This window comes from Copadichromis virginalis, linkage group LG8 (genome assembly GCF_057382275.1).
Source record: "Copadichromis virginalis isolate Kocher_CV1m ecotype Utaka linkage group LG8, C_Virginalis_male_GT1.1, whole genome shotgun sequence".
In the NCBI taxonomy this organism is placed as follows: Eukaryota; Metazoa; Chordata; class Actinopteri; order Cichliformes; family Cichlidae; genus Copadichromis; species Copadichromis virginalis.
In genome coordinates, this window is record NC_140625.1 from 9,051,408 (window position 1) to 9,195,586 (window position 144,179).

General features: G+C 41.0%; 1 protein-coding gene, 1 long non-coding RNA gene and 1 other non-coding gene across 3 annotated transcripts; 1 reads left to right on the forward strand and 2 right to left on the reverse strand.

Annotated features, from left to right (window-relative positions):
- The first annotated feature begins 37,830 nt into the window (after positions 1–37,830).
- Positions 37,831–106,255, forward strand: uts2r1 (urotensin 2 receptor 1). Its single transcript, XM_085465588.1, has 4 exons — positions 37,831–38,215; positions 39,432–40,147; positions 46,498–46,876; positions 102,004–106,255. Exons 2-3 carry the CDS (start codon positions 39,434–39,436, stop codon positions 46,873–46,875), a joined length of 1,092 nt encoding a protein of 363 aa, XP_085321714.1. The 5' UTR covers positions 37,831–38,215; positions 39,432–39,433; the 3' UTR covers position 46,876; positions 102,004–106,255.
- On the reverse strand, positions 38,927–38,998 carry LOC146702658 (small nucleolar RNA SNORD36). Its single transcript, XR_014922113.1, has one exon. It is a non-coding gene; the product is annotated as a small nucleolar RNA SNORD36 (small nucleolar RNA).
- LOC146702659 (uncharacterized) lies at positions 66,798–67,339 on the reverse strand. Its single transcript, XR_014922077.1, has 2 exons — positions 67,050–67,339; positions 66,798–66,968 (listed from the first exon to the last, which is right to left on the reverse strand). It is a non-coding gene; the product is annotated as an uncharacterized LOC146702659 (long non-coding RNA).
- Positions 106,256–144,179: the final 37,924 nt, after the last annotated feature.

Sequence of the window (144,179 nt, forward strand, 5' to 3'; positions counted from 1 at the left end):
GAGGGGGTTCAGGCCTATGCAGAACAGCAGTGGGGACAGAGCATCTCCTTGGTAGATCCCGCACTTGATGGTGACTTGTGCTATGGGCTTGGAGTTGGCCTCTAGTGTTGTACGCCACATCCCCATTGAGTTCCTGATGAAGGCTCTTAGGGTCCCATTGATCTTGTACAATTCTAGGCATTCCAGTATCCAGCTGTGGGGCATTGAGTCATAGGCCTTCTTGTAATCAATCCAGGCAGTGCACAGGTTGGTCAGTCTGGTCTTGCAGTCTCGGCTGATTGTTCTGTCTACCAGTAGCTGGTGTTTTGCGCCTCTGGTATTCTTGCCAATTCCTTTCTGTGTCCCGCTCATGTATTGACCCATGTGCCTGTTCATCTTAGCCGATATGATGCCTGACAGGAGCTTCCATGTAGTACTGAGGCAGGTTATTGGTCGGTAGTTGGAGGAGACCGGTACCTTCTTGGGGTCCTTGGGGATCAGGACCGTCCGGCCTTCGGTTAGCCATTCCGGGTGTCTCTCGTTAACTAACAGCTGGTTCATTTGTGCTGCCAGACGCTCGTGGAGTGCAGTCAGTTTCTTCAGCCAGTAGGCGTGAACCATGTCGGGCCCTGGTGCTGTCCAACTCTTCATACTGGTTCTGTGGAGAACAGCTGGTTTATTCTCCTGCCTTCTATCTCTCTGGTGTACCTCCTCAAGCGGCTGGCCAAGGCTGTGAGTCTTTGCTTGGCAGTTTCCAAGGCCTCAGGTATGGACAGCTTGCTGTATTTCTTAGGCACCTTATTTGTCGCACCTTTCTGCAACTCCGTTAGTTGGCTAACCTCCCTCCGTACTACTTTGATCTTGCCCTCTAGCCTCCTTTTCCATGGGGGGTACTGCCCCTTGTGGCTGTTCAACTTGTAGCCAAGCATCTCACTGATCACTGCTGCCGTATTGTAGATCAGCTTGTTAGTGTCGGTAATCGTGGTTGTAGGTATTGCCCGTAGTGCTGCATTAACATCATCTAGCAGACCTTCTGAGGGTACTTCACGTAATCTTGGTAACCGGCTACGGGGGATCCAGGTTTCAAGCTTGGCCATGATCCTATTTTTCAGGTCAGTTCCTTTCGTACTCAACGATCCTTCTCCTATCGCACTTGGGGCTATGTACCCAATCTCGGGTGGGGGTGATGATATCTCCCCCCTGACCTGGCGTCCTGACTCCTCCTTGCCGTAGCATTTGTGTTGCACCTCGTCAATCTCTAGCTGTGAGAGCAGTCCCTTCTTTCGAATGTTGGAACACTGAGCTACTAGTTGTTTCACCGTCATTGTGGATGTTGGGTATCGAAGAATCCATAGGTCCCTCATCCTATTCATGTAGCCCCTTCCGCCGGGGTAGTACTTGGGTAGTAGCATTCCAACAACGCCCTGTTTTCGTCTCTTGCCCACCGATGCCTTCTTCTTCCAGTAGCCCACTTTTCGTCAGGGTGCCCTGGTTCCTCAACACCTGACGCGGACCTTGTTGATCCGGGCGACGTCCGAGCCGGCATGCCTTCATATTTATCTGTCTCGCTCATGTCTGCGGTAGGCTTTGCTTAGCATAGGGGGTCTAGCCTTAGGACCCTTACTGGATACAGACGGCCCAGGCAGGAATCGAACTTGCGATCCTCTGTTCCAAAGGCGTGTAGTCAAACCACTACGCTATCCAGCTGCTGCATATATATATATATATATATATATGTATGTATGTATACACACACACACACACACACATATATATATATATATATATATATATATATATATATATATATATATATATATATATATATTAGGGGTGCAACGATATTCGTATCGATATTGAACCGTTCGATACAGTGGCTTATATATCATGTTTAACCTGAGTAGCAAAAGAGGGTCTGAAAACGATGTGCTGGGAGTCCGATGTTCTCGCTGGCTCTAATGAGCCTCGACCTCCCAGTCGGCTATCGAGCTGGTGGGTAACAGATGTCTCGGAACACTTTTGCAAATATGTGATGTCCTGATAAATCGAAAAGATATTTGAAGTTTAAACAGCTACAGTCTCGACTGAAAATATCTTAAAAGTTTATTTTGTGGTCTAGAAAGAGTAATATTAAAACTAAGTAGCTGCTGCCATTGTTGGAAACTGGAATTGGCTGGGCCGCGCTATGAATTCAGGAATAGGGTGGGCCACGAAGGATACACCCGACCCATTCTTCAAATCTGGGGAAATGAAGGATGCATTTGTTGTCCGAATTGGGACAGCCTTCGTCACCTAGCTGTGACGTAATCGGCCTCCAATGGATGTTAGTATTCCACTCTCTAACCTTGTCACTATTTCTCTCTGAAAATTAGGCTGGAAATGGCAACAATGCTAAACTTGAGGATTTAAAACCGTATCCTACAAACTAAAGGGTTTTGTCTGATGGATGTGTCCATCTTTTATGGACAGTCTATAGTCATGTAGCAGCTTTGCCGTCTTTCAAATTCCCAGTATAGCCCAAGATGTGAAGTCTAAATCAAAGTCAAGATAACGCTGTTATGAATTAGTCTGAGAGATACAGCTCTTTCAGATCTGCTGAAGTTATTATACAACTGTACTCAATGTGCTTCTGATCACCAGTTTCTTCAGCTTCATTAGTGACATCCCCACTGTTCCCCTTTACAAGTGATTGTGCTTCTACAGACTAATTATCAAATGGTGATTAATGATGCTGAGCTGGCAGTGAATGTACTTGAGATCTTCACAGACAGTTTGTCAGCCCCGTGTTTCTTTGTGTGTGAATAACTTTTAAGAAAGCATACACTACTTTCTATTACTCAAGACTTTTTTTTTTATAAACAGTACCGAACGAGACCAGATAATAAAACCAAAAAACACAGGTCACTGTTCTTGGAGGCTACAATGCACGAGTGTAGGATTCGGCTATGGGCTGATGAATATGGTTTAGAATTGGACTTGGTCAGCATGATGTGTGATTTTAGCCACAGCAAGGCTTTGAGAGCATATGAACAGATAAGCCACAACAAGAGTGCAGAGAACAAAAATAAGATAACCACAGCAAAGAAATATTTCAAAAGAAACAAAACAGGAATGATGTCACTAATTATTTTAATAGAATTAGTTTGTGACATTTAGCCACATCTGATTATGCTAATATAATAATAATTTAAAAAAAAAAAACTTTGCTAGTTTCAACATTCGCTCCATGAGTGACATCGTAATGTTCATCATAAGACAACGATGGACACAGTTTGGACTTTCGCAAACTTAAAGTGTCTCAAACTAGAACAAGCAGAAACCAGTAAACGGGGAAAAGTTTTATTTTATTAAAAAGAAGCATTTTTTTACTTTATGAATGTCCGCAGTACCCCACGGAGCACCTAAGGGCATTTAGTCTCACAGTTAAATGAATTTCTTTAGACAATTTTTGGCAAATATTGAGAGTCTGCAGATTTCTGTCAGAGACTGTTTATTCCTCCAAAGCAGTGTTGTTTCAGATCTGTCTGCTTTGCCTTCACCTCTAAGATACTACAGCACTATGACACTATATCGATTGTTTTCTGTGTATTATACATCTCATAAGTGTTGTAAGTCTCTTACTTAAAGGCCAGGATTATGGTTATGCTCACAAAAGTATTTCTGTTTTGCATATCTCTTATCTTCCACCAGTTTACTGGTGACCTTTGATAGGTGAGACCTAGTGACCTAGAGGTTAGGGCAAGGATGAACTCTTGGTCTGAGTCATCATCAGTGGCAACCTCATCTCTAACCCTGACACTGTAGCCTTAGGCATTCAGATTATGGAACCTTTTATTTATCATTGTAACTGAAACACATTAAAACCCATTCAGTCTTTGTCTACCTCTATTTTATAATTTTCTGCCTTCTCGGAATAGAAGGAGTGCTAAAACGAGAAAAACCATAATGCCAGAATGTACAAGACTTAATTTGACGTGTACCATCTCCCAGTGTCTTTGGCATGTGGCTTACTCAAATCTCCAAAGATGGTTTACAAAGGCCTGTTAACAGTTTAAATATGAATGAGGCAAAATTTACATGAGTTTTCCAAGGCACAGAAGTCTTATATAGATTCATGCATGAAATATAAACCTACTTACATTTTACTGGAATGCAAAATTCTTATGTTTCTTTTCTGTTTCCTTTTTATATGTGAGAAACGTGACACTTAAAGAGAGGAAATGAAAAGTAACAAAGAAAAGTGGACATTTCAAACCACACCATCTCTGTTTTGACAGAAAGGCAACCAGACGTCTTTCACACAATGCTCGCTCTCACACAGGGAGGCTTGTCTTACAGCACTGTTTGTGTATCATTTCAATTAAATCGTGGTCATCACCACGAATGGTTCCACCCCGCACAACTTTTATCTGCGTCTGTGGTCACATCTGCCTGCAGACCATCACAGTGCTCTCTATGTAATGTAATCTCAGCTTAACTTGAGCTGGGAATCAATGAGACCTCTTGATCCCTCATGCGCACGTACGCACACACACGAACCACACACAATCAGCCTGGGGGCCAGTTTAACTGATCAAGTGAATTTCACACTGCGGTTGTGTCCTTTAAAGGTGAAAGGCAGTGCGTTCGGGCCTGTGGATACTTGCCAAATGCCCTGCTGCTTCATCATTTTGCTCATACTCTATTAAATCAAAGCATTCACCATTCCTTTCACTTCCTACAAATTCATACACTATAAGCGACAAAGCTTAAACAGCCAGTGCACTGACATCTTTACACATCCTTTATTGTTATTGTTAAACATCATTTATTTTGTGTCTACACTATATTAACAACAAGATGCTCTGTTACTACCTAATGCAGGCACATTTACAGCGAGCACTCTGCACATATTTGCTCATAAAATGTCTTAATTATTTATTGAGTATGTTAATGGCTTGAATGGGGTTCTGTCTTCCAGAAGCCATAACAGCTACTGTGTGTTTGTGTGATAGCTTCCTGTGTTGTTATTCAGGTTGAGAGCTTTCCACAGTGTTGCCTGTGGGCTCAGACCACTAACTTATAGGTTCTGGGGTGTGCCGCGAAAACAACACCGCCTGGCTGTTAATCAGGCAGTTATTTTGAAGATGCCGACTAAATTCGTAAATACCGGGGGGGAAATTGGAGAGAATGTTGTCTTCCCGAAGCAAGGTTTAAAGAGATTTACTTTTCTCTCGCAGGTTTTTATGTTTAATAATGTCTAGCTTGTTTTATCAGGGCACTGAACAAATGCCAGGCCAATCGATGCTGCAGATAGTTGCTGAAGAAATCTAAAGAAATGATCACAATATCGTGATACAAGTAAGTGCTCAACAATTGCAGAAATATGAAGTTCATCCAGGAATCCAAGAATCATACTGCAACATTCATTGTGGCTATTAAACACGACATGTGTACATCAGCTGCTGGTAATACACAGGGATGTAACATTGGTGTGTAAATGGTTGGAATGCCATAAAAGAAATAGAAAAAAGAAATTTGCAAAGAAATCAGAGAACAAATAGGTAGGTATATAGGTATATTTAATAGGTAGGTCACAAACTCATATGTGAAGATAAGTCATGCAACACAGCACAGCGAGACATGTAATTAATAAAGATATAAGATCTAGACATGACCCAAAACCCACATCCAAACAATTATAAACCTACAGGGAGTGCAGAATTATTAGGCAAGTTGTATTTTTGAGGAATAATGTTATTATTGAACAACAACCATGTTCTCAATGAACCCAAAAAACTCATTAATATCAAAGCTGAATGTTTGTGGAAGTAGTTTTTAGTTTGTTTGTAGTTTTAGCTATTTTAGGGGGATATCTGTGTGTGCAGGTGACTATTACTGTGCATAATTATTAGGCAACTCAACAAAAAACAAATATATACCCATTTCAATTATTTCTTTTTACCAGTGAAACCAATATAACATCTCCACATTCACAAATATACATTTCTGACATTCAAAAACAAAACAAAAACAAATCAGCGACCAATATAGCCACCTTTCTTTGCAAGGACACTCAAAAGCCTGCCATCCATGGATTCTGTCAGTGTTTTGATCTGTTCACCATCAACATTGCGTGCAGCAGCAACCACAGCCTCCCAGACACTGTTCAGAGAGGTGTACTGTTTTCCCTCCTTGTAAATCTCACATTTGATGATGGACCACAGGTTCTCAATGGGGTTCAGATCAGGTGAACAAGGAGGCCATGTCATTAGTTTTTCTTCTTTTATACCCTTTCTTGCCAGCCACGCTGTGGAGTACTTGGACACGTGTGATGGAGCATTGTCCTGCATGAAAATCATGTTTTTCTTGAAGGATGCAGACTTCTTCCTGTACCACTGCTTGAAGAAGGTGTCTTCCAGAAACTGGCAGTAGGACTGGGAGTTGAGCTTGACTCCATCCTCAACCCGAAAAGGCCCCACAAGCTCATCTTTGATGATACCAGCCCAAACCAGTACTCCACCTCCACCTTGCTGAGTCGGACTGGAGCTCTCTGCCCTTTACCAATCCAGCCACGGGCCCATCCATCTGGCCCATCAAGACTCACTCTCATTTCATCAGTCCATAAAACCTTAGAAAAACCAGTCTTGAGATATTTCTTGGCCCAGTCTTGACGTTTCAGCTTGTGTGTCTTGTTCAGTGGTGGTCGTCTTTCAGCCTTTCTTACCTTGGCCATGTCTCTGAGTATTGCACACCTTGTGCTTTTGGGCACTCCAGTGATGTTGCAGCTCTGAAATATGGCCAAACTGGTGCCAAGTGGCATCTTGGCAGCTGCACGCTTGACTTTTCTCAGTTCATGGGCAGTTATTTTGCGCCTTGGTTTTTCCACACGCTTCTTGCGACCCTGTTGACTATTTTGAATGAAACGCTTGATTGTTCGATGATCACGCTTCAGAAGCTTTGCAATTTTGAGACTGCTGCATCCCTCTGCAAGATATCTCACTATTTTTGACTTTTCTGAGCCTGTCAAGTCCTTCTTTTGACCCATTTTGCCAAAGGAAAGGACGTTGCCTAATAATTATGCACACCTGATATAGGGTGTTGATGTCATTAGACCACACCCCTTCTCATTACAGAGATGCACATCACCTAATATGCTTAATTGGTAGTAGGCTTTCGAGCCTATACAGCTTGGAGTAAGACAACATGCATGAAGAGGATGATGTGGACAAAATACTCATTTGCCTAATAATTCTGCACTCCCTGTAATAAGACTAGAATTTGGAACTGGCCAGGGTGCCAATTTGGCTTCTTTATAAAACTGCTAATTAGGGGCTTTTTCATCACAGTCACACAACAGTTTTACAAAAGGTCCCCACGACCTAATTAGACTACGAGAAGCCCGGTGTCTTTATTCTGCTGCTGCTTTTAGTGTTATATGATATTCGTATTAGATCTTGGGATATCATTTGGACTGGAGAATGTGGCCGAATAATTGCAAAGAGACGGACGGTGAGCTGGACAGAAAAGGTAACGTTTCCAAAAGGCAGAATGGTGGACCAACAGGAACCAAAATTCATGAAGGTCAGCGACAACCAAATACCTGCAGAAGATAAGTCCGGTGCTGAGAAGCCAGATGAACAGCCATCCCTACGTATGCCTTAAAAAGCTATATGAATAATAAGCTGACCACTGGAGGAGATGGATGCCACTGATGTCAAGACACGAAAACTCCTCACACAATGCACAGAGGTGTTGATTAACGAATGTCAGAGGCACAAAACAGGCTTAACAACCTTACACTGTAAAGGTTAACTCAATTAACTGCAAGGTTATCGTGAAATACATGAAACGTTAAAAAAAATACCTGAGGTTGTGATGGCCATTTAAAAAAGGCAGTGGTGCGCAGTAACTTTTAAACAAAGGCAAGTGGACATGATGACCACCCCTGCTTATTTACAGTAACTAAAGATGAGTTGTGGAGGATGTTCCTTCAGTAAAAATAGCAGTTAGACTCAAAATCGTGCAGCTCTGGCAAAATTTTCTTTCTTTTTTCTGTACAAGTACAAGAAAAGCAATTATTCTGCAGAAAAGTATTCCCTGGAAAATACTTGAGGGGGCTTTTTCACCATTACTTGACAGCACAGTGAAGATTAGAAAGGAAAGTGGTGAGAGAGAGAGAGAGAGAGAGCGGTGGAAGACATGCACCATTTAGTCGAGCGTCATACGGGCATCTGCTTACCGGCACCCACTGCTGTATTTGCTAAAGAGTGAACTCAGGTTAAATACTTAAATATATTATATGTTTGTAGTGACTCACCTGTGAGGACATGGTGTGTATAAAATGCAAACAAACAGAAAATGCTGAATTAAGAAGGTTGACTGTGAATACCTTCAAACCGTAATGAAAAAGTGGTTTCCTGAATGGTTCTTCATTAAATACACAACTGATTAAGTGTAATCACATTATTTCTCACATATATTCATCTGAAAATGCTGGTGGAGACAGCACCTGTTAAACTTGCCTGATATATTCAATCGTAGTAGACAACAGTTGACATGGTCTGTCAATCAAGGCTTTCCGAGGCTAAAGTTATTTAACGTTTCTTGATACTTTGTTCTAACTCCTCTAGATCAGCGGTCTGCAACCTTTTTTGCCCCACGGACAGGTTTATGTCCGACTATATTTTCATGGACCAGCCTTTAAGGTGTCGGGAACAAATACAACAAAATAAAACCAGTACCGGTACCAAAAAAAGAAGATCTAAAAAAAGACCCAGGGAAACTGAGTTAACGATAAAAATGTTTAAAAAAAAATAAAGCTAAAAACTGATTAAACCCCTCAAAACCATGAATTTCACACCCGAGCCTCAACTCTTGTGGCCCGGTACCAAACAACTCACGGACCACAGTGTTGGGGAGTAATGGAATACATGTACCGGAGTTACGTATTTAAAATACAAACTATGAGTAACTTTATTCCATTACAGTTACTGTTTAAAAGGTGGTATTCAGAATACAGTTACTTTGTTGAAATTAATGGATTACACGGCGGTATTTTCCCATTTCATATGTTACTCAATGATGTGAAGAAATATTTTTAAAAATTATTCACAAAAATTATTCAATGTGAAGGTAATAGGCAGAGTATTACAGGCATTGCCTTAAAGAATGTAGCCTTATGAGCAGTGTAGTCTGTGCTGCAGGGAGAATGGACTGCCATACCCGTTATGTGTCTGTGAGCGCGAGGGAGGGAGTTTTCAGCTACGAGCCTGACAGAACCCAACGTATTAGCCAGAGGTCCCTTTACGGTTTTACGCGAACCTGTTTCACAGGTGCGGAATAGTTTTCTATACGAGATCGCTGCAAAAAGTGCAGCCTTACCTAATGTCAACCTACTGTTACTCATTTTATATCAAGTTTTAAAATCTAGTTGGTATTGGTATGGCAAATAACCTTCAGTAAAATTAATAAGTCACACAACAATAGTACATTCATGTAGTTGTAAAAAGCATGATAATATATTAAGTAATCCAAAGTATTCAGAATACGTTACTCTCATTGAGTAACGGAATACATTACAAAATACATTTTGGGGCATGTATTCTGTAATCTGTAGTGGAATACATTTTAAAAGTAACCTTCCCAACACTGACGAACCGGTACTGGTTTGTGGTCTGGGGATTGGGGGCCGCTGCTCTAGATAACACATGTTGGCCAAGGAAATTAGTCAGAGAAAAATATCTCTTTTGGTGATAAATCACAGACTAATTTTCTTGTAGATAGGTGTGCATTTGCACAAAAGCATGGAGAGCAGTAAAAACTGAGCCAAGACTAGTGTAGCTTGTCTAGCATTCTGCTTTCCTTGAATTCTCACGCTCAAAGACTAGATGTTTGTGCAAACAACCAGAAAAAGTCTGGGACGCAGACATTCCCAAGAGAATAACAGAAACTTTAGATTCCAGTAGCTCCAAGTCACGAAATGTCAAGCTAGCTTCCGGAGACAAAAGCCATCTGCAGGTACAAAGTGGTAGTTTAGAGGCTGGATGCAAACATCCAGAAGTTTCTGGATGGATTGTAGTTCAAGATGCAAGTAGGCAGGTTGCTTTCACTTGGTAAGTTGGCAGATTTGTTTATACATATATCGTTGAGTGAACTAATCATATTTCTGGAAGCCCTGCTATGGACGATGCGTGTTTAACAGCAGTCACAAGAAGAATAAAACTATTATCTTGAAACGAGGCCATCCACCTGTCTGGTAAGGAAAATCGATTTTTATATCTCACCCTGATGTCCTTTGTTCTTCAGTTCTCTTATATATATATTTTTAAACACAGAAATACATTAGATGACCTTATAGCTGCTTAAAGATTAGATTTTGTGAAACCTCTTCATTCTCTGCCCACTTTTTAGTCCGAAAATTACCAGTCTGCATCTTCTGTTGCTGCATTTATTCTTAACCATGTCTGTCTTTTTGTGCGAGATGATTGGATCCCCACTCTATGGATAGTTTGAAGCTTTGATAGTTATATGTAATTTAATATGTGGGATTTAATAAGTTTTCTTCGTCCCACTCCTTTTTCAGGCAATTTTTGTTTTTTGTTTTGTGCATTTTATGTTCAATATAGGTATTTGTTGTGCCTGGAAATGAACAAATAAATGAAATGAAATGAATGAAATTTCCATTTTCACAAGATACATCTAGGAATTGATTCTGGCCATATCTGATGATGATACAAGCGGCATTGTTCTGAACGGGAGTCAACCTGCACCCATGTTATGAATTTCCCTGATATCTCATTATAATGCAGCCTCCTGCTGCTCTGTTTTCTATGAAGGAGTAATGAAGGTCATGCTGATAGGCTGCAGATGTACATTCAAACCCATAAGAGAATAAAACAAGGGATTTGTCTTTGAATCAAATCCCTTCCCAATCTCAAAGAATGACTGACACCCATGTGTGTGTGTGTATTGGAAACATGTCTTGATTGAGACTTGTCCATGTGGGAAGATTGACTGTCTGTCAGTGTAATGAATGAACGGTGATGCCAGCCTTTAGTGGCAAACTAATCCTTACATAACTCAAAGACTTCATTTCTCTGCTGTTCTCTCTTTGTGGTCGCCGCCTCTGTTTTTGTGCTGAAAGCAGCTTTGATGTGGCCAATAAGTCAGATCTAATAATGAAGTAGTTGGCTTTATTCAACCTGGAAGAAAGCCTCAATTTGCTGCAGTATAATAACCCACCCACAAAACCAAGTGGACCAGCTTTCTGCCCACTAATGTGTCACAAAGTTCACACTACGCGTAGAGCATAAAAAGACAGCTCACGTCTCAGTGCAAGAGAGGTGTAGCTTGTACTAGTAATAGGAAAAATAATAATGGAGGAGCAGCCATGTTGTTAGACACTGTCGATCCAGTTTAAAATATAAAAACTTTTGTAGCAAAAGCAATACTGTGTTATGGTTCAAAAATATTGGGGATGGAGACAAGAGAAAAACCACAATAACAACACTGGTCCGGTCGGGTTGAGTCAAACGATGATTTAATGATCACACACGTGGGAGATGGACACTGATGCAGACAGCCTCAAAATCTCAAAATGGTGGAGCATTGCTCAAACTTTTATAGCCTCTGGTGCCTCCACCTTATCATACAAAGCCTAAACATTCACATGCTTTCTCTCACACAGCGCCTAAGCTACGACCTTGGCTCCCTGTTTATCTGCTCCTGCTGAAATGGGGCAGAAAACTCCAGCACACTCTGTTCTCTTCTACTCAGACAAATTAGATTTCTTATAACTCAGCAGTATAATGCATCATAAAACAATATCATTCATTCACAACAAGTCAGCAGTTTAATGTAATGCAAATCAGTTTAACTAATGCAATAGTTATCAGCTTCTTCTAATTCAGGAGAATAATGCAAACTAAAACTACATAATAATTCACAATCTTTAATTAGGGGTATAACATGGCATAAAATAATATTATAATCTAACAATTCCCCCTGATGAGGTCATTAGAATAATGACCTCACAAACACCCTGTAGCCCAGTGTGGCCGGGTTCATCTCTTCTCACTCCTGAGGTCCTTTGTCCCCCTGACGGGCAAACCATATGTAAGATGACCTCTGTGTTTGCGCAAGTCAGGTGCAAAACAAACTATTACTACAAGGATAGCAGGTCCAGATGACACTCCCCTGTTCTCCCACAGCTTTATTTGGTGTTCCCTTATACCATTCAGACGTAGACTAGAACCCCTGTCCGAAGAGCTCTTAACCTTTATTTTATTGCTGCAGCTACCAGTGTCGTCCAGTTGCGTGATCCTCTGTTCTTCTTACTTCAACCTCAGGGGTTAGACAACCCTTCAGTCGTGACACAGATCAGGGGATTATTCTGCCCCTATTTCAAACAACGATCTGTGTATCCTCGGGTCCTGTGTCTCCCGTGTATCCTCCAGAAAAGAACAGGAAGGCGTCCCCCTTTTGCCCAAGAGCCTCTCGAACCTCGTTGGTCTGGTGTTTCCGGATTTCCGTCAACCCCTTCATGGTTATTGCTGTATTTATGGGATTCATCCTTTTGAAGTGACTAGCTGGAGCCCAAACGCCATAACCCTTGGACCCAGTTGGTGTCTCGGCAGTCACTGTATCTGTCTCTGCTGCGAAGGACCCTCGTATCTCTGTGGCCTCGTCTGGTGTCTGTTCCTTTCTCTGCAAGAGACAGAAAACCAAAACACCTCTCTTCCTAACCCTAATAATCTAATGTTGTTATCTACTGACCTTCTAGTGATTCAAAATTGGTCTAAAACATTCAGAATGTCCCAGGGACTTATTCTAATCATATCTTATGTGTGTGTAAGCGTGTTTGCATTTAGCCCTCTGCACTCAAGGCGTTTCCTACACTTTATCAGTCCGGACAGTCACGCCGAACGAAGCTTCTGACCTTCAAAAGGCCAAGTGCCAACTCGTTATAAGCACATTTGCAAGGTGTGTCTGAAAATTATTGAAACCCCTCTTTTTAACAAAAGACAAAAAATTAACAAATCTTCTAAACGCTATTCAGTTCATTTCCATGAGTAATGATTAAACATGAAAGTGATAGTTTATGCTTTTTCACTGATTCTCTAAAAGGTCCGTCTTCTCGGACCGCTATTAGCTTAAGCTTTACCATACCTAAGGTATTAAAGACACAAATGAAGTTATAAATTGTTCAAATAATCCTTGTTTGATGTTAAAGCTCAACCTTCCCCCCCTTTTTTGACACATTCCAATGTGTCAAATCAACGGAGCTAGAACATTCAAAAAAAAATAAAAAATTAGGCAGCTACAAAGTTTCCCAGACTCTTAAGGTGATCCGCGTGTAACGTTCTGACTCAGGTATTTAATATTTTAATAAATGTCATTTAATTAACTGCCACTATTTAAACTAACCTTAAAGACATAATTGAAGAAAAGATCACAAAGAATAACATGATATCAATGTTATGTAAGCGCGTGTGGCCTTCTATGCTCGAAGCCTTTCCCCTCAATAGATCAGTCAGACATTCGCGCTGACTGTAGCTTTTAACCCTTATTAACTTGAGCACAACTCTACAATGAGCAACAAGTTGCAATATGTATGAAAATGATCATGGTTACACCTGCAATGAAAAATTATATCATTATCCTAACACCTGTAAATAGAAGATTCATCAGAGGTTATAACAATCACAGGAACACAGATGTTAGTATAAGGTCAAAAGCTTCAATAAATGATCATCGATGCAATGCTTGTCGCATGATTCTCATACAATAATAATGCTGACATTAAAATAACAGTAAAACACCCCCTTTTGTCCCGTTTCACTTGACACCTAAACGTTTATAAATGCCTCTTTTATTCTTGATTTTATTTCCCCCTTTTCTCCCCTTACTGACCACAGCAGGGGGATCTTAGTTTTGAATCAGCCATGAATCCAGCTCACCTGATTCATCAGTGAGCTCCACCATCACTGGCGTCTGACAGGGTGGTGCTGCATATTCTTCCTTTAATGTCACTATTTTCAACCTGTTAATGAGAGTGTTTAAACCTGAAGTCGACTACGTCCACAACAAGTCAATACAGCTGTAAATGTGGCCAATTATCAATCTATTACCAATCAATAACAACAGATAACTTCTATTTTATGCATGCTTTTAATCAACCACTCACCCAGAGGATCTCCAATCCCAGGAAATGCCTTCTCCTCCTTTAATGAGTCTGTCCTCCTTCCATGCCCTGGTAACTGGTCCATCCAGAGCCATATGATCTCAAATATACATACGACAAGCCAAACCACACCTTGGTCACACCAACCCCTTTCCACCCCCAAGATGTCCAATGCCATCCTAGTATGGACTGTCAAATGCGGCTTTAACGCTGACTGTTCTGACAATCCATTTTATAACGTTCCTGGTCAGATTTGCCAATCTCTGCACCCGAGTTTTAAACGTTTCGCCATTTTCATTAGGTTTTATTTTTTCTTTAATTTCGACTCCAGATTTTCAATTTTTTTGCCAGTTGTAATTAGTTTTTACCAATTCTTTGCTGGTTTAGTCTAGTTTTTATTTTCTGAAAATCCTTAGTTTCAATTTAGTTTTATTTGTGTTTTGCAAAAGTTAAGTGTAACAAACTCTCAGTTCCATCATATCAATCATGCTCTTCTGCTTATCCTTGGGTGTTGAGACTAATAGCTATTAATTCTTGCCGCACCGAGTGTTCCTAATTTTGGTTGAAGTCAATTGATAACCTTTTCCATGCGATTGTTTCACACATTTATTTAGATGTCCCAGTCCTGTTATCTCGGGATGCATCACGCTGCCTTATCTGGGGTTAGCTATTTTCTTGGAATGCGAGTTAAGTGGGTGAGCTCTTCAAAGAGGGGGAGTGTGCTCCCCCTGATGAGGTCTTCTAGGTAAGCTAGGTTAACCTTCTTGTGTGAGCTTTTCAAGTGCACTTTTAAGGTTTGTGGGATTTTTTTTTATTTTTTTTATAAATGTCCCTCAAGACCCCCTGATGGCCCAGTAATTCATTTTTTGCGCACTGTAGTACACATTTAGTTTTTTGCTTGTAGCTCTCATACTCTACTTGCCACTCCTCTAAGTCCTGATGTTTCTTAGAGAGGACAACAGTACCTTTAAAATTATGTCACATGTGTGGGGGTGTGGCCTTGCCAATTGTTTTTCCCACCTTTTCAAAATGGCTGGCGTGCCCACAAGCACATTTTATGGAAGAGAGAAAGGTAAGCTTGATATTTACATTTAAAATGTTTTGTTAAACTCAGATTCTTATTTTATTCAAAAAATAAACATCTAGTAAATAATTTCAGGGGTCTTTAAGAATTAGGCTCATTTACTTTCACAGGGAACATGACTAATTTATTAATGTGTGCTCTACACACTGGGACTTTATATTTATATTTATTTCACTTTTTCCTAATACCCAACTTTTGACCAAGGCGGAGAGAATTCTTAACACAATTATTAAGGGAGATTCAAACATAGATTTTTCAAAATATGAGAGGGTCAGGACCCACTAGAAGCCACACAAAGATTATCGAGATGCAGTGGCAGATGTAATAGAGAAAGACACAGGGCCACCTGAAATCTGTCATCCTATCTGGTGCAAAACCAACATGTAGTAGAATCTGGAATTTTGATTTTGAGTTAAAACTAAAATATGGGTAAAATGCAGAAATCTTTTCCAGTAAAGTAAAAAATAAGAGTCGCAATTATAGTTGAATCCATAACACCTAATTGTTTCTACGAGATCACGTCGTTGCTGAGAGTTATCAGTGATCTCAATGTGTGAAAAGAACTCACAGTATCTGGGGTTTAAGCTCCTCTTAGCTGAGAAACCTGGGACAAACATGTGAACAAGACCTGAATAATACCAGTAATGAAGACTTCTCTCCAAAGATCAATAAAAGGAAGCCCCAATCTGATGAGAGTCTAGCAAAATATGGTTCACTCCACTTGCCTGAAATGGTTAGCAGTCCAAGGCATTTCAGTTGTAGAATGATTGGGTACAACAATGAAACAGATGTGAGATGAGGGAAGTGCCAAATGTTCCTTTGTGTCTCCAAATAAAATCAGTACTTCCTCAGATATCCTAAATAAATTGACTTTTGTGAAATAGAAAGTTCAGTGCCATCACTTATTCCTAAACCAATAGTTTACAGCTAGTGAAGTGTCAGTGACTTCTGGGTTGGTCCCTGATCTTCATCTTATGAGATTGTTATTTTAATAACACTTGATTTATTTAAAAGAAAAAAGAAAAAAAAGAAAAAAGAAAAAACATTTCTCCCTGTTTTTTCTTCTCTGGGTCTCAGGAGGACATTATGTCCCTCTCCACTACAAGACTCTTGTTATGTCTACAAAACAGTCATATTAAAATCATCCTCAATTCTATTCTGGCGCTGTCTCCCGACTTTTCCTGACCTGATTCTGCGCGTGGACGGAGCAGCAACACAGACGACTCGACTAACGTACTACCTTAATTTCACTACAGCAGGGCACGCACACATCAATGCAACCAAACACATTTTGCTATAAATCTAGTTAATTTTAGTCAGTTTTGTGAACATTCAGTACAGTTTTAGTTAGTATTCCTTTTTGTTTTGATTTTATTACCGTTAACGCAAATTCTTTCCACTTCTACTTTTCGTTATTTCATTTGTTGTCTGTAATAATAATAATCTCCTCTGCACCCTTGAATAAACACCATTAACATGATCAACCTTTTGCTGCTTGTTTTTTCACCATCTTATTGAATCAAATACTTCATGCTTATGTGGTTTACGACATTATATTTATCTAAATCTCCACTTTGTGTCTAAATGTTTGAAGAATTTTTGAGGGTCAAATTTTGAGAATTTGACCATAGTGAAAGTTATGGCGTTATCACCCCCTTTGGGGATTACCTTTTTCCAGTTTTGATGATATTCCTCCCCGTTCTTTATTTTTTTTTGCAAGTACCCCTCTTCGGTGGCGAGAGCTGGTGTGATCAAGCGGGTGCTGTAAAAACAAAAGCTCAGGACAGAACAGTCACCAGTCATGTACTTCATTCAAAATTAACAAATATCAAGCTTCATATTGATCCTCTGAGTGTAATGGTACATTTTAATTTGCACTTCTCAAAACTAAAAACAATATTTTCTTTATTTTACTCTTGTTCTTGTGCAGCACCACCCCTCAGCACATGCCCCTGTTATTTTATCTTACTTTTAAAATGTTGACTACTTCAAGAAAGCGCCCAAAAGACGGGGACCAGTGTTTATCATTACATATCTCCATTTTGAGTGTGGCTGTCTATCATTCCCCTCTTATTCATAGACCTCGGTGGAGGGTTTTTTGTTTGTTTTTTCTTTATTTCTCTAAAATTAATTCACTCTCTACATTGACCCACTATGGTTAATAATAACATGCTCAGTCATGAGTGGGATCAAACCTTTTCTTCACTTTAGCATTTAATATTCCCAACAATATAATGTGATACCTTAATTAAAACACAGCTACTAAAACACAATTTCCTTAATGCAAACATCAGTAGCTCAAAATTAGCAACCAAAGGGTTCAGTCTGCAGTTCACACTGCTGTGAAGCTACAGCCTCCCCCTTTAGTCTCTGTCATTCTTCTGTTCTTGCAGACAAAACAAAGCAAAACAAAACATCCACCCTTCTTTTACAGACTGGGTGAATTGTCTGTGGACATTTAATAATCCTAAAGTCGGCACCGTTTTTGTCTCAGTACCAAGTCAGTTAAAACTTTTAGTCGTCAGTCCGTCACAGTCCAGTCACATGCATACATTCACACACATTCATACCAGATATTGCTGATAATGGAGTCTCACGCGCAACCTATTCGAGGCTCCATCACCAGCAAGATGACGTCATCATTTTAAAGGAAACAGCTCCTTGTTTGTTTTTCCTTCTTTGGACTGGATTGACTCGCTGCAATCCTTTTAGGCTTCAGGATCAGTGTCCCATATAAGTGAATTTTCTCCCAAGCTCATTATAATCATGGAGAAAAATACTTCACGACTGTTTTCAGTAAGAATATTTTATAACACTTTAAAATTCACTCTCTCAGGCCTGGATTAAGGAGCCGATTTGTTAAATCAGGAGCTCACAAAATACCAAAATATCACCACCGGTGGATCACACCTCTCAGATGTTCTTATCTCAGTGCACTGTAACGAAAGCAAAAACAAACGTAACCAATAAAACACTCATATAATAACAGATACTGGGGCCCATTACAAACATGCCCAAGCATAAAACCATCCTTTTCTCTCTCAGAGAAAGAAAACAATCCAAACCTCACTGATAGAATCAACCTAGTATCAAACAAAACCCAAAGATCAACCAAAACTCCTTTTTGCACCAACAAAACATGTTGGATTTACTTGACTCAATAGTGGACACTAGTTACACACCAACTCTTTACTTTGGCAAAAACGTAAACAACTAAGTTGAATCAACACAACCTTTTCATAATCTCTTCGAAATAAAACTCACACCATTCATTCATCATTTTCGCGGCTTTGAGCCATAAACAGACATCACGCACAGACATTGTTTTCATTATCAAAGTGCTTCAGACCATGTCCTCTAAATCTACACAAATGCCCTCTGCGTGGCATGAAATACATTTAAGCAATAAATAATCAATCAGTTCTTGCTGTTGTAACCAACTCCGTATTTGGATGTTTGTGTGCAGCATTTGTTAGTAAAGCATTCTTCATTGCATCAGCGTGTGTGTGTGTGGATCACTTCTCAGTTCATTGAATCAACATTTTAATTTGTGTGTGTGTGTGTGTCATTTCTCCCTCAATCAACGAGTGCATATGTTCATATGTATGTTTCTTTTCACTCTGAGTCGGTGCATGTAGATGTGTGTGTTTGTGTGGGTGTTTGTGTTCATCACTTTCCTGTTGTAGTGTTCTGGGTAAACCACGGCCTGAAGCGTGCCCTGGGTCCTGCCCTCCTCCTTTTCAGTCTGTTTGCATCCATTGGTGCTGCTGCTCAGAGTTCTGTCCATACTGGTTCTGGCCCCAATTGAGGCAGTCCTTTTCTCCAGTGTCCAGCATCTTCTCCTTATTTCGCTCCTCCTTAACTTGACCCTTTTGCTTCGGTCTTCCTTCAGGGTTTTGATACGCAGCTCAATTGTCTGGATGTCCGTTTGTTGCTTGCAGAAGTGCGACTGCTGTCCGTTTGTTTGCAGGTGGAACGGCTGACATCCAGAAGGTGTATAGGAGAGTCTGCAGCTTCCACCTCCCCAGTGGAAGACCTCAATCTTTGTTCTGTTAGTTTAACACAGGCCTCAAGGCTCTCTGGGATCCCTGCTTGCACTTTCAAGCCCACGGCTCAGGTCGTAGTCGTGGTCCCATTCCAGGGGAATGGAGTCCATGGTTGTTTGGGTGTCTCGGCCCGAGCGTTCAGTCCGGAGCTGGGCAGCCCAGGACGCTGAACGATCGGAGGACGGCAGAGGCGACAGGAAGCCATCCCCCTAACGTTTGCTCCATAGCAGACCGGACAAATCACACTGCTCATCTAGCTCCAGGATGCTCCGGCCTGATTTCAAGTCCGGTGTCTTGGACTCCAAGCCTGATGGGTTCGATTTTCAGCTAGCTCCTCCTGGGCCATGCTCAGTTTCTGCTCTGATGCCTCGAGGTCTTATTGAGGGCAGAAACCTCAGAGTCTTTTCCGTAGAAATCAGATTAAAGTCCATTGATGTTTTCCTTGCTTTGCTCCACGGCCTTTTGCGGCTCTGCTGTTCGGCTCTTCTCAGAGGTCAGCTCCTGGCCGAGCCCCGACACCTGTGCCTTCAGCTTATTTTCTCCTGGTGTTTTGTCCATTCTGAGGTGCCTCCTGACCTCAGTTACTCCTCCTGTCTCTGGCACGCCCTTTTTGCTGCCCGATGGTCATTGTTGGTCCGTCACTGTCCTGCACAGTTTTAATGCAGAGTGGTTAAGGTCAGCATGGTTTTGCTCGGCCTCACTTTTCATCTGGGCTTAATGGGCGTCTCGTCACAGCTCTGTCAGCTGAAGCTGTCTTTTTCCATATGGCAAGAGTGTGAAGAGTGTGTGAGAGGGGTGTGTCCGATCAGGCACAATGCTGGTGGCTTTGCGAGTGCCTCGTTTTCCAAATCCAGATGTTTATTTGTCACGTACACAGCAACAGAGAGAACAGTCTGTTGTTGGGATGGCTGAGGTCTTTCACGATCTTCCTGGTCTTGGTCCAGCACCGCCTGCTGTAGATTGAGTGCAGGTCAGGGTGCTCGGAGCGGATGGTGCGCTCAGCTGATTGCACAACCCTCTGTAGAGCTTGTCTGTCCGGCATGGTGCTGTTCCCGAACCAGACAGTGATATAGCTGCTCAGGATGCTCTCAATAATTCCTTTATATAAGGTGGTCAGAATCGGTGGTGGGAGCCGGGCCTTTCTCAGTCTTCTCAGAAAGAAAAGACGCTGACGGAAATCTCCCCGTGTAGTGAAACGGGCCTTGGATTTAACTCTCTCCGTCTCTGCTGCCTGAGATCGTTTTCCTGCAGCACTGTTGACAGTTTCAAGTTGTTGTGGGTCCAGCTGCTTTAGCATTTGGTCAGAGTCACATCGAAGATGGTAAAGGAGAGAGCAACGATGGTAGAGGGGAGAGCAGGAGTCCAGGGTCAGCCTCGGCTTTTCCGGGCCGACAAAGCAGCCTGTAATCAAGCATAAAGAGAAAAAACAAAACAAAACAAAAACAAAAACAAACGAACAGGAAAATCATGTTGTATTGGCTGTGTTACTCAGAGAGGGGAAAAACAACGGGACCAGGCCCTGTGTCAGCCTTCTCTCCCCCTTTTTTTGTTTTTTCTCACCATATAATCCTCTCATAACCCACCAAGCTGACAGGACAACACAGGTACATGTTAAAGTTCTTAAGATCATGTTTAAAGCACAAAAATGGAATTTTCTTTCATTCAGTAATCACTTGTATTAATCAATCAGAAGAAAACATGTCACAATTTGACTTTTATTAACCACTAAATTTGTCGTGTTATCACTGGTTGTGATTTTTTTTTTTTTTTGAAGTTAAGTTGTTGTCCTGCAACCCAGAGGGTTTATTTGTTAGTAGTGGATAAACTTTATTGTGTAACGGCGGGTGTATGTTAAGCTTCACTGCTTTAAAGTTGCTGGAAAATCTTCACATGTTCATGGGTGTAAGCTGTTTCTTCATTGCGTGTATGTGCGTTTGTACATGGGCTAATTTAACGTTTTTTCTCAAACGAGGCATTTCTCTAGCACGTGCCTCTCTCTCACATTTCTCTGCTTGTGTGTGTTTTTATTTCACCTTTTTGTTGTGATGCTCCAGGCGCCTTCCCAACCTCCACAAGTCTGTTGGCCGCAATTTTATGTGTTAAAACTTCTCTTAATTTCTCCTTTAATTCTCTGCTAGCTGCTGTCTTTTCCACAGCTGCTGATTCTTGCTGAGTTTGGTTTCCATTACTATAATTTTGCTTCGGCCGCCGTGCTTGTGGGGGCAGTTGGTCCAGCCCCATAGCCACCTGTATCAACACACTGAGAGATTTATTTAATATCATTTTCATCACTGTTAAATAGACTAGCAGGCAAGACGCCCACCTTTGCACTGCAGCCTACATGCCAGTCTCCCAACACACTCCTCTCTGAGTTTCAGCTTTAAAACCCAACATCATTCACACCCTAGTCATTCAACACCTTATTTGTAGTATCATAATCAGCAAAATCAGCGTTTTACTTACCGGCATGTATCATTGTTTGCAAATCAAAATTATAAAACTCAAAAACACGCTAAACAGGAAGCAAAGTCCTCTGTGCGCGTCACAGCTCATTTGCATGTTCACACACCGTCTAAAAATAGCTCGCAGCGCTGCAGTGCGCTGTCGTCACACACAGGGTCACACAAAGCTCAGACAAAACTCTTTTATCTTATATTACAAAGACGTCTTATATTTACAATCACTGACAGGCCTGACAGATTCAGTACCTAACAAATTTCGACAAATTTAAGTTAACGGGTCCAACCGAAGAAAGCTTCACTTTTTTGTAATCAATTAACCAGTATCTGTTTCCTCCAGAACAGCCTATGGCCTGATTTCTAAAGTCCCTAACTCAATTTAACTTTGTCCAAAAAAGCACATCACACCATTTAAAACGGTGAGGAGATTCTAACTCCTAGCTTATTTCAGGATGCCCTGTACCCCACAGTTAAACCAAACTGAACTAACCCTGTTCGCCGACAGGTCAAGACCGCGCGTCCACGGCCAGGAGGGAGCGTAACCTCCGGGCTATGTGCTTCTTAGCATCTTCCAGTGCCGTCCTATAACAATTTTCACCTAAACAATTTTGACAAATTTTAACATATCAATTAAACAGTATCTGTTACCTCCAGAACAGTTTCTGACCTAATTTGTAAAACTATTAACCAGTCTCTGTTTCCTCCAGAACAGTTTCTGTCCTAATTTCCCTACCAAACTACCTGAGCCTTCAGCTCAATATCCAGGGACTCAAACCCAACATTATATCTGTTACCTCCAGAACAGTTTCATATTTCTTCAACTTCATTAAACATTCTTAAGCAACTTTAACTGCATAACACACGGTGATTCTCATCAAAATCAAAACAGACACTCTACCAGTAATTTCAGTGAGTAGACTTTAATTTACTCATATCCAATTTGGCACATTTTGGAAATAATTCAACAGGTAGTGCCTTACCTTTAGATAAGCCGGCTTTTGTCCACTCAAATCAGACCACTGGCTCGTGCCTGTCCGTTCGACAACCTCGGACCGTCCAAACTTTTAAATTCCACCCCAATACCACAGGACGAGCCCCCAAAATGTTATGGTTCAAAAATATTGGGGATGGAGACAAGAGAAAAACCACAATAACAACACTGGTCCGGTCGGGTTGAGTCAAACGATGATTTAATGATCACACACATGGGAGATGGACACTGATGCAGACAGCCTCAAAATCTCAAAATGGTGGAGCATTGCTCAAACTTTTATAGCCTCTGGTGCCTCCACCTTATCATACAAAGCCTAAACATTCACATGCTTTCTCTCACACAGCGCCTAAGCTACGACCTTGGCTCCCTGTTTATCTGCTCCTGCTGAAATGGGGCAGAAAACTCCAGCACACTCTGTTCTCTTCTACTCAGACAAATTAGATTTCTTATAACTCAGCAGTATAATGCATCATAAAACAATATCATTCATTCACAACAAGTCAGCAGTTTAATGTAATGCAAATCAGTTTAACTAATGCAATAGTTATCAGCTTCTTCTAATTCAGGAGAATAATGCAAACTAAAACTACATAATAATTCACAATCTTTAATTAGGGGTATAACATGGCATAAAATAATATTATAATCTAACAACTGTAAAATTAAAAAGTTATTCACAGCATCCAGTTTCTTATGAGAGCTTTAAATAATGTAATGAAAAACTATCAGCACATTAAAATAAAGCCATAGTTAGTAGTGACTGCTGGTAATGTGTTGCTGTTGTTCAGTGTGCATATAGACATAAATCTTGAAGCTAACTGAATGGTATGTTTTATTGAGAGAGGCTTCATGCTATGTGATTTTAAGATTGGCTTTTTTTTCTATCAGTATGCTTGATAGATGCAAAAGTATCTTTTTATGACAAAGTTGTGTTAAAATGCATAGTATATTATGCAAGTTACACTGCATTGCTATTCTATATTAATTCTTAAACAGGAAGAAATTGTGAGATTCACTATAGTCTCCATGTCCATGAAAAAAGTTATTGGTGTTAAACGATGGTAGCAAATATTGCAGTATGTGATAAAGTATTAAAAATGCCATTACAGATTTTTTTTTAATATAAAATAAAAACTGAAACCTCACAGATTTATGTAATATTTTATCTGTTTAGTGTTAATTTATTCAGCCATTTTTGAAAAAACTGATTCAGTAGGAAATGCTCGTAGGCAATTATCAGACTATTGAGGTCCTCTTGGTGAAATTGCAGGGTGTTAACCTCACAATGCAGAGTGATTTGAGATGTTTTTTCTTATTTTAAATAATATTATTATGCATAGAATGATTTTGACAATTGCTTCCAGGCTTGCTGTTTTTGTTAGGTGAAAGTGTGGCAGTGGGAGGTGAAGATATTTCCCAGTCACTCCACCTTCCCCAGTCACCAAGTTTTGGTTACTTATAATCTCTGGCATCAGCTTTCTTCACTTGGTGACAGTTATGTTAATAATGAGGCTCTTGTGTCAGAATACTGATTAACAAATTTCTGAACTGTGGTTGCACTAATTTAGAAGTTGGCTGGTTCCATTACAGTTGTCCCTCGCTAACGCGGTTTACCTTTGCAGCCTCAGTGTTTCGCGGATTTGTTTGGTGAAATTTTCCATGTTTTGTTTTGTTTTATTTTTAAAAAGCACATTGTGTCCTGCATCCCGATTGGCTGTAGACCATTGTCAATCACTCTCGTGCCGTGTCTCCTGTCCAATACAGAATCGTTCCAGCTTGTCAAATTTACATAAATCTTCGATCACTAGCGCTCTGAAGTGCTTAGGGATGGGTACCGGTGTACGGTGCCATGATGGCACCGGTTCTGACATAAACGGTAGTAACCAGACCGAAAAGCAGCGCACATTTCGGTGCTTTATTTCGGTGCTTTTTTTTCCTGAGCTGTGATACACTTCTAGCCAATCATTTTAGTTTCCGAGAATAGTAGGCGGGCCCAGGTACGTACGTTCTGTTAGAGCAGAGCTACAGATTAAAAATGTCCAAGGCGAAGCGGTCAAAAGTCTGGCTGTACTTCACAGCAAAAGATGCAAACTCAGCAGCCTGCAACAAGTGCTTTAAGCTGATACTGTGATACTGTCAAAGGAGGCAACACCTCAAATCCGATGAAACACCTGGCGACGCATAGCGTTTTTTTTAAAAGCCCAGAAATGCGCCGTATTTGATAGCTTGCTGCGAGACCTCACACCGAGCGCATCTACTGCGGGTGGGTTGCCTGTTATGCAACATCCCCCAAAAACACGAAGAGGAGAGTCCTGGCCCCTAGCCCTGCCAGTGTAGCAGAAATGATGAGGATGATGATGCAGCAGCAGCCGTTCTTTTCTGCGTGAGTACCTTCATGTTGTTCGAGTGTAATTTACGTTGAGTAGGCTAACCACGTTATTACATTAATGCATGTAAGGTGAACTAGCAAACATCATCATAGCTACATGCAGCTGTCTTCTTGTTTGATGGCAGATACTCGCTTCACCCTGGCCAAAAAGGCTAAAATGACCAAAGAAAAAGTGGAAAACAGTTAAACATGAGAGGTTTTGGACAAAGTTTGTGTTTTTTCCATTGTTTAAGCACTGCTTCCAGCCAAGAGTGATAACATATATGCCCCATAGCTGCAGAAAAGGCTAACATTGTTATCTTTTTACAAAAAACCAGCTGAACATGAGAGGTTTTTGGACCAATTTTGTGTTCTCCATTCTTTAAGCACCGGTTTGAGCACCGTTTGAGCACCGGCACCGTTTCAAAAGTACCGATTTGGCACCGGTATCGGATAAAACCTAAACGATACCCATCCCTAGAAGTGCTGTACTGTATGTTTGTAAGTTTTCTCCCCAACAAACACAACAATGTTGACAAAACATTTTGGACCGTCAGGTAAGACACAGGTAAGGTGTCTTTGGTTTCATTCTATAATACTGAACTTATTTTTCTACGAAGGTTTGTGTCACGGTCCTGGGTCTCCTGACCCAGCGTTTTAGTTCTTTGTGATTTTTCGTATTATTGTACTTGTGTGTGATTTATTCTATGGCTTCTAGTTTTGATCCCTTGCCCTTCATGTCTCCCTGTGTGCCCCTCTGTGTATCTGTGAGCCCTCGTCTCTCCTTATGTTTTATTCCATGCTTCCCCTGCCCATTATGTCTAAGTTCTCCCCGTGCTCTCTCTTCCCCCTGTGTGCCCTCCATGTATTTATGAGCCCTCGTCCCCTTTCGTGTTTATTCCGTGTCTCCCCTGCCCGTTACGTTGGTGTTCTACTCGTGCTCTCTCTCCTCCGTACTTCCTGTTTCACCTCTCCCGTCAGTGTTCAGTTCACCCCGCCCTGTCTCGTTATGATTATCAGTGTCACCTGTGTTCCCCGTGTGTTCCCACTTTCCTCGTTAACCCTCTGTGTATTTCTGTCTGCGTCTCCCTCTGTTCAGCGTGACGTCGTCCCTCATGTTGTGTGGATCTCCCTGTGTCTCTCCGCGTATGTTTACTTTTCCCAGTTTAGTTTTGTATTTCCTATGTTCGGCCATTCCAGCATTAAAGCTGTGATTTTGAGTTTCATCCCCGTGTCTGTGAGTTTTGCGTTTGGGTCCTCCTCCTGCCTGCCACACAGCCGAGCCTTGACAGTACGACGTCACCAGATATGGACCCAGCAGCACTCAACCCACCAGAAGAACTGCGTCTGGACATAATCTACTCCGTGGAAAGACTCCTGCATCTGTGGCTCGAACATGAGGGGAAGGAATTTCGCCGTGCTGTGGAAACCAGACTACAGCGCTTGTTCTCTGGTCTTCCCTGGCTACTCAGTGCGCTCCACCCACTCGAACAGGATTTAATCCGCAACGAGCTCCACCTTCATCCCCCAGCTGCTACTACCCACCTGCCTGAAGGGCCGGATGTGGAGCCGCTCGGCCCGTCAGAGCCATCATCAAAAAAGAAACGGCATTCACGCCGCCGACGCGCCACCCCACAGCCGGACATTCGGCCTTCTAATTCACCTTCTGTGCTGCCAGAAGCTCCGTCGGCTCCCTCGCTGCTACTTCCAGCTCAGTTAGCTCCCTCGCAGCCCTTCGCAGCTCCGTTAGCTCCCTCGCCGCCACCCGCAGCTCGGTTAGCTCCCTCGCCGCCACCCGCAGCTCGGTTAGCTCCCTCGCCGCCACCCGCAGCTCGGTTAGCTCCCTCGCCGCCACCCGCAGCTCAGTTAGCTCCCTCGCCGCCACCCGCAGCTCAGTCTCCTGTGTCCCCGCTAGCTCAGCCATTAACTCCACCACAAGCTCCATTTTCACCTCTACCATCGCTTCAGTCATCAGTTCGGTCTGCCACTCAGTCGCCCTTAGCTCCATCATCCACACTACCACCTGTTTCTCTTCCACCACAACCGTCGCTTCACCCAGCCACTCAGGCTGCTACTCAGTCAGTCATTCAACCCATAGCCCTGCCGTTAATATGCTCTGTAGCTGAGCCACTAGCCGCCCGACCCGCAGCCACTCCTCCACCCGTCACACCTCCACTACAACCATCACTGCGGTCTCTAGCGCAGTCACCTGCAGCTCTGCTTTCCCCAGTGCAGTCTCCAGTGTCCCCAGTGCAGTCTCCAGTGTCCCCAGTGCAGTCTCCAGTGTCCCCAGTGCAGTCTCCTGCAGCCCTGCTGTCCCCAGTGCAGCCTCCTTTAGCACAGTCACCCACTCAACCACCAGCACCACAACCGTCACTACCTCTAGTTCATTCCCCTGTGAAGTCATTAACTCCACCACCTACTCCACTCTCACCACCACCGTTACTACAGACATCAGTTCAGTCCCCTGTGCAGTCATTTACTTCTCCACCGTTAGCAGCTCAGGTCCCCGTGTGTCCAGCAGCTCAGGTCCCCGTGTGTCCAGCAGCTCAGGTCCCCGTGTGTCCAGCAGCTCAGGTCCCCGTGTGTCCAGCAGCTCAGGTCCCCGTGTGTCCAGCAGCTCAGCTCGCACCTGAACCTTTGGCCCAGTTCCCCGTAGCAGTGCAGTTTTCTAGCCAGCTTAACATTGAGCCCGGGGTCCCAATCCTCTCTGGCTCTACATCGGCTCCTGCTGGAAGCTCGGATGAGCTCATCCAGGACTCCGCGGCTCCCACGCCGCCATCTACCTCGTCCGCTGGGGGTTCCAGTGAGCCCGGCCAGCACCTCCCTGTCTCCGCTGGAGGGTCCGAGGGGCCCGTTCAGCCTCCCGTCTCCGCTGGAGGGTCCGAGGGGCCCGTTCAGCCTCCCGTCTCCGCTGGAGGGTCCGAGGGGCCCGTTCAGCCTCACGCCGCATCAGCTGGAGGGCCCGAGGAGCCTGTCCAGCCGCCATCTGCGACCGCCTCGTCATCGCCTGGCCCGGCTACATCCGCCTGTGCTGCAGCTCCGCCTGGCCCGGCCTCAGCCTCTGCAGCTCCGCCTGGCCCGGCCTCAGCCTCTGCAGCTCCGCCTGGCCCGGCCTCCGAGTCTTCGTCCTCGCCTGGCCCGGCCTCCTCAGAGCCTTCGTCTGCCGCAGCCTCCTCAGAGCCTTCGTCTGCCGCAGCAGCCTCAGCCTGTGCTTCGCCTGGTCCCGTCTCGACTGGTCCTGTGCCCACCGGGCCTCGGCCAGTACGCCTGACACTGGAGAGCCGCCGCCGCTGCCTTCCGCGCGGCCGGCCCCCTGAACTGCACCGTCATCGCCTGAGTGGCCGCCGTCGCCTTCCGCACGGCCGGCCCCCTGAACTGCACCGTCATCGCCTGAGTGGCCGCCGTCGCCTTCCGCACGGCCGGCCCCCTGAACTGCACCGTCATCGCCTGAGTGGCCGCCGTCGCCTTCCGCACGGCCGGCCCCCGGACCGCCTTCGCCTGAGTGGCCGCCGTCGCCTTCCGCACGGCCGGCCCCCTGAACTGCGCCGTCATCGCCTGAGTGGCCGCCGTCGCCTTCCGCACGGCCGGCCCCCTGAACTGCGCCGTCATCGCCTGAGTGGCCGCCGTCGCCTTCCGCACGGCCGGCCCCCGGACCGCCTTCGCCTGAGTGGCCGCCGTCGCCTTCCGCACGGTCGGCCCCCGGACCAGCGCTGTCATCGTCGCCGCCGCCTCCCGCGCGGTCGGCCTCCTGAACTGCTCCGTCGTCTCCTTCACCGCCGCCGTTGCCTTGCGCACGGCCGGCCTCCTGAACTGTTTCCACGTCTCCGCCGTTGCCTTGCGCACGGCCGGCCTCCTGAACTGTTTCCACGTCTCCGCCGTTGCCTTGCGCATGGTCGGCCCCCTGAACTGCTCTGTGTTTGAGTTATTTTCTTGGGCTCCGGTGTTTGCTGTGCTCTTCTTTTGTTTTCTGTTCCGAGCCCTCCGTCCTGGGCCCCCGCCGCCCGCCCTGGGTTGTTTTCTATTTTGGTTTTGTTTTTCTGTGTTTGGGCTGTCTGGAGCCAGCCCTTGAGGGGGGGGTACTGTCACGGTCCTGGGTCTCCTGACCCAGCGTTTTAGTTCTTTGTGATTTTTCGTATTATTGTACTTGTGTGTGATTTATTCTATGGCTTCTAGTTTTGATCCCTTGCCCTTCATGTCTCCCTGTGTGCCCCTCTGTGTATCTGTGAGCCCTCGTCTCTCCTTATGTTTTATTCCATGCTTCCCCTGCCCATTATGTCTAAGTTCTCCCCGTGCTCTCTCTTCCCCCTGTGTGCCCTCCATGTATTTATGAGCCCTCGTCCCCTTTCGTGTTTATTCCGTGTCTCCCCTGCCCGTTACGTTGGTGTTCTACTCGTGCTCTCTCTCCTCCGTACTTCCTGTTTCACCTCTCCCGTCAGTGTTCAGTTCACCCCGCCCTGTCTCGTTATGATTATCAGTGTCACCTGTGTTCCCCGTGTGTTCCCACTTTCCTCGTTAACCCTCTGTGTATTTCTGTCTGCGTCTCCCTCTGTTCAGCGTGACGTCGTCCCTCATGTTGTGTGGATCTCCCTGTGTCTCTCCGCGTATGTTTACTTTTCCCAGTTTAGTTTTGTATTTCCTATGTTCGGCCATTCCAGCATTAAAGCTGTGATTTTGAGTTTCATCCCCGTGTCTGTGAGTTTTGCGTTTGGGTCCTCCTCCTGCCTGCCACACAGCCGAGCCTTGACAGTTTGAACTTTGAGAGCATTTAAACAAGAGAGAAAAGTGTGAAAATGTTCATGCCTGTCTGACAAAGTGTATAAAGTGTGTAGTGAGGGGTTTTACAGCCTTGAAACATCTATAATAATTGTAAAAAATAAAGTTGGCTACTTCGCGGATTTCACCTATCGCGGGTTATTTTTGGAACATAACTCCCGTGATAAACGATCGGGGACTGCTGTATTCTTGACTACGCTGCGTGATTATTTGCACCCATTGGCCGTTTAGGGAATCATAAAGTCACATCAAATTATGTATTATAAATATTAGCTTTGGTTAACGATAGAAAACTGCCCTACATATAGCTTATGGTAGAATGCATGTTAAAGAAAACAGTGGTTGGAGAACGCAGCACTAATATTATTGCGAATGTGAACTTGTGATCTTGTTACCTGTGAAATGGCTGCTGTGAGGACATGGACCAGTTGTTTCTACAAAGTGTGTTTTGTTCGTCAATATGACGAAAATAACACCAATAAGCTGGACCTGATTTCGAATAAAACAATTTACATTAGTTACCTACTTTTGTGTATCATCACCCCTCTTTAACCCACAAATTTAAATCTCTATTCATGAGCAGACCTGTGGTGTTCAAGAGTCAACTCTGCAACGTTATCAGATGCAAGTTCTAACTTGTGAATGATGCAGTGAATGATGTTCAGGTCAGGCCTAATCCTCTCTCACAGGAGTGTGGCTCCTCACAGCAGCTATAGACCATCAACTGCAAAAGCAACATAGTACACAGAGTTTTTCACAGACCGCTGCATAGCAAGGCTTTCTAACTGTGGGATATTAAAGACAGACAGAAACCCTGCTGTATAACTGCATTTCAACAAGATCAAAAAGGAAGCTGCAGGTTTTACCTTTGTAGAGAATTCTGATGTAGATGATCAGGCACGTATCTGACACTTAAGGTTATTTCTATGATTTGTTTCTTTGAGTCTGCTTTTAAATCTGAAACTCAATCCTTTTAATTTATCTTTATATAGTCAGTGGTAGTTTTTATTCCAAAACAGTGATAGTATAATGGTGGCATAACCAGTTGAAATGGAACATGAACAGTGGTGGGACTAGGGACTAAAAGGGGTGAGGACCTCCCCAAAAACCAATGACTGTCATAAGTTATCAATTATTTTGCAACTGATCGCCTCTGTCAGTGCGCCCCAGGGTGGCTGTGGCTACACTGTAGCTTGCCATCACCGGTGTGTGAATGTGTGTGTGAATGGGTGGATGATTGTGTATAGTGTAAAGCGCTTTGGGGTCCTTAGGACCAAGTAAAGTGCTATACAAATACAGACCATTTACCATTTGGTCACAGACTGACTCTGACTGATTGCAGTTGATTAATTAGATGGCAGTTATTTGCAAACCTTTGACAATCTGCAATCCGTCGAACCCGGACCGCCATTGTTTGCCTCCCACAGGTTGACCTGTGCAATCATCTTCCATTTAAAAGTGCCTCAGAGAGTTTAATCTATGGGTGACCAGTTGGTTGCCACAACAATAAGTCACCAATAGGTCAAAAAGATTCAGTGTAATCATTATTCAACGACAGATTTTTCCAAGTTCCAAGGTATTGCTGTCCTATGTTTACTCTTATGTGACTGAAGATTTAATTGTATGGATTTTTTTAATAACTTGAAAAAAAATTTTCACAGAAAATAGTTGCTATCCCCAATTGCCAAATATGGATGACTCCTTGGACCTATTTTCTTTTGAGGATGAGGACAGAGAAGTATCGCTCTTGCCTACCCTTGGAAGTACCAGCCTTCTACGGGCAGAAAGGATTGTCAGACTGCTCATACATGAATCCCCTTGTGCTCTGTTCAGTCTTCTCATGTGAGTCATTGTGATTCTTTATGCTGGTTGAAAGCCTGTTGTGCATATTTAAGACCATTTTCATCTCTTTTGATGGTGAATTACATGGTTTGAGGTGCAGATTGCCTTAATTTCCCTTGTGCCCAAATCCTTGTTGAACTTCAAACCGCACTTTGTTTACCAGGCCCTCTGGGTGCTGAGATCAAGAATCTTTTTCATCATTTTGAGGCAATGATAGTGAGGCAAAATAAGGATGTGTTGAGTCATTTTGGTGAAGTTTTAAAAACAATTAAATTCACATAATTTCAGGTTTAATTAGATGGTGCCAAATTACAGCAGAATTCACTCAAAAAGCATGTTATGCTGTAAGGTAAAGACCCTACAGTATTCTGGAGAAAACCCCAACAATCAAGCGACATGACCCCACCACCACGCATGAGCCTCATCTGTGGGAAGGAAAAACAGGAAGAAACTTTTGACAGAACCAGGTTCATGGAGGGGCAGCCATCTGTCACAACTGGTTGAATGTGTAAAAGAGAAAAGAAAGCGAGCATAGCACAAGGTGCAGGTCAAAACACAGACCAAAGGGGAGGGAAGACCAAAAGTTAATGACACACGCTCCTGTGGTATATAAACACATGGGAAGAGGTGAGTGCTCAGTGCATCTCATTAAGTCTGAGCCTAGTGCATAACCAAGGAATGGTTTAGGGACACCTGATCCAGTGCTAACAACGTTGCTCAAACAATCAAATGAACATGTCTAAAAAGACATCAGATCTCAATGGAGGAGAAAAATTCATGCTCGATATCTGTACTGATGGAGTGATGATGATGGACTGAGTAATGTGTTAGGAGTGAAATCATTTGATTGCAGATTAAAATGATCAACCAACAGGAGGGTTGAATTCAAAGATACCCTGAAAATTGAAGTGAAAAGAAATGATGCGGCAGGTTTCTTCAATTGCTGAAATTTCACTGCACCAACTCAGAATGGTACTCAGTAGTTTGTATGGCCCCCACGTGCTTGAATGGATGCATGACCACTTTGGGTCACGCTCACAATGAGATTGTGGATGGTGTTTGGGGTATTCTGAGATCGCTGGATTTAGGTCAGGCAAGCATGGGGGCCAGTCACTCGTATCAATTCCTTCATCCTCCAGGGCATCGGTGTATACCACGAGGAAGCCAGGACCCACTGCACCAGTGTAGGTTCTGACAGCTGTCAGATCCTACACTCTCATCTGCTGACCTTCCAGTCTGGTATTATGGAAAGTGCCAGTCAGTCTCCATAGTGCCAGGCAGTGAGTAGAGGGCCCACTAAAGGACATGGACCCTCACACACCCCTCAAGTCTGTTTCTGATTGTTTGATCAGAGATATTCATACAAGTTTCCTGCTGGAGGTAATTTTTCTTGCTTACGCAGTGCTCATCTTCTTCCTCTGTACAAAGGAGCAGATAGCGGTCCTGCTGATGGGTTATGGACGTTCTACGGCCCTGTCCAGCTCTCCTAGAGTAATTGTCAGTTTCCTGGAATCTCCTCCATGTTGTTGAGAGTGTGCTGGGAGACACAGTAAACCTTCTGGTAATGGCAAATATTGATCCTAGAGAAGTCAGACGACCTGTTTAACCTCTTTAGGGTCAGGGTATTGTCTCATGCTACCAGTAGTGACAATGACCCTAGCCAAATGCAAAACTAGAGAAAATAAAAACAACTGAACAAATGAGGTAGGAAAAATGTCAGTGGCCTACACTTTTAAAACCATTCTTGTTTTGGATGGGTTGTCTCATTGTTACATTAACATTAATATTAATTTCATTAACACCAAAGCAGTCAAAACTGACCATCCACCACCTCTACTACTTAACTGATCAGATCTATCTTTAACTTAATACTATACTCTGATTAAATATGGTTCCTTTCATTTTTTTGAGCACTAAGTTTAAATAATAAGGGACATTTTTAATTTATTTAACACCTGTGAACAAGTTTTTGCATGTTGTACAAAAATGTTCACCCATCATAACCGTTATTTTTTAAAGTTTATAAAGATTCCTACTCATAGTTCATTTGCATATTTTTTATATCCCATCATCAAAGCTCTCAGCGCCATTAAATGCAAACCTGTAACATGTGACAGCAGTGTGTGTCCTAAATTGGAATACTGCTTTTACTGTTTACTGATTTGACTGTTTGGTGATGTTGCTATAGGTAGGGATGTAGATCGACCAGTAAATCGACAACTTTGCCTTTTCACACTCTATGATACTATAACAGACTGGCACCAATGACTTTCCCATCTAGACTCCAACTCCCCTGTATACTCATGACATCAACAATCTGGGACAAAGCAACCCGTAGTGTGTAGTCTACCCTTTTTTATACTCAGAATCCATGGGCTCCATCATGAAGGTGATAATTCTCACCTCTCCTGCTTTGGCTCCACTATGAGCTGGACTTCACGAGTCGGTGATGCCAGAATGACCATATCATTCATGCAAAGTCACCAAACTGGAAAACCTGGGTCTGACACAAATTAGCCAGTTGGAATGACCACGTGTATCTGCAGCCCATTTTTATTCATTAATATTTGTTTCCTTGTATTTCTACATTTGATGTAGAAAGTACTTCACAATGAGGACACATTATGCATCCTATGTGCTCATACAATCGGCGTCAAATGGTGGACACAACATGCACACCTGTCATTACACACACACACACGGTCATGGAATTATGAATGTGACTGCAGATGCATTTATTTACTCTATCAGATTGCAATTTAGCTCAGATTAAAGATAATAGGTTAAAGTGTGTAATTTTCTGAGCCTCTGACTGGTGACTACACCTTATCGACTGGCCTGGCATTTAGCATGGTGAATGAGGGTAAGCACGCTAATGTGTGAACACATATGCAACAGAGCTGCCAGTTTGATGGGGATAACAATCTGTCTTTGTGTACGGCCTGATTACTGTTTTTGTTACTAGTCTAGTCTCAATTGGCCCTTCCTGTGTGTGAGCGTGTAGCGGGTAATGACACGGATGTGAGTGTCATCCTGTAAAATCTCATGACTGCAGCAATCTGCAACAGGCAGTTGCACTGCATAATTTACCATGCAATCACTTCTCATGGGCAGTCTTAATCTGGATGTAATAGCTGCTCATCACAGCTCTATTAACCCCTTTTTCCATATAGCTTTTTGGTGAGGGTGATGTCTAAACATTCTCACACACATCATGCAGAAGCAATGTCACCCAGGTCGAGATAAGACCCCACAGACAGACATTATGAACTCCAGGGCCATTTCACACACTCACTCCCCCAGAGCAGGGGATTGCATAACACCTGATAATTTATTTTCTATTGTTTGTGCAGAGTGCTTTGGAGAGGTCGCTTGCCTTTTTTAACTGATGCGCATGCATCCGGTTATACCCGCTCGATTTTGATAGCAATTCTTTAACATTCATTTCCATCCAAAAAGCAAATGCACACTGTCAAAAAGATTTCTGTCTCTTTAGAGCCTCCTAAGTGTTCTTTTATAGCAGCCACTTGTCATTTCACCTCTGTTGCCAGCATGCATTTGCTGAAGTTTCATGAATACTTCATGGCTGCTAGTTGAAAACAGTTTATCATCTAGCTAGAGTGTCTGTGTACATTGACTCGCAGTGAAGAGAGGCTGTACTGTGATAAATGGAGTTCCAACCTTTGAGGTCAGAAGGTAACCGCTATAAATGTGAGAGCCTGTCTGAATGTCCATCTCTGTGAAAAATCAGCCTGCCTGGAGCCCAACTCCGATCAGATAAGTGGGAAACAGCAAACAGAAAGCGGTGGGGGTTACACTCGCATTAGCCTAAATTGTTTTCTACTATAAAACAGTGTTCATATTATCATCCTGCTGTTTATGGGCCCTCCGCACCATTCCATGTATATATTCTGGAATAGAGCAGGCGTCAGTGGCACCAGACATAACACAGATTAAGTTGGAAAAAGCCTGAATACCATCAAATGGAAGATCTGTTTGGTAGTAACCCACTGCACTCATGGTGTCACACCTCTAAGAGAAGAACTATTAAGCTGTCACATTCCATTAAACATGCGCAGGATAAAAAAAGACTTGTCAGGCATTTGTGACAAACTGAAGTTAATATTTAGAGTGTAAGACAACACCAAGAACAGACAATATAGAGTACACGGCTGTAATGGGAGTTGGCCTAATACTCTGCAGACAAAAACTCCTTAGCTGAAGTATTACTCTACCCTACTGACGTATCCACTTGCTAATACATGTTATGGATAATGTGCCTGTGCCAGCACTTGTCTTTTGACTTCTGTCCAATATGATCATTAACCTCTGCCTGTGGATCATTTTGCACGTCCCCCATGGACCTATTACAATAATCGTAATAGAGCTGTTTCATTTAAAGATTGTGCCGCATTCCTTTCAATAAAAGTTGTTTAGTAAGCACATTAAACATCTGTCCTCTACTCTGACCTGCATCCTGTTTCTCTTTCATTGGATAAAAGCATTTTATCTGCTACTGCTTTATTTAAAGCTACAGCAAGTACTTTTGGGTGGTGGGTATTTAATAGAAAAAATACACTGTTGTGCTTTAATTAAATGTTATCCATATAGTGCAGAATTATAACAGCAGTAACCTCAAGGCACTTTATATTATAAGGTATAATATATTTTATTTATTGTTGTAAATAAATGTGCGCCTTATCAGTTACTTTTAATTTAAAGATCATAAAGAGCTCTTTATTTGTACGTGGATATTTTTATTATTTCTTTCTGATTATGTTTTTCTATGCTTCCTTCATTGTTCTCTCTTCTTCCTCTTTTCCACCTCCTCACCTCAGCAACAGATGGTTATAAGCTAAAATTTTGCCAGCTAATGTTAGGCTCTAGTCTAATAATCACACTTCCCCTCTGATAAACAGTTTTATAACATTCTCACATCTTATGAAAGTTTATTAGCTAAGAGTAAAAGTCCAACAATGTTCAAAGACAGTTTCGCCAATGCCCGCTAACGGAGGCTAACAGCAGCTATCGCCTGACAACGCTTACTAAGACAAAAGTTCAGGATATCCTCAACAACTTTCATCAGTATCACTATCATCAGACAAAAGAGAGGTTCACTAAGTCGTTGATTCATATCAGACTCTTTTCACAAAGTTTTACTGTCTTCCCTACAGAAAATAGGCGAGGATAACCAGTATACTGACATCTAAGATAAACGGCTAACTAACAGCAAGCACTCACTACAGATGAATGGCAGCTAGTCCTTTTTTGTCCTGCAGTGGTCACCATAGCTAGTATTACACAGGCTAAATGGTGGGGGTAAATTCAGCTGACTGCAATTTATTGACACCTAGTGGTAAAATTTTATACACTGTAATTTTACAATTGCTCTTCTAGGTAAAAAGGGGGAACTACGCGTCTTTGACCTGACATGCAGTTGTATTAACATGTAGTCCATATTCAGCATGTAGCAGTGACAGAAAGCCAACAACACTGTTTAATTTATATCAGCTTCTCTGCAGCAGTCTGAGGCAAATTGCTGCAGTGGTAGTTGACGCTGACTTTGTAACCATTCAGTTAAAATAACAAACACAATCTAACAAATTGCCATTGCTGTATATCTTTTATTTACTGCATGTTTTTTTGTGTGTCTGTGAGGCTGTCATGCGAGTGTGTCTCAAGTCCTGTTATTGCATATCAGTTTGTTGCACACGCCCCTGTCACATGGAAATAGAGGGCACAGGGGTTACAGAGTGAAAGCGAGAAGGAGAGAGAGCAGAATGCATTTCCTGCATACCTCTCTGCTGTCCGTTCTCTGCGTCTTCTCCCTCCCACTTTCAGGCTTCTCAGCGAGAGTACCTCACTGATAGCTCTGTTTCCCTCCCTCCCTTTCTCCCTGCTTTTGCTCAGCCCTCTCTACCTCTGACACTCACACTCTCTCTATAACTCTCTCTCTCTCTCAGTCAAACAGAGGATTCTCCATAGCCAGCTGTAGCTGAACGTGATTCTCACTTCTGTGATTGTTTCACTGATGCTTTCTTCCCCCCCTTTCTCTCTCTCTCTCTCTCTCTCTCTCTCTCTCTCTCTCTCTCTCTCTCTCTCTCTCTCTCTCTCTTCCGATTCTGCCGATGCTGACATCCTGTACGTGGATGCTGCTAAGGTGCACAAAGAGTGAAGGGAATAGGAGAGAACTTTTAAGGCTGCTATCAGTGCACTTTCTCTTGAATCAAGACACGTTAGATTGGTTGATTTGCTGTCGAGAGACGAGTCAACAGTGGAAGGGTTTTTGTTGTAGTCGATGAGTCATTTAGGTCATTTTCCTCCTTCAGGACTCCTGGATATAAATTTCTTTTCCTTTGCTCCACCTGTGGGTTTCCTTTCTACACTCTGTGGGGACTTTTATGGAGTGTGAAATTTGTCCAGCAAGTGTGAAGTTTGACAGAGCATGGCCAGTGGAACCACAGCTGAGTGTTGAACCTCTTCTGTCCAGTAAGGCAGCCCAGGTAAGTCAGCCAGTTCACTTTATTTCCCAAATAGATTTGTAATTGTGCATTTACATGCATGTAGTAGGAACTGCTGTTCTTTTCTGAGCTTGCCAGGAAATTCTATTACTGAAGGCTAAAATGTAATATAAGTCCAGCCTGACTTTATCTCTGCCCCTGGTGCTTTTTGGTACTACTTAAGTCACAACGGAGAAATTACATCTTAGTGATTTCTGTCTGAATTTTGACAGGTGAGCATTAATCTTGACAAGAAGATGTCTATGACTCAGTAAAGACATCAGTGCAACAACTGGATCAACTCTGATACATTTAGCTTTAGTCTTACTTCTGAGAAATGACTTGGATCATTTTTCAGTTGTGCAATGTTCATGAGACTCTTTTTCTTAAGTTGTGCGGTAATCAAATGGGAATAAGCAAAATTTTCTTTAGAAACTAAGATTCATGGTTCCAGCCTAGACCTAAATGTGTAACCAACTGACCAAGTTAGAAATTCACAGTATGTTTACTTTAAGTTCAGCACATAAGTCATAATTCTGATTCATAACACGGAGTCATAGCTTATTCAAAGAATAACATACAAGACCATAGGCTACATATTTGTTAGTGCATGATAAAAAAAAACGAACTTCTTCCCATTTAAAAACTTGCAGAGAATTATGACACATTTTTGTCACCAGAGTTTAAGATTGTGCTAATGTTAATCAGACAGATAACACTCAATAACAAGAGCGCTAATTTCCATCAAAGATTATTTCAGTGTCAGATTTTCTGCATCATTTGAGTCACAGTGTGCAGACTGAATCTAAACATTAGTACTACAGTTTCAAAACTTAGGATAACGCCTCACTTCTTGACCAACTTGGTCTTACTAAAACACTGCTGTGGTAATTTTTATTAATCAGATTAAACTTTAGTCAGACAGAAATTTAACCTTTTGTTTAGTAGTTTTGACACTTTTTGGTCTCCACCTCTGTAAATATGCAATGAGTCAGAGACTCAGAGTGAGAGATGGTTTAGATCTCTACCTATTGGCGTGTTTTTTCAAAATGGAGATGATAGCTTGCAGAAAATATGCCAGTATAGTCTTTTTAACACTTTAGCAATCTGTTTATAAATCCCCAAAAGATCCACTTCATTAAAATAGCTTCCATGCATTGGCTATATTGGAGAGCTAATATATCATTTCCCTGTTCCCATACATTTCTCTTGCATCCAGACATGACAACAGTGTCCATGGAGCCTGTGGGAGTCCTGGTGGAAAGGGGCGGCAATGCAACTGACCCTCCTCTGAACTCACTTGAAGATACAGCCGCCACCTTTACCATTGGAACCATCCTCTCCATCATGTGTTTCATTGGAGTCTCCGGGAACATCTACACCCTGGTGGTGATGTGCCACTCCATGAGGTCTGCAGCCTCCATGTACATCTACATCATAAACTTAGCTTTAGCAGATCTGCTGTATCTTCTCACCATCCCCTTCGTAGTCTGCACACACTTCCTGAAGGGATGGTACTTTGGAGATGCAGGGTGTCGGATTCTGATAAGCATGGACTTCCTGACTATGCACGCAAGCATCTTTACTCTGACAATCATGAGTACAGAACGCTACTTTGCAGTGCTCAAGCCACTCGACACAGTGAAACGATCGAAAAGTTATCGGAAAGCTATTGCCCTACTTGTCTGGGTAGCTTCTCTAATCCTCACCCTACCGATGATCGTGAGAATTCAACTGATGGCAGTGGGCACCAAGCCTATGTGTCAGTCCACTTTGTCACCGCTCTCCTACAAGATTTACATCTCCTTCCTGTTTTGCACTAGCATTGTCGCTCCAGGACTGATTATTGGCTATCTTTACATCCAGCTTGCACGCACTTATTGGATTTCACAGACAGAGACATTCAAGCAGACCAAAAAATTACCAAATCAAAAGGTAAGTTAAGCACAAATTAATGTGTTTAATGTGACTATTTTGCTTTATCATTGCACTTACTGTCTTACCACTTATCAAATCCTTTTGTGTGGGTTGAATATTTAAATGCCACTACTCAGCTATCTATGCCAATTCTATTCAAACCCACATTTCTTCCTGGAAACAAAAGGGCAATACAGTGTTTCCCACAGATTTAAAGCCCTTGTCACACAGGTTTAGAGACTGGTTGGTGACTGCCTGGTAACCACCGGTTGTTAGAGAAAAGTCAATGTCATGACTGACTGGTTGCCAAGTGGTTGCAAGAGGTTGCTTGGTGAGACTGATAACAATGAGATAAAAACCTTCCTGTCATCTGCTAGTGACTCCATTACTATTAAAGATCCTGTATTAGTATGTTACATAACTAAGAATATGTAATTATAATTACACAACTTTAGTTTAAGAACAAAAACCACAGAGAAATGGCGCGTGCGACTACTACACTATTTGTATCAAATGATTATTATTAGATAAACTCTTTATTAGTCTACAGATAATTATAATGTTCTAGATTTATCTGCTCATTATTTTTTCAGCCAAGCACATCCTCATATATAAAAGCTGGAATGAAAAAATAAATCTTACTCTTAGGCCAAGTTATGTACAATACTCTGAAACAACTATATCAATAAGAGAGCATCACATAATATCTTAAAAATTCTTCAGTTATTTTCACACAGACTCTCCAACTCGATCTCAGTTCTCCTTTTTTGGTGAGCTGCCTCAACTTCGACCTCGTCTCTTGCATCTTTCCCAGTTTTCAGCTCAGCAGGAGATGAACACATCCATCAACACCAACCTAATGAATATTTTGAAGTTAGACACAGTGATGCTGTACAAACTTCCATAGATATTCCACTAATAAACAAGAAGTACTTTATGCAGTGTTTGTCTGATGCACATTCCATTTTGTTTCATAGCAGGGCTGAAGATGGTTTTATTCTCTCCCGACACGCTTAAATGTAACCCATCACTTGCATTTAAGGGTGAGAATCTTGAAGCGCAAGGGAAAATATAGACTACCCTACCTTTAAAATTGCTACTATTTGATATCCTAACAATTCTCTCCTTCCCTACCAGGGCTGTGCTTCACTGTGAATCTCTTGCTGTTATCATGCTGCACCAAGAAATGAGAGAAAATTACGTCAGTATTCCCCACAGGGAAATAGTTTGCAATAGTTGCTAAAGTCACACAAGAGTACAAGAAACACAACACAACCAAAGTCTATAGGAAGTTACTGAAAGGATTAATGAGTTAACATTGGCTTCCATACAATACCTTAGACGAGTTACTGTGTAGGGACACTATTAAAGATCTGGGGCCAACCAGATTTACTGGTCACTGATATTACAGTGCACGAATAATTTGAGTCGCCAAAACATCTTATGCATGCATTTTCCCTTTCTGTAATACGTTTTTTGTTTAAGTATGCTAAATAGGTGAAAATCATAATCTGACTTATGTTAACATAATCCTAACCATACCTATAACCAGAAATTGGTTGGTAGCTTATTTACCCTCTGACGACTAACTCATCATTAATAATGACCTTTAACCCAATCAAAATATGTAATTTTTATTAAATTGTCCTCCAAAGTCTTATCGGGTGCATTGTGAGCCGGGTGGCGGCCAGGAGCGGAGGCCCTGGCGGACCGACCCCCGGCTGCCAAGACTGGCAATAGGGACATGGAATGTCACCTCTCTGGTGGGGAAGGAGCCTGAGTTGGTGCGTGAGGTTGAGAGGTACCGGCTAGATATAGTTGGGCTCACCTCTACGCATTGTCTGGGCTCTGGAACCAGTCTCCTGGAGAGGGGCTGGACTCTGTCTCAGTCTGGAGTTGCCCCTGGTGAGAGGCGGCGGGCTGGGGTGGGTATTCTTATATCCCCTCGGCTTGCTGCCGGTACGTTGGGGTTTTTCCCGGTGGATGAGAGGGTTTGTTCCCTGCGCCTTAGGGTCGGGGAACGGGTCCTGACCGTCATCTGCGCTTATGCGCCGAGTGGCAGTTCGGAGTACCCAGCCTTCTTAGAGTCCCTGGGGGGGGTGCTGGAAGGTGCTCCACCTGGAGACTCTGTTGTCCTGCTGGGAGACTTCAATGCTCACGTGGGTAACGACAGCGAGACCTGGAGGGGCGTGATTGGGAGGAACGGCCTCCCTGATCTGAACCCGAGCGGTGCTTTGTTATTGGACTTCTGTGCTAATCACAGTTTGGCCATAACGAACACCCTGTTTGAACATAAGAGTGTCCATAAGTGCACGTGGCACCAGGATGCTCTAGGCCGTAGGTCGATGATCGATTTTGTAATCGTATCACCAGACCTGCGACCATATGTTCTGGACACTCGGGTAAAGAGAGGGGCTGAGCTGTCAACTGATCACCACCTGGTGGTGAGTTGGATCAGGTGGCGGGGGAGGACGCTGGACAGACCTGGTGCACCTAAACGCGTAGTGAGGGTGTGCTGGGAACGTCTAGCAGAGGCCCCAGTCCGCGAGATCTTCAACGCACACCTCCGGCAGAGCTTCAACAGCATTCCGAGGGAGACTGGGGACATTGAGTCCGAATGGACCATGTTCAGCGTCTCCATTGCCGAAGCTGCTGCATTGAGCTGCGGCCGCAAGGTGGTTGGTGCCTGCCGTGGTGGTAATCCCCGAACCAAATGGTGGACACCAGAGGTGAAGGGAGCCACCAGACTGAAGAAGGAGGCCTATCGGGCTTGGTTAGCCTGTGGGACTCCGGAGGCAGCCGACAGGTATCGACAGGCCAAGCGGAATGCGGCTCGGGCAGTGGCTGAAGCAAAAACTCGGGTGTGGGAGGAGTTCGGAGAGGCCATGGAAAAAGACTTTCGGACTGCCTCGAAGAGATTCTGGCAAACCGTCAGGCGTCTCAGGAGGGGAAAGCGGTGCTCTACCTGCACTGTGTATAGTGCTGGCGGAGCGCTGTTGACGTCGACTGAGAAAATTGTCGGGCGGTGGAAGGAATACTTCGAGGACCTCCTTAATCCCACTGACACGTCTTCCGGGGAGGAAGCAGAGTCTGGGGATGAGGGGTGTGACCCACCAATTTCCGGGGGCGAGGTCACTGAGGCAGTTAAACAACTCCTTGGTGGCAGAGCCCCTGGTGTCGATGAGGTCCGCCCCGAGTTCCTGAAGGCTCTGGACGTTGTAGGGCTGTCTTGGTTGACACGTCTCTGCAATGTTGCGTGGAGATCAGGGGCAGTACCTGTGGACTGGCAGACCGGGGTGGTGGTCCCCATCTTCAAGAAGGGGGACCGGAGGGTGTGTTCCAACTACAGGGGGATCACACTCCTCAGCCTCCCCGGGAAAGTCTATGCCAGGGTGCTGGAGAGGAGGGTTCGTCCGCTAGTCGAACCTCGGATACAGGAGGAACAATGCGGTTTTCGTCCTGGTCGCGGAACACTGGACCAGCTCTTTGTCCTCTCGAGGATACTTGAGGGTGCATGGGAGTTTGCCCAACCAGTCTACATGTGTTTTGTGGACCTGGAGAAGGCATTCGACCGTGTCCCTCGGGGCGTCCTGTGGGAGGTGTTGCGCGAGTATGGGGTGTCTGGCCCATTGCTACGGGCCATTCAATCCCTATACAACCGTTGCAAGAGCTTGGTTCGCATTGCCGGCAATAAGTCGGACTCGTTCCCGGTGGGTGATGGGCTCCGCCAGGGCTGCCCTTTGTCTCCGGTTCTGTTCATAATTTTTATGGACAGGATTTCTAGGCGCAGCCAAGTGGCGGAGGGCTTTCGCTTTGGTGGCCTCAGAATCTCATCTCTGATTTTTGCGGATGATGTGGTTCTGTTGGCTTCATCGGGTGAGGGCCTCCAGCTCGCACTGGAGCGGTTCGCAGCCGAGTGTAACGCAGCGGGAATGAGGATCAGCACCTCCAAATCTGAGGCCATGGTTCTCAGCCGGAAAAGGGTGGAGTGCCCACTCCGGGTCGGGGATGAGTTCCTGCCCCAAGTGGAGGAGTTCAAGTATCTCGGGGTCTTGTTCGCGAGTGATGGGAGAAGGGAGCTGGAGATCGACAGACGGATTGGGGCTGCGGCTGCAGTAATGCGGACGCTGCACCGGTCAGTCGTGGTGAAGAGGGAGCTGAGTGTAAAAGCGAAGCTCTCAATTTACCGGTCGATCTACGTCCCTACCCTCACCTATGGCCACGAGCTGTGGGTAGTGACCGAAAGAACGAGATCGCGGATACAAGCGGCGGAAATGAGCTTCCTCCGAAGGGTGGCTGGCCTCTCCCTTAGAGATAGGGTGAGAAGTTCGGCCATCCGGGAGGGGCTTAGAGTAGAGCAGCTGCTGCTCCACATCGAAAGGAGCCAGCTGAGGTGGTTCGGGCATCTGGCAAGGATGCCCCCTGGGCGCCTCCTGGGCGAGGTGTTCCAGGCATGTCCCACCGGGAGGAGGCCCCGGGGCAGACCCAGGACACGCTGGAGAGATTATATCTCTCGGCTGGCCTGGGAACGCCTTGGTATTCCCCCGGACAAGCTGGAGGAGGTGGCTGGGGAGAGGGAGGTCTGGACCTCTTTGCTTAGGCTGCTACCCCCGCGACCCGACCTCGGATAAGCGGATGAAGATGGATGGATGGATGGATGGAAGTCTTATCACTTAGGGAACAAATCATTCTGATAACTGATACAACTCAAAAACTATTTACACTCTATCCACAAAAGCTGGTTTTGCCTTTCTCCAAAATATAGGGGTTTTGTAGGGTTTGGGTTAAGTCATTTCACTTGGCTAAAGTGATATGACTGAAATGTCTTTTTTCTTAGTGCGGTAGACCTTCTACAAAATAGCCATGATATAGTGACATTTACCGGAAGTCTTTTGACCTAGCAGCACCACATAAGGCATCACATTAAAGAAGCAGATGTTCGGTTATGAACAGTACTAATAGTTTACTATGGTCTTGCTACTATTTTACAGCAACTCAAAGTTAGTGTAATATATGTTGCTATAGCACGTTATTGTGATGTTTGACAAGTTGGTGTGGAAGACTTTAAGTCTGCACATTGTATTGCCCATTATGTTTGCTATCCATCCATCCATCCATCCATCCACCCACCCATATATATATATATATATATATATATATATATATATATATATATATATATATATATATATATATACACATATATATATATGGTTAGCACTGTTGCCGCACAGCAAGAAGGTCCTGAGTTCAATTCCACCATCAGGCCGGGGTCTTTCTGTGTGGAGTTTGCATGTTCTCCCCGTGTTTGCGTGGGTTCTCTCCGGGTACTCCGGCTTCCTCCCACCGTCCAAAGACATGCAGCTTGTGGGGATAGGTTAATTGATTAATCCAAATTGTCACTAGGAGTGAATGTGAGTGTGAATGGTTGTCTGTCCCTATATGTTAGCCCTGCGACAGACTGGCGACCTGTCCAGGGTGTACCCCGCCTTTCGCCCCATGACAGCTGGGATAGGCTCCAGCGCCCCCCGCGACCCTGAAAAGGATAAGCGGAAGCGAATGGATGGATGGATATATATATATATATATATATATATATATATATATATATATATATATATATAACTGGACGGTCAGAATTACGCCACGAGATCTCTAGGTGGAGTGAAACTCAGCCGTCTGCTCCTTGCTATCTAAAATATAACCGGATGCTGGCGTAAATTCTCGACCGTCTCACATTTCTGTTTAATCAGTTTTCTGTTTGACGTTTATTCAGTTGTGTGAAAACCCCGGACGAATCCTCTTGAGGGATTAATAAAGTTTTATTTAATCTAATCTAATCTAATCTAATCTAATAACTTTAATCTCAGCCAAACCGATTTACTCACGAACAAATAAAACACTGAAAAAAGCCAAACAATAACATTTTTAAGTTATCTAAATGACTTATCATGTTTAACCTGAGTAGTGAAAGACGGGGGTTTGCTGTTCTCGCCGGCTCAAATATTTGAAGTGTACACAGCTACATTCTCGCCTGACAATATGTTAAAAGTTTATTTTGCGACCCAGAAAGAGAAATAAGAGTAATATTAAAACTAAGTAGCTGCCGCCATTGCTGGAAACTGGAATTGGCTGGGCCGCGCTTTGAATTCTGGGATATGGTTTTTCAATTTTGTTGTCCGGGTGAAAAATCAGGAGAAATTCGGGAGAATGGTGGCTCCGGGAGATTTTTGGGAGGGGCACTGAAATTCGGGATTCGGGAGGGTTGGCATGTATGCATTAACATTAGCTTGGCATTTTACATCCCAATATCAAGTGAAATCTGAGTCTCTCTGATGGCACCTCTTTGTGCTCTTATGTCCTTGAAGGTGCTCTACTTGATCTTTACAATTGTGCTCCTCTTCTGGGCATGCTTCCTGCCCTTCTGGATCTGGCAACTGCTGGGTCAATTTCACCCCTCGTTGCCTCTCTCCACCAAAGCCAAACGTAACATCAACTACCTGACCACATGCCTGACGTACTCCAACAGCTGCATCAACCCGTTCCTCTACACATTGCTCACCAAGAACTACAAGGAGTATCTGAGGAAGAACAAGCGCTTGTGGACAACTGGCAATTACTTCAACAGGAGGAGTCGTTTTCAACGTTCACCGCGTAGATCGCCATCTGCCAGCAGTCAGCAGTGCACTGAGAGCTTCATGCTCACGCACACGGCATCACTACGAGCTCATAACAGCAGTTTGTGAGGTAGGAGCAGCTTTTTCTCTAACATTCCTAAAATTTTGACTGATAAGAGAACAAGACAAGACGTGCTATAAAATTTGCTAAGTACAGCTTTGTGCTTTGGTCATTTCTGGCAATTAGGCATCAGCAAAATGAGAGTCATTGCATGCTTTAGAGTTGGTGGCTTTGTTGGGGTTTTCTATAACAGGAAAGACTGAGTTATGTGATTGCAGATAGCGCTGAACACGTCTATTCATGTTCTCAGAATTCCTACTTGCTGGTATGCACAACATCAAAACTGTGGCGCTTTTTTGATAACTGTTGCTTGATTCATCTATATTAGCACTGCCATCATTTTGGACTACAAACACCAATGGGAAGAGCACAATTGTACAGACAACACAGCTGAGAAAAGGAGCTTTCTAAGTAGAATAAAGCAAATCAATATTAAGCAATCGTTTTCCCAAAACGCTGACAGGTAATTGTTCACAATCATCTCAGTCATTATTGTTGGCTCACAGTCGGCGTGGGAAGGAAACTATTTATCAGTAGTACTGAGATTGTGGGTGTGTGGGTGTTGTCACAAAACTTTTCATAGGGACTGAAATGTACCAATAAACAATCTAAGAGCCAAATCAAAATTGCCAAACCAAACATCTTAAAAAAGTCGTCAACTAAATGGACCTGACAGGCGTCATGTCTGACTCACAGATATCATTAACATAACTGCTTTGTTTTACTGTTGTCGCAATGTGTGTATTGGACATTTTACTCTTCACTGATTGCATTGACAGAGCTCTGTATGCTGATGTGACATGCAGACTAGTATTCTTATTTCTTAGGCACGGAGATAACATCTTATACGGAAAAGTTAGAAAGCTGGTAAAACATCAGAAATCATGAATAATGAATTCTTAGTAAGTCCTAAGTTGTTATAGTTATTTGAAATCTACATGGACTAACAGGTTACAACTCACTCACACTAATATTTTGTCAGAAGCTGTGGTGAAAGATTCATATGCTCTTTCATAACATTTATCATGACTGTGCCTACGATGTCCAGTGCATTTAAATGTGATGTAAAGGGGCATGATCAGGTATCTGTATGTCATGAAATGGAAGAGAGGTCTGTTTCACTATAGCCTCACTGTGGGCTTTGACAAATGTCAATAATTTGATATAAAAGGCTGATGGAGTATTGTCGTCAACCTGCCGGGCAGGTGGTGCGATGACCCAAGCTTGTCCATGACGAAGGAGTTTCATTGATACCATTGGGCAGGGATGGCCAACTCCAGGCCTCCAGAGCCGGTGTCCTGCAGGATTTAAATGTGTCCTTGATCCATCAGAGCTGATTTAAATGGCTAAATTACCCCCTCAACATTTCTTGAAGTTCTCCAGATGCCTGGTAATGAACTAATCATTTGATTCTGGTGTGTTGACCCAGGGTGTTATCTAAAGCCTGCAGGACACCGGCTCTTGAGGCCTGGAGTTGGCCACCCCTGCCATAGGCATATCTACTAAAAATATCTGACAAATTTGAATCTCAGTGACCTTGACCTCAAGTTCAAGGGCAGAGGTAGATGGTATTTCTGAAATAGCGCTGTTGCTTTTTTTTTTTTTTTTGATGGCCAGAGGGGCTGATGGCACGATATGGCAGCCTCGCTTCTGTCAGTCTGCCCCAGGGCAACTGTGGCTACAACTGTGGTTTGCCTGCACCAGTGTGTGAATGTGAGAGTGAATGAATAGTGGAATTGTAAAGCGCTTTGAGGGTCTCGAAAAGTGCTATATAAATGCAATCTATTAGTATTATTATAAATAAAATTGTTAGCAAAAGTCTACATAAGTCATAAATCGTGGAGTCACCCCTGATGATATAAAGTACCCTAACAGTAACTCTGGAGTACTTGAATATCCTATTTTTGACTTCTGAAAATTTTGGTTACAACTATTCATTACAGAGGAAGCTGGAGAAATGGCGACAGTGCAGCAGAGGGAAACAGAGGATGAACTCAGGGGAAGGGGGGCGCGAGGATTAGAAAAGGTGGAGGTGCCAGGACACACAAAGACCAGCTTGGCAATAAGAGCTTTGGAAGGATTGCTATGGGTGTAGCCAGCTGATGTACAATGCAAAACTTGCTGTTCTTTTACAGATTATGTTCTATAGAAATAACTGATTGCATTGCAGTTATAATGCAGATCATATCTAAGTCCAGACTGACACGACAGGATATCACAGCTGAGCAGCTCAGCTCAGCTTTTATCTTCATACATTTACTAATGAAACGAATCTCATTTATGTTTCACAATAACATCCCGATTCTTTCTTTCCACAAAATGACAAATAGCAGGAAAATCCAATATTTACGAGCAGCTAATATATTGGTAGGGCTTTACTTTTGATTACTTGGTGGTTTGTCAATGAGAGTAGCAGTGTGTCATATACTACCACTGTTGGATAACAATGTGCTGAGTGACGCCCACCACATATATGCATGCACATATTATTCTTCTCTAATGCCCTAACCACTACCATCAAAGTAAGGCTTTCATGTGTATACAGTTGTGGTTTACAGCCACTCATGGGCATGACTGTCATAGTAATTTGAGGGTTTTAAAGTTTTCTTTGAACTGTTCTTCTTCCAGGGTGTAATGATTGTACAGCAATCATCTTTAAGGATGTAAAAAAACAAGATTTGGGTGTACAAGTTTCCATTTATTTTGGATTTATGCTGGAACACCTAATGTAAATGACACGCATGGTAGTCTGGGCTGACTAATGGTTAAAAGGAAATCATCTTATACTGTCTTATGGTCAATTGAAACTCTACTCATGATAAGAATATTTAGTCAGAATACTTGACAAACATGATTTGAAACAGAAATAGGTTTACATTGCTAAAAGTATAACAAAACAAAACAAAAACAGTACAATTGTCCATGCGTTGCCCTATACTACTGTAGGACCAAAAAATACAGAAAAATATGGGTATGCTGTATTGTACACACAAGCCTACAGTAAACACGCATGCTAGTAAATACTAGCTAAGATGCTAAGTTAGAATTTAGCACTAGCTAATGCTAAACTGGCAGATAATTAAAGTTCTCATTTTCTAAACAGTCTATAACATATAATCGTCTGTGTGTTGCCGTATACTACTATAGGGTACCAGTCAGAGAAAATATAGATATATTATTGATTTTACACTTGATAACCATTGTTTTGCTAACAAAAACAAAAGCCTAGACAAATACACAAGCTAACATAAACCTAACTAAGCTAGGTTAGCATTAAGCATTACTGGCTAATTCTAACCTGGCACATGCTTAAAGTTTTTTCTTTTCTAAACAGTCTATTACTTGTGTTATATACAGAAAATACATGTGTGTCTTAAGGTGGCTGCTAAGCGCTGGCCCTCTCAGAGGCAATCACAACATCCCCTGACACTTTTTAATTTAATTCAGCAAAATATATTAAATTGCTGTTTTAAGTATGAACTTTTAATTATAATGCCATTTGAACAGCTTACATTCCCTGAAGAAACACAGGGGGGGTTTAAAAGCTATCATAAACTTTGCCAAGGGGGGAAAAAGGCACTTGGACCCCTATCACCAAGTGGATTGACTTTATATCATGTTATTGTAGATTGGAATTAAATGTGGATGTGCCAGGATTCTTTGACTGTCAAACAGCAATATACTTTGCGCAACTCTCACAAAGAAAAAAAAAATGTTTCAGGATAGATACGTAGCTGTCAAAGAAAAAAATATTTAATTTATCTCAATCATTCAACTATTGCATAGTGGCATCTTCCCCTCCCTACACCCAAAGGCTGCTTCACACTCCTGACTAATGAAAAGTGCTGCATGTTTCCAGCTGAAGGCTGGCCCAGTGAGACTTAAACACCTTCTGAGAGACAAATTTGTAACAAATGAGCTCATTGCGTCTGTTAATTTTTTTTTTAAACTTGTAACTTTACTTTTTATTAGTGTCCACATACGTCTTTGGTTGGCCAAAGCAACTTTTTGTAAAATGGCCCCTTGACATTGCGCAAGTGCTACCTGACGTTTTTGTACTAAATGTGAAGGTAATGGATAATTTTTTCCCTCCATTAAAGGTTGTACATGGTGACAGCTGCCTGGCAGGCTGTGTCAAAGTGCTCTAACTCCTAATGCGTCCTCGTAGAAGCATGTTTATTGCAGCTTAGGCCAGAAATAGGTGGAAACTGGGATTTTTATGCACTTAGTGTGGAAAATGTATCCCGTAGGGTTTTGTTGTTAAACAGGGCAATGGTTTAACAGTCAGTGCATGACCATATGGAACCTCGTCCTTGACAAACTGAATTCTTCTATATTTGTACTGTAAAAGATGAATGGCTATAAAGAAAAAGAAACGGTAGTCTCTTCTTTTTTATATACATATATACAACAACATTATACATTCACATATTTTGTGTGTACATCATATGATTTTGAACAGCAGCTTTGTGTAGCATGCTCTAAAAATACAGTAAAATGTCATTATTGCAGTGGCAGGTCTAAATGCTTGCCCTTTTCCTTCCAGATAAGCAGAGGAAATTAGTCAGCAAGGGATGTGGGAATATGCATGAATGATTTTGCAGTAATGATTGTCGGTGCTTGAACATAAAAAGTGAATAATTCATACACAAAAACAGACAATTGCCTCCAATAAATTATTCATTACTTTTAAAGCACTGTCTTTCAGTGATTTTATATGTTCATTTTGGTCCCAGGAAAAGTCTTCTGATGCCTGTGAGTTATTTAGGGGGAAAAAATAAGGCAAAGGAAAACAAATAAAGCAAAGGGAAAAGAGAGACTCCTGGATTAAAGTTGCAATTGTTGATAAAATCTCATTCAGGGCTCCTACCACTCTGTAAATGGAAATTCAGGTCTGCGTGAGAGCCTGCCACTTTGATCTCATCTGAAACATTGCATCATTATGTAATAAAGTTTCATGAGTATGCTTTTATGCTTTCTGTGGCAATTATCTTCAGTTAGAGACGTCATTTAATATATCTCAACACATTTTTGCTGGATTATTGTGAAGCTTTAATAGTTCACTGACAATGGCGAATCATATTATATTGTAAGTAAGCTCAGATCAGATTCTGTAGTTAATTATTCAAATATCTGTCTTTGCACAAAATGTTGAGTCTCAGAACAACACAGCTAATACATATTCTCCCAAAGTTTTTGCCCTGTGGTTTCAGGCACTTTCAGCTTTAAATATTGTGCACCAAACTATTTAACTACCATTAGTTTATGTGCAACTTTTGCACATTACAATAAAATAATCATTTTTGAGAACTCTTCTTAACGTCAGAGTCCAATTTACTTTAACGTGCGCACTTATTGAAAAAGTACGATTTAGCGTTTTCTCTTATATTTGCCATAGTCAGAACTGTCAATTTCACTCATTCACAAATTAAAAATCAGTGTAGAACACCAGATGTTCTTTCTTATTCAACTGTGTCATGTTAGTCGTAGCTAACGTAGCTTTAAGCTACATGCCTAAAACAAACTTGTAGTAGCTTCTGGGAAGTGCCTTAAACCTGAGTTCTACCTCAACATCTCGAGCTGGCAATAGCTGTGGTTGCAAAAACACTTCTGGTCATTAGAAGTCCATCCATCCATTTTTCTTCCGCTTGTCCGGAGCCGGGTCACGGGGGCAGCAGTCCCAAGCAGAGAAGCCCACACCTCCCTCTCCCCAGCCACCTCCTCCAGCTTGTCCCAGGCCAGCCGAGAGATATAATCTTTCTAGCATGTCCTGGGTCTGCCCAGGTGCCTCATCTCGATAGGACAATCCAAGAACACCTCACTCAGGAGGCGTCAAGTCATTAGAAGTCTACGAAAAAAACCTTTCTGCTTTGATCTATGTAAATATTTTACTATTACAGGATCAGTTCCTCATTTCAGGTCATGCTGAATAAGAAATTGTGGCTAATGACTTGTGACAGACAAGTCACTGGCATTGCTAGTTGGTGTTATTGTCAGACTCGCCTTCTCTGCATCCATTTGTTTTGTAAACCAAAATAGCAGCGAAAACGCTAGAGACATGAAGAACTACACAAACCACCAATGACGTCGCGATAGTCACGTCCATCTTTGATGCTGTCTAAGGACGGAAGCAGGCACGAGGAGTCGGCTAAACAAATCCTGAAAGCTAGTTTTGTTCTAAGTTGGAATTCATTTAGAAACATGTCTTCAACCTCAGTGATGCTTAATGAGTGAACATTCTGATTCCATTGTACTTGATGCAACTTTTTTCATATGGGCATTAGAACTATTTACCGTAATTGTCGGGCTATAAGCCGCTACTTTTTGCACAAGCTTTGAACCCTGCGGCTTTTAGTCAGGTGCGGCTTTTCTATGGATTGTCCATGATTTTTGTGATATCGTAAGACGATTTGTTTTGTTTGTTCCGCTGTTGTACGGCACTACGTTGCCTGGCGGAAGGATCGGGGTTCAAGAGTGGTATGTTAGTCACATGTCCGTCCGCCAGGCAACGTAGTGCCGTACGAAGTAGAGCGAAAAACAAACTTCAAAGTAGCACTACGCGTTCAGCTGGAGGCGTGGATGATGAGCGGCGATAAACTTGCGAAAAGCAAGTTATGCCCAACTCCACTGGTGGATTCTGACAGCATCGAAAAGTGTGAAAACATCCACGATCACCAACGGATTTTGAAGGGCTGGACTGCTGCATGATGGAGAGGAGGACACCGCCACGGCCCTTCTGAGGGTGTTCAACTCTGACACTGACAACGAGGATTTCTTTGGTTTTGAAAGTGACAACGAAGGAGAGAAGCGGAGAGTGGATAACGAAGCCATCCTGAGCCTGTTCGTATCCGACACTGGAGAAGAGGACTTTGGTGGTTTTAGTGCGCAGGAAGAAGAGAAAGATGGTGGTGAATGACTGACTTTTCTTCTTGTTAAAGCTGTGTCACTGCACCTGAGCCTAAAAGGTAGTCCGAATCTATTTTCCTGGTGTGCTATAGGTTACTGTTATGTACTACATGTGCAAATATGTACCCATAACTTGTTTTTCAAAATATTAATAAAAGTGATGTGTCTCCAAACAGCCATCTCTTTCCTGACAATTCCCTTTGTGCATATTCTCTTACATATGATAAGTCAACATTGAAACACCTGCGGCTTTTAGTCAGGTGCGGCTAATGTATGTACAAAGCAGGATTTTTCCCCTGATTTTAGCTTGTGCGGCTAATATTCAGGTGCGCTTTGTAGTCCGGGAAATACGGTAGACATCTTTAAACTGACACGTTCTCTGGCTTATAAACTAGAGTACTGGTTATTTGGTTTAATGCTAACAAACTAAACTAAACTAAAAATATGGTGAACATTATTTTGGAAAGAGCTGCTATTTTCTCATTTTAGTGATACACATGATACCTGAGTTATGAATCTAAACAGAAGACTTTCTTTCTCATGTATCTTTGCTAACCATATGATTACCACAGCTTTGTAAGGGCCAAAGTCCAACTTGTATGACCAGTTTCAAAGTTGTTTATGCATATATGTTTGGTTGCTATGCTTGTTATTTCAATAAATGATCAAAGCTATAAAATATGTCTAGTAGGTCTTACATGTTCACAGCCTCTATAGCCTATACAGCCATGCACACATTTTTTCCAGATGAACTGGAAGATCAAACAGGAGGATCCTTGACTGCTAGAGCGCTGCATAATCATTCCCTGTCAGACCAGACATGTTCCAACTTTAATTAGTGTGAATGCTTGAAAAGCATTCACAGTATTGTTGTTGTAATCTTTATTATTATAATATTTTATTATCTATTCCGTACGTTTTTTGAAAGCCTACTCCTTCAAAACCGTTCAACTTAGAAAAACCATTCAAACACCATTAGATTCCTATTCTTTTGGACATGATTGCTTGTATTTTTCTCATTTTTAACATTTATATTTTTAATTTTATTCAACTTTATTCAACAAAAATTTCCCATGTATTTCAATGGGGAGACCCTTCAAATTCTCATTCAACTTACTCATTTTTAAACTCTTACTACTTCAACATACGTTCACATAGAGCCACCATTCAAACTTTAAAACGAAGACAAGACATTCAACTATTCAACTTGTATTTATCTTTTCAATATCTATTATACTTTTTCTTCAGTTCCAGTTTAAGTTTCATGATGTTTTTTCACCCGTTTCAGAGTTTATAATGGGTGTGTATGGGACGGAATGTTGGGGCTAGAGTGAGGCAGCTCAACTGCTAGAGTGAGAGGAGCAAAAAAAATAATCTTAAAATCTTTTTTAAAACTGCTGCTGTGTCTGCAGCGTTTGCTCTACAGGTATGATTTTACCCTCAAAACGTAGCCATGGCTGTCCTCTTTCATCCAATGTGTTTACTATTGTACTAGGTGTTATGGTTCTTTCATAAATGTCACCAATGCACAGCCTCCTCCCTCCAACTCTTCCATAGACTCTAATGTTAAAATGGCTCAGAAGGTTCGTTTGAAAATCAGAAGAGCATGGTGTCTTTCCACTGTCACCACGTCCATATAATAAACTCCACAGACATGAAAACTGAGAATTAGGTAGACTAGACATTGCTGTCGCTCACAGTGAAAGAATTTTGTCAATACGACTTTTACTTTTCATTTGGGAACGATTTGTTTCGGCCTGACTTTTCTGTTCATTTTAAGCAGCAAAAGTGAGGTGCATGTCTGTGTACGTGTGTATGGAGCCATTGGGTGCAGTCACTATAGCAACCAGGCTCACACCTGCCTGCTTAACGAGCTCTGCCTGCCACTGTACCAAGATTCATCTTAAGCACTTCTCTTTCAACTGCTGCTGTGTCCACAGTGTTACAGCCATCATTTTACCCTCAAAATGTCGCCATCGTTGTTCTCTTTCTAACACTGTGTCTTTAAAAGCTCAGACGTTTAAAATTTTTAAATGGTGTGGATCCAAGCGGAGGGATCACATTTGAGTCATTCAGTGATTCAAAGAATATTAACTTTTAATATTCTTTCAGATGTTTTCTGACTCTAAATGTTCTTTTCTCATTTCTTAGGGTTTTCTAATTTACATTTAAAACATTTTCAGTTTTTTTCCAACTTCTTCTTCTGTGTAACGTCCAGCTTTTAGCAGTTCAGCACCTTTGTTTTCAGGTTAAATTCGTTTTTTTTTTGTTTGTTTTTTTATCTCATTCAATATTTTTAACTCAAAATTCAGCAATTAATTCATTTCAGTGCATACATTCAGATTCAAGCATTCACACTGCAGTTTCTTCAGAAAATGCACTTTCTAGTTATAATTACTTTAATCCCATGTCCAAAGCCGGGCACATCAACACCACTTAAAAGATATCCCCATCTCTCACAGGCTGCAGCAGACAATGTTATAGAGTTATTGATAGGCCACTCATTAACTCGGTTATCATCTTATAGCCCCTTTCCCATAACGCTTTAATTTCAGCTGCCAAATGAAAATGCATTTGGACTTGGTCATGGCTTGGTTGAATCAAGCAGAGGTCACTCCAGAAATGCAGATGCTAATTCTCTTCCTTCCTTTCATGACACTAAAAGGTTTATTGATCGCCCAGTCATTTATCTGAAAGCTGATTACATTGACTTGGCTCAACCTGGGAATTGGAAATGGGAATTGCTATTCTCTGGTCGCAGGTGATAGGAAACTTTGAGTGTAATAGCTAAAGACTGCGTTGTCAAAGAAAGTCTCTGGTGTGATCAATAAGCACCCTGACTCTCCCGCTTCTGTTGTTCAACAAGATTATACAGTATAGAGACGTGGATTGATTGAGTGCCTCCCTTATCTTACCAGGGTTCATGTTAATGGTCCAGCGCTCTTTTAGAAAGGTCATAAGCTGATGAAACATTGGCTCCACAGATGATTCGGGTCACACTCACAGAATTTTCAGCACCTAAAGAGCTCATGTTATATTTATTTTTTCTGTCCCAGATTCCAGTCAGACACTTTGAATGGACTGGGAATTACACGAGTTTAGCAAAGTAAGTGCACAGGAATTGATAAGAAACTTAGCAGTTTTGCTGAGGGTTGTCTTCTCATATGGTTTACTCAGTATATGTGTGATTTTTACACATTCAGTTTCCAATGAAAACATTTCAGCCCATTTCAGATCCTGCAAAAGGAGTTAGTCTAAATGGGCACAGTAAAAAAAAGAAGAGAGAACCTGTTTATTAGGCCTTAAACTTGATTATTTACAGTGATGGAAATTTTTATTTCTTGCAACATTGATAATAAGACAATTACAAGATTTATGGCCAGATTTACTGAGCAGGGTGTTTTTTTAAGGCTTCAGTCAGAAAAGCCATAGCTGTGAGTAAAAGGTCCTGCGATGATGATTCTCTCTAAATTCACGAACAGAGAGCTGTAGTCATTTCCTTTTCAAAATGACCATCATAGACCTAATTAGGGTTGTAAATGAGCTGACGTATGAGTAATCTACAAATGACACAGTTACAGCTTGTTACTTGCAATGTGTGAAACATAATATAGGTTTTACGATGTTTGTGAGTGTCTCTCAGGAAACTGCATGGCAGTACTGACCAAGAAGAGAAAGCAAAAGGAAGGTTCTCTGTGGGAGAGTTTGAAGTTTTTGTGGACAAAATGTAATCAATTTAATTTAACCAAATCAACCTTTGACATACTCAAAAAAATGAATTTTGTTGACAATAAAGTCTGTGCTCATTCTCCATTTATGGTTGGTGGCCTGTTGTTTTCTTTTTTTCCTTTTCTTTTTTCTTTTAGTAACCAGCAGTTTGTTGGAAACACTGTTTGCTGCCTTTGGTATTTAAATGCAGAAATCTGTGGGAAATCTTATACTGTTCAGCTGAAGCTTTGATATATTTCATATAAGTTAACTCATTTGGTAAATTGATTGATTCTTATACACCGCTTTTCTACTCTCCTGGAGCACTCAAAGCACTTCATGCAACATGAACTTTCTTCTATGCTTTTAAGTGCTTACTAACTAACATTCACCACCATTCTTTCTCCAATAGATGCATTAGAGAGCAACTTAAGGTTTATATCTTGCCCAAGGGTATTTGCAGAATAGCCAGGGATTAACCCACCAACCTTCTGATCAGTAGATGACCTGCTCTACCTCCTGAGCTACAGCCAGGAGACTCTTTGGCTGCAAGCTGCCCCCACTTGTGACCTGGAAGTCCAATACAATGGCAAAATCCACATTATTTGCAAAAAGCAGAGAGGTGCAATAATAACTGAGCCTCAACTATGGTTGTACAGGGACTTAATGGCCCAAAATTATGGACCATATGGACATAAAACATATGTAGACTGATTGGAACGAAAGTTCTTGTTGGTCCAGTGCGATGTTCATTAAGACTCAAGTGTTTTGTCTTCAATGGACAAATAGGAAAATCAGCCGTGGCTGAGTATCTACTGAACTGTTAAAAGAAAAAAAATCAAGATGTCAGCTGTAATGCTTTAGTATCTAGGTAAGGCTAAAGTTGCACCATGGTTCTTGGATCTAAATCGTAACATCAACATCAGAATCAGAATACTTTATTGATCCCTGGGGTAAATTATTTTTTGTTACAGTGCTCCATTATAAACAAACATTAACAAGACAGACAATACACTAACTAAGAATAGTACAATATATATATATATATATATATATATATATATATATATATATATATATATATTTATTGATAAGTGACTTATTTATATATATATATATATATATATATATATATATATATATATATAAAAAAGTCACTTATTAATAAATAGCTGAAAAAGAAACATGTGTAGCTGTAGCAGTAAACAGTGTGTTAAGTGGATGCGTTGTACAGAGAGATGGCCACAGGCAGGAATGATTTCCTGTGTCGTTCAGTGGTGCTTCCGGTAATCTCAGTCTTTCACTGAACGTGCTCCTGTGACTGACCAGCATGTCATGGAGTGGGTGGGACAATATCCACCTCTCCGACACCACCTTAAGGGAGTCCAGCTCCATCCCCACAACATTACTGGCCTTAGGGATCAGTTTATCGAGTCTGTTGGCATCTGCGACCCTCAGCCTGCTCCCCCAGCATGCAACAGCATAGAGGATCGCACTGGCCACAACAGACTCGTAGAAAATCCTGAGCATTTTCTGGCAGATGTTGAAGGACCTCAGTCGCCTCAAAAAAATAGAGACGACTCTGGCCCTTTCTGTAAAGTGCTGTGGTGTTTTTAGCCCAGTCCAGTTTATTGTCAATGTGAACTCCAAGGTATTTATAGTCCTCCACAATGTCAACACTGACCCCCTGGATTGAAACAGGGGTCAAGTGTTTCCTGGTCTTCATGAAGTCCACTATCAAGGAGGAACATGTTCTCATATTCATAGTGGCAATGCAAGGTCAGGCTGCTGGTAATGTCATCAATATTAGAGGTACTAGAACAATAAAAAATCAGGGGAAGCAGGTGTTGCTGAAGTCAGTAAGATTAATTTTCTGGAAACCTTTAAAAACCTGAACAAATCGGGACTACTTTAGTCAAAAGACATTTTCTAACTGCAGTAATTTTTTTTGGCATTGCGGACACTGATTACATCATGAACAGCATAAAAGGTGGAGCTAAGGAGGAAGTTGCAACGCATAGCTATCGTGGACAGGCTAAACCAGCTCAAACAATGTGCCAGTGATCGTGTTGGGGTTACTGCTGAGAGCAACTCATCTGCCTGAATGTTGGATGAGCCACAGAGACAGGCTCTTCCTTCTGCCTCAGCCTTTTTTTTCTCGCTCCGCTTCATGTTGATTGGGCTCCTTAATTAAAGGTTTATTTGTAAAAGTTAGGAGACTTGCATTGCTTTCTCTATTAAACACAGTTTTGCCAGAGGCGTGTTCACCATGAAGGTGTCAAGTATCTTTTTAATAGAAAATTATTTAAGAGTCAAAGAATAAACAAAGTAAAAAACTCACATCAAAACAGCTCACATTAAGAATTAATGAGAACTGTGATAGCTGTTATTGTACTTTTCTCTTTGCCCAAATCCAATGAATTTGCATTTATATGAATTACATAACCAATATACAGTTTTGATTACTTTGTCTTTGTGGTAATCTAGCCTAGGGAATTTGGTGATGTTCTGTACATTATCAGGAGTGTGATGACATTTGGGTTAGGAAGATGAAGAGGCTATGGATTTGGGGTTGTGTAAAAAGTGTGTGACTGACCCAGGACAGCTGTATGTGTTTATAGTCCACAGGCTGCACACGTGCTTGTAAATACTTATCCTCTGACCCTGGACAAAAGTGTCTGGCATCTGCACACAATTTGGCATCCTTGAGCAGTGGCCAATAAATTTCACATTTAACAACAAGGCATTAAAAATAAGCCCTGCTCTAGTTTCTGTGAATCCACGTCTAATGTACTGAACACCTCCAAATACTGCAGCTAGCTTTTGTTTCCCTATTCAACTCCTTCTGTTTCCGTTTGCATCCCCTAGCTCCTCTATAGGGAAGCGTGTGAGAAGAACTGTGTGATACAGTTCAGTGGAAGTTGCTGAGCCATGAAGATTCTCTCCACATTGGCGTCAGTCAGTATGAAGTATTACTGCATCTCATAGTAGTAGTAAATGGACCTGCAGAGACATCAGTTTTTGTGTTCAGGCTGACATCATTGGATGGATGCTGACCTTGAAAAATGAGCAATAGTATTTTTAAAGGTGCTGAAATTGATTGATTGCATAGAAGTCGTGTCCCCAGGCAGTAGATATTCATAGCATTCTGGCATTCAACTCAGTGACCAAACAGAAACTTTACAGTGTGTCCAGGGAATATACACAGCGCTTAACTTGTTCCACATTTTGTCATGTTACAGCATTATTACAAAATAGATAGTTTATTGAAAGTCTTTCAAATTCCAAATTTATTAGAAATAAAAAACAAAACAAAAAAAATAACATGTACATAAGTATTCGCAACTTATCAATTTGAGCAGTCGAGTTAGAAGGCCCTTAGTCAGTCAGGTGACCAAGAACCCGATGGCCACTCTGGAAGAGCTCCAATGACAACCACTTCTGCAGCACCCCATCTATATGGCCTGTACGGTAGAGGGGCCAGGCAGAAGCCACTCCTCAGTAAAATGCACATGACAGCCCCCCTGGAGTTTGCCAAAAGGCATCTGAAGGAATCTCAGATCATAAGAAATAAAATTCTCTGGTCTGATGAAGCTAATATTAAACTCTTTGGCCTGGATGCAGAGGGTCATGGTTGAAGGGAACCAGGCACCGGTCATCACCTGACCAGTACATTCCCTGCAGTGAACCATTCTGGTGGCAGCATCATACTGTGGGGATGGTTTTTGGGTGAATAAAGCAATGTACAGCAATGCTCAGAGCACTCTGGACCTCGGACTGGGCAAAGGCTCATCTTCCACCAGGACAATGATCTTAAGCACACAGCCAAGTTAATAAAGGATTGGCCACAGAGTGGACCACTCTGTGAATATCTATTACCTGACCAAACATCTCTGGAGAGGTCTGAAAATAGCTGTGTACTAACTATTCCAACTATAACATGCTGGAGCTTGAGAGATTTTGCAAAAAAGAGTGTGAAAGACTGCCTAAAAATAGATGTACCGAGCTTGTAGAGTCATACTCAAAAACATTTAAGGCTGCAACTGCAGCCAAAGGTGGTTCAACAAAGGACTGAATAACAGTGGTGAATACTTATGTACATGTTTTTGTTGTTGTTTTTTTGTTTTATTAAATTTGCAAGAAATTTGAGCAAACTTTTCTGACTTTATCATTACGGGTTATTTTGTGTAGAATTTTGTAGTGACAATGAACTGAATGTGTTTTGGCATAAGGTTGTAACATGACAAGGTGTGGAACAACTGAACTGCTGTGAATGCTTTCCAGATGTGCAGTGATATTCACTATTACTCCAGAACCACCATCAGGATTGCGGTGTCTACTTTACATTCACACGCTATATCCACACGGAACAACTGGGATTAAAGAGCTTAACAGTTAACTAGACAGATTAACATTTTGGGAATCATTTGATTTCTGGCTAATAGTTGCATAGGCCAGGATCAGTGTTTGTCCTTGCACTGCCAAATTGAAAACCAGTCTAAAGAGACTTCAAAGCGATGCTATAAAAACATATACCAGTATAAATGGAGGCTAAAACATGCAGGTTTGACTGGTCATCACTGCTTCTGTTACCTGTGGAGTATCAGGCTTTGGTTGGCTTATATTCAACTTTAACATCACTCTGGGATCTAGCAGTGGGTTAATATGCTGTTTGTGCAGATAAATGCAAAGAGTCACTGTTCTGTGTTGCTTTTGTCGTTGATGAAGTTTGTACTTTATCACTGCACTCTTGACTTTTTCTGGAAAACACTGAAGCGAAATCAGTTGATTGTAGCACCAATAAGTGCCTTGAGGCAACTGTTGTGATTTGGCACTATATAAATAAAACTGATTCAGCTGAATTGAATTGAATAGCACAAGTGCACAGGTAGAAAAACACACTGTTAGAAACACACTGTTAGAAACACTCTACACCTACGACTGCACAGCCACTAACAACTCCAACATCATTGTGAAGTTTGCGGACGACACTACAGTGGTGGGTCTTATCACCAATGATGATGAGACGGCTTACAGGGAGGACGTCAGCGCCCTGACCCACTGGTGTCAAGACAACCATCTCACCCTCAACGTCGCAAAGACAAAGGAGTTGATAGTGGACTTCCGGAGGTGCAGAGAAGTACACGACCCCATCACCATCAACGGCGCTGCTGTGGAGAGAGTGAGCAGCTTCCGCTTCCTTGGGGTACATCTGGCTGAGGATCTTACGTGGTCAGTACACACAAACAAAACAGTGAAGAAGGCGCAGCAGCGCCTCTTCTTTCTCAGGAGACTGAAAAGATTCGGCATGAGCCCCCGCATCCTCAGGACCTTCTATCACTGTGCCATTGAGAGCATCCTCACTGGATGCATCACCACCTGGTACGGCAACAGCACCGCTTACAATCGCAAAGCTCTCCAGAGAGTAGTGCGGTGCTCTGAACGGATAATTGGAGGTGAGCTTCCCTCCCTCCAGGACATCTACAGGAAGCGGTGCCTGAGGAAAGCAGGGAGGATCATCAAGGACTCCAGTCATCCCAGCCATAAACTGTTCAGACTACTTCCCTCAGGAAGGAGGTTCTGCAGCATCCAGTCCCGTACCAGCAGACTGAGAGACAGCTTCTTCCACCAGGCCATCAGACTGCTGAACACTTCATAGACACCTCAGCTTCACTACTGGAACTTCAACATTATGCACTCCATACTGTACAGTAATGCCACTGTTTTGCACATGTCTCAACTCTGTATATTTTTATATATTTTATTTTATTGTTTACTCTATTTAATTTGTAAAATATGTATACACACACACACACACACACACACACACGCAGAAAAACATATTTAGTATACACATCCAGAAATGCAAATACTGTATGCATATATATATATTGTACATATATTTATTAGTTTCAGATGTAGCCATTCTTATATTTTGCTTGTTTTACGTTATTGTATTTTGCACAACTCTGTTACTTGTGAAGCTCGCACACAAGAATTTCACTCACATGTACTGTACCAGTGTACCTGCACATGTGATGTGACAATAAAAGTGATTTGATTTGATTTGAAACACATTTTTCTTTCTGTCCACACGTTTTAGAGATAATTGAAGAACCTTTGTCATGCAAAAACAACATAATTCTAAATTAAGTGTGTTTATTGAATTTAGTCTGCTTCCTACTTTTTCACATATCACCTGTGTTAAGTTCCAAAGGCAGCTTCTGAAGCATAAAAAATTAAGCCAGTACATAAGTGGACAAAACTACAGTTCGTCTTGTGACTACTATAGGCATGTTAACGTGTGCAACTATACAGCATTAAAAAGCAGGTTCACATGCTGCCACATTGTTTGTTTGTTTTTTAAAGTCCATGTGAGTCGGAGAGTGGCTGTGTTGATTGTGGGTTCAATAAAGCCGCTCAGCATCTGCCGGGCCTCAGCCACTCCTTCAAGTCATCACACTGGAGCTTTTTTTTCCACTGTGGAAATGCTATTAGTGCCTTTGGGGGCATTTTTAATGGGTTATCTGATTAATATTATCCCTTAATGGATGATACAGACCATCTAAAAAGTTTTGGCTTCAGTTTATGAGTAAAAATCTGTTTTTTAGTCCATCACTTAGCAATAATTAGCAGCTATCTATGTCTCTGTTCCTGTGAGATTGTTTAAATCTTTACATCCTCCAGTTGCCTCATGACTGGTAACATTCAGTTTGGGGTTTTGTTTCTACCATGCAATGAAGCTTCCAGCAGAGAAACTACTGATAAATTTGCCTTTTTTTCTCATTTTGAGCTAGTCTGTGAAGCAAACGTTACACAGTGCTGCATGGAATATTGAGTTTTTGCCAAGCTTCCATATTGACTACCCTTTATTCTTCAAACAAGCTTTGTTTCTGCCCTTTAAGAATATAATTGAACCCTGAAAGTCTGATGCTTCAGACATTCTATAAACCAAATTTATTGCTTCTTTAATCAGCACAATGTTTTTTAATGGCTCTAACATAATTGGAAAAGCTTTTGTTATTTAAATTTGAAAAAAATAATACAATAAACCTGTATTAGAGAGCATATGCCACTGGAGAACAGAAGCGATGTATGCAGAAAATTTGATTTTTTTTTTATGCCTATTTAAATTCATAAATAATTTATGTCTCATTAAAATTATGATTACACTCATTAAAATGTTTTCATTTGCAAATGTAAATGTTTTAAATAAATGCAAATGTGCTTTTCTTTAAAATAATGGGGTTTGAGTCACAGTGAATGAGAAACATGATGTCTGTGCGTTGAGATTTGAGTTACAGCTCTGGGAAACGGCACAGTGATTTCTCACCCACACACTCACCTCAGATACAAATGAGCCCTATTTCATGGTAAACATGGTGAATTGTGGTAGTGGAAAAAAGGCACTGTTATAATAGAAAAACAACATTAACTACTAGATGCCATATATTTGTCTTACTAAGTTATATATCAGAACACTGGAAGTGTACATCGCAGTTAAGTTTCTAGTTAGTCTATCTCTCTTTTGCTTTAGCTTCCTGTCTCCTAACTCCTCATCCAAACAGAATATTAACCACTGATGGACAGGTTGTAGCAAGTGCTACCAGGGAAAACTGAACCAGTATCCATGGGAACAAAGATCAGTGTACAGGTTTGCGTGTGTCTGTTTGCTGAGGGATCTGCACTCTGCAGGATCTAATCTGCTGCAATAAATCACTATCGATACAATCAATGGGATGTCTGGGAATGTGGTCATCCAACAGCCTACATGTCAAATATCTCTCCCACTTTTGCACTCATTAAAAATATGCAGGATTCAACAGAAGGCTTCATATATTTAGATATTTTTTAGAAAACCGCCTGCTTTAAGCAAAAAAGTGCGAAACCTGGAACCTCTATGAAATCTTTTCATCACAACAGACTCTTTCACACTTATAATCAGAGGTGGGTAGAGTAGCAAAAGATTGTACTCAAGTAGTAGTGGCTCTACCTCAACGTAGTTTTACTGAAGTAAAAGTAAAAGGTAGCCAGAAATTACTTAAGTAAAAAACTTATTCAGTAAAAAAGGGTACTTGAGTACTGCGTAATTGATCAGAACATCTGATTTAATGTTTAAAAATTATATAATTAGAGAGACAAAAATGTTACATAAATATAGTGCAAATGTTGGTATTTTAAAGACTGATAAGCAAAAAATAAAATACTATATAAAAATAACATGATTACGATCTAATAAATCGAAGTAGAAGAAACACTTTTCCAAATCATTATTAAACTAATATTTGTATATGGTGCTACTTCACTTCTCCAAATGGCACAGCAGATAGAATAACATTAATACAGCAAACCTTATGTACAAACAAGAAATCTCCCTTTGACATAAACTGTAACTCATGCATGTTTGGTTAAAACCTGTTTATTATTCATTCACTGAAGTTACACTGAGAAGATTAGCCAGAATTTCTTTATCTCAAGTAATTTAATTCAATTCAATGCAATTTTATTTATATAGCATCAAATCACAACAATAGTTGCCTCAAGGTGCTTTATATTCTAAGGTAGAGTCTACAATAAGCTACAGGCATGCACGATGTACTTTCAAGCCTTGCTTGAATCCAAATCTCTTCAACATAGAGTGTTGCAGAGTACATCACTATAAGTGATCGATTACATTCAACAACAGTGAGTCTGTATAAACTTCCATAAACTACATTTGGGTTTAGTCTCGCCAGGAAGTCTTCTTTCTGCTATTCTTATAAAAGGTAGACGACTCTCTTTACTGTGTTCTTTTTCATTCAGTTGACAACAAAGCAAACGTGTTCTAATGGACTTGGACACTGGACTGTGGTTTTCAAAAGAATTATTCTGACTGATCACTGAGCATCTCACGGTTTCAGTAGAAGAAAATCTTGCTGCTCAAAGGGCACAGAATAAAGTACAGTATAAATGAATGAATGTGGCTTGTATATGAAAACAAACAATCCTACAAACAATATAGTTATTAGAAATAGAAAAACTGTACAAATGAAAGCCTATACTTTAAAAAAATAATCAACTTATAAAAGAGGTACACGGTAAGAAATTAAAACCACAGTTAAATAAAATGAAAGGGGAAAAAGCAGAGCCTTGCATGAAAATTAAAATATAGTGTGGTTAGAAGAGACAAGGACCGTTAAAGTATGTTTTTCAAAAGGTTTGTTGTGTTTCAGGACACTAAGACACAGTCTGGCTGCTGCTGCTGTTGTTATTAATTGTCACGGTCTGCCAGCCAGACCGTGGGGAGATGGGGAAATAGGACCCAAACGCCGGACTCTTCAGTGCAACAGTGTTTATTTACAAGGTGGTGAAGTAAACAACAATAAATCCCCAGTTTCCCAGACTCCCGTGTGTAGTGTCTTCTTCCCAAAAGTCCCCGTGTAGTGCTCTCTGCCCCAGTGTCCCTGCACTCCCCGTGCTCACTGCTCCTTCTCGTCCCACACTCCTCCTGAGGGGAAAACAATAGAGGCAGCCGTTAACACTTATCCCAGCAGGCATACGCTCACACTTGACTTGTTTGAAGACTGACGTGTAGTCAAACGCAATAATCCAGCGTCGGTGGAAGCTCCATCGCTCATCTAAATAGCTCCCCCGACGAGCCCAGATGAGGAGCAGGTGTGCGGCCAGGACTTCGGGTGTGGCCAGCCCTCAAGTTAGACCACGCCCCCAGGGCTGAAGGTGCCTGTAACTTGGCCACAGCAGAAAGGCAAAACACACACACACACATACCTGCCTACATACAGATGTGCATAGGGGCAGTGCAGACAACACACCAAATAATAATAATAATAATAATAACCATAATAGTCACAGTCCCCACTGCCCACGGACCCCGAGTCCGTGACATTAATAGTTATCAGTTTACGAGCTACACATTTCTAACCCTTAACATGTAGATAGGGAGTTGAAATGGAAATTGCAGTCGCAAACAAAATAAGTGAGAGCAGTCATTACTAGTTCAAAATAAGAGTGTAAACAACAAGGCACTTCGTTTTTAATTCCCACATCAGAAGTTTAGTTTGCTTTGAGAGTTTACTGAAACATTATCAAAAGCAAATACCATCTGGCTTTGGAGTTATAAATGAAACTGCATTCTGTTTTAACGTTTCACAAGCTCAAAATATAAATAAACTACACTGTTACAAAAAAATCTTAAAAAAACGGTAATATTCCGGCAGCTGGGGCGCCAAAAAACTACCGTAAAATAACAGAAAATAACTTTCTCATGAAAATACAGTTATTTTCAGTAATGAAAATAGAGTTTGTTGCGCTAATTTTACATGGGATTCTGCCTTTTCCAATTGCTTTTAGACATTAAATTAGGAACATTTTAACGTGATCAAACAATGAAATTACCTGTAAACAAGGTCAATGAATGTGGCAATATGAATCATAATGCGTAAATGTACAGAAATATACAGTTAACAGTTGGTTAAAATAATAATGGATTGCATGCCCTGGGACAGACTGACAGAGGCGAGGCTGCCATATCGCACCATCGGCCCTTCTGGCCAACACCAGTAGGTGAAGAGTCTTGACCACGGACACAATACCGAGAGTGTCCGAGCCGGGGCTCGGACCGGTAACCTTCTGATCATAAGGCGAACTGCCAACTCTTGAGCCACGATCGCCCTAAATAGCAATGATAATAATACTTATGTGATGTAACACAAGCTTATAGGAATCATGTTATATACTTTTCCATAGCATTACATTTGAATTCAACAGTTCAATCTTTCAAATAACGAACAGATGTTTCTGAAATCATGATACATTTGTGAATGTATTTTAACAATCTAAATATGCATATGTACAGACAGATACATTTAATAATCATGAAAATTATGTTTTATTACATTACAGTGATTTAACGTTAATTTACATTTGAAATGTGAAGTCACAGTCTATTTACGTAACTTTAATGACAAAACTGTAAAATGCACAGTAAAATACTTTTATATTAGGATTTTTTCCTACAGTGCAGCCATACCCGCGACCTTGTGGTTGTTAGTTCACATTCATTGGCCGATGCTTAGCGTCATGTTATTATGTGTCCCAACATCCAATGGCACGTCACATTGTTTTCATGGCCACACCCTCACCCAGGTGCAGAGGCCTATTTCTGTTCAGGAATGTTGTGAATACTTTGAGATTCATATTAATTGCAATTCCTAGCTCTATATTTATTTTTTAAAATATATAATTAGCACAGCGTGGCCATGCAATGTTTTATATGGGTTTTTTTAGTTTTTATTCCTATTAATTATATTTTCACTTGTTACCTCTGAATTATTGAATCAGACCTAGATGACATGAAATTTTCAGCACAATTATAATTCAAATACTCCTTTAATTATTGATTATTCTCATTCATTTTCGATCATTTTATATATTTTTCCATAGTATTACATTTGAATTTAACAGATCATTGTCTCACATAACAGACAAATATTTGTGAAAATACAGTTATGTATTTTTACAAATAAATATGCATATATACTTTATTTGTACAAATATGCATATGTACAAATAAAGTAAATTGTGTTTTACTATATGTACAGTGATGTTATGTTATTTTACCTTTGACATGTAAAATCACAGTCTACTTATGTACATTTCATGATATTCTAGAAAGACAGTACAAAACTGTAAAATATACAGTAAGATACTTTGACATTACTATTTTTTGGAACAGTGTACAGCTGAATTAAAGAGAAACGTAAGAAAATGGCAAGGAAAGAACCAACTGCAAAAACAAAGTTAAGAGCTGTTAAAAACACACAGTTGGTGTACAACAGTAGAGCAGTCATCAGCAAGACACACAAAAGGCTACTCGTCAGTGCCCAAACCAACATACCTATATTTCTAATTTTAAAAGAGTTCATTTCTTACATGTCTTTAAATAAATGTCTATTTTAATCTGCATAAAATGAAAACACAAGCTCCCACTGATGTGGCTTTCCAAATGAACATTTTAAGTCCTTTAATCTTTGTAAATGCTGTGCCGGAACTAACAAAGGCCAGTTTGCAGATTTGTTAAATCAAAGTCAACTTAAAACAGTCAAACTTGTTAAACTGATTTGATAAAATAAATACCTAAGTAACAGCTCTAGAAACTAGTTTGCGACCACCAGGCAACCACTTGTTTCAAAGGAAAAATATACATTCTGTTTGCAAGTGGTTGTTGGCAGTCGCTGGTGCGAAACTGATCACAAACGGGTGTACTAACACGGAAAACCTATTTGCGATTTGCTTGGTGATTAGCATGTTGACATAGTCATCACATGGAAGACACTGACTTGTCTGCAAACACATTTAAACTGCTTGAATTGGTCGTGAAACTATAAAAAGTGTGACATAAACTGGAAATTTAAATCCAACATTTTTTAAAAGCACAAATTTTACTTCGAAGGTTTGCGTTACAGTTTCTCACAGAGTTTCTCTACAGCTCTAAGTCAGCGGACCCCAACCTTTTTGGACCGGTTTATGTCCGACAATATTTTCACAGACAGGCCTTTAACGTGTCGCAGATAAATACAACAAATTAAAACCACCAGTACCAAAAATGCTGTTCTAAGCAACTGAATTCACCCGGCAACAACCAGCAGCCTCCAGCAACCACTTGTAAACCAATGAGGAATGCACATTTTTCCCGTGGTGATTGAAGGTTGCTGACTGGTCTCAGGACCTGTGTGACCATCACCTAACTGCCCCCTTAGTGGGCTGCTTTATTTTTTAATTCTTCATAAAGTCTACATTTTTACAGTGTAGCATTCATATTTGAATAAATATAAAGGCCAGTTGCTTGGTCTCTTTTCTCCTTTTTAATCGTTTAGCCCACACCCACTGTTCTTTTTGACCTATCCCATCATGCAGCGCTCCAAAATAGCTGGCTCCCCTGTAATCCCCCAGATTAATGACTAGTTTGCACCCCAGAGACACATTGAGCATTGCCCTTGCTTTGTCACCTTAATTGAACAAATAAGGGGATCAAGTGATCCATCAAATTAAAACATCGGTATGCTGCCGCTGAGAGTGAAACAGAAACACTGTTTAATGTGGAATTTACAGATGCTCTTTCAGGGCTTAACAAGATTCTGCTGCTTTTTATTAAAGGCCTCCAGTGTATATGTGCAGTGGCAATTCATATTCTCAACTATAGGTTTTACTGTTAGTTGTCTTATTTGCTATAACTTTGGGAAATAAAATGTGAAAATGAACTGTTAAATATAACATGCTTTTTCCATGTAGATTTTTATCCTGATTTGACTGTTGGGAAACTCTCACTGGAAAAGCCAAGCTATCTTTACCATCACTCTTAACAAATCAATAACGGGTCTGTCATTTATAAATACATTATATTGCCTGTGATCAGAGTACATACTCCTCTCTCTAATTCTGTGAATGGTTAACTGAAAATGTATTTGTGTGTGTGTGAAAACTAAGCTTGTTCAATTTCACAGAGAACCTAAAAAGAAGGATAATCAATGATTAGCCCAGTTTCATAAATTATTAATTCTCTTGAAGCAACTATAGAGTCTGTTCAGCATATGACAGTTTATGCGGTTACCCTTGGTAGGGATAATTTATAGCAGAATCCCTGTGAATCTATGTAAAATGCATGTGTTTTGTTTGTTTTTGATGCCTAACTTGATGTCTGGTATTCTGGAAGAGTCATGAACAGATGCCTGTACCTGTTCTTTCTGTCCAGTCATTTTATGAGCAGACTTCCAGTTAAGATAATCCATAAATTCTATCCAATCAAAATCCCATCTCATAATGAAAGCCATTGCAAATCTACTCTCTGTGTTTGACACATTTCAAAGGATTTCTAATATATATTTAAACTTAGTTTTTATCAGAGTTCAAAATAAGTGTATGATGTTTACCAGGTCACCAAAAAATATACAGCCCTTACAGTCCATATCCAAACCGTTCACTGTCATAAATTGAAACGGTTGATATTTATCAAATTTGGGACTCTGGCTGGATGGAAAAGACAAAGGCTACACTTTGGAAACCTCAAGGTTAGACTCTGCAATGCTCAGAGTATATACTCTTAGAGCTCTGGCAGCAGACCTCAGTTAGTATGTTTAATGTTAAAAAATGATGGGAATACAATTAGAAAAAACACTGATTAAGTATGGTTTGTTTGGAAGAGATTCCAGTAGAACATTTCAAATCTCCAAAAGAAACATGGCAGCACAGCTTCAATTTTCAAAGTGGTGTCTGAGCAAACCACAAGTCTCCCGAAACAATGTCCTTTTCACAAAAGTAGAGATGCATGGCTATAAAGCACTATGCCATATTTGGCAAAAACCAAACAGATCATATCAGCACAAACACTTAATGCCAAGTTTCAACCATTGTGGTGCAAGGGTGATGATTTCAGCTTCACAGCCAATACAGCTGGGAACCTTGCAGTCATTCAGTCGACCATGAACTCCTCTCTTTACCACAGTATTTAAATGTGAGGCCATCTGTCTTACAGTTGATATGTGGCCAAAACTGGATGGATGCAATAGGACCCCTGTCACAACAGCAAATCTACAACAGAATGACTGAAAAATGAATCCAGGCGTTAGGGTGTCCAGACTTCAACCTGATTGAACTTATAGGGTGAAGCCTTAGGAGAACATAACAATTCCCTGCAAACCTCAATGAATTTAAGCTTTAAGCTGTACTATAAAGATCAGTGGGTCAAAACAACAATTTGAGAGACATTAATGCCATTCACATCAACAAGTTACTACAGTAAATATCAGAGTGTCACAGGACTAAAAAGAGTCTTGTGAGAACTTTTTTCACATGACCACAGGTTCAATTCCAAGTGTAACTCTGAATATCCATCAGTTAACTTTTAAATTTCTTTTTAAACCTATTTGGCTTTATGAAAAGTTGATGGATCATCAAAGTTTATTGAGTTAAGATGTTTCCGTGTATGACCATAAACATTACAGCTCTGGAAAAGCTCTGAATATTCTCCTCCTTTCCGATAATTCAGTCTTGGTTAAAGGGGTAGAGTGATTCACCGTCTAACAATGCCGGCCTTTCAACAATACCTTGAAAAAATACAAACAAGTTTAAACTTCTGTTGAGGTGAATGTGAGCCCATAAAGACTGATAACAGCAGGAGGTGGCGTTAATAACCACCATATATGGTGGTTATGTGAGGAAAACAAGTTTAAGGTGGTCCCAGTGGTTTTGAAGGGCAGCCAAGTGTAGGATATTTCAGAAGTTTGCTCTCGTGTTTTGTAGTTTATAACAAATCCAGAGTACATACCCTTGCATGCACCTTTAAACCTCATAAAATGCTCTCACCCACAAACTAGCTGGCAAATTGGGGAGGGAAAGACAAATGGGGAAAAAACAATGGTAGAAAAGAGTCAGTAATCAAGACATTCAATGTAATGGAAGGGAGTGTAACAAGTAATCAGAGACAGAAACCAATGGAAGCCAAGAACGAATACCCACAGGGTTACTTTCAAACCATTAATAATTTTAAATATTCTACTCGAGATTGAATGTTTGTTACTGCCTGTTCTCACAGACTAATTTTGCTGTGAGACATATTTGTTCTGAAACGGCCACAGTTGCAATTAGTGTGCTATGTCTCCATAGATATATGGAGAACTTTCCAAGACCCCACACACACACACACACACACACACACACACACACACACACACACACACACAAGAAATCCCTAAAGCACTCGTTCCAGTCTTGACCCTCACAGTGATTACCCAGTTTGAAAATAAAGGAACTCAAGAATTATCAATTTAGATCAATACACTGGACCTTAAGCCACTGGTTGCATTGTTTTTATTAGAATCCATCAAAGAAATTGCCACGAAACAAGACTGGCACTTTTATATTTGTCATGTGTCCACGTTTATTTTCTAAGGAAACAATCTTGAGAACACGATGAATTGAACAGTTTAGAGTCTGACTAACATCAGTAAAGTGAGGTCTCCTTTTCACAAACAGCACAAATACCAATCCCAGCAAAGGACACGCAAAGAAAGCTACATCTGAGTTTTCTCTTTTTACCACTTGCCCTTTTCCTTTCAACAGAAACACAAGCTTTTATAAGTTTATTTTTTCATTCAAAAACTATAGTATCATTGATGTGAGCAGAAGGGCTACTCAAAACAATTTGGAACAGATGTCTAACTTACACATGATTTAAAAAATATTGTATTCTTTGCTGATATTATATAAGATTTTAACTTTTAATATGAAGTAATTTAAAAGATATTTCTGAATTGTTGTTTTATTTATGTATTCTCTTATGTATGGTATTTTTGTCCTCTATAGGAACTGAAAGAGTTTAAGTTTTTATGGTATCCAATCTAAACACTTCATGGACATGATTCTGTGAAGTCTTTAACTATTGAGGACTGCCCCAAACTAAAGTTACTCAAGTACACAATAGACCTCAATTGGTCTGCGGGGGCAGCAGCCTAAGCAGTGAAGCCCAGACCTCCCTCTCCCCAGCCACCTCCTCCAGCTTATCCGGGGGAACACCAAGGCGTTCCCAGGCCAGCCGAGAGATATAATCTCTCCAGCGTGTCCTGGGTCTGCCCCGGGGCCTCCTCCCGGTGGGACATGCTTGGAACACCTCACCCAGGGGGCATCCTTGTCAGATGCCCGAACCACCTCAGCTGGCTCCTTCCAATGTGGAGGAGCAGCGGCTCTACTCTGAGCCCCTCCCTGAACATGGCTGAACTTCTCACCCTATCTCTAAGGGAGAGGCCAGCCACCTTTTGGAGGAAGCTCATTTCTGCCGCTTGTATCCGTGATCTCGTTCTTTTGGTCACTACCCACAGCTCATGGCCATATGTGAGGGTAGGGACGTAGATCGACCGGTAAATTGAGAGCTTCGCTTTTACTCTCAGCTCCCTCTTCACCACAACAGACCGGTACAGCGTCCGCATCACTGCAGCCACAGGCCCAATCCGTCTGTCGATCTCCAGCTCCCTTCTCCCATCACACACGAACAAGACCCCGAGATTCTTGAAGTCTCCGGGTCAGGAGAGTAAATATTTGGAATAATTCTTGATATTTTCAAATTATTTGCTCTTAGCAAGAAAAACATAGAATCCCATCACCCACTGACACCCACTCGCATTTGACATCAGGAAATCACATGCTAGGGTGGGCTAGGTTTCACAGCGGGTTCACGCGAAACCTTGGCTGATTGTGACCCACACCCGTTTTCACACCTTGGCTCATGTGATTAGGTAGAGGATCATTAGGGGATTTCTTGACGCCCTTGGGGGGCACTCCCCTAGGACCTAAATTTGGGACTCTCCACCTTTTGGCCTTAGAACCGAAGAAGCTTCTCAGATGAAAGGTGAAACATCTTCAAGCAACTTAAAGAAGTCCAGATGCTTTCTTTCCAAGCTCCTTAGTCTTAGACAATGGTTATCTTGGACTTCACAGACTGACAGTAGGGAGGGTACTATTGCCTTTTCTGTTTCACAGGTTTTGGGTGTCATGGTCCTGGGCCATGTGGGCCCAGTATTCTTAGTTTTCATGTATTTTTGTATTTTGTTCTTTATTTAGGCCATGCTTCCTGGGTTGATCTGTTACGTTGTTCCTTATGTGTTTTCCCTTCGTGACTCTTACCCCCTGTGTGCCCCTCTGTGTATTTATGAGCCCTCGTCTCTCTTTGTGCTTTATTCTATGTTTTCCCCAGCCCGTTATGTCTGCGTTCTCCCCGTGCTCTCTCTCCTCCTGTTTGAACCTCTGTGTACTTCCTGCTTTACTTTGCCCATCTCCCATCAGTGTTACGTTCACTCCTGCCGTGTCTTGTTATGATTATCAGTGTCACCTGTGTTCCCCGTGTGCATCCACTTCCCCTGATCATCCCTCATGTGTATTTAGTCTCTGTGTTTCGTACAGTCTGTGTCGCGTCGTCTGTGTTCTCACCTCCATGTTTTCACGGTCAGTCCTTGCAGTGATCATCATAGTCTGAGTTTTCTTAGTTTGTCGCAGTATTAGTTTCCCAGTTTAGTTATAGTCTAGTCACGCCATCCCTGCTTTGTTTGTGCACTTTGTCTTCAGCCATAATAAAGGCTCGCTTTCTGTTAAGTTCACTCCCGTCTACTCACTTGTGTATGCACCTGGGTCCATCACACACACCACCGCACGGCCTGTCTCTGCAGACCGTGACATTGGACTCATTATAATAGATTACTGGTACATTTGATGACCGCACTGGATTCTTGCTAATTTGGCCTAAACTCCAAAGCATCTGTTATTTGGTCCAAGCAAGGATATCGTTCACTGTAGGAAACTAAAGGCACTTTTAAGCCACCTGCTATCTGCTCTGAAGTTTGAGCTTGGTGAAAAGACCATTCATCTCTCAGCATGCAGCTTATTTCTCTTCCATTAACTTTCAGTTCACCGGGTCCTCTGCATGTTCTGATCAAAGTTTATTTTTCAAGTGATCCACAACCAAAAGTAAACTTCATAAAAGTGTGCAAAAAATAAACAAATAAAACTTAAACGTCCTGCTGTGGATGAAGGCAGAACCCTGATGGGTGAAGATCGTTAACTTTGTTTACGAACTCTTCAATCAGAGATTTTAAGTTGGCACAAATGTGGTTTCTGGTACTTTATAGCTGACAAGGGGGGAGTGACATTCAGAACTGTGAGATGCGGGAAGTACATCCTGCACACTTTCATACAGTACTTTGAGATATCTGAGTCCTTCAAAGTCCTTGGAAGATTAAAAGTCTCCTTTGGACCTGATTACAGAAATAGCTCTCTGACGCTGTAGATTACTGTAAATCAAACTTGGTGCATGTGACAACTTTTTCATTACCCTTTCTGAAATCTGTTCACACACAGCATGTTGCATCCCAATTATGGACTTGCAGATGCTATATTACAGCAAAGCATTCTTGATGTCAACTTAGGTGAGATGAAATCTCATAAAGAGTCTGCCCATCTTCATTTCGCCGCACTAAACAGATTACCCATGTGAGTCAGGGTGTGATGGAAGCATATGCAAGAGCTGGACTGAGCCTATTGAAAGATGAAGAGGGCCTGCAGAGGAGAGAAGTGGAGGGGAAGGAGGCTGACGTTAGGGCAGTGAAGGCTGGTGGCAGACAGATGCTGTGCTTATCACAGCTAGATCACACAGTGCGAAGGTTGGGCGGACATTGCGGTCTGCTTAATGTGAAAATTTTCCAGCCCCCCCAGAGATTCCTTCAGTACAAAGCTAAAACATGCAAACATACAGAAACACTACAGATCTTTTGCCCACACACTCTTAGACACACAGAGATGTAAAGTAACGTCACACTACCTCGCTTTTTTGGTGAAAATTAAAACCATGACCAAATAAATAGCAAAGCCTGAAGTTAAAATGCTAACTAAAGCTCAAAGAAGTGAACATAGTTTTGGTTTTTAATGAAGGTTATTGAGCTTGATCCTGTAATAGCTCGAGGAATTATGTTCTGTAGTTTTGCAACATAGCTGTTAAAAGTTTGGTTTTGATTTTGTCTCTGAGAATAACAAGACTTCACTTGAGGATAAAATTCTAACTAATACTATCAGGATAGTATTAGTATCAGAAGATTTTATTAGGGATATAGCTTTTTGCCTAGCAGTGGGAAATCATAGTAGAGAATAATGCCCTGAATGATTAATGATTTGCTATGATTGGCCATAATTCACATAGCGATGTTTTGTGACAGCATATAATCATGAACACTACATGCCAACTGTTAAACACGGTGTTGGAGGAGTGATGATTTCAGCTTGTTTAGCCGCAACTAGACCTGGGCACCTCGTAGTCATTCAGTCAACTATGAACTCCTCAGTATACTTACTGTAATATATAACTATACTAGTACAATAAAGTCAATTTTAACCAAAAGCTTGGTTAAAATTGGGTTGTGCTGCCAAAGGTGGTTCTACAAGGATGAGGACTGCATAGTCTCGTAGATCAGTGTTTCCCAAACTTCTGGAGCCACGGCACATATTTCACATCAGAAAAATCACATGGCACACAACCAGACAAAAATGTAATAAAAAGCACACCTATGTGCAGTGGCACAGTGGTTGGGAAACATTGTCGCAGATAATCCCTTTATCCATTCCTGTGAGGTCTTTCAGATAAAAACACTGATTCAAGCTAATCACACTGGAAAGTGAAGACAGTAATTAGTGTCCACAACACTGTTCATTGTCCTTCTAAAAGCCAGAGACATAATTTATTGGTTAAAATATCCACTTTTTTCTTAACTTTTTCACCAGTTTGATCACATCATAATTGGCCTTCACTCTCTCATATATCAAAGTGTTGACATACTTAGATAATAAGATAATCTTGTTATCTTATTATTCATTAAAATGAATGTTTTTGTGGCTTGTAAGGTTTTGGTAAATGTTATCTGCTTAGAATCAAATCAAATCAAATCAAATCACTTTTTATTGTCACATCACATAGACAACAATTTAAAGTGCTTGTCAGTAACTTGTAAGTTAACCAGCCAACAATAATCTTTGATAGTGGAATAAACTGAAGTTGCAGTTCATACCAGGACTGAATGGCCAACATAAAGATTGACGTTACACTTACAGGAGAGAAATATCCTCTATATGAAAAAGCAACAGAGACCAAAGTTTCTGGGACAGCTTATGCACTTTGGGTAATTTAGTGAAGTAAATGCACACAATTTGATGACTGTCAGTAATTTCTCATTTCTGCTGCTTTTTTAACAATTCCTCAACATAAAACAAAAAGGAGGGACTTGAGCTGGAGTGAGTATAAGCATTAGATCATTTCAGCAACTTTCAACACGCTTGCTCATACAGAATGCAGGAAGATGGCATTAGTTTTAAAGTGCCAGAAGCTTGTGGCAGTTTTGTTTCACAACACAGATTCGATAATCTCACTTCCTGAAGAACACTTGGCTCTTTCCATACGGATTTCTTTGTTCAATGAATAAAGACGTGAGAGGCACATTTTGTACTGCGCTGCAGGAAACATCACAGTCATTCTCTTTCGTGCATTATTGAGGTCGTGTGCATTAACGTTGCTTTCTGTTGGGAAGAGCTCTGTTTTCTATGCTTTTAAATTGTTGTAACACTTATATGCATATATAGATATACAAGTTTGAATTAGATGGCATAAAGAGTGCAAAAAATTCATTTTATGATACACATTTATGTTTAATATTAGCAAGTATACAGTCTCTGAGAGCACTGGAAAATGTTATTATGGTCAGTGCTATCATGTTAATATAAAAATATGGAAATCCTTCCTTTTGTTTTGAGGAGTTGTATACTAAACTAGTTTCTTATCTGGTTTGATTCTAGAGAAAAATGGAAAGGAAACATAATAAAGTAACAAGCCATTTTCAGCTATGCTGCTACTCTGATTCATGCTTCCTGTGTTGGCGTAGTGTTTGGTCCTTTGTTCAGATACTTCCTCTGAGGACTACAATTCTTGATGTGTTGGAAGGTTTTTGGCAAAGAGCACAACGTGACATCACGACTAGAATGAATGTCACCGGGAAGCATATTTTATATGTGTGCCATTTCAGATAAGAGCAAGGTCATCAGTATGGAGACCTTAATTAGGGATCCACTTCTGCAACCGCAACAGAAGATGTCACGGCGACACACCACACATACCTCGACTCGCAGATGTGATTAATTGGAAATGCCATCAGTTTGTGTGGAAAAATCTCATTAACTCATACATATGCACGCAGCTCGGCGAGACGGCGTGAATCGTTTTTTATTTTATGAACCATCTAACTCGACAATAAAAGAATGCCTCTATTTTATTATAACATATATGTAAATGTGAGTTATTTACATAATGACCAGCTAAAGGAAAAACTCTGAAAACATGCGTGCAAACAAACACACAGAGTGGAGGTAATACTTTTTTTTACTTTTTTTCTCCCTACAATCAAGATTCTGAAACACAGCAATTAATGAAAGGAGTCTGCTTATAGCAAGTTTTCAAAGTAAATGCTTGAGGGCTATTCTAAGAAGTGCCCTAACATTATACAATAATTACCACCTGCCGCAGACTAATGAAAGAAGTGGTACGCAAGTGGATGCAATTATTTGTTGCTTTTATGGCTACACGTGTAACTTTAAGTCGATCAAAGCCGTTGTTATTCAGTGGGGGTGCGGGATACAAAGGATGAGCTGTGTGATTACTGGCCGCATGACAACAGTGAAGCTAAACCCTTAGGAATGAGGAACTTGAACCCCTTTGCCTTTCATTACCAAACAGTGGCTCTGCTCCCCCCATTGGTACCAAAGAGGAGTCAGAATCAGAATCAGATGCAAATCACAGTCATATGGAAAAGATGCAGTCCTGCACAATCTAGAAATGATGGTTTCATACTGCTTCCAAAGGAATTAAGAGTGAAAAGTGTGAGAAGAGTGAAAGTAGCAACCAGGTGCTGCTAATCAGATGCACTTCATTAACTGATCATCAGCAAGTGAGAGCACCTCTGTCACAGCAACAGTATGACAGTCAGGTGTGTGTTAGCATGATGCCCCAATCTTTTGCAGTGACGTCCCCTTGACACCCCAGATTCCACAGGCCTCGTTTAGCACGTTAAGCCTCTAAAGCTGGGCATACACTGTTTAATTTTTGGCTAATTTTGAGATGATTTTTCAGTCGTGCGACTGTTTTGGGGATCGGCCCGAGTTTCGCCTTAATCGTGAGTCGTGCATCGTGTAGCATACATGGGGTAACAAGAAGCGATTAACACCTCACGACCAGCTCCCGATCATCGTACGGTTGCAAGAAAATCAAACCTGTTTGAAATCTCCGTTAGCGAGTTACCGCGGATCGCCCTGTGCATGGAGCCGCACGTCATCAAGGCGTGGGCGTGGTTAGCTCGCTAACGTGTCAGCGCCGTGCAGGGTGATCCGTGGTAACTTGCAAACAGAGATTTGCCGCATTAATGGTGTTAACGTCATTTTAACGAGATTAACGCTGACAGCACAAGTTATAAGCTTCATGTTATGGACGCACAGTGTGAGCACTCAGGTCGCATCATAGCATTGGGCTGTATAGTGTGAGACCCTGCATCGTGACCTACGAACTTCTAACCCCTGATTTCCATTATGATTCAATCGTACAGTTTGGGCAGGAGTTCAATAATGCGACTGAAAAAAAATCCCTGTGTATGTCCAGCTTAAGTCATCAGGTGTGCTAACCCTAACCCTAACCCTACCCCACACTTTGGAAGGGAAGCACCAACCATTGCTGGCAAATGATGCTCTGGAATATCAATTTAAAACAAATCTGATCCAAAATATCTATTAAAATGTGAATCCAAACATTTTGCTTTTATATGTATCATTTTACATAGTTTAACAGTTATCGTTATTGAATCATAAAATACCTAAAAAAGCAACATGGTTTGTTTCAGAAGTTGATATGTTCAGATGCTATGATGAGGCCAAAGTGGCTATGCTTAGCCGTCATGCACAGGTAAAGCTTGGCCTAAACTGGATCGTGCGATGGGGCAATGATCTCAAGCACAACAGCAAATCTACAACAGAATGGCTGAAAAGGAAAATCAATGTTTTGCAAAGGTTCCATTCAAAGTCCAGACCTTAACCTGACTGAAATGCTGTGAGGGGACCTTAAGAGAGCTGTGAATACACGAATCTCATCAAACCTCAATGAACTGAAGCAATGTTGTAAAGGAGAGTGGGTCAAAATGTGTGAGACGGATAAAGTCAGAGAGAAAATGAGTTATTTTCACATGATATTGTGTTCTTACACTCTATCTCCCCTCAAAAGCAATCTTCTCTCAGACTGACTGACAGTCAGTGTGATTTTATCTAATACTGAGTCTGGCTAGATTTAGGCTGTCAGGAGACATAGCCTATTGTTGTTTCTTTCTTTCTTTTCTTTTTTTGGGAGGCAGTCCCAGTCAGGTTTTCCAACAGGTCTGACTCTTATCAGTATCAGATTTCCTTTTCAAAACGATCAGTGAGTACAGACACCAGCAGATGGTCTTTCACACTGCTAGACTTTCTAAAAGCCAAACAGTCATTTTGGACTTATTCCTTCATCAACCAAAACAGGAGGATAAAACAGTGATTTGGTGTAAAGCTGTTGAAAGTACAGCATAATGGAAAATGCTTAAATGCCATTCAGGAAGCTTTGATCCAGTGAGAAGCAGTTTGAGATTGCAGGCGCCACTACTGCTGACACAAAAACAACAATTAAAAATAAAAATCCAGTCTGTCATTATTCACAATGACATGCATCTGACAAGCATCTAAAAAGCTGAATTGTCCATATGTCACAAAAGCACATGGATAGTGTGCAGTTTGTGTTGTAGTGGTGTAGGAGCTTAATGGAAGCACTTCATTCAAGCAGAAATTCATTTCACTGAACAATGCACGCCTACGCTGTTTAAAGATGCCTCCTGGCTCACGAAGGGCTCTTCATGAAGTGAGCGCTTTTAAAATTGCTCTACAGCATTAAGGCAATTGAAATGAATAGCTGTTAAATTCACAAAGTGAGATACTAAATTGGGATCAAATGATAGCAGGTAAAGTATAACTTAAAATAAAACCTGCCACAGTATTGTGCTATTGTTAAAATACCATGAATGAACGGAACTTCTCCAGTCAGTTTTGCTAGCGCCACAGCACGACTCTATTCCTCCACTGCTTTGCGTTTATCAGCTGCATCCAGGCCTTCTGCTTTCAAGCAACTGGTTTTGTCACCCTGGCAGAGTCCAGACTATTAAAAGACCCAAAGGAGCCTGGGATCACAGTAAAGCAGTCGTGGGGTCAACACAATCAAACCACCTGCAGAAAAAAATAAATAAGGGACCGCTTGAAAGTCGGTTGGCTGTTTTATCAAAAAATGATTCCTGGGAATTGAGCCGGCATTGTTCAAAGTGGATCAACGGGTTTGAAGATCTCTGCTCACAAGTCTTATCCATCCTGTGAAATGTGACACTTGGAAATATAAAGATATCTGTTCTATATTCACCCACCTTGACACAAATAGCCAAGTGAGAGCTGCGAAATGAGCACACACGAGAAAGAGTGCATGGGAGATCGAAGGGGGAGAAGGGATAAAAGACCTAACGTGGGATCTTGTGAAGGAAGAGGGAAAGAGTGGCTAATGGAAACAAAAAGGGGGAGTAAAGCCCTGTGGTTGTCTGGGTGTTCTTTACCATCGGCTAGTCCCTTTTGACCAGGTGCAATTTTTTAGACACTTTGCTCTTAAAAAGTAAAATGCAAAGTAAAGCATTTCACTGTGATATTCCTCCCGGGACTTTAAAGGGAAAGCGTAATCTGTCAGATTTGGACCAGCTCTACACTTTAAGATGTGCTCGTAGGCTGAGCAGGCATTACTTTTTAAAGATCTTATACAAAATAAAACCCTCAAAATGAATCAAATACCTTTTGTCATTCATCTCTATTTCATATTCATGATGCTGAATATGATCCAGCTCTGCCCACATGAAAACAGATTCCCAAAGACTGCAGTGCAAATCACATGTAGACTACAAAAGCAGCTTTCAAAATTATTTTCAGATTGATCCCATGACTACATGCATGGGGAAACGGGATTAGTGATAAAACCACAAAGGATTATCACCCTTTTCCCAGTCAAAAAGGCCTTTAAGCTGTTATATTACACCTGTATTTGCTAAAATTTGACTCCACATATTTTTGCTAGATCTTATTATTATTAATATAATGGATCTAATCCTTTTGGAACATGTCAAAACTTTTATTTTATTTTCAAAATGCTACATTTGCATCAAAATAATGTGGCATGCTGTGGACACAAGTATTGAAACTAGAAGTACGGACCATAAACTAAATAGAAAATCATGATCAAGTTTCTTTTTGCAACCACAGAAGTTGAAGGGCGTTCGGTTATTCAGAATCTTGGTCTACATTTTCTATATACCACTAGATGCTATAAGTCTATTTCTGTTACACAACTTCAGTTTTTTCAAATGAAGCTGCAGCAGTAGGAAATGTGTATTAAATGATATTGTGCTGCATTAATCAGAGGGCCAAAGGATGAATCAACATTGGACCCCCCGATTTGATGATAGTAACCTAATAGAAATTAAAAGAAAAATCAAATTACTGCAGAGATGGTGATTGACCTCGCATGAAAAAGGACACATGATATATGATGCGTCTTATCCTTGGAAAGGATGTTAATGTCGTGGAGTACCAGGGGATCCAGATCAATAACAGGCTGAACCGGACGACCGACACAGGGGGCTGTGTACAGCCAGCTCTGTTTACTAAGAAATCTGAGATCTTAGAAAATGTTGGAGAGTTTCTATCACTCAGTTGTGGCGTGCACATTGTACTTTGCTTTGGTCTGCTGGTGACCACACAGAGTGAGGCTGTGATTGGCTCAAAACTTGGCACTTTTGAAGCAGTAATGGAGAGGAGATCACTAAACAAACGGTCATCCATCATGGATAATCCTGAGCAACCTCTGCACCACTTACTAGGCAGGCAACAGCACACACTAATTCAGCACCACAATAAACCAGTTTAGTGATCTGGAGTATCCACCACACTGCACTTTGCACCACTTCAATGTCATGTGATATTTCCTATGCTGTTTATTTTCCAGTATTTGTTTAATCTCATCTATTTTATCTCGTTAAAGAATTGTTATGAATTTAAACCCCATCATGCATGTCTGTGTTTATGTAAATAAATAAATACTCCATGGTATTCATTTGGATTTCAAATTTCTGTGACTGTGTCAATCATTGTAACTCTGGCAAAGTGAAACAGCACCAAGCTTAATGTGCTACCAACTTACAAACCAATACACTGGGATTTAGGCTGCTACACCAGCAAGCTGACCAGTACCCACCATTAGCTAAATTTAACTATGAGATATTGTTCTCCAAACGGGAGTCTTTTGTTCTGTCTTCTTTCAAGTTCCTATTTTTCCTTGATTGGAAGCTATAGCCAGCGTGATCGTTCTTTAGCTGTGAATAAAACCAAGGATTTTAATAAAAGAAAGAAGTGCTCGGTTCTACATTTATGACCCGCCACTGTAAACGGTTGCAAAAAGCTTAGTACTTCTTGATTTGAAGTTTTTCTTAAAGGCATATAGGTGAATAAAAACACCAAAATAAAGGCTGAGCTTAGTTTATTTAGGTGTGCCGAGATTTCCTGTTAATGTTGAGCAGTTTGATAAGTGACATTCAAATATGAGATGAGTGTCACGGCGGGGTGGGCCGATGTGTGCGGAAACAGGACCCAAAAGCAGATGATGACGAGGAATAGTAATGATTAACAGAAAAGTGAACCTTTATTGCGATGACGGCAGGAAATGAACCAAGAGACCAAAGCAAACAGGCAAAACACTAAGAAACAAAACACTGAACTGACAAAACACTAAGAAACAAAACACTAAAGGTACTAAGACCAAAAACTATAACTATGACCGAGGTGGAAAAATAAACAGGCTATGACTATGACTCTGGTGAGAATAAACAGACAAACTGACAATGGCATGAAGAAAACAAAAGGCTTAAATACAGACATGAGGTGATCAGGGGAAGTGGCGACACATGAGGAAACAGCTGACTGACATGAATCTAATGACAGGACCAGGAGGAGTGAAACTAAATACAATGACCAAAGAACACATGACACTGTCAGAATAAAACAGGAAACACTAAAACTAGACATGACAATACAAACTTAACATACCAAATACGTGATGAATAATGCAAGAACTCAAACAGAAAACCCAGGAACAATAACTGCCTAAACTAAAGGCAAATAGGAAATACCACAAAACTAACAACATCTCAAAAAATGAGAACAATACAAAGAAAGCTCAAAGTGCTGGGTCGGAGACCCAGCCTGTGACAATGAGATCAAAGGATTGCCCTTGTTGCGGCACTGAGGGTTTATATTTGATGCTTCCCTGCAGCGAAACAATGCTCAGCTCTGTCCCATTGCCATGTGATGCAGGCGTCATTATAATTTTCCTTATTTCCTACTTCTGAAGAAAGCCTTTATTTCCCGCCGACCTTTCCTTACTCCTCTTTGTTCTCTTACACATCAAAACCTCAGCCACAGTGTGACGCTCCGTAAAAGCATCCAGAGAGATGTAGACATATTAAAAGGCTGTTCTGATCTTCACTGCTTTTATAGGAGCTGTTCATGAAAGAACGACAAGTGAATTATAATGCACCTCTAGTTACTTACTTAGAGTCTCAAGAGAAGATCTCTGTGCATCTATTTGAGAACATAACCTCTCTGTAACATTCCTAAAGAAACACAAACGACTAAACAACGTAAATGATGTAATATACTGTGTGTACAGGTGTGGAAAGAAAGCATGAAAGAAGCACTTGACTTTTAAAAAAAAAAGAAAATAGCAACAACAATGCTCTGCAAGGAATGCCGTGGGTCTTTTTTCATTTTCTGGACATTTATATCTCCAAAATATGAACATGAATTATGGGTTCTTACAATCACTAACTCCCTGGCGACGCTTGCATATAGACACACACTCACTGTGTCACTGCACAGCAGCTGCACAGCCTCTCCTCCTCTTCTCTGTTGCTTGCAGTGAGCATGCAGACAGACTGATAACCACTGATGAGCCTGAAGGAAAAAGGAGATGTCACATGTCAGGACATTTTTTCTGTCGCTGTGGTTTTCAGAAGTATTGTTGCCAATTTGGTAGCTTACACTATATGGACATGAATTCCGGTGTTCCAATCGCTTCCATGCCCACAGGTGTATAAAATCAAGCACCTAGGCACGCAGACTGCATTTGCAAACATTTGTGAAAGAATTGGTCGCTCTCAGGCGGTCATTGAATTCCAGCAATTGGGAAAGACAGCAACTCAGCCGCGAAGTGTTAGAGTTTGTAAAATCATACACGGGGTCAGCGGATGCTGAAGTGCATTCTGTAGTTCACAGAGGTCACCAACTTTTTGCACAGTCGGACGCTACAGACCTCCAAACTTCATGTACTCAGAGAGCTTCATGGAATGGGTCTCCATGGCCAAGCATTTGCATCTGAGCCTTGACCAAGCACATTAGAAAGCCCAGCTGAATGCAGTGGTGTAAAGCGCGCTGCCACTGGGCTCTAGCGACGATGTGTTCTCTGTAGTGATGAATTACCCTTCTCCTTCTGGCAATCCGATTGGATAGTCTAGGTTTGGTGGTTGCCAGGACAACGGTACTTGTCTGACTGCATTTTGCCAAGTCAAGAGTTTGGTGGGTGGGGTGGGTTTATGGTGCGGGGTAGTTTTTTAGGAGTTGGACTTGGCCCCTTGGTTCCACCAGTTTTCATCCAACATCAGTGTCTGACATCAAATGGAAGTATAGTCAAAAACTCCCATAAACACTCCTAAACCTCGTGGAAAGCCTTCCCAGAAAAATTGAAGTTGTTATAGCTGCAAATGTGGGAAACATAATATTAAATCCTATAGATTAATAATGGGATGTCAGTCGAGTTCATATGAGTGTTGTAACGGCGGTCTGGCGAGGCAGCTAGCAGGTCCAGCAGGCATGTGGGGTGGAGGTTAGCCGGACCACTCAGAGGCCATTCAGTTAAATAGAAAAACAGGCATTAACAGAACAAGACCATACAGGGAGTGCAGAATTATTAGGCAAGTTGTATTTTTGAGGAATAATTTTATTATTGAACAACAACCATGTTCTCAATGAACCCAAAAAACTCATTAATATCAAAGCTGAATGTTTTTGGAAGTAGTTTTTAGTTTGTTTCTAGTTTGAGCTATTTTAGGGGGATATCTGTGTGTGCAGGTGACTATTACTGTGCATAATTATTAGGCAACTTAACAAAAAACAAATATATACCCATTTCAATTGTTTCTTTTTACCAGTGAAACCAATATAACATCTCCACATTCACAAATATACATTTCTGACATTCAAAAACAAAACAAAAACAAATCAGTGACCAATATAGCCACCTTTCTTTGCAAGGACACTCAAAAGCCTGCCATCCATGGATTCTGTCCGTGTTTTGATCTGTTCACCATCAACATTGCGTGCAGCAGCAACCACAGCCTCCCAGACACTGTTCAGAGAGGTGTACTGTTTTCCCTCCTTGTAAATCTCACATTTGATGATGGACCACAGGTTCTCAATGGGGTTCAGATCAGGTGAACAAGGAGGCCATGTCATTAGTTTTTCTTCTTTTATACCCTTTCTTGCCAGCCACGCTGTGGAGTACTTGGACGCGTGTGATGGAGCATTGTCCTGCATGAAAATCATGTTTTTCTTGAAGGATGCAGACTTCTTCCTGTACCACTGCTTGAAGAAGGTGTCTTCCAGAAACTGGCAGTAGGACTGGGAGTTGAGCTTGACTCCATCCTCAACCCGAAAAGGCCCCACAAGCTCATCTTTGATGATACCAGCCCAAACCAGTACTCCACCTCCACCTTGCTGGAGCTCTCTGCCCTTTACCAATCCAGCCACGGGCCCATCCATCTGGCCCATCAAGACTCACTCTCATTTCATCAGTCCATAAAACCTTAGAAAAATCAGTCTTGAGATATTTCTTGGCCCAGTCTTGACGTTTCAGCTTGTGTGTCTTGTTCAGTGGTGGTCGTCTTTCAGCCTTTCTTACCTTGGCCATGTCTCTGAGTATTGCACACCTTGTGCTTTTGGGCACTCCAGTGATGTTGCAGCTCTGAAATATGGCCAAACTGGTGGCAAGTGGCATCTTGGCAGCTGCTGTTGACTATTTTGAATGAAACGCTTGATTGTTCGATGATCACGCTTCAGAAGCTTTGCAATTTTGAGACTGCTGCATCCCTCTGCAAGATATCTCACTATTTTTGACTTTTCTGAGCCTGTCAAGTCCTTCTTTTGACCCATTTTGCCAAAGGAAAGGACGTTGCCTAATAATTATGCACACCTGATATAGGGTGTTGATGTCATTAGACCACACCCCTTCTCATTACAGAGATGCACATCACCTAATATGCTTAATTGGTAGTAGGCTTTCGAGCCTATACAGCTCGGAGTAAGACAACATGCATGAAGAGGATGATGTGGACAAAATACTCATTTGCCTAATAATTCTGCACTCCCTGTACAAGCCAGGTCTCCACGGCTCTACTCTGTTTGTACATACATGTGTACGGTCAATGGTACGGTCTCTCTAAACAGATGCACGGACAGCAGCATGTTTGGCTGTAATGGCTGCCGCTGCACTCACACTAGGAGACTTTCCAACTACTACAATAATAGGATGACAACCCCTAGTGGTGCTATGCCATAATAAAGGTTCTTACAGTGTGAAGGCAGATGAACGAATACTTTTGGAAATATAGTATATGTGGTAAATGTGTTCAGAACTCTTGTGTTCAGATTTTGTTTTTTTGTTTCACATCCGTTAGAAAGTCATTTCAGGGCCCCGTACTGACCAGGTGTGGTTTCTTTTTTGTAGTCTGAAGTGCTTGAAAAGAAGGCAACTGGACTTCTTTAGGTTCATGAAGATGTTTCTACTCTCCATTCAAGAGACTTTCTCAGTTATAAAACAACTAATGGAGGGTCTTAGTTAGGTACGTTGTCATGAAAATGAAAAAATGTCCTCAACTTGCTTTGAGATAAACCTACTGTGGATTAATATAGTGACTCCTGGAATACTGATTTGTTTGTGCACAAGAACAAAATCATGTTTGGGTGTATTTTGTAGTGGTCGTTCATGTATAGCTCTTGTATTGTAATCATATCAGAAATCGCATTCGTTTACAGTGATTCATGGCAAAAGAGTGTTTAAAAGTTAGTCAGCCTGCTGTTCTGTTGTCCATAAGTGATTCCATGGGAATCCACACCTGGTGGTGTATCAGACACTCTGGGTTATTGCTTAGGTAAAATGTTTCACACACACTTCACACCTGCACCTGTCAGCGAAGGCACCCAGCGGTGACATCCCCGGCGCGTTCCTCTGCCAAGGTGAACCTGCCAAGCTCGTCTGTCTGTCTGTTTGTATGTGAGCTTGAAAAAAAACCCTGCTGTGTTTCAAAAAATTTGGTGGAACAAGGGAAAAGTGAAGAAACAGTTAAAACTGGCCGTGGATCACACTTATTTTCTTTAAAAAATAGCATTGGCCTTGACAGTAGGATGCATGTGTGCCCATCTGCTGGGTTTGGCAGCACCTGTAGTTTAACAATAAAGCAAACACTCAGCGAAGAACTGCTCTGTCAGAAATACAACAGAGGAACGACTCATTTATCTGCTTACGGTGCAGCCAAGAAAATTCATGCTGTTTTAACACTTAGACCCCCGGAGAGCAGTCATTTTGGTTTTCTACCTTAGACCCCCGCGGAGTCATCATTTTGCGTTTCTACCTTTAAAAGCCGGAGAGCAGTCAGTCAAATGCTGGAGTCATTCATATGTATATTAGGTCGTTACCTAGGAATTCTGGAGGGAGGGGAGTGGGGGTGAGTGATTGAGGGGGTGGGGGAGCTGCTAAAAGCGGTGAGCTTCCTTTTGTGTTTCATCTTGATGCATTCTCAATCATCCAGGGAAACAAATCTCCAAAAGTCACCAACTTGGAGTGTTTCAGTTTGCCATCTTGGGGAGAAATCAACACACATGGGTGTATGTCCTTTGTTGCTGACATTTATTGATAAAAAACAGTACAAAAAACCAACCATTTGTACACATATTTACAAATAATTCAACATTGTCAGCAATCACTCACAATCCTGGCACTGCCATGGTACCTGTAGTCTGCATTTACCACATGTGTACCTGTAGCAGTGAACACATCGCACAGTGGCCTGATTTTTCTTGCATTTGTGTTTGACCTGACACGTGGCTCTTTTTCCAGGGACTCACTTTCCAACTACACCTTTCCAATTTGGTGGTTGATTTAAGCTGCAAATTTTGCAACTCTCTCTCTTTAACAAGTCAGTGCTGCTGCTGTCCTGCATTGCAGCCCACACTTTAAACCACTCCAGCATCCACCCTCTGGGGACTCAGGGGGAATGTTTACACAATTTCTGTGTGCATTATATTTGCATGGAGAAAAAAGCTTGCAGTCTAGATACCAAATTCTATCTGTATTCTGCTGCTGTAATGAAACAGTCGAACGTACGTAATAAAAATTAAATACTACACCACTCATTAGTGTAGTATTTAATTTTTATTACGTACATCACATACATGCACATATATAGTGCTGTATATAGAAAAGTGCATTGACACGTTAACAACAATTAACAAGAAACATTGCATTGCTAGAAAATGATCAGCGTTATTGCTACGTTGCTTTTTCCAAGCACCAAGCAAAACATAAATAAAGATTTTAATAATATTAAAAAATTTTTTTTTTTAAATAATATTAATATATCTGCATATGTAATGAGTGAGAAAATTTAATTACCACACCACCGTAATGAGTAAATCAAAACACCATTCAATTGAGGAACGTTTAAAGTTAATTATCAAATAAAAGCTTAAATCAAAAGTGTATTTGTGGAAAAAAAAAAACACACACATTCTCCCATTAATAGATGTTTGTGTGCAGTGTTGTGATTGCATGTGTGGATGAGGCCTGCAGTGCTGCAGGGCAAAGATAGGAACAAGCCACTGAGCTATGGGTGTTAAGCCAAGTGCTATGAGCTAGGTCTGTGTGTCCTGCCAGAGCAGAGGGAGTCAGAATAAGAAGCCATAACAAGCAGAATACAAAACTGGAACACCAGCTCTACTTTTAACCCGTCTTCTACCCGGACATTCAGTTAAAATTCCACCCAGGCCCAAATACACCCCCACACGCGATTTTACACTCGACACGTCTTGATCTATTTCTCGTCCAGAAGTGTAGTGTTGTAGTCCAAATTCCACAAGCTGGCATCCAAATTGAACATGGTCCAGAGTATGTGAAGTACATAACAATAGAAACTCTGATAACCACAATAATTAGCCTGTAAGATTTTCTCCCAGCCCTTCCACGGAGATTTATAACACTGTGCCGCTAATATGCTTTGCAATCAACTTTGTTTGAAGGGCTGGTAGCTAAATGCTTCCTTCAGCGCTTCAAACAAAAGTCACACAATTCCTTAAAGATGGAGAAAGAAACCACGCTGAAGTTTGCTCTTTTCCCCACTTAGCTGAATAATTTACATATGTGGATATACAGGAAATGGCAGATGAAATCAGTGAGCCCTCACTTCCTCAGCACACTGAGATCCACATGGTGGCTGATGAGCTCTTAATGAGGCTTTGGCAAAGATGGTGCAACTTGCCTGATGGATGCTGCCAAGTGGGCTGTAAGGTGGTTTGGCTGCCACTGAGGACACAGGGGAGGTTTGCTGGAACATGACTGTGGAGAAAATGACAGTGGGAGGAGGAGGGAGGGGGTGTGATGGAGGAGGTAGATCAGTGCAAGGGTGCAAAGCCAGATGCATAGCAATCTCAAGTCAACAGGTGTCCAATGAGCAGTCATTCAACTTTCTATTTTCTGCCCAGTGCTATTCTAACAGCAGAAGAACAAAGTGGTGAGCTAGAGCGATGCGGATAAGAGTCAGCAAGCTTAGGCGGCTCCAAACTGTAGAGCTTGCATTAATGAAACATCATCTTGAGGAGAAAAACTACACTTGAATGTTCATTTATATACCCTATAAGCACGCTGTCGTCAAATAGTCCCCAAATGTGTGCCTCCTATAAAGAAAAAATCCTTTCAAAAAGCGAAGATTCATCTTCCTTACTTTCATGCCCGCTAGGACCTGAGTGGGACATGCATGCTGCAAAGTAAAGAGGAGATAAAGCATGTGCTCGCAGCCAAAGCAGGAAGCTGGAAAAACATCGGATAATAAGCCAACAATGAATATTTCATGGCTGTGTTAGTCAGCAGCAATGAGTCAGACAATTGTCCACTGAAGCAGTGATTGACCATTCATAGTACAGCTGTTTTTCTTTTTTCAAATATAAACCATATAAATATAATATAAACTTGCAGCTCGCCTTACAGCCTGGGCCGTATCCAGCTGTAGGACAAACCAACTATGAATATAACATGTATAAGGTCAATAACTAGCTTATAAAGTTCAGTTTATTTTAGCATTATATGACTATACAAAACAGCAGTATTCAACAATGGACAATATGCATAAGCAGGTAATATACATATATACTTGCTGACTGATCAGCAGTGAACGATCTGTGTCACACCAAGGCTAAACCTGAGGTTACTGTCCTTCAGGCCCAAATCGAGCTTCGTAGTGCAGACCTCAGCAGAGTGTGATTTGTGAAGGGGAAAAAAAAGAAAAAAGACTTTGGGGGGAGGGGTATGTGTGTCTTAACCCTACCAGGGATAAAAATAATTTTAGCAGAGGCAAAGATAAGTAGACCAGAAGGGGGAAGTCCCACATATCCCGTCTCGGGCTTGTTAACACTTCTGAATATTTCAGCCAGGTGGATTTGTATGTCCAAGGTCCCATGATGCTCTCTCCCTCTCTCTTTATATCTCTCACTCCTTAAGTGTTTGTCTGTGTGTCTGCTATTATCTTTGTTGTGTGAGTCTAAATGTGCTTACAAAGTCACCTGAGAGAACCATCTGAACTTTGAGGACAGAAAGTTCGTTGACTGTATTATGAAGGCAGGGTTAGGGTTAGTCACTAATAGATGGAGTTAAGGTGCCCTCATTAAAAAAACACTTAACCATGACGTCATGAAAGACAGAGTGTTGGTGATTGCTGATTGGAGGGTGAATGTGTGTAAATCTTAGATAGAAAGCACTTCAACGTAGGAAACAAGAGCTTGTGTAAATGGGTGGATCAGACTGTATAAAACACTTGGAGTGTGCAAGTAGAGTTGAGTTTGCAATATTTAGTATAATAAAGTCATTTGACAGGATCCTATCAGGCTACTCTAACTTAACTGAAGCAACATACGGTAACAAGTTTTAACTCTTTGCTCCTTGAACACCTACTAAGGACCATCCTTGAAGCTCTCCTCTGATCTGAGTGGTGTCTGTCATATTTCAGGCTTGCTTATAGAACAAAATGACTGGGTTTGCATCAGGAATGAGTCAGGATGGTCTCTGTCTTTGTAGGTACCCAAAACCAGGAAACTATTCAAATGGTCATCAAACCACATCTTTATGGATATTTACAGAGTACTGGGGTGGTTGTCAGGGAAAGAGTGAAGACAATTGGCCCCTGATCTGCTAAATTAAGGTGCAGAAACTTCTCTAAGCTTGACTATCAAACTGGGCTGCATGCACTTTAAAGATAATTATGGAAGCACCAATAGCTAGGTGAAGACATATGTTCAGATGGCATGAATGCTGGCTTTATTTGGAGCGAATACCTACTGATCTGAGAACTTTTACTTGAACCACCTAATGAATTTTTACTCACAGTCCCACTTCATCTGATGAGCTAAAGGTGACTTCACATACACCTGTCTAACCTCACAAACACAGAACACTGCTAATCAGTGCATGTTCAGCTCCCACTGATTGGCAGAAAAGACATGTGTTTAATGCAGAATAAACTCCTATAGTAAGGGGCCTCTTGGATGGATGGATGGATGGATGGATGGATGGAAAGCTTGGTAGTTGAACTGATGGCCTGCCATAAGTTACAGTTTGATATCATAGGGATGGGTTCTTACAACAAATCATGCAAAACTATTTGAGTAGCACAAAAAATGAAAGCATGGATGTGGAAATCATCATAATAGTGGAATTGTAAAGCGCTTTGATGTTCTCGAAAAGCGCTATATAAATGCAATCCATTATTATTATTATTATTATTATTATAATAGATCGCCTTTAATTTTCCAAGGTCTCCAACCCTATTCCTAACGCTAACCCTAGGTATATCCAACATGTATTCTCTCTTTTTATTACATTGTTAGACACTTATATGTCATTTTAATTGGTGCGTATTAAAATAAATAAGTGGAAAACATGATTTATGCAAGCAGAAATCCTTAAAATATTTTACTGCAGATCAGTTGGACATTTAGTCTCAGCAAACCAGGTACTGAAGTATCCAAGCATCCAAATAAGAGTCCATTGAGTCTCTGCGTGACTTCTTATTGCTGTGTACTATGAAAAAAAAACCCAGAATGAAATTGAATCAGAGGAAAGGCTGAATGAGAAACTGATGATTCTCTCTTCCAGAAATTGTCACAGCACCTGCAAACAACACAATAGAGTGGAGAATGTCGTTAAATATCCCTATTGTGTGCCAAGTTTGTGAGCGCACACGTGTGCGTTCTGCACTTTGCAGAGTGCTTACCTTTACAGGGCAGGGGGATGCTAAGTGTTCCAGTCAAATGGATCCAGTATACAGGATGTGGAAACACTGACATGTGTTTCCACATCCAAAAAGCATCCGCTCACGCGAATACGTACTGACACATTCGGAGGCGAACGCATTACACTTGAAAGTCAATGCAGCTAAAAGTACTGCTCGGGTCCAGCATATTCAGAAAGATATTAAAGCATAATGAGAGCTCAAAGACTAATGCAGTTTGCTCATTTCCTTCAACGTTTTGTGCTTTAGAACATTCAGGTCATGTTCACGATCGCGTTACTTAGTCGTCATTTGGTTCTTCGCCTGTGGTTTCTAAATGTCTTCCTTTGTCCCTGCATTGTCTTTGCTCCACTCTCCGTTTGTCTTTGCATTCTAAGTCTGTTTTTAATTACTTTCTCTTTTATGTTGCTTCACATTGCTTTAATTTGTCTCTTCCAGCCTTTAGATTGTGTCCTCCGCACTGGTTTCAGCGTTGTGTTGCCTTCAGCACTAAGTTTCAAAGGTTCAGACAATAATATAATGAATTTACGTTGAATAGACGTGTTGTATATACATTCTTAGGTAGATGGCCATTTTACTCTGTCCACCACTTTGGTCCAGGATGGTTTTTGAATTTGGCTCGATGGACTGTGAATGTCTGAATGGACAATTCTCCCTACAAGTAGCACCATTAGTACAATTTTTGAATTATACAGTATTTTTGTGCACCTGTGAAACTAGTGACATTAGTTTGTGTTTAGTTCCTTGGAATGATAAAGGCAGTAAGACAAACACAGTGCTGGAGGGTAAAGGAAGTGTGGGGAAATGAGTGGGTATAAAGAGAATCAGACTAGGGTGATGAAAACAAATGAGACCAAGTCATGACTCACAGCTGCAAAACGTGTATTATATATTTTGACAATTTTTTTGATGCAAATTAAATTGCACAACAATGTAAAATGAAAATGATGACCAGTTTATGAAAGACCGGGGTGGCTGGGCCGTTGCGATAAGATATAAGCAGTAGGGGTGCAACGATACTCGTATCGATATTGAACCGTTCTATACAGTGCTTTCGGTTTGGTACGCATATGTATCGAACAATACAATTTTTTTATTTATTTTATCAACTTTTCTTCTGACGATGCTGTCTGTGTTGAGCACTCAGTGGATCTGCGTTCGACTACTCTGCTTAGGCTGCACTGTCGAGCGCAGATCCACTGAGCGCAGCGCAAGCTAGCAAGACAGAAGCTAAGCTCGTTGCAACATGGCAACTACCTCAACGCTACCCGAAACTGAACCTCCCCCACCCTCATTCAGATCTGGCGTTTGAAACTATCTTGGTCTTCATGTGAAGCATGACCCTGATGGTAAGCGCGTCATGGACAAAAGTAAAACAGTATGTTGGATGTGCCACGCAATGCTCAATTGGTGGGAGCTAGTGTGTTAGCGCAGTTAGCTCGTTAAGGTGTTGGCCGTCCAGCCCCACGCACGGGGCGATCCACGGTAACTCATTAACGGAGATTTGCCGCGTTGTGGCGTTAATGTCATTTCAACGAGATTAACCTGAAAGCACTAGTGGGAACACAACGAATATGACTGCACATTTACGCCGACATCGTCCTAGTGCAAAGACAAAAACAACAAGCACGCATGCTACAAACTTTACCCGAGTCATTTAGACAGCTGTTAGCACATGATTCTCCTTATGGGGACCTGATATGTTTAATATGCTGCTGAGAATATAGCCCAGAAGAAGCAGAAATTAGGGTACCTCGAGGGGTCACAGCAATCAGTGTGTGAACAGTGAACATTAACAGGCTTGGATACTGGTCTATAAACAATTTCAACACACAGTACATAACACACAATTGGGAAATGTTACCACCTCCTCAATCTGGCATTAAAAACCTAATGTGAGTTGTTTAACCATCAGTATTTTCTTAGGGTATTTAAGTATTTTACATGCTGTTAAAGGACATTTATGCATCACTATTTCAAAGTAAAATATTAAAAGAAAATAGCTGAGGACCATTTGTAAATTTTTACTCTCACAGTGAGCTTACTGGGAACGGACTAATTAAATATTTCCCATCTCAAAGATACTAAACGCATTGTTCAAATTACGCCTTAGATTCCATTATAGTGCCCGGTCTTTTTCTTTATTTCGTTTGTTCTTTTTTCCGAGGGAGATACTGATTACATTTGGGAACAGTCTGCAGATATTGAGAAAAACGCAGCCTCTTTGATGAATATTCATTAATCAAAGGGCCTGGGTTAATCAAGATGTAGCGAACAGGAAAGGTCATTTTTATTGCACTGGAATTTGTCTTCATTGAGTGTCTCTGTGGAACAAGTGAAAAGACCATTGCAAACAATCTGTCTATACTTTAATAATTTAAATGAAGTTAGAAGTACACTGAAAATAGCAGATAATATTATTCTGGACCACCCATCATTTAAGCATGCCTTTATTCAGCCCAGAAAAGACCAAATTTAATTGATTCTTTGTGTCAGTATACTAGGAATGGCATATATAACACCAACTGCATGGGCTTTTCTACTTGTGTGTAACCGCAATAAATCTGTAAAAAGATGAACGGATGCCGAATGGATGGATTTGCATCTGACCCACATCCATATGATCAGAATAACAACGAGGACCGTGGTAAAACGCAGACTTAGGTAAATGTGAGCTATGAGAAGACATTTTAGGTTGAGGTCAAAAAGGAATGAATGTTCAATCTATAACAATAAAGCTTGCGGTGATGCTAACATGATGATTATTTAGCGTGTTCAATAAGCCGCTAGTAGTGTTGCACTTAGCTGTAGAAAGTGCTTAAGAGAACTGATGCTGTCTGTTGTAATGCCATTAAGCTGTTGCTCTGGTACTACAGTGCATGACTCCACGATCAATTAAACAAGATCAATTTAAAAAAACAAGGTGAGGTGAAGGAGAGTCCATCTGTTAATTGTCTTAATCCATTTGCAAACTGCCAGCAGGGCTGCTTATATCAAAGCACACACGATGAGTAATGGCAGCTCCGTGTTATTTTCAGAGTCTAGACCAATTAGCGAGAGCTTATGTGCTTGTTGCTCTATGGACTTGGCTGAGGCATGTACAATCTATATGTTTTCATCACAAATAAAATATATTGATTAGTACAGCAGCAGTGAATGAAGTTATTAAATAATTTGGAACAATCAGTAATACAGCAATTAATCAGATTGGCAAGGCGTTCAGTGACGAATGCAACCCTCACCTCCCAGAATTCTCTGCAGTGCTCTGCTTTAGTCTTCCCACTTCATGTCATCCTTTATCTACCAATTAAGTCATATATATCTTGATCAACAATGTTGGAAGTAAATCTCTATAAAGTAATTACATTTTTCTTTAACAGCACATATAGAGTCATTTTCAGTAATCACACTGCAGTTTAATCACACAGTGGCAAAGATTTGTTACTTGGTATCTGACTTCAGGAGGAGTCCACAACCTTTTACACACGGTGTAATTTTATTTCACAAAAGGACAAGAAAGAGCAGTGTGCCTTGAAACAACTGCTGATAACCTGACATGGACTCTTTGCACTAAGCCAGTACACAGTGAAGCTGAAGTGTATGCTGACCCTGGCCAAGCAGTCAGAGCCTGACAAACAGGTAACAAAAGCAGTGATGAGCAGTCAGGCTCGTTTCATGTGTACCCTGTTTGCACCTGTTTCTACAATGGAATTGCTTTGGCAATCTCTGTGAAGTGATCTTTGGGCTGCTTTTCAACTTTGCACTCAGCTTTGTGTTAATACTAAAACACCAGGAAAAGGTCTTGTGTGTGTCCATATTAGGATCAAGATTTATGTTATTGCATGGCCTAAAGTTTACTTTGTTAAATGGTAAATATGTGACAATCCATCTCAAGGCCGTGTTAAAGTAACAACACAAAAATAATGTAAAGTATTGTGTAATGCATACTGTGTAAAGTCAAGGCCTTTACACACCAGACACCTAAAATCTGTGCAGTTTTTTTCCTGCCTGTCCTCCCTTAGACATTGTCATACTGTACCACATATAATGTAAAATCTAAACTAACACAGACAGGACTTAAAAAATATTATTAAATATGTGTTAAAAAGAGAGTGAGAATGAGAGTCCCCTCATTCTTACTGCCGCTGTTCACGCCGACCATGTAATCTCGCAGAATGTATTTGCACCACTGCATTTGGCACAAGCGGTCAGAGCTCAGAACTTGCAGGTAACACTGGTAAAATAACATTATTTTACCTCAGACACACAGCAAGATGCTGCTCCAGGTCAATCGGCTCTCTGGAATTATTTCTCCCTCCTCACATGTGTTCCCAACACTGCCAGCAAGACCTGGGTCAAACCATGAAATTCCCCCTCTCTCTTCTCATGAAAAATTGGATGGACCCAGATTCTCAGTTTCTTAATTTTCTTTCTTTGAAACATCAGGAGCAAAACCGACAAAAAACCCCATCAGGAGCAGCTCATCATCGCTTGATGTCAACTTTGTTTTCACACCGTTTATTTTTAGGCCTTAACAATAAAAAGAATCAGTCCCATGAATGATGAGTGATTATAGTCCATGGTTAATTTTGGTAAGCACCTCATAGTATAACAGTCATGTTGACTTGTTGACTACAGTAGTGTAAGAGTTAATATTGTTGCCTCACAGGAGTAAACTGGGGTCTCTCTGCATAGAGCTTCCAGGTTCGTGTGCCTGTGCAGGTTCCCCACCCCACACCTCAAGTTAAATGAGGGATTATGAAAATGGGTGAATAATCTACATAAACCTCCTTATCACACAACTCATTAGCTGCACGTGTGTTCATTATCTGTCTCCAAACAAGGATGCTTCAGTAGTGACTGACTTATGTGGCAAACTTGTTTTATCTATGAGAGTACGTGCTGAGGAGCACAAATGTAAAATTACTATTGAAGAGTCTGCAACACATTTTGTGGTTATTTAATGGGGTTTTTTTGTCTTTTGCTTAAAAAAAACACTTTCTGATCACATTTCCGTAACTACCTTTAATGATGTTCTTCTGGCAATCCTCCTCTACTGATGAGCTCCACATCTGGATTCAGATGTGCTCTCTGTGCAGCATCCTTGATTTGTGGTCAGACTTTCGGGAAATTTTCTGCCTGCAAAAGGCCTGTGAAGACTCTAGCATAATTTCTCTGACCTTTTTGATTAAACTCAGATAAATGTGCACTTACTTTTGAATAAGATGATTATTATGATTATAACACCTTATGCTTTCCAATGCTGAGATTGAAATCCATCAAGTAAAGCTGCAAAGACGATAACAACAGAGCAGATTATGAAGATTGATTTTTGTTTTTAAAAGGGAGCTGGGGTTAAGCTAACTATTTAAAAGTTGTTCCCTTAGCAATAGTCATATACTGTTGTAAAAAAAAAAAAAAAAAAGAAGAAGAAGAAGAAGAAGTAATGCAGAGGGCTCTACTCATAAATTATGTTTGTGTCTGGCAACACCCCATTGTGCCCAAAGTAATTTGGCCCAAAGCAGAGCAGGAAGTGAGATCTGCTTTGCATTCTCATACCTTAGGCTTCCTCCCAATACACTTGCACAAATCCCTATCCTACTCAGCATGCACACAAGTGCTTTCTTTTGGTGTTTAAATATTAACACAAAGCTAAGAGCAAAGCGGAAAACCAGCCCATAGATCACTTCATCGAAAATGTGGCCACAGCAGTTCTTCTGTTGGCGTGAGTACAGGTACAAATGGAGGCTCCAGTGTTATAAGCATGACTACTCATCTCTGCTTTCATTACCTACTGGTAACAACTCTTTGATTGCTTGGGTTGACTTGGTTCAGGAGTGGCTATGGGGAAAAAAAGATTTCTCATTTGGAGGTTTTGGCTCGTGTATCTCACAAACCCTCGTGTATCTCACATCCTCGCTGCAGAAGCAGTGATGTGAGTAAGGCTACGTCTACACTGATAAATTTGAAAACAGCGTTTTCGTCTAAAAACGCTCCGCGACCGTTTTCAGTTGTTTCATCCACACTGAAAATGTCCCTGTACTGCGCATGCATCAAATGTAAGACCATTCAACCTGCATCATTTTCGTCTGCCATTTATTTACTTTCCGGCTCTTTGAAACGGCGTGGCAAAATGTCAAGTGCCGAGTTTTATCTGGAGCTATCTGGAGCATGTCCAAACTGATATTAATCTGTAATAGGGCTGACAAAATTAGGAGCAAACAAAAAAACTGCTGTACAATGCCGCCCGCCGTCTTAGTTTTAGTCATATATGACTAAAATGTGTCATCGTTTTCGAAAATCTCAGTTTTCGCAGTCCACACTGTGACGCGAGAGAAAAAGATGCGTGCGGAGATGGCCTGAGGGACATTGTAGCGTGAATAGTCCCTGTTGGATGGATGGAGGGGTGGATGGATGGGTTGGTCAAACATTGGAAGTTAATGCAAGATAATGCTGTTTATTTCCATAGTCCAAGTTACTTGACAATGTCTGTTGTACACCTTTATTGGTGTTTACGATTGTGACCATGGCAATGAAGAGCCTGTATTTGTAACTGCAAACCTAACTAAGTTGTTTTGTGCCTATAGGCAAGATTCTGATTCTCCACTACCAATTATAACCCATAGGAACAAATCTTGGAAACGTAGTACCCTCATGGACTTTCAAACAATTCTGCAGGAATGATAAGGATGGACACATTTTGTCTGTGAAAAGCTGTAGCTTCAGCTCCATATTCCAGAGGCGCAGTTCATTTAAAGAGATTATACATAGTGCACGGTGATAAACTTTCTTTTGGAACAAAAACCAAACACCCCAGGGATGATAGCACTGAAACTGTAGACACCGTTTACTGCTAACCTGATCCTGCCAGGCAATCCTGTTTACTGTGCACTCTAAATCACACTGTAATGATTTCTTTGAGCTCAAGATGTCTGTTTAAGCAACTTGAAAAAAGAGAGAGAAAAAAGCTGTGACTACCTTCGTAAACGCACGCTGGAGCTGATAACAGCTTCTTTGCTATTTTTACCTCCATGTTGCTTCCAAAGAGGACACACTGTGCAAGTAGGGAGAAGTGTTTGTGTGTGTACATGTAGGGAGAAGTGTTTGTGTGTGTACATGTACAAGTTTTTTTTTAGAGGATTTACAACCACAGTAATTATAGCCATGCTCTGTCCTGTGTGTCCCTGACAGATATGACTGAGCGCTGTGAGGGGACATAAAAAGAAGAAGCAATTGGAGACACAGATGGGAGCAGAGCCCGAACTCCACTTCACTCCATTCGATCACAAGTGAGACTGAGGACAGAGAAGATGTCTTGAGTATTTTGTTTTTTAACATGTGCGGACACAATTATGTTAAATGAACACCTGGAGGAACCAGTGCTGTTGGACACAATGTACAAAACAGAACCCCCTCCTCACCACCCTCGCATGCATATTCATCACTTGCAGAACTTCCTGTTGCACAGAGAGAGATCAACGTCTCAAAAACACAGACTCGTCATATTTTTTCGGGTTTTCTCCCATGCTTGCTTTCTGTGCTTGCACTGGGTCAGCCTGCATGCTGGCCCAGGTCAAGCTGTTATTTCCTGGTGACTGAGAGAGGTGTACAGTACATGCTGCTGACGCACAAGTGGGAGGAAAAACAGGAATCGAGGGTTTGATTTTGAATAACACATAAAAAACAAAAACAAAAAACAATGTACTTACGTTGGTCAAGTGGCAAAATATTACACAATGTCTTTAGCTGGTCCTTGCGACCCCTTCTTGGAGGGCACTGTAAATGTTTTGTTCTTCAAAACAGCAGGTAGAAAAAGATACTGACTACAAATGAAGACAAATTGTAAATGCTAAAACATGAATGCTGTTATGAACTTCTAAACTCCCACTCTCTTGATTTCCTGTTTTATAAAGAGCGCTCATGAGATACTCCAAAATTAATGGAGCCCTAAGGAGGTGTAATCCAAATATGTACATTGTGTGGTGATTTTCTGCAACCACCGTAAAGAGCTGCTTTTCTTTACTGATGTGCTCATCTGCTCTGGTTTGTATGGAAGCTTGTTTCCGCCACTGAAAATGTTTTTTTTAGCCATCCATAACTCATGTATCTCAAAGTTTTGAGTTAATCAGCTAAAACGTTTAAGAAAATAACTCGGCTAATCAGGAAGCGCTGTAGTCAACATGACTGTTATACTATGAGGTGCTTACCAAAATTAACCATCATTTCGATGTTATCCTGAAGCAGAACATGGAAGGCATTAGCTACCAGTGCTATAGCTAAGCTAGCAATGCTACAACTACGCTAGCAGCATTCGGCTGAGTTACCAGCGCTACTGCTGCTTGTCATAAATGTTCAAATGTTCAAGCATCGGGTTAGCTTAGTGGGATGAGCAGGTGACCATATGCTATATGGCCAGGGAGAGCAGTAGACCCTGGTTTGATTCTAATCCGTGGGCCTTGCTGCATGTCTTCCCCTCTCTCCCCAGTTTTCTGTCTCTTTACACTGTTACTATTGAATAAAGGCTAAAATGGCCCAGTAAAATAAATAAATGTTCAAACTGCTGAGTACTCTCAGCATGGCTTTACAAATGATGAAATGTGCTATTAGCTGACTCACAGGCATTAGCATAAAAGTAGCTTGTTCATGTTTACTACATTTCGGTAGCACATTGATGATATCACTACCTGATTTTCAGTACGCATTTGTCTATGCCATCTGCTTCTGGGTAAGCAGCTTCCTGATTTGCAGAGTTAAGTCAAAATTCCAACAAAATAACTCAAAATTTCAAGTCATGCTTGTCCTCTTTTCTCCTCTCTTGAATTCCTACCAACCAATAACATCAAATAGCAAAATACTGGCATCTTTTAGAAAAACAGCTTTCATGTAAGTAAAACTAATGGGTATTTGTAGTGTTTTATTTCAGTGCAGACACATTATTGATTGTGTATTTGTGAAAATAAAAATAAAATATGTGCTTTTGTTGTCTAGAAGCAGGTGTAAATAACTATTTTAGCCATTTAGCTTCATCCAGTCTTGTTGAGGCTTTCTTGTGAGCAACCCTGCTGCACCCTCTGGTTGCATTACGGCCAATTTCTGTACAAATGGATGGGAAATTGAATGGCTGTTGTAGATTGGCTGCTAGGTGCAATTTTTTTTGCGCTCTAAATGTAAAGCCATCTTAAATAGAAGCCTTTTCAAAACGACAGGAAAAAGGAGAAATTTCAACTCTTCCTGCCATGCCCAAAAATAAAAATCAATAATCCATCTTATATTCTTTTCCCCTTTTTTAAGTCATAAAGATATTGTTAGCCAAAAAATCCAGCTCCAGACTGGTCTTAACCTGGATTCAAAACATGTTTTTTTTCTACAGAGCCAAGTTTGATGTCAGATATCCCAAACAGCACTCTCTGAAACACATGGCTCTGGCTGTGAGCACAGAAGCTACAGAAACTAGAGATGGACCGATCCGATATTACGTATCGGTATCGGTCCGATACTGACCTAAATTACTGGATCGGATATCGGAGAAAAATAAAAAATGTAATCCGATCCATTAAATATCACGAAAGCACCTCACAAAACTTGCAACACACCGTAACTCACCTCAGAACGTTAGCACGTCGGAGCAGTATGCATCACGTGATAGAGCGGCTGTGGCATGCGGGACCTGTCAGTGGTCTGGATAGCATGTGGAGCTTCGCTAGCAACCCGGCATTTCATCTCCGACAAAGTTATCCCGAGAGAAGTAAAGCAAGTGTGTAAGTCCATCTCTGAATGTTTGTAAAGCATTCCTGCGTTAAGCTTAACAAGCGACTGCCTCTTCTTGCTGCTACTTCAATCATGAAACTGCTTAACGATCAGCTGATCGGCTTTTCTGTCGCGAGTCCGTGTCTCTAGTTTGCTTTTGGCCCACTTTGCACCAGAAAGAGGAAACCAGCGGCTGAACAACAGCAGCACGTTTAAGCTTGATCAGCTATTGTTAGAATGTATTTAATATTACTTTCTACTCGAGGATCTTTTTCTACGTAGCTGACGGCTGGTAACTGTGCAGGGGCGGATCTAGCAAAGTTTAGCCAGGGGGGCCGATAGGGCATTAACAGGGAAAAGGGGGCACAAAGACATACTTTTCTTTCTTATTCTCATTTAAAATGTCTAGCTTTTAATAAATAATTATCTGACAGCCAAAGTTTTAATTTGATGCAAAATGAATAGAAGTCCATTACTGTATATAGTAACTATTAAGTCTAATATTGTCACGGTTCTGGGTCCGTCGGACCCAGTAGTTTGAGTTTTATTATGTTTTGGTTTTAGTTTGCATCAGGGATTGTTTTCTTGTTCTCTTGTAGTGTTGATTATGATGATGTTTATTATTTGAGTTTCATGTTTCTGTGGTGTTTAGGATTTGTTCTTCAGTTGTGTCTGCTTAGTATTTGTCTAGCTCCATGTGCCATTTTCTGTCTGTCTCTCTATGTCGAGTTTGTGTCTTAGTGTGATGGTTGCTTGTTCCTGTTTTATTGTGATGGTCTGCGTCTCATGTGAGTGTGTTCAGTTTTACCTTTGTCTCGTCTTGTTGATTATTCCCAGCTGTGTCCACCACCTGTGTGTAATTCCCCTGTGATTCTCTGTGTATTTAAGTCATGTCTGCCGTCATTGTAGTTGCTGGTCCGTCTGTGTTTCCACCCTGCTTCATCTGTGTGTTTCCCTGCAGTCTACCATCATCTGTTTCCGCCCGCTCTCATTCATGTCCAGGTTCGTGTTCTATAGTTAGTTTGTTCCCAGTTTAGTTTAGTCATTGCTCCGTTCGCCGTTTGTCCATTTCCTTTTTGTGTTTAATAAACCACCCTCACACCCATACAAGTGCCTGCGTTTGGATCCTCCTTTATTTTCCACACGGCTCATCTCACTCGCCGTGACAAATATACCCTAGTAAGCTATACTACTTTTTCCTTTGGGAAGGTACCATCTGTGCAGTCTGCAATTTTGTTGAAGAAAGATGTTGAATCTATTTAATATTTCTTGAAAAATAATTGATTTCTGTGCATTTTCTTTCACACTGCATCAAATTAAGGTTGATTACATCGATTAAGCATCATGAGGTGGCGCGTGAGGGGTGGTTCCCTATTTTTTATTTATTTATTTTTGTTGTTGCTGGGAGTTGGAACCCTATTAGTTAGGTTGCTTAATATTTATGCTAAGTACTCTTTAAAATACCAGAATAGGGAGGATGGTGTAGGTTTAAGTTTATTAGATTGATCAGTATTGCTGTACTATGAAATATTTTTTTTTGCATACAGGTATAACAGAATAGCTTTAGTGTAGTTGTTGTTTTAAACTTGAGTATGAACTTATACAAAATGCAGCAAGATATTTAAAAAACAGTTTTGTTGATTAAAAAACACCATATCGGATTCATATCGGTATCGGCAGATATCCAAATTTATGATATCGGTATCGGTATCGGACATAAAAAAGTGGTATCGTGCCATCTCTAACAGAAACCTGCTGTTTACATCTTTTTCTGTAAGAGTCATAAGAAACTTGCCTTAAAAAACGAGGAAAGGAAGCATAAAATGGCTTATTTTTGAGATCTGAGCTGAGGTGCTCAACCAGGCCAAGTTCATCTGTATAGCACAAAATCACAACTGCTGCCACAAGGAACTTTTTACCCAACAGTATTGGGTGGGGGCAAGGCTGGACTGGGACAAAAAATCGGCCCGGGCATTTTGACTAGAGACCGGCCCACCAGGATAAAGATTGAAAATGTGACGTCATTCAGGGATAAAACCGCAAAGGATTCTGGGAACTTGTGGCAAGAGGTACTAGCGCACGCAGGCTTTCAATTGAACTCACTTACACAGCGATAAAAAGAAACCCAAAAAATGGCAAGAAGCTGTTGTATTATTATTAACTGCAATAGCCGGTCGCATGACAGCCACAGGAAGCCGACGGGTAAAGAGATCGTTTTTTTTTTATCAGATTACGTCGTTGAAGTGAAATTTTTTAAGCCATGTTTCCGAAGTAAGAGCCGATGGATGGTCTGGATATACCAAATATAACATCTCAGAACACTCCAGCTCACATGTTAGTCTGCTCCAAGCATTCCCACAAAGGTCAGAGTTTTGTAGTATTAATACGTCATTTTTCTTAACATAATTGGTGATATAGGTTACAAGCAAGTCTGGCGCTGAACAGAAATTGTCGCGCTATGCTCCTTTGTTTATTGTGCATAAATAGTGAATTGTCCTGACACAATATTGCGTTTCGCTTCTGTTATAACCATGGTACACTGACAAAAACATATACTTTTATTCACAGGATAAAACAGGTTTTTTGTATCACTAATTGTCCATTGCGATTACAATATACAATATAATTGTCACTGCTACATTTCTGTAATGCTACTGTAACCGGTTTCTGCTTCATCCCGCTGCAACAGTTCGGCCCAAACAGACTCCTTGACTCTGCGTTGTGTAGTGTTTTTAAAAAGACAAGGAGTCTCTGATCGATCGTTGCCACTTTATTTCCTAAATGGAAAGAACGGTGTATTATCAGTGCACAGGCTTGCCACACACCACTCCGCACAGCACACTCTCGTATGGCTACGGCAGACTGGCAGCGATTACTGCAGCAATATTACAATTTCTAATATACAATAAAATAACAGCAACAACAAATGATGTACCTGAATGGAAACAACAGTGTATTATCAGTGCACAGGCTCGCCACACACCACTCCGCACAGCACACTACGGCAGAACATCTCATTAGCATTCCGCTTTAGCATACAGTTTCACACATTAATAAACAAATGAAAAGTACATAAAACTGGTGTTGGACATGTGTCCACTAAGCACTTATTACACTCGGTGCTCGTCAGCTAATCAAACATGTTTTATGTGTCTGTACTACTTAGCTATATTGTGTGCGGAACAATACAACTCACCTCTCGTATGGCTACGGCAGACTGGCAGCGATTACTGCAGCCAGCCACACTGAGAGGGGGGGCGCTGTTTCCCCATTACACTGATATTTGTGGCAAGTGGAATAATACCACATAAACACTGTTACACTACCAGAAATTATTTCCACTACTAATTAATTACCGTTGAGCTCAAAGGTCCTATTAATAAACTGTTAATGAATGTGTATTTATGAAGACGATTTGTGAGACTGGTAAACTTATGATATGTACAATAGTCTTTCGTTCTACACGGTGCATTTCAAGGTCCTGCACCCATCCGTCGGTAAACTGTACCTGGGCTTGTTGCAGTGACCTGAAGTTACTAAAGTTCATGAGTGTATGCACTCACTCCAAGAACCGTATAATTATAAATCTGAGCGTGGTGAAAGTTGGGCAGCACGCTGACGTCTTTTGTCCACTCTTTCACTCTTTTGATTTTTTCCTCGTATCTTTTCTTTGTCTTTTCGTCGAGTCTGTCTTTGTACGGACCGGCATTGTTCTCCTTTTGTTTTGTACATTCCTTTTTTGTGCGGCAAAGAAAAAAAAAGAAGGTATTGGAACCGGAGAATGAACGTTTTGCGGTGCTGCAAATGTTTGCATTTGATGCGGTACTTGGATTGTTTTGCCACGAGTTCCCGGCATGCAATGCACGAAAATCACGTGATTGCTAAAGAAGGGGGAGGGTGCAGCCAGCCTCCTCGGCTGTAATTGGTCCAGCCCAGAGTCGATCATGACCAATTGGCCAATCCAACACCTTTCATTATATATACCCTTCCTTAAAAAAAAAAACTAAAAAAAACCATCGGCCCATAAAAACAAAAAATCGCCAGCGGCCCACCGGGCAAATGCCCGGTATGCCCGATGGCCAGTCCAGCTATGGGTGGGGGGGAAACAACAATCAAGCAATAGGTGATGATGGGAAGAAAAAAAACTTCACTTTTGATAAAACCTTTAGCAGAATCAGGCTCAGTGAGGGGTAGCCATTTGCTGTGACCGGTTGGTGGTGTGGGAAATAAGAAATGAAAAAGGCGAGTAAGGATAGGCGGTCCTCTTTAAAGCTCTGCATGTGACGCACTTTGTGGTCACTTGTGGGTGAATTTTGTTTCCTTTGTTACCTGTTTCCAGGCAAAGCTAGCCAGGTGTCTGTGATTGCATCACAAAAACTGTAAAGAATAAAGAGTTAGGAGATCACCCCCCATGACAAAGTTCAAATCTGTGTTTCTTAGTTAGTCTGTGTAAACCAGGGGTGGGGCTACTTCAGGCCTGAAGGGCCACAGTCCTGCAGGTTTTAGAGCTCACCCTGGTTCAACACACCTGAATCAAATGATTAGTTCATTACCAGGCCTCTGGAGAACTTCAAGCCATGTTGAGGAGGCAATTTAGCCATTTGAATCAGATGTGTTGGATCAAGGACACATCCTAAACCTGCAGGACACCAGTCCTCGAGGCCTGGAGTTCCCCTGGTCTAAACTGGCAAGAGCCAGCTCCCCGTTTTCAGAAAAATATCTGATTTTTCTTCTACTCACACCACGGTATTGATACTGATGCACAGTATTTTTCGTCACTTAATGAGTAGTTAGTAAAACAAAATAACAAAAAAAAATCTTTCATGCAAATTCAGTTTTCATGTTCTGCAATCCGGTGGTCCATGGCGAGATTAAAGCGGTGACATGATTCAGCCCGCTCAGTGAAAATCCTTTTTTCCATCTCATCCCTGTGATGCAGCGTCTAGCTAGCGGTACAGAAGTTTTTCAAATTTCAAATTCAGTGTTTCACACAGAGCAACATGTAGCTTATGATACGCAACCACTTTATTTGGAGCTTGGCACAAAATTTAACAGCAAGTTAAGGGAACAGTTGCCGTTTTATCCAGGGAAGAAAAACAAATGTTAATGTGTAATCATTTCTTCTCAAAAAGATGTGAAAAAAATAAAACAGGAGATTTCTAATGTAATCTTTAAATTTAAAGCTTAAATCTAATGTCCTTTAAGTTTTTATTAATCAGATATACGATCTGTACTGCTGAAGCGATCTGGATATTTCATATTGCACGCTACACCTGAGCTAAGAGTTCTTCCTCCTGCCAAATTCCGTATTAATACCTGGTGTTTTCTTCTGCAAAAAGCTTTCAGAGTCATGGGTTTGTTCCCCCACTGCATCTCTTGGATTGCCATGAACTGATGAACAAATATAACCTATTAGCTTTGTCTTTAACGGGATTGAATCTAAATTAGCGCTATGGCTTGCAATATCCTGTATTTTCTTGCATAGAAAAAGTGTGAAGAAGAGTCCAAAACAAAGAATGAATAGGTCTCAAATGTCTTTATAGCTATGTGTAGCTTTAGCTTGATTCACAAACTGCTAAAAACACATCCATATGGTTAGAGCACGGCATGATAGCACTGTGTTGTTGTTTTGCCTAGACTGTCATAATAATGTTGGTACACGATCAACACTACACTGACCAACAACCTTGTCTTAGCATTCACTTAGCATTAGCCAAGCTGTTAAAACTATTGCAAGCCAACAATATCACGTACAAATTAATAAAGAAAACATTTCCTTCCATCACCCCTAAGCAGTCATGACAGATGGCCGTCCCTCCCTGAGCCTGGTTCGGGCGGAGGTTTCTTCCTGTTAAAAGGGAGTTTTTCTTTCCCACTGTCACCAAAGTGTTTGCACATGGAGGGGTGGGGTCATCTGATTGTTGGGATTCTCTCTATTTTTGCTGTTTTATATAAACAAAGACGTTTAATTTCTTTTTTCTCCACATTCCACCCATATGGAAAAGATATATATAAATCTTATAAAGTTTGTATTTGTCTTGTGTAAAACTTGTATGAAAAGCATACAAGAGTGAAAACAGATATAAGATCCCTTGAAAAATTATATAAATGAAACTTGTATGTTTTGGATACTTACTAAAACAATATATGAAAGTAATGAGAAAGTGGCCACTTTCATGAGTAAATCATATAAGCCTTATATGATTCACTATATGAAGTAGGCCACATCTTATGCAAGTCTTTTATGAGTTTTTTCTATTTCTTTTCCATATGGGCAAAGCTATGACGTCACAACAACTGGTCAGTTGCAATGTTCGTCCTGGACCAATACTATTAACAACACCATTCTTGATTGGCCGGCTGCTCCTGGGAAGGTTCACTACTGTTCCATGTTTTCACCATTTGTGAATAATGGCTCTGACTGTGGTTTGCTGGAGTCCCACAGCTTTAGAAATGGTTTTATAACCTTTCCCAGAGTTAAAGATCTTAATGACTTTGTTTGTTATTTGTTCCTGAGTTTCCTTGAATCGTTGCATGATGTCTGGCTTTTGAGGATTTTTTGGTCTACTCCACTTTGTCAGGCAGGTCATATTTAAGTGAAACTAAACTCAGCTTTCCAAAAATGTGAGACACTACAGCTAATTTATGTTAAAACGAGGGGGTGGGGCACTTTTTCATACCGCTGTTGCTCTGTCAGAAAGCCAGAGCTGAAAATAGTACGCAAGAAATGTACTACTTACTACACAATAAACTAACATAAGAAGCTCTTCAAATTATTACAGCTTAAAACAAAATTTAGCTTGATATATTTATTTCTTCAGTATGATCAAATGGACACGCAAAACAGAATATGGGATGAACTGACACAATGTAGCTTTTCTTCTTTGCTGGAGAATTGAAAATATCGTCAGTCATGTGCTTTGAGGATTTTTTAAAGCCATCGTGTATGTTCTCAAAATTTCCCCTTATTAATATTGCATACAAGTTTCTTTTTGTTTATGTATAGTTTGAATCCTTTGCATGTCAGCGTTCCTTTTTAATGCTTCTTTGCAGTCTTATCGGTTTCTACAGTATCCCACTGAAAAAGCGAAAGGCGCCTTTTGTGTGTGTTCTTTCAGGTCTGCGATACTCCCCTGAGGCCAGCATTGTCATTCTGGGCCAGTTTAATCATCGTATGGCTTCGATTCAGATAAAGGAAAAGATAGAAAGAGAGCTAACAGAGTTACTGGTTGGAGCCACCATGTTACATCTCTATTGATTCTATTCCCCGTGCAGCAAGAGACGAGCTGGGCTGTTGCATTTTTTAACAAATCTATCCTCTGAAGAAATCCTGTTGGATTTTGGGAGGTTTTCTATGCTGGGCTTAATGCAAAAAGAGTAAAGCCAGATTTCATGCCTTGAGACTGAGTCTGCCATGTCATAAATAAACCTATTTTCTGGCTGCAGATGGAACTGCCTGCAAGCCAAAGACCATGACAAGGTTTGGTTTCTTTCATACTCTTTGAGTGAACAGCAAGTCCCATACAAGAGAGGGAGGTTATGATTTTTAGTCTGTACAATAGCACTGAGCCTCATTCCCACATAACCATAACTGTTTAAATTTGTTTATACACACATAAAGAAGGAGAAATTCTACTATTCTTCAATTGTTATTTATGGCAAGGCCAGGAGGTTCTTTTAATGACAAGAACATTTGAACTGTAATCATCAACCAATCATACCGTTTGAATTGCCCATCCCTTATCTACAGTTTCATCTATAAAACATAGAGGTCAGTGGGCCCTAAATAGTCAGAAAGCAAACTCTATCACCTTCAAAAATCAGCATCAGTTGACAGAACTGCTTCGCATGCCGATGTTTGTATTTGGTTTTGTTTTTGAGAGTTTACGAAAGACTGAAAAAATGTAACTTCATGATTTCATCAGAGTTTTATTGGCTTGGGGCAGGATACTTCACATTTTTCAAGGATTACAAGCAAAGGGTGCAGAGTTTCAAAGACTGTTCATTTGCCTTGCAGGAACAAACAAATTGGAATTGGTGACCAGCATGTTTGGAATGCTCCCACACTCAGACTAAAGGATATTGGGACCTCTACTGCTCCACTGATTTTTCAATTGTTAATCCAGCTCTCATGAGTTTACCTGGAATTGTAGCAGCCCTTTAATATTCACATAGGATTGAATTATGTAGATTAATGTGACAGGAAATTGTCAATAAGGGACCAAAAGCCCTTATGTAATTAGAATGTTAGCAAATCTTCTCAGGTATGCTTAAGTGAAACTACCATGGGGAATCAATTCCTTAATAACTGCCCACTATGAATAAGATAGCTCAAGACTACAAATATTTGCCATCCTAATCTAAGTTTTTCTTTTCTTTTTTTTAAATGCACAAGCAAAGGGTATTTGTACAGCTAATATATCCAAAATCAAAGGTTGGACCTTTTAGCTGCCTGTTCTCTCTTTTACTCACACCTGTTATTAATGCTTTGGGAAATATGAATCAAATGTTTCAAAGGGAAAACTTTTTTATGCATGCTGATGTGGCCATAAATGGGATTTTCATTGTGGGTGGATATTCTTTAGTAAACTGTATGAATCTCCACCTGCTTAATTAGAGAGTGTTGTAAAAAAAAAAAAAAAAAAGAATCACAACACGGCCAGTCAAGGGTTTGTGTGCAGTTCAGCAGATGGTGTATTTATATTTAATCGCATTGTTCCTGTGGGTATAATGACACCTGGAGCGGCCTTACTGTGTAAAACAGATGTTGTCTGTTAACTGCTTTCCAGTGATGACAGTGAGTGATATAAATTATGTACATTGTTATTAAAAATATGTTTGACCTGCCTATTACCGTCTTTATTTTTTTAATAGAATATATTGTAAAATCAAATGCAGGAGTTAATGGATTTTAACCCCACTTACTATTTTATCATGTTATACATGTTTTTTTTTCCTGTTGAGCATGAGACAAATGAAGCCATCACAAGCATTTGTGACCGTTTATTACATGCATGCTAGCTAACAATACACGCACTGATATTCATCTAAATCCATTTAAGCTAAACATGAATTTTTCCCACAGCTAACTAAGTCCATCTGGTGCTGACATCATCGGTGTAACTTTGTGCTGAACATTGGGGGGGTCAAGATCTCTGTCTAAATAAATAAATAAATCTGGGTAAATTCCCAGATGATTAAACATTGCAACTATTTTGCTGGTAATACCTGAAATGAGTAAAGAAAATCAACAGCCTATTTATGCAAGATAATTCATAATTTTATTGGGGGGGTTATATTGCTTGGGTCTGATTATTGGGGGGTCATAACCCCCCTAACCCCCGTGGAAATTACGCCCCTGGCTGACATCCAACCAAACTGTAACTAAAACAGAAAATAATAAAGTAAATCTTAAAAATAATAAGCTAACTAAGTTAAACGAGACACAAACCAAAGTCATCTGGATGAAAGATCAACAGAACTGCTTCCTACTTCAAACCTTATTCTTTATATTACCTCACATGACTTCTTAAAACCTTTCTGGCACAGAGCCCCTCTGCCAGAAAATCCTAAAGGCAAACTTCACTACTACATATCAGTTTTCCTCACTTGTTAACTATGGGCACTATTAGCTAAAAAGATTTGAGAAGTCTCTGCTCACATTGAAGTCACCCTCTGCAGAAAATCCTTCCCTCCCGCCCTCAGCCACCTAACCAAAATCCTCTAGATTTAGTAAAAACTGGGTCAGGCGTGCCCTTAATGATGTTCATGGACAGATGGGATGGACTGGGGCTTATACTGAAATATAGGTTTTGAACTCTAATATGACTCCTCTGTACATTTGATGCCACAGTGCAAGCACTAGCCCATAGCTAGTGACCAAGATATTTTTGCTCTCACTCAAGCAAAATGGTTATCTTAACCATGGATGGTACGAAGCTTGTAGTGGACTTGATAGTGAGCTCCAGTGTCTTAGTTTTTGCCATGAAGACATTGGCACAATATGTTGTCCCGAGAGATCCACTGCTGATTAGGATTGTGCATGCTCTCCTGATCATTTTGCAGAGATGAATCAGAAAATGGTACCAAGATAGCAAAACATCTGATGATTGCAGCTTAGAAATTGGATTAATTGGACTATACCTAAACAGTAACAGTGATACTGAGTGATAGTAACTGCTGATCACCACAGGAGCTGAGAAAGTGTTTAAAATTTAAAAATGATGCGCATTAAATCAATTACCTGGTATACATATCACCAGTTTGTTGGCCTGGATATATGGACCCAAACCAATAATGCATTTCCTCACCCATGTTATTATGCTGCAGTATAAACTACAGTTTGGGGTTTTAGAAGCCTCTTTATAGCCAGATGGGCAGATATAGGAACTAAACTTTGAATAATAAAGTGCAAAGATTTTGATCCATGATTTATTTATACACATGTTGCATCCGAGGAGACAAACCTTTGTTTTTTCTTTTTCAAAAATACTTCTTCAGGCTCTCTGGGGGTCTTTTAACGTTTTTGTTTAGACATTGGCTGACTTTTATCTAATTTTCTGTCCAGTCTTGTGCTTGACTATTCTCAGGGGAACGTTTTTTGTTTGTTAAACCACTTAACTCTAACCTCTGAACCATTCAAGCATAAAGAAAGCACCCAACTCAAGAGATGAGTCATTTTTTCCACCAACGGCTTAACAAAGAACCAATTTATAAGGCTCTTTGTTACCTGCAGGATGTAAGAAAAACACATAATTGATTTCAGTTTGTTTGAATCTACCAAAAAATGCCAAGGCTAACACCGTTTTACAGGCATTACAATATTATTTTTCTGCTGTTCAGGCCTCCATTTCTGGAAATGTAAAAATAAAGATCATTTTTTGAGCTTGACCACTCTGAGTCCAGTTTTTCTCTGTCGCCAAAAGAATTCAAATGAACGGAATTTAATAACACCAACAAGCTGATTCCCAAAAAGCTATTATATATATATCTATATCTATATCTATCTATATATATATATATATATATATATATATATATATATATATATATATATATATATATATATATATAATGTAAATCAAATCACTTTTTATTGTCACATCACATGTGCAGGCACACTGGCACAGCACATGCGAGTGAAATTCTTGTGTGCGAGCCCCACAAGCAACAGAGATGTGCAAACACAACAACACAAACGAGCAAAATACAAGAATGGCCAACCTGAAACTAATAAATATATGTACAATATATAATAGTGTATGCATTTCTGGATGTGTATACTAAATATTTTCCTACGTGTGTGTGTGTGTGTGTGTGTGTGTGTGTGTGTGTGTGTATGTGTGTGTGTGTGTGTGTATACACATTTTTACAAATTAAATAGTAAAAAAATAAAATAAAATAATAATAATAATAATAATAATAATAAAATATATAAAATATACAGAGTTGAATATGTGCAAAACAAGTGGCATTTATATACAGTGTGGAGTGCATAATGTTGAAGTTCCAGTAGTGAAGCTGAGGTGTCTATGACGTGTTCAGCAGTCTGATGGCCTGATGGAAGAAGCTGTCTCTCAGTCTGCTGGTACGGGACTGGATGCTGCAGAACCTCCTTCCTGATGGAAGCAGTCTGAACAGTTTATGGCTGGGGTGACTGGAGTCCTTGATGATCCTCCCCGCTTTCCTCAGGCACCGCTTCCTGTAGATGTCTTGGAGGGAGGGAAGCTCACCTCCAATTATCCGTTCAGAGTACCGCACTACTCGCTGGAGAGCTTTGCAGTTGTAGGCGGTGCTGTTGCCATACCAGGTGGTGATGCATCCAGTGAGGATGCTCTCAATGGCACAGCGATAGAAGGTCCTGAGGATGCGGGGGCTCATGCCGAATCTTTTCAGTCTCCTGAGAAAGAAGAGGCGCTGCTGCGCCTTCTTCACTGTTTTGTTTGTGTGTACTGACCACGTAAGATCCTCAGCCAGGTGTACGCCAAGGAACCGGAAGCTGCTCACTCTCTCTGTATATATATATGATATATATATATACATGATGTGCAATATATATATATATATATATATATATACATATAGCAATTGAATAGTATCTGATAGTCATGAAATTTAAAAAAATCCAGCAAAGACTTTACACATGATGTCAGAAATGCATCTGGCCCTAGATCCACATTAGCTGAAACAGCCATCAGAAATCACCTCAGTGAGGATGAGCAAAGGCATCAGGACAGAGGTAAAGCAGTGAGTGTCTACAACCTGTAAAATCAGCCAGTGGTGTTAAACATCTTGTTCAAATTGGTGGAATTGCTAAAGCGTCATTAAAGTATTATCTAATTTTTATTCAACTTCTTGCATTAGCTTAAAAAAGTCAGGCTCTGTTAACACTGCAGCACAACATCTATACACACTGTGCAGTGACTTATCTGCTTGTCTGTTCTTATAGTCTTTAAATCGAAGACTTAAAAAAAAACCTCCACAAAATGCAAAATTTAAAAAATAAATAATGATTAAATACCACTGGATATGTACCACAGTTTTCCTTTGTAAATATTTCCAGGTACCAGTTTTAACCATCACGAGTAACTGGTATTATCAAGCCATTTACCTTTCCATTTCTGTAAACTAACAAGCAGGTTAGCTCACAAGGACTTGTTCTTTTTAATCATCAGTCTTCAGTGAGTGGGGGCTCAGGACTGTAAATATATTTAGTCCCCTTTTCCAGAAACAACTTTTCAAATGAAAACTTGAAACTCATGCTTGTTAGTTAAACCCACTCAGCTACTACAGCTAACACTGGGCATGTGCTGAAACACTGCTGTAGCCCTTTGTTTAGTCAGAAAGCCACTTAGTCAGAAAATCAGCCAGCTGACCAACACTAGCGCAATACAGAATAATTCGTATAGTGCTTTTTGGGCTGACATAAAATTTAGCAGATGTTCACAGCTGGGTCTTTGTGGGTTTTGATGACCTTATGACACCTCAACTATTCTAACTGTGAGGTTAACAGTTATGCCTGTTTGTGCTTTGTTTCTACTGGACTACTTGATCAATTGGAGCCAAATTCGCAAAATCTCCATGCTGAATATTCACAGGCACTTCATGATGACTTCCACTGAGTTAACTTTTTATTCAATATTTTTATTCATTTTATGCAGTTCTAGTTGTACTACACTTACCAATCTGCAAAGCTCTTGACACTTCCATCAGCTTCTGCAGTACCTGAGACGACACGAGAGAAAGACAAAAATAAATATACGATGAATAATAATAAATTAGAAAAATGTCCATAGACATTTCAAGATGGCTCTAAAGTAGTGAGACTTGTTATCCCTGTTAGATAACACCTCCCACCCCATGCAGCACTGAGCAGCTCCTCAGTGACAGGCTGCTGCGCCCATGGTGTGCGAAGGAGAGATTTCGGAGGTCTTTCCTCCAGCTGCTGTCAGACTATGACTATGTACAAGAGCAGTGAACGTACACATGTGACTACACACCCACATGTCAGCACACACTGGGGTCTGTACATATCTGAATGTATACTGAATGAACACTAAACATTCTTAACATCCAACTATTGCACTCTTATCTAGTAACTGCTTTTTATTATATATTAACTAATTATATATTTACATATTTTTTAAATTGCATTTAGGTTTAGGAGAATTTTAACACAACGTTCACAGCGTTATGACATATTTAAGCTAGCGAGGAATGTTTCTGTTCCAACTGAAACAAAAGAATTAGAAGTTCGTTGCCGTTCACCTGTCACCATTACATTTAAATGTACATAATAATAGCACCACAGTACAACAGTGTTCAACCACACTTTAATTAAGCTCTCCTCCAAATGTAGTAGTTTTGGAAGCTTTTGGCTCAAACTGAAGTCGACCTGAGTATTCAGGGTCATCGCTTCAGAAGGCTGCTGGTATTCCTCTGAGGGGAAGTGTTGAAAGATGTCCGTGAGGGAAATACTACCACCAGTCTTGTTTACCTCAACACTTGTACACCTGATTGACTCCAGGATTCTGTCATCTGTACACCTCTGCAGAACAAACTGCTAAAACAGTAACAGTCTTATCTCATTCTACTTAGTTAATACATAGCTTCCAGCAAAGACAAGCGTGTTGTGATTGTTTGAGCTGAAACAACTACCATCTGCACAGAGTAGAGGTAATAAGATTTGTAGGCTGGAGTGAAGAAGTCGGCCAATAAATAGTTGGCTTTTGCTGGCTCCATAGTCAGATGATCAAAGAAACAGGAATTCAAGCCAAAGAGTAAAGGGAGGTTGATGATCTGTGTGGAGTTTCTCTGGCGGTGACTGAACAGCACAAAGCTATTCTGTCAGTGTCTGTGAATGAAGTTTGTTCCTACTGATGCTGCTGGTTGCCTCGGTATCAAATGCAGACTGTTAAAAGCAAGTAGGTCTTTCTGTCTTGGGCTTGTAAATAAAGCTACTTGAAACACAATGTAGTGTAGTCCATAATATATATAAAATGATTTGCAGATAGCCCACTAATCTTGAACAGCTGCTCATCCTGGTACATGTTTCTCTCTGACTTCATAGTAAAGAGAGTTAGCCTTTGTGTTTACAGTAAATGGCTTTAAATTGATAAAACTGCAGATTCAGACACAATTATCCCATAAAAATGTGAAGTGTTTTCAAAAATAAATACTTTTTCATTTCTTAGAAAAAATTCTTACACTTGCAGATTTCTGGCAGATATAAAAACTGAGAAGAACACCAAACATTGTCTTAGACACCCCTCCCAAAAACCAGATTCCTCCATCTCTGTAGAAGCTCTGCTACAGTTAATATTCACCACTCACTACAGTGACTAAACCCCTTCCTCCTGTTGTTAGTTTGCCCACAGTACTCTCAGAAATAATCTTGATTACAACTCATTTTTCGCTGTTATTAACTCACTCGCGCCGCTAGAAACACTCAAAGTTTAGATATGATGTTATGCCCCCTGTCCTGATCAACATCCCAACGCAATTTTATCACAAAGGTCTTGAGAGAGCCTGTTATACTTGACTGACTTCTTTTTTGTCTTGACATGTCATAGGAATTGTGGAACCTCAAACACAGGTGTGTCCCACAGATTGAGTCGGCATGAAATCCAATTTTATCCATTTAAAACAAACTCTACAACACAATGAAATGTGCAAAAAGAGAAGAGTGAATAATATCAAGTTACTACAGGGAGTGCAGAATTATTAAGCAAGTTGTATTTTTGAGGAATAATTTTATTATTGAACAACAACCATGTTCTCAATGAACCCAAAAAACTCATTAATATCAAAGCTGAATGTTTTTGGAAGTAGTTTTTAGTTTGTTTTTAGTTTTAGCTATTTTAGGGGGATATCTGTGTGTGCAGGTGACTATTACTGTGCATAATTATTAGGCAACTTAACAAAAAACAAATATATACCCATTTCAATTATTTCTTTTTACCAGTGAAACCAATATAACATCTCCACATTCACAAATATACATTTCTGACATTCAAAAACAAAACAAAAACAAATCAGCGACCAATATAGCCACCTTTCTTTGCAAGGACACTCAAAAGCCTGCCATCCATGGATTCTGTCAGTGTTTTGATCTGTTCACCATCAACATTGCGTGCAGCAGCAACCACAGCCTCCCAGACACTGTTCAGAGAGGTGTACTGTTTTCCCTCCTTGTAAATCTCACATTTGATGATGGACCACAGGTTCTCAATGGGGTTCAGATCAGGTGAACAAGGAGGCCATGTCATTAGTTTTTCTTCTTTTATACCCTTTCTTGCCAGCCACGCTGTGGAGTACTTGGTACATGTTTTTCTTGAAGGATGCAGACTTCTTCCTGTACCACTGCTTGAAGAAGGTGTGTTCCAGAAACTGGCAGTAGGACTGGGAGTTGAGCTTGACTCCATCCTCAACCCGAAAAGGCCCCACAAGCTCATCTTTGATGATACCAGCCCAAACCAGTACTCCACCTCCACCTTGCTGGTGTCTGAGTCGGACTGGAGCTCTCTGCCCTTTACCAATCCAGCCACGGGCCCATCCATCTGGCCCATCAAGACTCACTCTCATTTCATCAGTCCATAAAACCTTAGAAAAATCAGTCTTGAGATATTTCTTGGCCCAGTCTTGACGTTTCAGCTTGTGTGTCTTGTTCAGTGGTGGTCGTCTTTCAGCCTTTCTTACCTTGGCCATGTCTCTGACTATTGCACACCTTGTGCTTTTGGGCACTCCAGTGATGTTGCAGCTCTGAAATATGGCCAAACTGGTGGCAAGTGGCATCTTGGCAGCTGCACGCTTGACTTTTCTCAGTTCATGGGCAGTTATTTTGCGCCTTGGTTTTTCCACACGCTTCTTGCGACCCTGTTGACTATTTTGAATGAAACGCTTGATTGTTCGATGATCACGCTTCAGAAGCTTTGCAATTTTGAGACTGCTGCATCCCTCTGCAAGATATCTCACTATTTTTGACTTTTCTGAGCCTGTCAAGTCCTTCTTTTGACCCATTTTGCCAAAGGAAAGGACGTTGCCTAATAATTATGCACACCTGATATAGGGTGTTGATGTCATTAGACCACACCCCTTCTCATTACAGAGATGCACATCACCTAATATGCTTAATTGGTAGTAGGCTTTCGAGCCTATACAGCTTGGAGTAAGACAACATGCATGAAGAGGATGATATGGACAAAATACTCATTTGCCTAATAATTCTGCACTCCCTGTAATTTGTCCATTGCATGAATAGTTGCTTAGTTACTAAAAAGTTGAATTTACTTCTGAGAACAATTATGTTTTCTTGAACAACAGATATACATGTATGATACACAATGTATTATCCATAAATTGTACTTTGTGTTCTGTTCCTTGTAAACACTTTGTATGCACCTTCAGGTGAAAGTAATTATATTAAATACGGCTCCATTCAAGCATGATGGTTTGCATTCATTTCAATGCAATCTTGTAGATCATGACCCATGACCCATCCAATCAAAAGCACTTTGATTGTGTTTTACTCAGCTTCCGCTGTGTTTTGTGTGCATTTGCAATGTTTTTCTATTTGCTGGTGTTTTCTTAAGTTACAGTGCATTTGATCTCTAAGGCCAACCGTGCCTTCAGTCTGTAGATTTTACCACTTGCCGTTAACTGACAAAAGATCCAGTTTTTATTTTGAAGATGAACTCTCTCCATTTCCTGTTTGTGTTGCGCTTGTTTCATTTTTTTGTACAAATTTCAAGCTGCAAGCTTCAGTGCACTGAATTGTATTGCACAACTTTGGGCATTTATTGTCCCTTTGGACAAAGTTTAAATATCATTTACGCATTTGAATTTGCAAAAGCAGAAAATGAAAATAAGAAATAACCTAAAAACTGATTCTGTTGAGGTTTAGTACATAGCCTACAGTAGAGATGGCAGATAAATGTGTCTGTATGTGAGCACACTACTGCACACACACTGATGCAGTTACTCCCCAGTGATTCAAACACAGCTACCCACACACCACTGCAGCAGCAGCAGCAGAGGTCCTCTGCACCAATTTCCAACAACTGAAAACAAATGACAGACTAATTTATTTGCATTGAATTCCCACATGATTACAACATGCATATCCTCTGATAAACAAGAAGGTTCCACTCTATATAAAACAATACAAAACAAACAAAAAACAGAAACAACCAGATGACATTTGTAACCAGAGGCAATTACACAGAATAGCAGGAATGTACAAGTAGTCTCAGCTGGATCCAGCCCTGTTTAGTACCCTTTTAAAAACACTCTATGTGTTAAATAAGCCACAAACGACTGTGCAGAGTCTGAGACTGAAGAAAAATCTGGTCAGGTTCCTAATGTCAGCAAGAGGACAATCTGGGAACCCAGTGGATAATTTTTCCAGGGGTATCGATGTGGCTGCAGCTCAAGAACAAGGAGAACAACCATCCATATCAAAGACTTTCTGTTCTATCTGGTTTAAAAAAATATACATAAAAAAATTCAAGACATAGATATGTTTTTTTACTGGTGCACAAAATGAGCCGTACAAGAACATCACCTTGTTCAAAGAACAAAACCAACACAATGCATGAACTTACAACAAATTACATACCTGCAAATCAGTGTGACTTCTGCTGTTGCCTTTGAGAGACCAGTTCAGATATGCGTGGCTTCACCTTGGCAAGTGCCAGTCTCATGTCATTTTCACAGAAAAGTCTGTTCCTTTTCTTCGTTTTTATGTCCAGCATCGTCGAAAAGGATTGCTCGCAAAGATATGTTGTAACAAATGGTATAAAAAAATCCAGGGCTTTCTTAGCAATAATTGGATACTTGTCCATTTGTCGACACCAAAACGTTGAGAGTGTTGTTGTTCTGAAGAGTTGCTGTTGAACCTGGCTCTGCTGAATTTCAATGATTTCGTCAAGGTATTCATCATTGACATCTGCTGTCTCAACAGCAAACGTGAACGGCTGTCTCACCCATGCTGGATATGACTCTCTTGTAGGGAAATATCTGTCGAGAGACTTTGCAAGCTCATCTAAGTGCGTTGCAATTGTTTGCTTCAGTTCCGTGGATACAGAAACATCTCCGATTCCAGACACATCTTCGACCTTACTTACACAGTTGTCCAGAAGGGGGAAGTTTGCAAAGTTGTTGTTCTCTGTTCGTCGTTTCCATAACGTTAGCTTTTTTTGAAAAGCCTTCAGGTGTTCTTCCGCTTCTATGATATTGACTCCACCACCCTGCATCTGCTGATTGAGATGATTGAGAGCTGCGAATATATCAGCCATGTACGCTAAAATGAGAATGAACTCAGGATTTTTGAAGCAATCTGCATGACAGTGTTGGTGCTCTTGCAAAAACAGGGCTAATTCCACACGCATGGCAAAAACACGATTCAGCACCTGTCCCCGGGATAACCACCGAACATTAGAATGGTACAGAAGTACCTCGAATTCAGAGCCCATTTCTTTACACAGCTCACTGAAGATGCGGTGCCTCAGAGCACTATTTCGCACATAGTTCACACATTCCACCACGGTTTTTAATACTTCTGCCATTTTTGGAGGCAAGGTTTTTGTTGCCAATGCATGCCTGTGCAAAATACAATGAGTCACAATGATGTGTGGTGCATCGGCTTTTACTAGCGCACCAAAACCAGAGTTTCTTCCCAGCATGACGGGAGCTCCGTCTGTACAAACTGCAGAAACCATGTCCCATGAAAGATTGTTGTCTCCGAAGAAGTCATCCACAAGCTTCTTCACATCGGCTGCCTTAGTTGTTGTTGTAAGAGGCTTACAAAATAAAAAAATCTTCTTTTATCATGTCATCTTTCACATAGCGCACAAAAACAGTAAGCTGGCTTAGATTAGCAACATCTGTGCTCTCATCGAGCTGAAGGCTGAATTTTGCCGGGCTTGAAATCAGATCGGCGACTACTTGAGCCAAGATGTCTTTACTCATGTCTTCTATTCTGTCGCTGACGGTGTCATTTGAAAGAGGAATTTGTGATAATTTACCTTCGGCCGCTGTTCCGAGTATCAGATTTGCCATCTTTAACGCGGCTGGTTTCACGAGTGTTTCACCAATGGTGTGTGGCTTGCCCTGCTTTGCGATCAGGTAAGCAACTTCGTACGATGCTGTGAGGATCGGTTTGTTAACGGGTACAAATCCAAGAGCAGGCAGAGTGGGCCTTTCATCGAATCTGGCTCTCTTCACCTTGAATTCAGCAAGTGTTGTGTTCTTGTATTCCCCGTCTCCATGCAGCTTCAAGAAGTGTTCCTTTAGTTTTGCCGGTGCGAGACTAGAGTTGCTCAACTTGGCGTTGCAAATCATGCAGATAGGACGCTCACTCCCATCACGTTCCGTGATACATGTAAATCCATATTGTACATATTCGTCCAACCACTTTCTTTTTTTGCCCGACATAGTTAGTATGGATTAAAATGTTAAAAAAAAAATCACGCGAAGTACTACCACGACATTCACATGTTGACTACTGCGCGCGCTACATTCCCCGCAGCCCTGATTGGCCAAGCAGTGTAGCATGATCATCTGCAGCCAGTGATGGCCAGAAGGGGGCGTGTCATCACAAATTTACACGATAATTCGGGCGTGGCTGGACCTCTGCGACCTCCGCAGTGGAGGCTCTGCCGAACCCCTGAGACCGACTCACCGAACCCCTAGGGTTCGATCGAACCCAGGTTAAGAACCACTGTCTTAGAAGAATGTAAAATGCATAAGCTCAGCGTTTACGCTGCTTCCAGGTCCTGACCTCTGAGTCCCACCCTTCCCTCCTACTGGCTCCTGCTGAGCCTGTTTTCCTGTAATTGGCTGAGGTCTGGTCATGCAACCATAAAAGCTGACTACAGAGCCTATATAAGCTGACTGAAGCTTAGATACTGTAGGTGTTTTTGAATATGCTGCTAGTCTTAGTTTTGCGTGCCTGTTTTTGCTAGGCTAATGTTTTTGGCTAGCTTGATTTTGGTTGTTGACTCTACCTTCAGAAGAAGCTTGAGGGGAAGAGCTGCCATTTTCTTTTAATATCCACCCTTTTCTCCTGGTCTTCCTTGGTTGACAGGGAGTCGAGGTGTAGGTTAATCTGTTGATGGGGTTTTATTTTAAGTTAGGACTGTTTTGTTCATTGTGTTGGCCTTGGCTCTCCCTGAAGTTAATTTATGCTTCTGCCTGCTAACAGTTTGGCAATAAGGTGTTTAAAACCAACCAAACAGCCTGCTCATGTTCCTCCATCTATTTTTAATACTGCTTCCTGTCACACTTAGACTGTTTTGGGGATTTAACCCCCAAAACAGTCTAAGTGTTCTGAATATAAGCAGAAAACAAAACTCTTTCGTGACCTTTTCATGGAAAGCTCTGATTACAACAAGAAAACAACACTAAACCTACAAATCTACATGTTTTTGAAAGGCAAATCTCCATAATAACTGTCCAGGTGCCTCCCTGCAGTTCACACCTCCCACCCAATGAAATAATCTTTTATCACATTTTGGAGAAGAAAATGTGATAGAGAAGGCTGTGAACTTTGGAGCAGCTGAAGCTCTAAATCAAGAACTAAACCAGAGCAGCCGGTCAGCTCAGTCCTCAAACGCTTCAAGAGTCTTGCTCAAAGAAGACGTGAAAAAAGTGAGAATCAGCCCCTGCTCTGAGTTCTTTGAAGTGCTGCTGGCTTATACTATTAAAAAAATAAAATATATATTTTTTAAATTGTTTGCAGCATTGCATGCTGGGATTTAATTTTTTATTTATTTTTTACATTTCTTAGCTTCTTATCTTTTTTGGGAAAATAGGGGGAAGTAAAATTAAGCTAAATAGAAGTAAGGCAAATCTTTATACAAATATATATCATCATAAAGTGATTTTTTTAATCTCAAATTGGCAGTAAAAAAGACATCCGCATGCTTTCATGACCCTTGGGAGATTATGCACACACAGTGTGCGAGCTTAAAGCGAGCTTACCAATTTTTCATCAGTGCAACAAACCTACAATAAGAGTCTCGGAAAAGAAACCTGCAAATCGAACATCGTGGGGTCAGCTGAATACATGGAGACAGCTACATGACAGCAACGATGAAAAGTGTCTTCCTCATCACTGTGTCAGTTGTCAGGTGGGTCAGCAGGTCTTTTCAAAGCACAGCACAGAGCAGGAGGATTGATGGGAGGAACAGCATGCTTCAGTTATCTGCTGGTGTATTTTATCATACAGGCGCACACATTGCATAGCGATGAACTCATCTCTGTTTGAAAATGATGCTCTGGTGGAAGAAAATGTGGTTCATGTGGAATCACTTAAATGTCATTCATGCGTCAGAGGTAATAATTTGTCCTTTGGCTTCCTAGCCTTCTTATTCTACTCTTCTAAAAGCAGTCATATATCCTTTCTTACTATTACAACCTCAACAACTATTTCCAACACTGAAAATATCCATTCCTCATGTCTGCACAGAGCCCATTAACCATTAGTCAGGACCATGTTATTAAACCAAAATGTCAAATAAGTTCACTGTATCTTTAAAATACCAAATTAAGCAGCAGTTAAACAAAAACGTACAAACCTCCATGAACAGATATGAGACATAAACATTGACATATAGGAGTTAGTGGGCAGCACAGTGAGTGTTTTAGCACCTGTGTAGTTTCAGGATTTCTCGGGGAGCCTTGAGTTGGAATGTTTTTCTTTCAGCAGCAGGAGGAAACCTAATTGCTCGATGCTGAAGGAACAAAAGTTTCATCCAGTCAAACGTGTTCTTAGAGCGCATCTCAGATACACATTAGAAATTGTAGGAAACCCATGAGTGCTACAGGGGTTTTCTAAGCCTGACATTTGCCGGGCAGCTTTGTGAGTGGCACCACATTTCCTCTGGCCGGCTCAAAGTTAAATGCCACCTGGGAATTTAAAGTCTGTAATAAAACTACATCGGCTGATCCTCACAAAGTGTCCAGCACTGAATGCAGCAGGCTCCCTCTGGGCTTCCATCACGCAGAGAGGACCTTTGCTCACAACACTCCTTAGTTCATAATCCTCTTTTAAGTGTAAAAATGTGAAGGTAGAATTTAAGACAGAACTTCTGCAATTACACCCACCAAACCTGTCTAATAAAACAGTTCATTAACAAGAAGCTTCCACCAAGGCTGCTCACTGTCTGAGCAGTTTTTACTCTTAACGCAATAGTTTTGTATGTTCTATATATGTATTTGGTTTTCTTTGATTACACCAACATTATGTGGGAGTAGGTCTTGGATACCAGTTAATGATTTGTAAATATCTGGACAATAATAACTGAGCTTATTTAATAATATTACACTACAGTAAATTTCTAACTAACCAGCCAGCTCGTTCTCTTCCCCTTGATAATAACGTACTTAAAGTTAAAATGCATTTTGGGGTCAACTTTAAAGAAAGGCAGATGTGAAATGTAAAATTGAGGTCAGAGGCATAGCTTTAAAGACAAAATTTTATTTTATGACATTTTATGAAATTTTGAGGTTATTTGAAGAAGCCAGAGGTCAAAACCATTCCCTATATATCAGCAGTCCCCAACCCCCGGACCAAAGACCGGTACAGGTCTGTGAGACGTTTGGAACCGGGCCGTGAGATTTGAGGCTCAGGCGTGAAATTTATGTTTTTCAGTGTTTTTATCAGTTGTATCGTTATTTTTTATCATTAACTCGGTTTCCCTGTGTCTTTTCCCATGTGTTACGAATAAATCTGGGTTTTTGGTACCAGTACTGCTTTTATTTTGTTGTATTTATCAGCGACACCTTAAAGGCCGGTCCGTGGCGCAAAAAAGGCTGGGGACCGCAGAGATCAAATGTGACATATTTTAACTTGACAGTTCATACCACAGATAACAGCCTCATAGTCTTTTTCAGCTTTATACTGTAAGAACAAACTATCACTGTAGTGAGTTATCACATGACCAAGGGCCATGGCGAGCACCAGGACATTTCTGTTGGCCTGAAGAATGCTTTGGCCTGCCATGAATAATCAGCTCAAACAGCAAAGATAAAACAGGCTGAAATGAGCTGACTGTCACTGAGGTGGGATTCTTGTACTTTCCCCATAATCTGTACAGTGATAAAGAGCACATATGCCTCCTGCCAGACAACTGAATATGAGTTAAGTGTGAGAGGTCTCCCTTATAATGTCTGTGTTGTCATTCAACTTCACACAAAGAGTCAAATGAAAAATTCATAGAGAATATTTAGAAAAGCTGTCAAAGACCAAAAGCAGTTTGCATTAAGTTCAGGTGCACCAATGTCAGTGTCCTGATATTGTTCATACTGACTCACATTTAATGAATTCAATGAATTAATTTCTAATCTTATTTATTTTGTAAGAGCTTACTCAATCTATTTGCAGACTGGTGCAAAATATAGGGCATGCCCCAAGCGAGCAGACCCATGGGCCCCAATGGGGGATGTTTGCTAGGTAAACACCTCAGAGCAAATGTCAAGCAGAGAGGAGGAGAACTGGTAATTAGGCCTTGTTTAAACCAGAATGTTCTAGAGTCAAATGTAAGGCCATCTGTCTGTCAGCTAAAGTTTGGCCGAAACTGGTTCGTACAACAGGATAATGATCCCAAGGACACACCTCAGCCCGACTGACATGCTATGGTGGGACCTTCAGAGTTGTGGATAAATGAATGCTTGCAAAGAAGAGTGGACAAAGATTTCTTTAGTTCATTACCTTAAAAAGCTGGTCAAAGGATTGGTGGATATATTTTCCTTGGATTTCCTGTGTTTGTTAGATTTTTATTTAGGAGACATTAAATCAATGTACTTGTTAGCGGTGTGCGATACTACATGTTTTGGTATCGATCCGATACCAAGTAAATACGGGCCACTATCCCCGATACCGATACTTGACAATAAATAAGGTGGATGCATCACTGAATTGCAAAATCTCAATTAATTTTCATGACCTTATGTGTTTTTTATTATTGAATAGTTAAAACCCAGGACATAATCACGACAAAGTTTATAATTAAATAGAAAATGCTTTATTATCAATTTTTCTTTTTAGAAAAAATCATAAATAAAAAGTGCATACAAGCCAATAAACAAATTAAAATTAGTACAGTTGAGAAACTATATTACAAAATTACAATTAAAATTCCCAACAAGAAAAACTGGTGAAAACATAAATAATACGTAAACAACTTAACAACCCCAAAAGCGTCTAAGTCACGTCACGTGACAGCGCAACATCTAAACACAAGAGGGGGGAGGGGGAGGAAAGTGCTCTGCGCTGACACGATAGCGGCGAGTCTGGCTGTTTCGTCTTTGCCGAAACCACACCATTGCAAACAAGAGCGGAATTTAAAGTAAAGAATCCATCTTACCAGGCTAGTATTGATCTGATACCGATGCTGACTTGGTAACGATACAATCGATATTTGGATCGATCTGCCCACCACTAGTACTTGTATTAATCATTCGTTTTTGATAAATAAAAGTTTTAAAACTACTCCAGGGTTTGCACTCATGCTTGATGCCTGTTTATTGTGAATATTTTAAGTGGACAAAGCCTCACACGTGGTTTTGTCATCAAATAACTAAACCTGGGACCATTTAGCCTCTGCCTGCTCTTCATTCTCATCTCACAGGCAGAAACAATGCCAAGCCATTTTCTTTTGATCTAATTTAACCTCCTAAGACCTGAACTCTTCCACGGCATGCATTTTTAATTTCTCTTTGATATTTGGCCATATTGGGACCTGATGAATGTAAAAACAAAGAATTACCAGATTTTCTTTTTTTTACCTGATTTCTGTTTCTAAGAAAAATGAGAGCCACATATGAGGATATTAGTTTAAAATTTTGATTGAACAGTGGCAGTATAATGTCCTCGTAAGTGGATATCAGGCCCTTGCAGAGCAAAATTTAGTATTTTAGTCTAGACAACCCACAATGTGATGTCCACATATGTGGACGCCAGGTCCTAGGACAGGGGTCTGCAACCTTTAACACCGAAAGAGCCATTTGGACCCAGTTTCCACGCAAAAGAAAACACTGGGAGCCGCAAATACTTTTTGACATCTAAAATGTACCCAATCATTGGGGTCAACCTTCAGGATCAATAAAGTTTTATTGAATTAAATTGAATTGAAAAATGAAGATAACACTGTATATATTGTTTTTTACCTTTATGTATGTGTTGCTTATGAAATCCATAAAGTGCTACAGAGAAAATTACATTTTATTTATGTAATTAACACACTTTGAACTTTTAAAGAAATATATCAAAAGGAAAGACACCCAGCTGAATTAAAATGATGTAGCAAACAAAAACTGCTGTGAGCCAGCCTTATATCGCCTTTGGGCTTTTGGAGCCTTGACCTGACTTTTAAAAAATAATTGGAAAAAAGCACTATGTGTGACGCTTATTTTGAGCGATGAAAAAATAATAGGATATAATTTTATTTTTATATTTCAATATCAGAATCATCTTCCAATTTAGAACTACAAGTTAAAAAAGAACTAACATAAATAAAATACACTTCTAATTTATTTTCCCAAACCAGGCAGAGCCGCACTATACGGACTAAAGAGCCGCAGGTTGCCGACCCCTGGTATAGGAGGTTAATGTGAAATTTGCTCACAATCCAATTAGATTGGAGTCTAACAGTTTGGTGCTGTAACAGAGTGTAATATATTCCCTGAAAGAGAAAAATGTTTGTTGAGAGAAGCTTTTGTTCAGGCTTAACTGGAACTGACAAGGGCGATTTTTAGAGATCAAAACATTGGGTTTACATCAGATGTCATAAACTCAACACCGATCAGGCCCCCAGCAACTCTTAAGGTTTGAGCTGTAGAATTACCACCTAGAACCTATAGTACAATAAAAAAACAACATCAACAAGATTATTTTAGGTCAGGATTGTCATGTGGCCAGCTTTGGCTTTGTACTTCCTTGTACAGTCCCTGAGAATGGTACCGTTTTTAAACTTGTTTTTATATACATATGAGATAATGTGCATCCCATGTGCCTATAAACACCTGATTCCCAAGTGAAGCTTAATGTATCTAATCATAGGGAACACTTTCTGATCAGAGTATAGGGTCTAGTTAGTAAACGTCTGGTCAGGTAAGTATCAGAGGGGATTGATCAGTTTCACTTGCTTTAGAGGGGCAACTATGAGACAAACTCCAAAACAGGAATGGTTTTACAGGAGAAGGGAAATGACATTTTTCATCTTTCCTTGATGAAACTAGTTTGCATTTGGCCAGGGTAGGTGTCACTACTGACAGTGTGATACGATACCTGGACCCTACAGAGGTTGCACTCCTCCAGAGTGGTAAATCAGAGTGTCAATGCCAGAAGTTTGCTGTGTCTTTCACCAATAGCTGGACAAGACCATAGAAAATCCTTAGACCATGAGCAGGGCTGGTATCTGCTGCTGTGTGCAAGAAGGAAAAGCACTTCCAGAGCTACAAGATGACCTCCAGTAGGACACTAGTGTGAATGTCTCTGACCAAACAATCAGAAACCGATTTCGCGAGGGTGGCCTGAGGGGCCCAACGTCCTCTAGTGGGCCCTGTGCTCACTGCCCTTTCTGTTCATATATATCCATCAAGCTCCATATCTACTCCCTTCTCCAGACAAATCACTATTATTGCTGTTGCATTGAAAGGATTTGCGAATTTGATTGAATATTCTTTGATGTTGGCAAATAGGCTTCTGCTGTTAAAGTGGGTAATTGATATTTTACTATCTTGTCTGTCTGTGGAACTGTTCACACACGAGGTAACAGCAAGTGTTAATGGCGCTGGTAAAAAAGTTAATGCTCCATACCTATTCTGTCCAGTACATCATGTTCAACAATCCTTTGAGAAGAACGTATAGTCTTTGAACATGGTTGAATGGGTGGAGCCAGTCACTGTTCTTTTTGTATATGTTGGGTACATTTCTAGTTGTGCTGTGATGACTAGTATTCTCTCTTGTACATATAATTATGAGTGCTTCTGTTGTCCCTTTCTGTTTAATAAGAATTTTGCAATTAGTCCAAGTAGTTTGGATTTTCCTTTGCTTGAGGAAGCCGTGCTTCCAGGGCAGTGTCACTGACAATGTGTGGTTTTTTCCCATATTACTAACATGCCAATTTGTTTGTTGTGATTTATTATCAGCCACACCCATATTTGCTTTAAATGACAAATTTATTTAAGACGGAGTGATTTATGTAAGTCTGGGATGGTACGTATTAACGGCCGCTTATAGATCCTACCTGCCGGATCTTCTTTTCATTGATATTGCTGTTATGACTGACGAAGCCGAGCTGGTGAGTTTCTGTGTTAACTAAGTAACATGTTAAAGCTATAAATATGACTATTGCTAAACTGTACTGTCATTAATAGTGTTGCTTTGTTAATGTTGTATGGTTGTTTTATTTTGTGTCTTTCAGTTGATTACCTGGCTTCTGTAAAGGCGCGGTTACTGTACTGGTGTTAGCTTATGCTTGTGCAATAAAGCTTATAAAAGGCAGCAATCAGATGTCCGAGCCTGAGTACGACACAGTTTCAGCAGTTAAAACACACCCTTACGGTGGGAGTTTACTAAATTAAAGGTAGTTAGCTTAGTAAAAAACCGTACAGACAATGTCGTGGCAATTTTATAATAATAATAATAATGGATTGGATTTATATAGCGCTTTTCAAGGCACCCAAAGCGTTTTTTAATGCCACTATTCATTCACTCTCGCATTCACACACTGGTGGAGGCAGCTACGGTTGTAGCCACAGCTGCCCTGGGGCAGACTGACAGAAGCGAGGTTGCCATATCGCGCCATCGGCCCCTCTGGCCAACACTGATTTGCTGATTTCTCTCTCCTATTTTCTGTGGCAGAGGTTTGCATTCCTCAGGGTTCGCATTCACTTCAGTTCTCTTCGAGTAAAGGAACGCTGTTTCCTGCTACTCCAAGAAGTTTAGATGCAGCTTGCTGGGTGCCCTTCGTTTCCAGTTGTAGTTAGTATCTTGCCCAAGGATATTTGGCATGCAGGCTGGAGCAGCCAGGGATTGATTTGCTTCCACGAAACCAATTATATTTTGTTGATACAATATAAAGTTTTTTTTTTCTTTTACAGGAGCAAACTTGACATTAACTGGGAAAAGAAAAGGTTTACACTTTTAAGAAGATTTTAAGCAAAGAAGAGTGAACTGCCTACAATGAATGAATCATTGCATTTGAACTTTAATGACTATTTTAATTTTAATTAATTTTGCCGCTGAAAAACCCACTTTGTATTAGAACAAGTACATAAAATTGGAAAATAACACTGAAATAAGACTAAAAAAAACCTCAAGACTATAAACTAACTGAAACTAAAGCACAATGAAAACAAAAACTCAAAAGGAAATTAAAAATAAAAACTAATTAGAAAGACTAAACTGGGATATCTCTGAGGCCCTTTCCAAAGTTTGAATTTAGTTAAAAACAGATCATTTTACTGAAAGTGACAACACCGAGGGCTAAAAAATACAATTACACAATTTTCACTTTTAAAAAATTAAAATAATGATATTTCAGAGACTGTGATTTGAGGAAGGTCCTTATGAAGGACAGGGCAGCTCGCAGGCCAGCTAGATCCAGTTAGAAAAGGTGAGGGAGGGTAGTGCAGGAAGGCATTTATATATCTACAGTATGACTGGAAGATGAGTGTATGAGATGTGGTACCGCTTTGAAAAAAGTACCTCAAATTCACTGCATTCAAACTTGTCCATTCACTGCTAGTAACAAAAGACACACTTTCCAGTCATTTTTGCAGCCCTCAGCTGTACAAGGTAAAACTTTGGTATCTACAGTCTGTGATTCTGTGCTACAGATCACTCCGGTAATATTGCACTGTTAAATAAAGAGTGTTTTACAAGTTACTTTTATATTACTATCGTCAGTGGAGAAAAGCATAGCGATTATGTTAAATGTTAATCACTCAGGCAACTAGATATTTCTTTATTAAAATGGAAAAAGTATTTTGCTGTAGGATCTAAGTTCTGTTTCAAAAGGAGGGTGCTCTGATAAATTAACTTGAGCTTTTTTGTTCTGACAAAAGTTAATCTGAGGATAACTCTCCAAAGGACTCTCAGGGAAGAGTACTTTCTAAAGGTAATGAATATCTGAATATATCTGTAACATATAAAGGAAACAAAGAGGAAACCGTATAGCTTTAGCTGATGGCAATCACATTCATTTGTGATTGCGCTGCATTTTAAAAATGACGATCTGACGGTTGGGCCACCGTGTTGTTCCCGTGTTTGCTGAACTGCTAAGCGATGTTCACTTAACACGTGCACTGACACCAAGCTGGACTGGGATCTTTAAGCAATCACACTTTAAAACTGTGGAAGACATTGTCTGGCTTTTTTGTGTGCACTTTCATGCAAGTCTCTATTTCCCTTCCAAGTCTTCTAGGGACTTGATTAAGACAAACAATAGGATCCAGAGAGCTCCTCCAGGAAATCCCAAAAGGATCCCAAAGCCTCTATAATTGGAAAAAAAAATAGTGGATCATCATGGCCTTGCCATATTGGTCCGTTTGATTGACCTTTATTATAATTATGTATTTATTTTATTTTCATTTTTTAAAGACGGGACAGACATGACTGGGGGATAGGACAGGGAGAAAGAATGAAAGAAAGAGAGGGAGAGAAAGAAAAATAGAGAAAACAAATAGAGGGGAGAAGAGACGGTGAGAGAGGGGGGAAGAAAAAACAAAACACCTGGATCACCTGTATGGAGATAAAAAACCAGAAGAGAAAACAAACAACAAAGAGCAACATAATAAAAACAACACCATCACAATAAACTAGCTAACAATAAATAACAGTAGATACTTTTTTAATTTCACCTGTTGAGAATGAAAAAAGAAAACAAGCAAAAGAAAACGAGAGCAATAGAATAAACAACATCACAATGATATATGGGAATATAACAGTAAATACTAAATATTAAACATTATTGTAAGATCGACAGCGCACAGTGTGCTTTGAGGCAGGAGCCAAAAAGGGTGTAGTTTGTGTGTGTGAGTCCCCGTGTGTACACCTGTGAGCATGAACGCGCTTGTTTTTTTAAAAGGTTCCTTCATGTAATGATCTGCTAGCACTTAGACCCCCGGAGAGCAGTCATTTTGGTTTTCTACCTTAGACCCCCGCGGAGTCATCATTTTGCGTTTCTACCTTTAAAAGCCGGAGAGCAGTCAGTCAAATGCTGGAGTCATTCATATGTATATTAGGTCGTTACCTAGGAATTCTGGAGGGAGGGGAGTGGGGGTGAGTGATTGAGGGGGTGGGGGAGTGGAGTGTTTCAGTTTGCCATCTTAGGGAGAAATCAACACATGTCCTTTGTTGCTGACATTTATTGATGAAAACAGTACAAAAAACCAACCATTTGCACACATATTTACAAATAATGATAAAAAGTGAGTGAGTACATTTCAACATTTTCAGCAATCACTCACAATCCTGGCACTGCCATGGTATCTGTAGTCTGCATTTACCACATGTGTACCTGTAGCAGTGAACACATCGCACAGTGGCCTGATTTTTTTTGCATCTGTGTTTGACCTGACACGTGGCCCTTTTTCCAGGGCTCGGTGTGTAGGGTTGTGTCCGAAGCAACTGATCTTTTCTTGCCTTCTTCGCAGCTACATGAGAGCGAGCCAACTCCCTTGCAAGCTCCACCAGGAAGTCCACTCGTCTTTCCTTCATCCCGGTGCATGCTTGATACAGCACATGTGCATTCAGTGCTGCCATGTCAATCATGGCCAGCGCCGTGTTCCTTTGCGGACAGTGTACTCCCGAACCATCTGGTCCATCACATCCACGCCACACTTTGTTTTGTTGTAAAGGGTGACAGTGTTTGGCTTCCTTTTGGTGGTGTTATCAGTCTGAACCACGCTGTGCATGCTGCTAAGAATATAGACTGTCTTCTTCCGTTTGGCCGCATACGCCGTCAGCGTGGCAGCAGAGGTTGAAAACACCTAAGAAATAAGATAAATTGTTATTTCCATAGCCCTTTTACACACAATGAAACACATAAACATAGAACCACAAAAGACCTGCAACATACCTGAGTGGTGAATTCATTGCGATCTGTCTGTCTAGTGGATTGAGGAATTTCCCTGCGAATCTTGTTGACTGTGCCGAGGATGGTGGTTTTCCGTCCAAGAAGTTTTTGCGCAAGTGAAAGCGATGTGAAGAAATTGTCCGTGGTAACATTTCTGCCCTTGTCTAGGAATGGTTCCATCAGCCTCATTACTACATTTTCAGAAAGTCTCTCCCCAGTGGGACGATTGGGGTCCTTGCCAAGATATGGGAAGACATTGCAAATGTACTTGGATTTTAGGTCGCAGGCCACCCAAAACTTGATCCCAAACTTGTCCGGTTTACTTGCAATATACTGCAGGAAACAGCACCGAGTCTTTGATGGGAAAAGCTGTTCATCAACGGTGATATGTAGACCAGGGTTGTAGCACGTGATGCAGTTGGTGACAAATGATCCCCACACACTGGAAATTGCAGCGAACTTATCAGTCTTTGCTCGATCACTGCGGGTGGACTTGTCATCAAAGCGTAGGTGTTGCATGATGTCTTGGAAGCGGTTTCGTGCCATAGTTCCAATTATCTGTGGGTTTCCCAGGTTTGCTGACCAGCAGTCATTTACAGATGGAAGCCTGCAAACCCCCCGCAAGATCACAATTGCAATAAATGCCATTAGTTCAGGGAGGTCCATGAACCAATGAACATGCTCCGTTTGCTGTGCATGTTGAATAGTCCATTCTTGAATGCTACGAAGCATGTCAAGAGTGATGAAACACAGGAAGCTCTGAAGGCGACTCGAGATACTTCTCCTGGCCTTAGCCGTTGGCTCTCCATCTGCAGCGTACGCTTCTATTGGGGTGAAAGGGAGACAGGTCCCTCCACACCTAGCCCTGGAAAAAGGGCCACGTGTCAGGTCAAACACAAATGCAAGAAAAATCAGGCCACTGTGCGATGTGTTCACTGCAAAAGATACACATGTGGTAAATGCAGACTACAGGTACCATGGCAGTGCCAGGATTGTGAGTGATTGCTGAAAATGTTGAATTATTTGTAAATATGTGTACAAATGGTTGGTTTTTTGTACTGTTTTTATCAATAAATGTCAGCAACAAAGGACATACACCCATGTGTGTTGATTTCTCCCCAAGATGGCAAACTGAAACACTCCACTCCCCCACCCCCACTCCCCTCCCTCCAGAATTCCTACTTAACAGCCTAATATACATATGAATGACTAGCCAATTTAGCTTCCACTTCCACCATTTGACTGCTCTCCGGGTTTTATAGGTAGAAAGGTAGAAGCCTGGGGATGCTAGTGCTGGGGTGTGGGGGGGCCACTGCCCCATCCTCCAGGGCATGAAGCAGGTATGGAGGAGATCAAGGCTCCAGACATCCAGAGGCCCTCAGAGCACAAGAGACCAAGGAAGACCAACAGAGGGGCAGCTGCGCCACTGTCCCAGTAAGAGCTGAGGAGAGTCCCAGATGAGGGCTCACTCAGCAGACGCGGAGCAGAAGCCAGGGGGAGTTGCAGTGACGTGCCCGTGAGCTCCGCCGGCAGCCAGCTGTGCCAGAGTGACCGAGCCCCAGGCCGAGGGCACCCCACCCCCGAAGTGGCCCGAGCGAGCCCCAGGCTGTAGACTTCTAAAAGGAAGATGACAGAGAGAATTGAATATAATAGAAAAATATATAATAAAATATAATAAAAAGCTGAGGACAAGCAGCAGTTGTTGTGATCTAATGTTGGCGTTATTTAATTGAAGCTTCTTGTTTAAATTTGACTCTTCATTTTCATTTTCTCTATACTTGTTTATTATTAGGATAAGTATTCATTTATTCTAATTATCACATCCAATGCTGATTTTTCTTCCTTTTTTTGCAAATAGGCAAGTGACATATTAATTTTGATTAGTGCTGACACATTTAAAGGTAACTTCTATCGCCTGGTTTAATCTGGCATGAAGAAGCATCGAAGCTCAGCTCTGCAGACTGGAGCGTGCCCATAATAACGTCCCTTGCTGTGCTTTTATTTACACCCCCATGGGTTAGGCTTTCAAAACACAGGGCCAGAAACAGTAACAATAAGTGGCATGGCAGCTTTCAAGTGAACTGTGTGGCAGCAGGTTTAGCAGCAAGAGAATAACTGAGGGCTTAAGTATGCCTATTAAAAGGACGATTCGATTACACTGATGACCCAAAGCGTGATGACCCTGGCTAATGCACAGCTGGTCCACTAAGTGCCACCAAAACAGTCCTGACCAGCTGGGATATTAACTAATCAAGACCCCCGAAGGTGCCCTGTGATATGTGTCTCTAGCAGCACATTTGAAACCCTCTGAAATAATCCCAGATATCATCTCGTCTTTAAAATGTTGTTGGAGCTAGAAAATGTTTTTTTTCTCTGTTAAATTAGATAAATTGTCTGGCAAACCAAGTTATCCATGCAAAACAAACAGTATATAAAGTTGTTAAAGGTTTAAGACGGCGTTACTCATGTCTATCCATCAGTTCTCATTCACCATCTTTGTTGGTGATTTTTATATTTAATGGTATCAGTTTCAGTGGAAACGGAGTAGCCTCTGACTTTTAAATTCAGAGGCTACTCTGTTCAAAACGTCTCATATGAACTGTTAAGCATGGTGGTGGAGGGGTGATGATCTGGGCTGTGTGCCACTAGGCGAGCTGCTGGTCTGTAAAATAGCTTATAGCATCACATCTCCAAAAGGTGATTCTGTTCATCTGGACGCAGCGTTTTCAGTGGGAGAAACGTTTCGTCACTCATCCAAGTGACTTCTTCAGTCTCAGCTGACTGCAGGTTTCCCCGATCTTATAAACAGTACATTTGCATAATGGCTGAAAGCAGCCCACTGAAGGAACAATGGGCTGGGAGGTATGCAAATGTATGCAAGTGACAAAACGTTTCTCCCACTGAAAACGTGGGCATCACTGCATCAAGACGTCACAGCCTCACATTTCTTTTGTCTACTTTAACATGTAAGCTAGCAGAACATTTGGATATGTTCATCTCTGCTGCTCTGTTTTGTCGGGCACCAGTAATGGAGTGATTTTGGAGAAAGCCCTTTTTTGTAGTTAACTGATAAAAGCTGTGGATGTTAAGATGTACGCGTTTTTAAGTTATTGCGCTGTATGTGCAGTGTGGCTTTTTTTTTTATTGTATTTTTTATATCTGCAGTGTAGTATAACGGTTTCATCATACTGAAAACTGTATGTTCTCTTCATATAAAACAGAGTTAAATGTGAGGCCATCTGTATGACAGCTAAAGCTTGGCCAAATTAATTCATTGAACAGGACAGTCCTGTATACCCTATGCCGTTGGTTCTTGTCTCCACAGATGCCTGCACAATCCTTGTCAAAGTTGCTCATAAACAAATATCTCCCAAAACCAGCGCATCAACTGTTGGACCCAACCAGTCACTTACCACTTACTGATGCTAGCAGATTGTTATTACAAACAACAATAAATCCCTACACAGTAAAAAATGTTTAAACAGTTTATGTAAAAACTTACAATTGTACTAGAATTATGCCAAAATGTTTGGACTTACTCAATAAGCTCTTTAAAGTTCAGCAGTTCTCAGAGTATGATCTTGAAAGCCAAAGAGAGACATAAGTTAAAAGCCTCTGACAGACTTGGACAACTAGAGTCTGATGCTTGTTTCCTCTCAAAAGGAACTGAGGGACATGACTTATTTGAACAAAGAAGAAAGAAGACACGCACATTCCCTGTCCTTTCAGTTATGTTCCGTGGAAATCAGTAATTGGAAGAGTTATGTACATGGGTCTGCTTCCCTGCTGTGCAGATAACGTGGGTGTGTGACAACCTTGGCAAAGTTGGCCACCCTGCCTGTGGCTCAACTGTCAAATTGAACCATTAATAGCTTTCTTTGATGGACCGTTGGTGGCAGAGTAGAATAATGGGGGCTCAAACTGTCTGAAGGTGGAGATAGGGAAGGAGCATATACTACTGTACCAAATGCAATTAACCCAGCTTCTAGTTAGAAGAAAGTGAAAAAGTTATTAAGTAGACGGAGATAAGAAGAGCAGAGAATCTGTGATTGGTGTAAAACTTTGTTCATTGTTACAATAGTGCTGGAGCTCGGGTAAAAGCAGCAATGAACCTATTAGATAGATGGAAGTTATCATTGTTCAGAATTAGCCCATAACATAGAAATCTTTCTCCTCTTTACTGGTTTTCACAACTCTTAAAGTCAACCTGCTGCAGAGCTGCAAACCCCGAGCTGCCACCTCATGGTCAGTTTAATGTGCAAAGTCTAAGAGGAGGCCCAGTCAGAAAATGTTCCTCCTCCTCAGGGATTTATCCAGCTTAGGGTCTCCTATCACTAATCAGTTTGTGAACTTCAGGGGAAATGTTCTTTAGCCTGAAGAAAAGTAACTGGCAACAGCAGCCGACCGCGCTCCCAATTTACATTCCTCAGCCATCAGCCTCAAAATACAGAAGGTATTAGTGTATGCAGTCTTGATCCTTCACTCACCACAGGCCTATAATGCTTTTAACTCCTGCCAGTCCTCAGAACATCCAGTTATCTGTGGCTTTATGGTGCGTGGCTCAGCTTTACGCTCCTCTCTGAAATAAACCGATGCCCCATTTGGAAGGTTTTCTTGGTCACCGTGATTTTGTTACAGCTAAATGCCCCATTTTTTATGATCGCATCTGGACAGCAATTTTGCTTAAAATAGCCTTCTTAATTTGTGCATGTGTGTGTATTTCTGTCTTTCAACCAACCCACCTTCTTTCGAGTCACTGCTTTTTCAGAAAGAATTTGAAGCACACACAGGAAGCGTTTCAGGTCGAGAGTCATTTTTTCGGCTTCACGGCAACAACAACAGTAACAACGATAACAGTGACTTCACAGTCCAGACGACTCCAGCTCAGACCTGCCTCCTCCTGTCCCAGCGGGCTACTAAACAGGGAGGGCATGATTAGGAGATTAGTCCCGGCTGCTCTGCCGCAGAGCGCAGACCACACCTCCGCCACAGTAATGTAATATTTCATAATATTGTATTGTTCATTTACACTGTAAGCATAAGGATCTAGAGCATGGATGTCAAACTCATGTCACATACGGTCAGATGAGTGAAACTCCACCTTTTTGTCCGTGTAAAAAAGGGGTAAGCAACCTTTTTAATGATGAGTGCCATTCCTCAGAAGTCGGTGTGCCATATAATTGCATTAGCAATAAATATAATAATGCTCTATATCAACAGTTACACACTATATAGAACAACTTTATAGAATTATATTTGTTCGCAGATGTTGGCAGCTATCAGCGAATAGTTATCAGCTATTTTGAAACCAAAAAAAATACACTTTTTATCCATAACAAGAAATCCATAACAGCAAATGAACTGTACAACAGAAAATGCATGTCTTGTTGGTATATGTATAATTTCCATACATTTTACATCAGATAAAAACTTTGGTTGTAAGATTCAGATAATTATTTATTAAAAGTGAGACATTTTAAATGAGAATAAGAAAGAAAAGTATTTCTTTGTGCCCCCCTCTCCCTGTTAATGCCCTACCTGGGCCCCTGGCAAAACTTTGCTAGACCCGCCCCTGCACAGTTACCAGCTGTCAGCTGCTTAGAAAAGGTTCCTGGTGTTATTTGTATCTCAGAAACAGCTCATAACTTCCCTTCAACTCATTCATGTCACCTAAAAGGTAAACCTGTTTCTCCATCACCTGTTCAGCTCTGTTCAGTAAGAACATCTCCTGGTTTCATCTTCATGTTTCCTTCTCACCACATATCCAAATCAATCAATCAATCAATCTTTATTTATAAAGCACTTTTCATACAGCAATGTAGCACAAAGTGCTTTACATGATTAAAAGCAGCCCCCCCCCCCCCTCCCCCGAGGAAACACTGGAGATATGACCTAATAAGAATATATACAGGATAAAAAGATAAAATAAATAAGAATGGGATACAGTATAAATATAAATAGAGTAAGAAGATAAAAAATGAATAAGAATAAAATCAATAAATATTAGGTAAAACCTAAATTAATAATATAAATAGAATAACAGGATAGAATAAATAAGCATAAAATAAATAAACGTTAGGTGAAAGCTAAATTAAAAAGGTGGGTCTTGAGCCTGTTCTTAAAAACATGTACGTTCTCTGCGGCCCTGAGCTCCTCCGGCAGGCTGTTCCACAGATGAGGACCATACCACTGAAAAGCTGCCTCTCCGTGAGCATGTGTCCTGACTTTAGGGACAATCAAAAGGCCCAGAGGACCTCAAGGTCCGCGAGGATTCATATGGTAAAAGCAGATCTGAGAGATAAGAAGTCCCAAGACCATTAAGACATTTAAAAACCAATAAAAGAACTTTAAAATCGATCCTGAAACACACGGGGAGCCAATGCAGCGATTCTAAAACCGGTGTAATGTGGGCCCGCCCTCTGGTCTTCGTCAGCACACGAGCTGCCGAGTTTTGTAAAAGTTGTAAAGGTGAAATATTCTTTTTGGGGAGACCAGAGAGCAGGGCATTACAGTAATCAATGCGACTGGTAATAAAAGCATGCATCAGCATCTCCGTGTTGGCCTGAGAGAGAATAGGGCAGACTCTGGCTATATTTTTTAGATGATAAAATCCAATTTTGGTTACATGTTTAATATGTGGGATAAAACCAAGCTCAGAGTCAAAAATAACACCCAGGTTTTTCACTTGTAGTGAAGGACTTAGTGAAAATGCCTCTAATTTAGACAAGAGTTTCTCTCTTTGTGAGAGAGGACCGACGATTGAAACTTCAGTTTTGTCCTGGTTAAGCTGTAAAAAGTTTTCTACCATCCAAGATTTAATATCTAGAATACAGTTAAAAGGGCATCCATTGGTCTGGTGTCATCAGGAGACACGGAGATGTACAGCTGAGTGTCATCAGCGTAACTGTGGAAGTTCACTCCATGCCTCCTGATGACACTGCCGAGAGGGAGCATATACAAATTAAAAAGTACAGGGCCTAAAACCGACCCTTGAGGCACACCACATGTCATTCTATGGATCTTAGAGGAGCATGTATCCATACTCACCATAAAAGTTCTGTCAGAGAGATAGGAAGTGAACCAGTTGTGTACAGCACCAGAGAGGCCCACCATGTGTTTCAGTCTGTTTAAAAGAATAGCGTGGTCTACTGTATCAAAGGCTGCGCTCAGATCCAGTAGCACCAGGACTGAGAGCTTTTGGGCGTCCCAGTTATATCTAAGATCATTTAAAACCTTTAGGAGAGCCGTCTCTGTGCTGTGGTTCACCCTAAATCCAGACTGGAATATCTCCAGGATCTGTCTATCATTCAAAAAGTCATTAATCTGAGTAAAAAAAAGTTTTTCTAAAATTTTGCTTAAAAATGGTAAGTTGGATACAGGTCTGTAGTTATTAAATTCATTACAATCCAAATTGCTCTTCTTCAGAAGGGGCCTCACCACCGCCGTTTTAAAGGCAGCAGGGAAGACACCCAACTGAAGAGAGCAATTCATCATGTATAAAAGCTCAACTTCAAAAAAATCCATGAAGTGTTTTAAAAAGTGAAGAGGGGATTGGATCTAAAAGACATGTGGTGGGTCTCACTGTGGAGAAAACTTTCTTAAGGTTCTCAGCATTAACCACGACAAACCTGTCCAGTGTCTCCTCAGGTACAATCGAGCCCTCAGATGTGTTTAAAATCATATCACGAGAAGATAAAATGTCACATCTGATGGCGCTGATTTTTCCCCTGAAGTGGTCTGCAAACTGCTCACAGAGCGAGTCTGTGGGGGTTCTTTGGGAGCTGTTAAAATCAGGGTTAAATAAATGATCTATGGTGGAAAAGAGGACTTTGGGATTATTTTTGTTATTACTGATTATTTTGGCAAAGTATGAATTTCTTGAATTCCTTAGTGTATTATTGTACATTTTAAGTTGCTCGCAAAGTATTTGATGGTTGATTGCATTTTTATTTTTCCTCCATCTCCTTTCTGCTGCCCTGCAATTTCTTTCAAGTTTTTTGACTTCTTCGTTTCTCCAGGGTGATACATGTTTTATGT

Excerpts from the sequence above, each read along its gene's own strand:
- uts2r1 (XM_085465588.1), top strand. The coding sequence starts at position 39,434 with ATGACAACAGTGTCCATGGAGCCTGTGGGAGTCCTGGTGGAAAGGGGC. Across the intron at positions 40,148-46,497 it reads AAAAATTACCAAATCAAAAG|GTGCTCTACTTGATCTTTAC; the intron begins GTAAGTTAAGCA and ends ATGTCCTTGAAG.